The 140,650-nt window shown below is 35.6% G+C and overlaps 13 protein-coding genes and 1 pseudogene across 39 annotated transcripts in view; 6 read left to right on the top strand and 8 right to left on the bottom strand.

The window, feature by feature from the left end:
• LOC100853096 (uncharacterized) overlaps window positions 1–44 on the top strand; it is a 1,509-nt gene extending 1,465 nt beyond the window's left edge. The window contains exon 2 of the mRNA XM_003632683.4: window positions 1–44. This exon is cut by the window's left edge and continues 816 nt beyond it. The gene's annotated coding sequence lies outside the window, so the exon portion shown is untranslated.
• A 5,688-nt stretch (window positions 45–5,732) lies between these two features.
• LOC100853129 (mitochondrial fission 1 protein A) lies at window positions 5,733–9,966 on the bottom strand. 2 transcript variants are annotated; one of them, XM_010655644.3, is made up of 6 exons: window positions 9,724–9,951; window positions 8,326–8,464; window positions 7,157–7,263; window positions 7,002–7,046; window positions 6,163–6,226; window positions 5,733–6,084 (listed from the first exon to the last, which is right to left on the bottom strand). In XM_010655644.3, the coding sequence occupies exons 1-6, from the start codon at window positions 9,817–9,819 to the stop codon at window positions 5,984–5,986; spliced, it is 552 nt and encodes a 183-aa protein (XP_010653946.1). In that variant the 5' UTR covers window positions 9,820–9,951; the 3' UTR covers window positions 5,733–5,983. The 2 variants fall into 2 exon arrangements, with proteins under 2 accessions (XP_010653946.1, XP_003632732.1); XM_003632684.4 differs by lacking the exon at window positions 7,002–7,046 and having other exon boundaries at window positions 9,724–9,966.
• Window positions 9,967–15,356: 5,390 nt separating this feature from the next.
• Window positions 15,357–19,651, top strand: LOC100853169 (mitochondrial fission 1 protein A). The gene is made up of 5 exons (XM_003632685.4): window positions 15,357–15,641; window positions 16,980–17,118; window positions 18,174–18,295; window positions 19,184–19,247; window positions 19,326–19,651. Exons 1-5 carry the CDS (start codon window positions 15,549–15,551, stop codon window positions 19,409–19,411), a joined length of 504 nt encoding a protein of 167 aa, XP_003632733.1. The 5' UTR covers window positions 15,357–15,548; the 3' UTR covers window positions 19,412–19,651.
• Window positions 19,652–20,370: 719 nt separating this feature from the next.
• On the bottom strand, window positions 20,371–23,709 carry LOC100853213 (DNA-directed RNA polymerase V subunit 5A). Of its 2 annotated transcripts, XM_003632686.4 has the most exons (5): window positions 23,549–23,709; window positions 23,185–23,464; window positions 22,569–22,745; window positions 21,371–21,484; window positions 20,371–20,603 (listed from the first exon to the last, which is right to left on the bottom strand). In XM_003632686.4, the coding sequence occupies exons 2-5, from the start codon at window positions 23,455–23,457 to the stop codon at window positions 20,478–20,480; spliced, it is 690 nt and encodes a 229-aa protein (XP_003632734.1). In that variant the 5' UTR covers window positions 23,458–23,464; window positions 23,549–23,709; the 3' UTR covers window positions 20,371–20,477. The 2 variants fall into 2 exon arrangements, with proteins under 2 accessions (XP_003632734.1, XP_019077235.1); XM_019221690.2 differs by lacking the exon at window positions 21,371–21,484 and having other exon boundaries at window positions 23,549–23,698.
• A 3,055-nt stretch (window positions 23,710–26,764) lies between these two features.
• On the bottom strand, window positions 26,765–28,504 carry LOC100853254 (uncharacterized protein At5g39865). Its single transcript, XM_003632687.4, has one exon. The coding sequence runs from the start codon at window positions 28,157–28,159 to the stop codon at window positions 26,978–26,980; it is 1,182 nt and encodes a 393-aa protein (XP_003632735.1). The 5' UTR covers window positions 28,160–28,504; the 3' UTR covers window positions 26,765–26,977.
• A 1,995-nt stretch (window positions 28,505–30,499) lies between these two features.
• LOC100853327 (pentatricopeptide repeat-containing protein At2g35030, mitochondrial) lies at window positions 30,500–36,302 on the bottom strand. 4 transcript variants are annotated; one of them, XM_059739247.1, is made up of 4 exons: window positions 35,913–36,301; window positions 34,543–34,629; window positions 32,814–33,388; window positions 30,500–32,729 (listed from the first exon to the last, which is right to left on the bottom strand). In XM_059739247.1, exon 4 carries the CDS (start codon window positions 32,480–32,482, stop codon window positions 30,530–30,532), a length of 1,953 nt encoding a protein of 650 aa, XP_059595230.1. In that variant the 5' UTR covers window positions 32,483–32,729; window positions 32,814–33,388; window positions 34,543–34,629; window positions 35,913–36,301; the 3' UTR covers window positions 30,500–30,529. The 4 variants fall into 4 exon arrangements, with proteins under 4 accessions (XP_059595230.1, XP_003632736.3, XP_059595228.1 ...); XM_003632688.4 differs by lacking the exon at window positions 34,543–34,629 and having other exon boundaries at window positions 35,949–36,302; XM_059739245.1 differs by having other exon boundaries at window positions 34,543–36,301.
• Window positions 36,303–36,403: 101 nt separating this feature from the next.
• LOC100855284 (condensin-1 complex subunit CAP-D2) lies at window positions 36,404–45,092 on the top strand. The gene is made up of 17 exons (XM_019221803.2): window positions 36,404–36,822; window positions 37,433–37,752; window positions 37,839–37,999; window positions 38,093–39,290; window positions 39,404–39,595; window positions 39,872–40,531; window positions 40,626–40,802; window positions 41,123–41,190; window positions 41,276–41,498; window positions 41,584–41,683; window positions 41,785–41,900; window positions 41,974–42,031; window positions 42,111–42,262; window positions 42,345–42,546; window positions 43,494–43,658; window positions 43,752–43,851; window positions 44,836–45,092. The coding sequence occupies exons 1-17, from the start codon at window positions 36,690–36,692 to the stop codon at window positions 44,837–44,839; spliced, it is 4,029 nt and encodes a 1,342-aa protein (XP_019077348.1). The 5' UTR covers window positions 36,404–36,689; the 3' UTR covers window positions 44,840–45,092.
• Window positions 45,093–47,527: 2,435 nt separating this feature from the next.
• On the top strand, window positions 47,528–61,003 carry LOC100853352 (pyruvate kinase 1, cytosolic). Of its 2 annotated transcripts, none has more exons than XM_019221665.2 (16): window positions 47,528–47,715; window positions 48,472–48,568; window positions 48,645–48,742; window positions 50,193–50,348; window positions 52,210–52,287; window positions 52,381–52,470; window positions 52,713–52,793; window positions 53,375–53,443; window positions 54,402–54,491; window positions 56,849–56,993; window positions 57,079–57,167; window positions 58,761–58,856; window positions 58,951–59,018; window positions 59,125–59,224; window positions 59,342–59,398; window positions 60,597–61,003. In XM_019221665.2, the coding sequence occupies exons 1-16, from the start codon at window positions 47,647–47,649 to the stop codon at window positions 60,747–60,749; spliced, it is 1,536 nt and encodes a 511-aa protein (XP_019077210.1). In that variant the 5' UTR covers window positions 47,528–47,646; the 3' UTR covers window positions 60,750–61,003. The 2 variants fall into 2 exon arrangements, with proteins under 2 accessions (XP_019077210.1, XP_003632737.1); XM_003632689.4 differs by having other exon boundaries at window positions 47,530–47,715; window positions 52,381–52,512.
• Window positions 61,004–72,330: 11,327 nt separating this feature from the next.
• On the top strand, window positions 72,331–80,062 carry LOC100255428 (pentatricopeptide repeat-containing protein At4g14050, mitochondrial-like; annotated as a pseudogene).
• A 1,479-nt stretch (window positions 80,063–81,541) lies between these two features.
• LOC100258985 (uncharacterized) lies at window positions 81,542–89,164 on the bottom strand. Of its 3 annotated transcripts, XM_010655647.3 has the most exons (10): window positions 89,080–89,164; window positions 88,740–88,887; window positions 87,309–87,401; window positions 86,855–86,922; window positions 85,969–86,041; window positions 84,489–84,601; window positions 84,272–84,376; window positions 83,419–83,518; window positions 81,943–82,120; window positions 81,542–81,764 (listed from the first exon to the last, which is right to left on the bottom strand). In XM_010655647.3, the coding sequence occupies exons 3-9, from the start codon at window positions 87,390–87,392 to the stop codon at window positions 81,944–81,946; spliced, it is 720 nt and encodes a 239-aa protein (XP_010653949.1). In that variant the 5' UTR covers window positions 87,393–87,401; window positions 88,740–88,887; window positions 89,080–89,164; the 3' UTR covers window positions 81,542–81,764; window position 81,943. The 3 variants fall into 3 exon arrangements, with proteins under 3 accessions (XP_010653949.1, XP_010653950.1, XP_002267440.1); XM_010655648.3 differs by lacking the exon at window positions 89,080–89,164 and having other exon boundaries at window positions 87,309–87,409; window positions 88,740–89,070; XM_002267404.5 differs by lacking the exon at window positions 89,080–89,164 and having other exon boundaries at window positions 88,740–89,069.
• Window positions 89,165–93,143: 3,979 nt separating this feature from the next.
• Window positions 93,144–109,970, bottom strand: LOC100250251 (tubulin-folding cofactor B). Of its 2 annotated transcripts, XM_010655646.3 has the most exons (9): window positions 109,643–109,939; window positions 108,953–109,104; window positions 105,531–105,649; window positions 102,774–102,835; window positions 102,337–102,378; window positions 101,574–101,707; window positions 94,731–94,800; window positions 93,543–93,601; window positions 93,144–93,436 (listed from the first exon to the last, which is right to left on the bottom strand). In XM_010655646.3, exons 1-9 carry the CDS (start codon window positions 109,742–109,744, stop codon window positions 93,379–93,381), a joined length of 798 nt encoding a protein of 265 aa, XP_010653948.1. In that variant the 5' UTR covers window positions 109,745–109,939; the 3' UTR covers window positions 93,144–93,378. The 2 variants fall into 2 exon arrangements, with proteins under 2 accessions (XP_010653948.1, XP_002274343.1); XM_002274307.4 differs by lacking the exon at window positions 93,543–93,601 and having other exon boundaries at window positions 109,643–109,970.
• A 2,169-nt stretch (window positions 109,971–112,139) lies between these two features.
• Window positions 112,140–120,814, top strand: LOC100260731 (cystathionine beta-lyase, chloroplastic). Of its 2 annotated transcripts, none has more exons than XM_002274277.4 (13): window positions 112,140–112,323; window positions 112,756–112,915; window positions 112,996–113,108; window positions 115,265–115,335; window positions 115,454–115,545; window positions 116,242–116,329; window positions 116,408–116,519; window positions 116,611–116,707; window positions 116,795–116,876; window positions 117,576–117,693; window positions 119,705–119,812; window positions 119,886–119,988; window positions 120,425–120,814. In XM_002274277.4, the coding sequence occupies exons 1-13, from the start codon at window positions 112,243–112,245 to the stop codon at window positions 120,598–120,600; spliced, it is 1,401 nt and encodes a 466-aa protein (XP_002274313.1). In that variant the 5' UTR covers window positions 112,140–112,242; the 3' UTR covers window positions 120,601–120,814. The 2 variants fall into 2 exon arrangements, with proteins under 2 accessions (XP_002274313.1, XP_010653953.1); XM_010655651.3 differs by having other exon boundaries at window positions 112,267–112,447.
• A 722-nt stretch (window positions 120,815–121,536) lies between these two features.
• On the bottom strand, window positions 121,537–132,903 carry LOC100265940 (uncharacterized). Of its 17 annotated transcripts, none has more exons than XM_059739242.1 (9): window positions 132,531–132,728; window positions 132,238–132,441; window positions 131,502–131,658; window positions 130,617–130,722; window positions 128,988–129,170; window positions 124,056–124,544; window positions 123,723–123,809; window positions 123,565–123,654; window positions 121,976–122,420 (listed from the first exon to the last, which is right to left on the bottom strand). In XM_059739242.1, the coding sequence occupies exons 3-8, from the start codon at window positions 131,547–131,549 to the stop codon at window positions 123,608–123,610; spliced, it is 960 nt and encodes a 319-aa protein (XP_059595225.1). In that variant the 5' UTR covers window positions 131,550–131,658; window positions 132,238–132,441; window positions 132,531–132,728; the 3' UTR covers window positions 121,976–122,420; window positions 123,565–123,607. The 17 variants fall into 17 exon arrangements, with proteins under 17 accessions (XP_059595220.1, XP_010653960.1, XP_059595226.1 ...); XM_059739239.1 differs by having other exon boundaries at window positions 131,502–131,603; XM_059739240.1 differs by having other exon boundaries at window positions 131,502–131,603; window positions 132,238–132,421.
• A 2,546-nt stretch (window positions 132,904–135,449) lies between these two features.
• Window positions 135,450–137,976, bottom strand: LOC100243627 (two-component response regulator ARR9). The gene is made up of 5 exons (XM_002273954.4): window positions 137,116–137,976; window positions 136,774–136,868; window positions 136,549–136,626; window positions 136,127–136,197; window positions 135,450–136,014 (listed from the first exon to the last, which is right to left on the bottom strand). The coding sequence occupies exons 1-5, from the start codon at window positions 137,216–137,218 to the stop codon at window positions 135,705–135,707; spliced, it is 657 nt and encodes a 218-aa protein (XP_002273990.1). The 5' UTR covers window positions 137,219–137,976; the 3' UTR covers window positions 135,450–135,704.
• Between the last annotated feature and the right edge of the window lie 2,674 nt (window positions 137,977–140,650).

Genomic DNA, 140,650 nt, shown 5'->3' with positions numbered 1-140,650 from the left:
AAGTAATGATGGTGTTTTAATTTACGCGAGAATTTTGTTTTACACTTGAAAATGTCCAAATCCTTATATTTTTTATATTTAAGCCCAAAATCTAATAAAAAAGTAAAAATTAAGTTGAATTACTTTTTAAAATTTCCTGAAATGCCCTTGACCATGAAAAATGAAAAAAAAATAATGAACTTCCCACTTCTCTCTTATTTTCTCTTTTTTTTATTCATTTTACATTTCTCTCACATATTAATCGGTGAGACCATGTAAATTAATTCCTAGTTAAGGAAGTGTCACTATTTCCACCAATTATTTTTTTCTCAAAAAAATATTGAAAATCAATGGCTAAAAATGACTATTACTACATTTTTTAAGTAAATATTTTTTTAAAACCTCATAAAATATTTTTTTTCAAACTTACAAAATATATAATAAATATTTTTTAAACACCTTAAAAAATAATATTATTTTTTTTATCTAATATATAAGTTATTTTTTTATATAAATGTCTTTAAGGTTATAGAAAATTATTTGAATATTTTCTCTATTTTATGGATAATACATAGATATTGTCTTAATATATTCTTTTGTAACATGGTCATCTTTTAACTAATGGTGATAATTAATTTTTAATTGAATAATGTATTATAATTTAATAATTTGAAAAATATTAAAATACCCTTTTAAATATGGAATAGATGTGAACTTGACATGATTTAAATTATTAAAACACAATGTCATCAAGTCAAGCAAATGTATCATAATTTTCTCCTTTTTTTTTTTTTCCTCATACATGATTTCACAAAAAAGGTAGTACCTAAATATTGTGGTTAATTTTCCTTTATATGAGATGTAAATGTACTAAAAAAAATTGTTAAAACTACTTAAATGAAATATGCAATTACAAATTTTGAATGATGAAATTTAAAAATTCAAATTGTAACAATTTTTAGGTGAAGGAATGTGTTGGGGAAAAGTGTCTAATCCTTAGGTGACAAGAAAAAAAATGGTTCAGAATTAATTGAAATCTCGCATAGAAGGTAGCCTCGTACTCCCTTTGTACAGTTAGTATTTTTGTCTTATACAGTTAGTACATTTGCTTGGTATAGTGAGTATAACACCCTTGTACAGTAGTGCAAATTTCATATACAATTCCTGGGTGACAAGAAAAATAAATAAGTGATTCAAAATCAATTAAAATCTTTCACAAATGGCAACCTTGTACACTCTTGTACACTCTTGTACACTTAGTATATTTCTCTTGTACAGTTAATGTAACACCATTGTACAATGATACAATATACCTATCTTAAGTTATGTGTCCACGAAGATATGTTAACCATATTTCTAATGGTTTGGTTGAGAAAATGGTGGATGAATTAGGACTAATTTTTTTCCCCAAACATTATTACTAGGGAAAGTATCAAAATTTCCATGTGGGAGTTAAATAAAGTGCATAACATGAGTATGTAATCCGTGGGTGACAAGGAAAATGAAGAAGTGATTCATAATTGATTAAAATATTTCACAAATGGTAGCCTTGTACACTTAGTACATTTTCCTTGTACAATTAGTGTAATACCATTGTACAATGATGCAATATATCCCTCATAAGTAATGTGTTCACGTATGTGTATTAACCATATTTCTAATGATTTAGATGAGAAAATGGTGGATGAATTAGGGTTAAATTTTTTTCCTCAAACATCATTACTGGGAAAGTATCGGAATTTTTATGCGAGAGTTAAATAAAGTACATGATACGGGCATGCAATTCATGGGTGACAAGGAAGACAAATGAGTGGTTTAGAATCAATTAAAATCTTTTACAAATGATAATCTTTTACACCCCTTGTACATTTAATGCATTTTCCTTTTACAATTAGTGAATACATTCGTAATATGATACAGATTAAATATGATTTCAGTAATTTGATTAAGAAAAAGAGCGGAAAACTTAAATCCAATTTTTTATGTAAACATATTATATTTTTGTGAAAAAATATATAATTGACTAATTCATTTATTTAATTGTGAACATATTATATTTTTTATTTTATTATTAAAATAACTAATAGAAAAAATAAAAAAGAATAATCAATAAATAAAATTTAATTCTTTTTATTATTTTCATACAAAAAAATAGTATTAAATAATGTATTCAATTTTCATTTTTAAAAATAATTTTCTTTTTTTAATTAAACATATTTTAAAAAAGAGACAATATAGAAAATAAAAATTATTTTTAAAAATAAAAGAAGTAAAAACAAAAAAAATATTTTAAAACCAAACTCAAACATAATCTATACAATTTTTAACTACTGTTTTCATTTAAAATGGGTAAATATATCATTCAACCTTTCTATATAAGAAAAATTCAATCTCTATTATACTATGTATAAATATAATCAATTTCTAAATACGAAAACATTTTAATTGGATATTTAAAATAAAAACTTTTCATCCATCCTCTTTCTTTTTTTTCTTTTTTTTAATTTCAATAAATTTTCAATTAAGTCAAATTATTAAAAAAATTCCTTAATAAACAAATTTGTAATATTTCATATAACTTATTACCAAAAGTTTATATTCAAAAAATTATTAAAATAAAAAAGGAAGAAGATTAAAAAAAATTAATTTTTTTATTTTATAATAGTAAAAAAATGAACTTTAAAATTTTTTAGTATAAAAGAAAAAAATAGTAAATATATTTATTTTAAATAGTGTTTTAATCATTAAATTATTTACTTCTGAAATGTAAAAGATAATTTTTATCCATTTAAATTAATTTTTTTTTCAAAAGTATTTTCTAAAATAGTTTTTGAATCATCAATATAATTTTTCTTTAGAAAATAATGCTGAGTTTTTAATTATTTTTAAAAGAGTTTAAAAAAAATAATAATAATAAAAATTAAATAATAAATTTTTTTTATGAAAATGAGTATAAAGAGTGGTGGTATAAAAACAAAAATGATGGGTGTAAGTTAAAAGGGTATTTTTATCTATCTTATATCATTGCAAGTGTTTTAAGGACTTTTTATTAATTATCAAATGGGTGTAAAGCCCAATTCTCCCCGTTACAAATTGAGTTTTGATTAGTGGATTTTGAGTCCTCAAATGACTGTTTTTATTACTCATCAGTCATCATCACCGTTTTAAGTAGTTTTTGGAAACTACAGAATGATAAGCTGCGACTGAAAGGAGTTTAAGAAGTTAACCAATTAAATATTTCTGTTTTTTTTTTTCTCTAAAAAAAAAAAAGTTAGAATGACGTGGCAGCTCAGGTGCGTGACTGAAAGACAAATAGATTTAGAGAACTATTTTTGTCCACTGGATCATAACTCATAAGATGGCAGTTGTGTTTCTAACCCCAGCAAAGTAACTTTTTACATAAACTCCCAACCCTGGAGCAGCTTTCTCATATATCCGACGACACCATTCCCTCAACTCCTCAACACAGTTACTATCCTGTCTCAGGGCCCTCGTGATCATCAGGTGGGACTTTCCTTTCCTTTTCTGGTCAGACACCATCACTCGCTGAGTGACTCAGTCGGTTATTCACTCACTCACTCTGAGCAGCTTCGTGGATGAAGGTAGCATCGAGAGTCACAGATACTACCTGGCTCGTAGAACTCTGCTGGAGATGTTGAGGGACAGAGGCTACTCTATTCCTGCCTTAGACATTGATATTTATCTTCAGTTTTAATCTGTTTTTCATCTCTTTGTATCATCATCTGAGTGTTGAAATGAACTGTGGATTCATTTTTTAACAGGTTAAACTTTTAGGACAATCGATTACTAAATGTAGTTAATGAGTTATTCATTATTTTAATTGCATATTCTAGTTATTTTCTGCGGTCCTGATGTAGTGAAAGTAAATGCAATAAGAAGCATTGCTACTCAGATTGTTAACAAGGACAGCTTAAGTAAGTTGATTCTGGTATTGCAAAATCATATCACAAGCCAAGCTCTCAAAGCCGTGGATCTCTTTTCATTTCAAGTTGAGATGTTCCAAGTGAGTTTGGATGTTCTCTTGTGAAGTTTGCAATGCATGCCCTCCTCTTCTTTCTTATTGACTTGCAAAATGCTTGGTTTGTAGGTTTGCCCTCTGATAGTCATTCATCGGTTAGCAACATAGAAGAATTCTGAAAGATGCTATTATTGATATGTCTTGTCCTGCATTATATCCAGCGCTGTCAATCCATCACTGAGATGACATATTGGCATTATTTCAAAATTTTTATAGTTTAAGAGATTCAAACCTTTTACTCCAAGAATATCCATATAAATTCTACCATCCGAGCAAGAACATCACTCTTACTAAAAGGATCAAGTAACATGCATTATTGGACTATGTAACTGGTCAAGGCCAACGGGGCAAGAAACTTATATATCCTTTGAGTATTATAAGAGGCAGAGTTTTACTCCAGATGCATCAGTAGTTTTAGCTTTGAAGAAAAACATACAACTCAGATAGCTTTTGTGTTGTTAGAGGAGTATCAAGACCAACTGAGGCAAATTTTTTTTTATTAATATGGATAGTCTTCAACTTGACCTAGAGTCTAATATTACCAATATTTTGCATTATTAGACTAGTGAATAACTCGTGGAAATGCATCTTTGATGTGACTGGATTTGAATGGTGCAAGCCACCTGTAGCAAAATTGGTTGGTGGATGTCTAAGAAATATGTTGTATCATAAGGTTTAAAGGATTTGATATACAAAAAGAACTAAAGAACCTATTAAAATGAAATGAACTAAATCCTGCAAGTTGATGATCACTTGTTTAGTGATGTCTAACCACGTTACATTTTTCTAGTGCCAATCATATAACATACAACAATGTGGAATTGTATTCGACATGAGATGCCATGATTGTTATCTTTCTTCCTTTTTTTTTTTTTTGTTCTGTTTTGAGCTCCATATGGCTAGTCAGAAAGGAGCATAAATGAGATGAATAGGTGTAATATATTTTATGCTGCTACATTTTATTTATCAAATTCTTCTTATTCCAGCTTAATTGCACTATGTTAGTTATTATTTATTTTCTTTTCCGTTTTCTCCAGCTTCCTAGGATGTTACAGCAAGATGCAATTGCACGCTATTATGGACTTGAGAAGGGACAAGTTGTGAAAGTTATTTATAATGGCGAAATTACTGGGTCACATGTTACCTACAGGTGTGTCTGGTGATGTATTTTTGTGCAGTTTTTCCTAGAGATGTTGTATAATGTTGTACTTTTCCTGATATGTATGCAGAATGATGGATTTGGGTAAAACCAAGGTAGTGTTAGTGTTAATTTTGTTGTTCTCCCGTCATTGCATTATTATTTATATTATTTTTACCAGTGCAAACCAAATCACAAGAGGAAGAGGGAAGAATATCTGGAAGTCTAGAAGTATTGGGGGCATGTAAATACTAGGGATTATCCCACTGCTACCAGTGGGTGCAAATGGTAAAGAATAATCTTGAAGGAAAACTTGAGGTAAGCATTTCACTATATTATAGGCCCTTGGGAGGGTTAGACTGGTTGCAGGAAGGAATAACTGGAGAAGAGATGTTTGGAGAATGGTGGTCCAGAAGGGTCTTGTCTTCTGCAATGACCCTTTTGGTATTGAAAAGAATATGTAATGCCTTTCATTTATTACTCCATAGTCCAATGATTCAATTTCCCCATTCACCGTCAGCAACATCCTCTGGAGCCATTCTAGGGTGAATATTTTTTCTATGAAAAAATAAAAACTAATAAAGCATTTTGTAGGTCTTAGATTATGATTTTAACAAACCTACTTGTTCAAGGAATGAGGCATCATATTGGACATTGTAGGGTGGCACTCTAATAATCCCAAGGTTGGCTTGTTGTAATGCCAAAATACGTGGGGAGAAATGTCAGTGGCTAATCAATCCACAGGAATGACTTCTCAATCTAATTTTTAAGCAAAGAAGGAAATATACTGAGTGATGTTTGTTATTATTCACATTATGTTGTGGTGGTCACTTCTTCCTGGCCAATGCTGCAGCAATACCACCAGCAATGCCACCAGCAATGAGTCCTACAACAGCACTAGCCGTAATGCCTTTTCCAGTAACACCATCTGCATTCCAACATATGTCAGCATTGGAGCTCATTAGTTCGAAATAGGGGAGAAAAACTCTTAGTTACTGGCTATTACCTTTAGCAATCCGATCTTCAACTGTCTTCTTAAGGGTCAGAACCTGCCTAAAATCAGGCGCAATCTACAAAACCAATAACATCTGATATATGATTCGAAAAAGAGTGGGGGAAAAAAAACAGAAGGCAAGAAGACCCAACATGACTTATTAAGTTGTTCAGAAAAAATGTGGTAACTAAATAATGATTTAAGCGTCAAGGTCATATAGTCTTAAATGCACATCTGCTGTATCCAAGGTGATATGCTGCATATCATTGGGACTTTGGTTAATCCATTTCAGCAAATCTAGGACCCTTGTCAGCATAGAGATACAAACTCAACCAGCCAGAACAGAACCTAGGGAGAGCAGTGAGATAGGCTTTGTGATGGGAATTCATGTCCAAGAAAATTTAGATGATGAATGAGTTTGGTAGTCACATACAGTTCCACAGCCTTACAAGGGATGAATCCACCATTAAGTTGTTACAACAAGAAGTAACAGGGAAACAGAACAACTCATAATTTGCTTCCACCCTTAGAAAATTTGACAATAAACAAGTTTACCCCTTGCACAACATGATACAACTCGTTTATCAATAGAAAAAGCTCCAGGTATTAGGAAAACTAACAAGGCAAAAGCCTGTTTTTTAAACATTTGAGACTGACATTGACAAATAGATAAGGTAAATCAACGGATGCGCATGAAAGGAAGGAAAGAAAGGTGTTATCAACATTGGCAAGTGACGGGAAAACAGGACAAGTAATTTGCTTCCACCTTAAAATTTGATGACAAGCAATTTTACACATTAAAAAAGAATGGTTTAAAAATAGGAAAGATTCTATTTATTAAGTGGATTTACCACAAGGGAGAGCCTTATTTTAGAAGCTTTGACGACCAACTTTAACTAATGGACAAATTAATATGAATTAGTGGATGTGCAAAAAGAATCTCATGCTGGAAACAGAGACCAAATTCGCCACTTCTGTAATATCCAACTTTAACTAATGGACTTACCACAAGCTGCCTGCTTTTACCATATTCGCCACTTCTGTAATATCCAACTGCCAGAAGATAAAGTTTCTCCCTCTTTTGCAATGGGCTGCTGCTACTTGCTAGAGAAGCTGCCAATTAGAATTTCTTAAGTTTCTAACAATGAATGCAGGAGAAAAATAAAAAATAAAAAACAAAAAACACCACTGCATTCTCTAACTTGTAACATCAAAAGCTCATCAAGCCCACAGAGAGGAGCCAAGAAGAACATCAATAGCAGAAGACGACCTGGTTGCAAGATAATTCATCCAAAACAAATAGTAATGATCAACATGGGTGAGCAATCATGCTTTTCACCTATTCCTTTTCTTGGGGATGACTCTGGTATTAAAGTTATTTACACAAAGCAACCCATGACTTGGGAGTAGAATGAAACTTCAGTAAGACCATTTATCATCAGATTTTCCTTTTAATATCCCAAAAGAAAAGGTTAGCTACTTTGTCGATCCAATTATCCTTCAAGTAGTGACTGGGGAGATTTTTTTGGCAAGAAAAACACTGAGGCAATACAGTGGCTGGATTACTTCCAACTAACAAAAACTTCATAAGGCAGCAACAAGAATGAAGACAAATTATTCAGAAGTATTGTGTAAAACCAAGGAATTTCACAGAGTAGCCAAGACGAGGATATTGAGATGAATGAGTGGAAAATATAGGGTATTAAAGTTTATCCTTTTTTTCCCTTCTTTTCCAAAGTACCAAATTAAAATCACAAAGGAAAATTTCATAAATAGCCTACTAGGTGAACAGAAAACCAGATAACCAATCATGATTGTGGGACATGTATAAGGATGAATACAAAAACAGCAAAGTGATGGACTGATGGAGGATTAAGGCTCCAAAAGCTTGGGGAGAGAGATAAAAATATGGAGGCCCTGAATACAGCTAGCATTGATTATTACAAGTATAATGCTTGACTATTGAAATTATTGCAAGTATAATGCTTGACTATTACTTCAATAACTTTTTGGAATTGAATAGACTTTAACAGCTCTTGAAAGTAGGAGACTGGACCTTAGTCTTGAAACAGGAGGTTTTGACAACTCCTGGTTGTAGGGGACTGGGCATTGTAAACCAAAACAATGAATATGGAATCAGTAAAAGAAAAAAGAACTAGGTTGTAAGATGAAAACCTTCAAGCATTGCGATCCCACGCTGTATATCTTCAGCTTGTCTAGAATGAACAAGAGCCCATGATAACCGCATAATGCATTCACTCTTGTGTTCCTCAGAGCCACCATTTGCAGCATCTGCCACCTCTTTTTCACAACCCTGCCAAATGCACCAAAATTTTCAAACCTTATGCAGAAGTTTGAAACAAAAAAATCAATTCTATGTTTGGATATGGTAGTAGGAAAAGTAATAGGTTGCTCTAACACATTGTGCATCTATTTGGTTAATGATGATGGTAGTAGTAGTAGTAGTAGTAGTAGTAATAATAATAATAATATTTGGGATACTTATCAAATGGACTAGTAGTAAAAGGTAACCTATGCTAGGGACTCAAGAGTGCAACCTTCCCAAACTCATCTTGCTGAATCCCCACTTCTCACAAATTAAACAATTGAATTTAACAAGTATACTAAAAACAAACAAACAAACAAACAAATAAATAAATAAAAATAAAAAGCAACCATCAAAGATTTTAAGAACAAAAAGTACTCTGAAAAAGTTCATTAAATAAAACCTATTCTTGATTGAAAAGAACGTCTAAGTAACCTTTAACCCTACCTTTTTGAGTTCGGATATAGAACAATAATACCTATATTGATGCACTCTTGTGAGGCTAAAGGTCCACTGACACCTAGTTAGCTGGCAAAATTCTAAGCTCCAGTTGGATCATAGAAGGTGTGAGGAAAAGGATGATTGAAAGTAAAAAAGAGAAGAAAAATTAAAGTAAAATAAAAATTAAGTTTGAGCTCCATAATTCTTTTCTTTATTATTTCTCCAATTTATTTCCCTTTTATATAGAGAAATTAAGAATTTGAAAATGTATAAAATCTCAAATAATTCTCATTATATTTTTCTTTTCATGTCTCATGGCTAACCAAGAAAGAAAATAAAAATAAACAAGTTCAACCTCACTATATTTTTAAATTTTATTTAGATTGTAAATTGAGAATTAAGAGTTCGTATTCATTGCCCTCTGCACCTTCCATTACTTCTAAGAAGAGAATTGAGACTCCACTTCTATCGTCCTTAGTATTCCACAATACAAGCCGAGTATAAAGGTTAGTTTCCACCAAACAAGAATCGAAAACCTTAACTATAATTAAACACAACATCAAATCTATATCGAGTCTCTATCTTTCAAAGAACCTTTCACAAAAATAATTAAACAAGTTCGCAAAGACAAATTACAAAATTCAGTTGAAAGCAGTAGTCAACTCTAGTTCTATTCCTATGCTTTCAATGAGATCCGATCGGGAGTATCAAAAGCTTCTTAACCCAAGAGATTAAAAAATACACATTAGAGCAATTTCATTGGAGAAAAAGACATCATAGATCTCTGAAAAAATGGAAATACTCACAGCGATTACATCACGGTCGCACCACGGGATCTGATCCTCGCCGCCGTCTAAGAATGCTCCGACGGACTCGAAGAACTTTCCGGTTTTGGCTTCCATAGACGTTTGTTAACTTGGAATGCAACTTTTGGGGGGTTATTTATAGGTTTTCAGAACTGTGACTTTGTGGACCCGTGCCAATGGACATGGGTTGTAGAGCTCGTGTGACCGCGTACAAGGGGTGTGGGAAGTGAAGGAAAATGTCACTTCATGGGCGTATGGAAACATCATACACATTTTGAGATAAATAAACCCAAATTGGATATTGAAATTTCCAATTAAGTACCATTACATATTAGAGTAAATAATGAAAATCTCAATTTCATTATAAATGTTATTAAAAATATAAGATACCAAAAACTATTTATAATAAAGTGGAGAATTGGACTTTACACCCATTTGGTTTTAATAATTAATAAAAAATCATTGAAACACCCGTAATTCATTGTAAGGATATGAGATAGGAATAGATAAAAATACCCTTTAACTTACACTCATCGTTTTTGTCTTTATACCACCACTCTTTATATGTCACTTCCATAAATTTTTTATTATTTAATTTTTTTTATTTTTTAAACTCTTTTAAAAATAATTGAAAAATCAACATTATTTTCTAAAAAAAATATTATATTAATGATTCAAAAACTATTTTGAAAAATACTTTTGAAAAAAAAATTAATTTAAATGAATAAAAATTATCTTTTACATTTTAGGATGAAGAGTTTTTATTTTAAATATCCAATTAAAATGTTTTCGTATTTAGAAATAGATTATATTAATACATAGTATAATAGAGATTGAATTTTTCTTATATAAAATGGTTCAATGGTTTATTTATCCATTTTAAATGAAAACGGTAGTTAAAAATTGTATAGATTATGTTTGAGTTTGGTTTTAAAATATTTTTTTAAATTTTTACTTCTTTTATTTTTAAAAATAATTTTTATTTTCTATATTGTCTCTTTTTTAAAATATGTTTAATTAAAAAAAGAAAATTATTTTTAAAAATGAAAATTGAATACCCTATTTAATATTATTTTTTTGTATGAAAATAATAAAAAAGAATAAAATTTTATTTATTGATTATTCTTTTTTATTTTTTCTATTAGTTATTTTAATAATAAAATAAAAAATATAATATGTTCACAATTAAATAAATGAATTAGTCAATTGTATATTTTTTTCACAAAAATATAATATGTTCACAAAAAAAAATTGCATTTAAGTTTTCCACTCTTTTTCTTAATCAAATTACTGAAATCATATTTAATTTGTATCAATGTACAAATGTATTCACTAATTATACAAAGGAAATGCACTAAATGTATAAAGAGTGTAAAAGATTACCATTTATAAAATATTTTAATCGATTCTGAACCACTCATTTATCTTTCTTGTCACCCATGAATTGCATACCCATATCATGCACTTTATTTAACTCTCACATAGAAATTCCGATACTTTCCCAGTAATGATATTTGAGGAAAAAAATTTAACCTTAATTCATCCACCATTTTCTCAACTAAATCATTAGAAATATAGTTAACACACGTACATGGACACATTACTTATGAGGGATATATTGCGTCATTGTATAATGGTGTAACACTAATTCTACAAGGGAAATGTACTAAGTGTACAAGGGTGTACAATGCTACCATTTGTGAAAGATTTTAATCAATTTTGAATCACTTCTTCATTTTCTTTGTCACCCATGGATTACATACCCATGTCATGTACTTTATTTAACTCCCACATAGAAATTCTGATACTTTCCCTAGTAATAATGTCTGAGGGGAAAAATTAGTCATAATTCATCCACCATTTTCTCAGCCAAACCATTAGAAATATGGTTAACATACCTACATGAACACATAACTTAAGAGGGATATATTGCATCATTGTACAATGGTGTTACACTAACTGTACAAAAGAAATGTACTAAGCGTACAAGGGTGTACAATGTTACCATCTGTGAAAGATTTTAATCGATTTTGAATTACTTCTTTATTTTTCTTGTCACCCATAAATTGTATGTGAAATTTGCACTATTGTACAAAGGTATTATACTCACTATACCAGACAAATGTACTAATTGTATAAGACAAAAATACTAACTGTACAAGAGGTGTACAAGGCTACCTTCTATGCAAGATTTCAATCAATTCTGAACTTTTTTTTTTTTTTCTTATCACCTAAGAATTAGACACTTTTACCCCACACATTCCTTCACTTAAAAATTGTTACAATTTGAAGGTAATTACATATTTCATTTGAGTAGTTTTAACAATTTTTTTTTTTTAGTACATTTACATCTCATATAAAGGAAAATTAATCACAATATTTAGGTACTACCTTTTTTGTGAAATCGTGTACGAGGAAAAAAGAAGAAGAGAAAATTATGATACATTTGCGTGACTTGATGATATCATGTTTTAATAATTTAAATCATGTCAAGTCCACATCTATTCCATATTTAAAAGGGTATTTTAATATTTTTCAAATTATTAAATTATAATACATTATTCAATTAAAAATTAATTATCACCATTAGTTAAAAGATGACCATATTACAAAAGAATATATTAAGACAATATTTATGTATTATCCATAAAATAGAGAAAATAGTCAAATAATTTTTTATAACCTTAAAGATATTTATATAAAAAAATAACTTATATATTAGAGAAAAAAGAATAATATTATTTTTTAAGGTGTTTAAAAAATATTTATTATATATTTTGTAAGTTTGAAGAAAAAAATTTTATGAGGTGTTTAAAAAATATTTACTTAAAAAATGTAGTAATAATCATTTTTAACCATTGATTTTCAATATTTTTTTGAGAGAAAAATAATTGGTGGAAATAGTGACACTTCCTTAACTAGGAATTAATTTACATGGTCCCACCAATTAATATGTGAGAGAAAGGTAAAATGAATAAAGAGAAAGAAAGAGAAAGAGAAAACGAGAGAAAAGCGGGAAGACCATTGTTTTTTTTTCATTTTTCACAGTCAAGGACATTTCAAGAAATTTGAAAAGTAATGTCCTTCGACTTAATTTTCATTCTTTCATTAGGTCTTGAGTTTAAATATAAAAGATATAAGGATCTTGGGCCAATTTTCAAGCCCAATTAGATTTAAAACACAATTCCCCCTTTTATGGTTTTACCGAGTCCAGGTCCACGAGATTAACTCATCTCATTCAATCAATCTTTAATTCATAGATTTTTCGAGTATTTGAATCAACAATAGACCTTTCAACACAAACACAGAGGATCACAAATTCAAATCAATAGTGGAATTCTCTCCATTTAATGTAAGACCCTAAATAGCTCAATTCAAACCCTATAGATTCTCTCAAATTACGATGAGTGTGATCTTAATGAAAATGGTAAAAAATGTTAAATCCAAGGAAATTAACCCACTTTATAGGCTCCCAATTTGTCTACTGCCCGTGGACGAAATTAGCGAGTTAACTCAGCGAAGCCGTGGGTGCATCTCTGTCACTTTCTGGGAAATGGGGCTGAACGCTTGGGAACCCGATAAAGCCTTGCCCGGTTGCCCCTCCCTCGATTCATGGTGCAGACCTGCTTGCTGGGTGATTGAAAGTTGACCATGTCCCATGGTGTCTCCATGGGAGCCATTCTCGTTTCTCACTTCATCTATCAACAACTTCTGGACCGTTCAACATCTAAGGATTATTCTGTAATATGGTGGCCATTAAGGCGTAAATTTCTTGGGTAATTTAAATGTATTATCCTTTTAAATAATTATACAAAATGGACTTGCTTCAAAAAAAAAATTGTTTGTAATAAGAATTTAATTTCACCACATCATTAAAAAAGGACACAACTTGTGGAAAAAATAAGTTATTTTTCCAAAAAAAACAAAAAAAAGGATAATGACTGGAAGTGGTCTCAATCAAGGCAATAAGTATTCACCCATTTAATTTTATCAATGTTATCTGGTAAAACTTTGCCATTCTTTTTATAGAGGAAAGATGAATTTATAAATAAGATTCTTGTACTGTGAGCTTGTTAGGGCAATGGGCCAAGCCTATAGCAAGAAAACAAACATCACCTTGGAGTACTTAATCAGCAGCATTGAGTGACCACGAAGAAAAGCAATGCATTTTACATCTAGATAGATATATGTCTGATGGTCAGAAAAATAGATGAAAATAAAATATACTACAAAACCATACAAATATGCAAACTTGTGTGATCTGACAAGCCCTTCCAAGTCTCTGGCACACTGGAGGTGCCTGAAGAAGCAGGGAACAACAAAAGAGGAGTCAACCGAGTTGGCAGGTAACTATGGGGTTGGGGGTGGGTTCAGTGTACAGGTGAACTTAGAAAATGAAAATTGTTTGAAGTTGACATTTGCTCTTACAAACTGGAAAGTGGAATTGAAAATGAAGCCTCCAATCCATTGCAAATCAAAACAACTCAACCTAAGGATCAATTTGAAAATCCGGAAGCAATGACTCTTTAATTTTGTTGTAAGCTATATCTAGCATGCATAGACTCTCATTAAGCCTTTCGCCTCAATTCAGGTGACAAACATGAATACCCTGAGAACACCTTTTATGGCACAGCCATATGGGCAAGCGGAATCAGGTTGTCCAACTTGCCCAACTCAATTTATTTATTTATTTTAAATATATTTTTTATAGGCCCAACTGATTGTCTACATAGAGCTGCAATCACATGTTCCCCCACCCAATACCTACCAAGCAAGGAGTGAATCCATAAGAAACAAATTTTATGCACGCCTAATATTCATCTAGGGTCGGCATAAAAAATACTTAGCTTCTACCACGGAAATGAACCTCTCAACAATACAAAAACCTAAGCTTCTGTCCATATTTTATACAACGAAAGGCCAGACAAATTTAGACCCCAGAAAAAGTACAAATTCGCAGCGTCCAAAATAATGTCTGCCTGCCCCGATTTGTAATATGCATCCAAAAGGTCCATGCCAAAAAATAAATAAATTAAAAAATCCATATAGTAACAAGGTTAAAACCCTCGTGCACCATAGAGATATTCTTCAGGGAAATAATAATAGCACGCCTTCTTGACTCAGTCCTAATTTCTGTGTCTCAATTATTTAGGATAATGTTTGTGTGATCCGCACCCACCCATATCAATTATGCAAATGCTTCCATATAAATAGAGCTGTAGTCCATTATCACTTTCCATTATGGGGCCCAATGATTGATCCAATGGTAAATGGAAAAATAATGGAGTATAAAGGTTGTGATTTTCATGGCATTAAATTCTTAACATGACAACCTGAGCATATGTGTTTTACACTGGTCTAAACATTTGCAAGGGAATCCTTGACATCCCCATCAAAGACTTCTTTACATAGTGAGTTCATGACTAATTTCTTCACTACTTGGTAATTCCTCATGCATCATTGTCATATTGTTTTCATAGTGCTGGTGCATTCTCAACTTGAACATCGAAGACAACAATGTATAGCTGTTCTGCATGCACCCACACACATAGAGCCAAAACTTTTCCTAGGTTATTGTCGTTTGCCTATGTACAAGTAAATTTCGGAAACATAAATATATTTGTGACTACCACGATGTTATTTTGTAGAACACCTATGTTCTGTTGGAAGAAGATCCATACACATACGCGGTCACACGAGCTCTACAACCCACGTCCATTGGCACGTGTCCACGCGGTCAGAGTTCTGAAAACCTATAAATAACCCCCAAAAGTTGCTTTCCATTTTGTAGCCTTTTTCCTTCTTCGCCAAGTTAACAAACATCTATGGAAGCCAAAATGGGAAAGTTCTTCGAGTCCGTCGGAGCATTCTTCGGCGGCGGCGATCAGATCCCGTGGTGCGACCGTGATGTAATCGCTGTGAGTATTTCCAAATTTTCAGAGATCTATGATGTCTTTTTCTCCAATGAAATTGCCCTAATGTGTATTTTTTAATCTCTTGGGTTAAGAAGCTGTTGAATTCTATAATGATTTGATACTCCCGATCGGATCTCATTGAAAGCATAGGAATAGAACTAGAGTTGACTACTGCTTTCAACTGAATTTCGTAATTTGTCTTTGCGAACTTGTTTAATTATTTTTGTGAAAGGTTCTTTGAAAGATAGAGACTCGATATAGATTAGATGTTGTGTTTAATTATAGTTAAGGTTTTCGATTCTTGTTTGGTGGAAACTAACCTTTATACTCGGCTTGTATCGTGGAATACTAAGGACTATAGAAGTGGAGTCTCAATTCTCTTCTTAGAAGTAATGGAAGGTGCAGAGGGCAATGAATACGAACTCTTAATTCTCAATTTACAATCTAAATAAAATTTAAAAATATATTGAGGTTGAACTTGTTTATTTTTATTTTCTTTCTTCATTTTTTTCCCTCGACTTTTCCTGGCACCTTTCTCTAATGCTCCATTTTGATATCAAAACGTACTTAGGAATCTCACAGATTCTTTGTCTGGTTAGCCATGAGACATGAAAAGAAAAATATAATTAGAATTATTTGAGATTTTATACCTTTTCAAATTCTTAATTTCTCTATATAAAAGGGAAATAAATTGGAGAAATAACACAGAAAAGATTTATGGAGCTCAAACTTAATTTTTATTTTACTTTAATTTTTCTTCTCTTTTTTACTTTTAATCATCCTTTTCCTCACACCTTCTATGATCCAACTGGAGCTTAGAATTTTGCCAGCTAACTAGTTGTCAGTGGACCTTTTGCCCCACAAGAGTGCATCAATATAAGTATTATTGTTCTATATCCGAACTCAAAAAGGTAGGGTTAAAGGTTATTTAGATGTTCTTTTCTATCAAGAATAGGTTTTATTTAATGAACTTTTTCAGAGTAGTTTTGTTCTTAAAATCTTTGATGGTTGCTTTTTATTGTTATTTATTTATTTGTTTGTTTTTAGTATACTTGTTAAATTCAATTGTTTAATTTATGAGAAGCGGGGATTCAGCAAGATGAGTTTGGGGAGGTTGCACTCTGAGTCTCTAGCGTAGGTTACCTTTTACTACTAGTCCATTTGATAAGTATCCCAAATATTATTATTATTATTACTACTACTTCCATCATCATTAACCAAATAGATGCACAATGTGTTAAAGCAACCTATTGCTTTTCCTACTACCATATCCAAACATAGAATTGATTTTTTTGTTTCAAACTTCTGTATAAGGTTTGAAAATTTTGGTGTATCTGGCAGGGTTGTGAAAAAGAGGTGGCGGATGCTGCCAATGGTGGTTCTGAGGAACACAAGAGTGAATGCATTATGCGGTTATCATGGGCTCTTGTTCATTCTAGACAAGCTGAAGATATACAGCGTGGGATCGCAATGCTTGAAGGTTTTAATCTTACAACCTAGTTCTTTTTTCTTTTACTGATTCCATATTCATTGTTTTGGTTTACAATACCCAGTCCCCTACAACCAGGAGTTGTCAAAACCTCCTGTTTCAAGACTAAGGTCCAGTCTCCTACTTTCAAGAGCTGTTAAACTCTATTCAATTCCAAAAAGTTATTGAAGTAATAGTCAAGCATTATACTTGCAATAATTTCAATAGTCAAGCATTATACTTGTAATAATCAATGCTAGCTATATCCAGGGCCTCCATATTTTATCTCTCTCCCCAAGCTTTTGGAGCCTTAATCCTCCATCAGTCCACCACTTTGCTGTTTTTGTATTCATCCTTATAAATGTCCCACAATCATGATTGGTTATCTGGTTTTCCGTTCACCTGGTAGGCTATTTGTGAAATTTTCCTTTGTGATTTTAATTTGGTACTTTGGAAAAGAAGGAAAAAAAAGGATAAACTTTAATACCCTATATTTTCCACTCATTCATTTCAATATCCTCATCTTGGCTACTCTGTGAAATTCCTTGGTTTTACACAATACTTCTGAATAATTTGTCCTCATTCATGTTGCTGCCTTATGAAGTTTTTGTTCGTTGGAAGTAATCCAGCCACTGTATTGCCTCGGTATTTTTCTTGCCAAAAAAATCTCCCCAGTCGCTACTTGAAGGATAATTGGATTGACAAAGTAGCTAACCTTTTCTTTTGGGATATTAAAAGGAAAATCTGATGATAAATGGTCTTACTGAAGTTTCATTCTACTTCCCAAGTCATGGGTTGCTTCGTGTAAATAACTTTAATACCAGAGTCATCCCCAAGAAAAGGAATAGGTGAAAAGCATGATTGCTCACCCATGTTGATCATTACTATTTGTTTTGGATGAATTATCTTGCAACCAGGTTGTCTTCTGCTATTGGTGTTCTTCTTGGCTCCTCTCTGTGGGCTTGATGAGCTTTTGATGTTACAAGTTAGAGAATGCAGTGGTGTTTATTATTTTTTATTTTTCTCCTGCATTCATTGTTAGAAACTTAAGAAATTCTAATTGGCAGCTTCTCTAACAAGTAGCAGCAGCCCATTGCAAAAGAAGGAGAAACTTTATCTTCTGGCAGTTGGATATTACAGAAGTGGCGAATATGGTAAAAGCAGGCAGCTTGTGGAACAGTGCTTGGAGGTTTGGTCTCTGTTTCCAGCATGAGATTCTTTTTGCACATCCACTAATTCATATTAATTTGTCCATTAGTTAAAGTTGGTCGTCAGGTGTTCTAAAATAAGGCTCTCCCTTGTGGTAGTCCACTTAATAAATGGAATCTTTCCTATTTTTAAACCCTTTTTTTAAATGTGTAAAATTGCTTGTTATCAAAATTTAAGGTGGAAGCAAATTATGTGTCCTGTTTTCCTATCACCCAATGTTGATAACACCTTTCTTTCCTTCCTTTTATGCGCATCTGTTGATTTACTTTATCTATTTGTCAATGTCGGTCTGAAATGTTTAAAAAACAGGCTTTTGCCTGTGTTAGTTTTCCTAATACCTGGAGCTTTTTCTATTGATAAACGAGTTGTATCATGTTGTGTAAGGGGTAAACTTGTTTATTGTCAAATTTTCAAAGGGTGGAAGCAAATTATGAGTTCTTCTGTTTCCCCGTTACTTGTTTTATTTGTAACAACTTAATGGTGGATTCATCCCTTGTAAGGCTGTGGAACTGTTACGCGACTACCGAACTCATTCATCATCTAAATTTCCTTGGACGTGAATTCCCATCACAAAGCCTATCTCACTGCTCTCCCTAGGTTCTGTTCTGGCTGGTTGAGTTTGTATCTCTATGCTGACAAGGGTCCTAGATTTGCTGAAATGGATTAACCAAAGTCCCAATGATATGCAGCATATCACCTTGGATACAGCAGATTTGCTTTTAAGACTATATGACCTTCACACTTAAATCATTATTTAGTTACCACATTTTTTCTGAACAACTTATAAGTCATGTTGGGTCTTCTTGCCTTATGTTTTTTTTTCCCCACTCTTCTCTGAATCACATATCAGATGTTATTGGTTTTGTAGATTGCGCCTGATTTTAGGCAGGCTCTGACCCTTAAGAAGACAGTTGAAGATCGGATTGCTAAAGGTAATAGCCAGTAACTAAGAGTTTTTCTCCCCTATTTTGAACTAATGAGCTCCAATGCTGACATATGTTGGAATGCAGATGGTGTTATTGGAATAGGCATTACGGCTACTGCTGTAGGACTCATTGCTGGTGGCATTGCTGCAGCATTGGCCAGGAAGAAGTGACCACCACAACATAATGTGAATGATAACGAACTACCACAATGGCATCCTGCTGTTTTCAATTTTCCCTACAAGGATCCTCCAAATAAGCATAGACAGTAGAAACAAAACATCACTCAGTATATTTCCGTATTTGCTGAATTAGATTGATAGAGATGAGCGTTCCCTTCATTATTTGGGTTGAAAGTTAATAACTATTGTCATACAATGGAGTTACAGATATAGTACAGCAGCATTTGCCAACTTATTCGTTTGCAGATAGATTGCTCTCATCATCTGGAAGGCCTGTCATGGGGATTCCATTTCTTGTATGTAAGCGGTAACAAATGTACTCTGCTTAAAAATTAGATTGAGAGGTCACTCCTGTGGATTGATTGGCCACCGACATTTCTCCCCACGTATTTTGGCAATACTACAAGCCAACCTTGGGATTATTAGAGTGCCACCCTACAATGATGCCTCATACCTTGAACAAGTAGGTTTGTTTAAAATCATAAGCAAAGACCTACAAAATGCTTTATTAGCTTTTATTTTTTCATAGAAAAAATATTCACCCTAGAATGGCTCCAGAGGATGTTGCTGACGGTGAATGGGGAAATTGAATCATTGGACTATCGAGTAATAAATGAAAGGCATTACATATTCTTTTCAATACCAAAAGGGTCATTGCAGAAGACAAGACCCTTCTGGACCACCATTCTCCAAACATCTCTTCTCCAGTTATTCCTACCTGTCTAACCCTCCCAAGGGCCTATAATATAGTGAAATGCTTACCTCAAGTTTTCCTTCAAGATTATTCTTTACCATTTGCAACCCCACTGGTAGCAGTGGGATAATCCCTAGTATTTACATGACCCCAATACTTCTAAAGTTCCAGATATTCTTCCCTCTTCCTCTTGTGATTTGGTTTGCACTGGTAAAAATAATATAAATAATAAAGCAATGACGGGAGAACAACAAAATTAACACTAACACTACCTTGGTTTTACCCAAATCCATCATTCTGCATACATATCAGGAAAAGTACAACATTATACAACATCTCTAGGAAAAACTGCACAAAAATACATCACCAGACACACCTGTAGGTAACATGTGACCCAGTAATTTCGCCATTATAAATAACTTTCACAACTTGTCCCTTCTCAAGTCCATAATAGCGTGCAATTGCATCTTGCTGTAACATCCTAGGAAGCTGGAGAAAACGGAAAAGAAAATAAATAATAACTAACATAGTGCAATTAAGCTGGAATAAGAAGAATTTGATAAATAAAATGTAGCAGCATAAAATATATTACACCTATTCATCTCTTTTATGCTCCTTTCTGACTAGCCATATGGAGCTCAAAACAGAACAAAAAAAAAAAGGAAGAAAGATAACAATCATGGCATCTCATGTCGAATACAATTCCACTTTATTGTATGTTATATGATTGGTACTAGAAAAATGTAACATGGTTAGACATCACTAAACAAGTGATCATCAACTTGCAGAATTTAGTTCATTTTATTTTAATTGGTACTTTAGTTCTTTTTGTATATCAAATCCTTTAAACCTTATGATACAACATATTTCTTAGACATCCACCAACCAATTTTGCTACAGGTGGCTTGCACCATTTGAATCCAGTCACGTCAAAGATGAATTTCCACGAGTTATTCACTAGTCTAAGAATGCAAAATATTGGTAATATTAGACTCTAGGTCAAGTTAAAGACTATCCATATTAATGGTGTTATACATTAATAAAAAAAATTGCCTCACAGTTGGTTCAAATAGTGTTGGACAATCAGAGATCTGTATTTATATCCATACACATCCCATGTATAAAAAGCAAAGGTTCTATGGAATATAAGAGACCACAATTCTACCATCACCAAAATGAAGAATGAAGAAAGCAATGGACAGTCGTTTTTCCAGATACTTGCTTCCTCTTAACTTTTGTTAAGTTTGAAGACAAACCTGTTTCTCATTCAAGCTGTACTTCTTTAACAGCTTATTTTTCTCTTGATCAGTCAGAACTCGATGCTTTGGCTTTAATACGTGTTTTGTAATGTTAACAAGCAAGTCCGTAATCTGAAGACAGATCACAGCACAATAAAGTGTTAGAAGCATGACATGACAATCCTTTTAGTTGTATTCAATTATGAAAACAGGCTGAAATTCTTTCATATTAGATTAAACATATGCATATTTGTGGGTATCTCAAATCCAATATTAGAGGCAAAAATATAACATGAATATTGGATTGAGAATAAAATAATTTCTAAAACAAGAAAAGCATTTACCAAATCCTCATTATCAGAGAAAGAAGTAGAGATGCAGTTGGATATGACATTTTACTTATGCAACTCTACTTGCATAATATAAAATCAACAGATATGGATAAAACTGCATAATATAAAATCAACAGATATGGATAGTCAACCTCGTCTGAGAGCGTTGTATCTCTAAAGAAAAAAAAAAGTCCCTCCCCCTTGAATTGCAGTAAACATCCAAGATTCAAGATTATTTCATGAACTGTCTAATGACAAGAATGACAATTTATCGCTATATATCTTCCACAAAGCTGAATGGTTTCAGTAAAGCAGATTCATTGTCTTCTCAATTTCTTAGGATGATAACATCACTATAAAATTTATCTTTAAGCACAACCAAGAGTGACTTCCACCTTGATACTCCTCTAACAACACAAAAGCTATCTGAGTTGTATGTTTTTCTTCAAAGCTAAAACAACTGATGCATCTGGAATAAAACTCTGCCTCTTATAATACTCAAAGGATATATAAGTTTCTTGCCCTGTTGGCCTTGACCAGTTACATAGTCCAATAATGCATGTTACTTGATCCTTTTAGTAAGAGTGATGTTCTTGCTCGGATGGTAGAATTTATATGGATATTCATGCAGTAAAAGGTTTGAATCTCTTAAACTATAAAAACTTTGAAATAATGCCAACATGTCATCTCAGTGATGGATTGGCAGCACTGGATATAATGCAGGACAAGACATATCAATAATAGCATCTTTCAGAATTCTTCTATGTTGCTAACCGATGAATCACTATCAGAGGGCAAACCTACAAACCAAGCATTTTGCAAGTCAATAAGAAAGAAGAGGAGGGCATGCATTTCAAACTTCACAAGAGAACATCCAAACTCACTTGGAACTTCTCAACTTGAAATGAAAAGAGATCCACGGCTTTGAGAGCTTGGCTTGTGATATGATTTTGCAATACCAGAATCAACTTACTTAAGCTGTCCTTGTTAACAATCTGAGTAGCAATGCTTCTTATTGCATTTACTTTCACTACATCAGGACCGCAGAAAATAACTAGAATCTGCAATTAAAATGATGAATAACTTATCAACTACATTTAGCAATCGATTGTCCTAAAAGTTTAACCTGTTAAAAAATGAATCCACAGTTCATTTCAACACTCAGATGATGATACAAAGAGATGAAAAACAGATTAAAACTGAAGATAAATATCATGTTAAACAACACTTATTCCGACAACTTAAACCGTTGATTAATGAGCCACTAATGCACATCAAAGGTACTAACAATTAACAAATTACACCTATTACCAAGATTATTCAGGATTAAAGAAATCGGCTCAACTACTAACGAAGTAGTAGCAACGAAAATTATTGCTAAAAAAATAAGCTCTGTGCTTCGTTTGGTTACCAGGAAAACTAATAACAAGAAACAAAGGATTGAAGTTTATTATTATTATTATTATTATTATCAGAAAAGAGGACATGCACTTGCGATACCTTCTTGGAGGGATCGGATCGGAGAGCAGCGGAAATGCGAAGACGATCAGGATCGGGTTTTTGACTGTAGAAGGATCGGAAATCTTGAAGAGAGATATCAATGTCTAAGGCAGGAATAGAGTAGCCTCTGTCCCTCAACATCTCCAGAAGAGTTCTACGAGCCAGGTAGTATCTGTGACTCTCGATCCTACCTTCATCCACGAAGCTGCTCAGACATCTCTTCACCTCAAAATCTCCATTGAGATCCCCATCGAACCACCCACCTCCATCCATTGAAACCCTAAATAAAATGAGTGAGTGAATAACTGACTGAGTCACTCAGCGAGTGATGGTGTCTGACCATAAAAGGAAAGGAAAGTCCCACCTGATGATCGCGAGGGCCCTGAGACAGGATAGTAACTGTGTTGAGGAGTTGAGAGAATGGTGTCGTCGGATATATGAGAAAGCTGCTCCAGGGTTGGGAGTTTATGTAAAAAATTACTTTGATGGGGTTAGAAAAACAACTGCCATCTTATGAGTTATGATCCAGTAGACAAAAATAGTTCTCCAAATCTATTGTCTTTCAGTCACGCACCTGAGCTGCCACGTCATTTTAACTTTTTTTTTTTTTCTAGCAAAAATAAATAAATATATTTAATTGGTTTACTTCTTAAACTCCTTTCAGTCGCAGCTTATCATTCTGTAGTTTCCAAAAACTACTTAAAACGGTGATGATGAGTAATAAAAACAGTCATTTGAGGACTCAAAATCCACTAATCAAAACTCAATTTGTAAAGGATGGTTTTACTGAGTCCGGGTCCACGAGATTAACTCATCTCATGCAATCAATCTTTAATTCATAGATTCTTCGAGTATTTGAATCACGGCAGACCTTTCAACACAAACACAGAGGATCACAAATTCAAATCAATAGTGGAATTCTCTCAATTTAATGTAAGACCCTAAATTGCTCAATTCAAACCCTATAGATTCTCTCAAATTACGATGAACGTGATCTCAATGAAAATGGTAGAAAATTGTTAAATCCATGGAGATTAACCCAGTTTGTAGGCTCCCAATTTCACTACTGCCCGTGGACGAAATTAGCGAGTTAACTCAGCGAAGCCGTGGGTGCATCTGTCACTTTCTGGGAAATGGGGCTGAACGCTTTGGAACCCGATGGAGCCTTGCCCGGTTGCCCTCCCTCGATTCATGGTGCTGACCTGCTTGCTGGGTGATTGAAAGTTGACCATGTCCCATGGTGTCTCCATGGGAGCCATTCTCGTTTCTCACTTCATCTATCAACAACTTCTGGACCGTTCAACATCTAAGGATTATTCTGTAATATGGTGGCCATTAAGGCGTAAATTTCTTGGGTAATTTAAATGTATTATCCTTTTAAATAGTTTTACAAAATGGACTTGCTTAAAAAAAAAAAAATGTTTGTCATAAGAATTTAATTTCACCACATCATTAAAAAAGGACACAATGGAAAAAATAAGATTTTTTTTTAAAAAAAAAAAGGATAATGACTGGAAGTGGTCTCAATCAAGGCAATAAGTATTCACCCATTTAATTTTATCAATGTTATCTAGTAAAACTTTGCCATTCTAGAGGAAAGATGAATTTATAAAGAAGATTCTTGTACTGGGAGCTTGTTAGGGCAATGGCCCAAGCCTATAGCAAGAAAACAAACATCACCTTGGAGTACTTAATCAGCATTGAGTGGCCACGAAGAAAAGCAATGCATTTTACATATAGATAGATGTACGTCAGATGGTCAGAAAAATAGATGAAAATAAAATATACTATAAAACCATACAAATATGCAAACTTGTGTGATCTGACAAGCCCTTCCAAGTCTCTGGCACACTGGAGGTGCCTGAAGAAGCAGGGAACAACAAAAGAGGAGTCAACCAAGTTGGCAGGTAACTGTGGGGTTGGGGTTGGGGGTGGGTTCAGTGTACAGGTGAACTTAGAAAATGAAAATTATTTGAAGTTGACATTTGCTCTTACAAACTGGAAAGTGGAATTGAAAAATGAAGCCTCTATTGCAAATCAAAACAACTCAACCTAAGGATCAATTTGAAAATCCGGAAGCAACGACTATTTAATTTTGTTGTAAGCTATATCTAGCATGCATAGACTCTCATTAAGCCTTTCGCTTCAATTCAGGTGACAAACATGAACGAGAACACCTTTTATGGCACAGCCATATGAGCAAGCTGAATCAAGTTGTCCAACTTGCCCAACTCAATTTATTTATTTATTTTAAATATATTTTTTATAGGCCCAACTGATTGTCTACGTATAGCTGCAATCACATGTTCCCCTACCCAATACCTACCAAGCAAGGAGTGAATCCATAAGAAACAAATTTTATGCACACCTAATATTCATATCCAGGGTCAGCATAAAAAATACTTAGCTTCTACCTTCATCTAACTTCTACCACGGAAATGAACCTCTCAACAATACAAAAACCTAAGCTTCTGTCCATATTTTATACAACGAAAGGCCAGACAAATTTAGACCCCAGAAAAAGTACAAATTTGCAGCGTCCAAAATAATGTCTGCCTGCCCCGATTTGTAATATGCATCCAAAAGGTCCATGCCAAAAAATAAATAAATTAAAAAATCCATATAGTAACAAGGTTAAAACCCTCGTGCACCATAGAGATATTCTTCAGGGAAATAATAATAGCACGCCTTCTTGACTCAGTCCTAATTTCTGTGTCTCAATCATTTAGGATAATGTTTGTGTGATCCGCACCCACCCATATCAATTATGCAAATGCTTCCATATAAATAGAGCTGTAGTCCATTATCACTTTCCATTATGGGGCCCAATGATTGATCCAATGGTAAATGGAAAAATAATGGAGTATAAAGGTTGTGATTTTCATGGCATTAAATTCTTAACATGACAACCTGAGCATATGTGTTTTACACTGGTCTAAACATTTGCAAGGGAATCCTTAACATCCCCATCAAAGTATTCTTTACATAGTGAGTTCATGACTAATTTCTTCACTACTTGGTAATTCCTCATGCATCATTGTCATATTGTTTTCATAGTGCTGGTGCATTCTCAACTTGAACATCAAAGACAACAATGTATAGCTGTTCTGCATGCACCCACACACATAGAGCCAAAACTTTTCCTAGGTTATTGTCGTTTGCCTATGTACAAGTAAATTTCGGAAACATAAATATATTTGTGACTACCAAACAGAACAGTAGAACAGAGTTTCAAATTAAATTCAGAGAGAAGCAATTTGGAAGTAACATGGACAGGTAAATTACCATATGGGTGTAACATGGACAGGTAAATTACCATATGAGTGTAACATGGACCTATTGAATCCAAAATCGGATTCCCCTACACAAGAAGGGAAAAGAAAAAGAGTTCATTAAAAGCAATCAACACAATGAACCAAGTAAACAGAGTTCATCTTTAATGTTTCCCAAAGCAACATGTAACTTCAATATGTTTAACAGAGAGACAGCTTGCATTCCCAAGAAGATGCAGAAACAATTGAACAGATCTAAAATAAGTATCTGTTTCACAAACTCTTCTGCAAAAGAGTGAAGGATCATATAATTTTTTAATTTTTACTTTTTTATTTCTTAATGCTGTTCAAAGGGACAATGAACAAGAATACCCAACTGCTAAAAACAAAATAGAAATATCAAAAGAAACAAAGTTTCATACAAAACCCTAAACAAACAGAGATTCATAGCAGTGATGATAGCATATCTCAGAAATTCATGGCAAATACCAAAATATGCATGTCACTGGTGGCCTTGGCATTCATGAGCAGCAGCCGGGGCACCGAATCAACCCATTCTCATTGCATTCTGGGCACCTTCTCTGCTGTCCATCTTCTTCCTCAAAAATCTTTCTACTGCCATTACAATTTGGGCATGGTACAAATCTAGCATCCCCACAACTCTCACAAACAAACCCAGTCTCTCTAACTGGAAATCCTTCCAAATACTTCCCCAATTCTCCAACCTCATTAAGTTGCTTAATCTCTTCTGCTCCCCCGATGTACTTCCCTCGAATAAACACCTGTGGCAAACTCACCACTTTGCCTCCAAATACATTCTGCAATTCTTTTCTATAGTTGGAGTCCATTGAAATGTCTCTCTCATCAACCATAACCCTGAAGCCCCGTAGGATCATTCGAACGGCACAACAATCTTCATACGTCTTTCGAATTCCTCTCAGACTGGTGAAATACAACACAACTCTGTCTTCTGCGCCTGGTAAATGGAACCGAATATTTGACAGTGAAGAATTCAAAGGACTAGACCCCAAAGACCTGATGGGTTTGAGATGATTATACCCCAATTGCCTTGAAGACAGTGCCCGCCTATAACTCGAAACCACATTTGAGTCCATTTTCGCTAGCAACGATTCCTCAGATAAATGCTTCCACAACGGCTTCGAGGTCTTATCCTCCACTAAATCTTGAAACTCCACTACTTCAAATGAATCACACAGCTTCTTCACGGACCCATTACAATCTGAGTACCGATGAGAAACGGGCTTTTTCGGGGAGACGATTACATGACTGTAGATTGATGAATCGGAATCCAAATCGAAGTCGTCAAGGCCGTCCATGAGTTCCCACGTGTTGATAACAGAGTCTGGAGACGAAAACTCTATTGAGTCTCCTAGGGTTTTGCTGTGGGCCGGTGGCGGGGACCGGACGGAACAATCCTGGCCGTTTAACTTAGGGTTTGGGTCCGTGAGGACAAGAGAACCATAGGTGGTGGAAGTGAGAGAGACAAGGTGATGAGTATCACCTTTCTTGAGAGGCGGGTGATGCACTAGAGGAGTTGGAAGAGAAAGGGTTCTTGAAATTGGCGCTGAAGACTGCAAGGAAGAAGAAGAAGACGAAGAAGAACCTTGTGAAGAAGAAGAAAACGAAGCTTCTTCTGAGGGTCTGGGCAAAAGGGTATTGGGTCTTGAAGCAGAGCAACCCATGAATGAAGGGATGAACAAGGAAAGAAAGCAATGATGCTTCTCCCCCTTTTTCTTTCTTTCTCTCTACTAAGAGAATCTCTTCTACTTTTTCTCTCTCTATCCTGCTTTTTTTCCTTCCCTACCACCACTCTTTCTCTCCTAGGCTTTTTGAGGATTTTCTGAGCGTAGAGAGAGAATGTGATGTATCGTGTTGGTGGGAAGATGCTTTCAGAAGTGTTGGGAGAGATGACGAAATCAATGCACTGTGGAAAGCGAGGCGGTTGTTTGAATTGATTACCAGTTCTTCAAATACTCCCTATATTTTTTTTTTCTCCTTTGAATTTTGTTTTTTTCAATTAAGGCCTTTTCTTATCCACTCGCAAGACTGGATACATCATAATATCTCAGGCTAAAATATCGGAAAAAAAATATTTCAAAATATTCTTGATCATGACATACCAAGTGAATTAAAGACGAAAAAAGTTGCTCTTTTTGTATCAGAAGTCAGAACCGAACATTTTTTAATGACTATCTGAAATTGGAGACAATAATTCATGCATGAAAAAATTATCTATAAATAAGACTATAAATACTGCAATTATGCTCATTTACTTCCAAACCGCTTAAACCGGTAATTTTGATGTGGTGGTGCCACTCTTCATTTCAATTACTGCTTTCATAATTAGTTGCCAGGATTTGGTTTGACAGAGCAGATGCACCCAAGTCAAGGCTTTTTGCCATTTTCTGATTTTCCCTCTAATGTTCATTTTGCTGGTTGGAGATGCTACAAAAGACCCCTATTTAATTTGGACTTGGTTGGAACAGTTTTCTTGTGTGTTAATCAAAGTGTTGGACGTCCCACTTAAAATTCTTATAAAACAAAAAAATAATAATAATAAAATAAAATGAAATGATGACTGGATTTGGATGATCTGAACCACCCTCCTACTAGGCTACTAGTTTTCCTAACAATTCCAAAAATAAAAACATCAGGACAGACCAGATGGGAAAGAGAATGGTGCAAGGTGAGTCCCATGGCCATGTGTTTGCTGTAAAGTAGGTTGAAAACATTCACATGAAATAATCTATCCAAACTATTATTGGTTAAGGTTGGTTCTAGAAAAATGTAAAAAATAAAAAATAAAAAATAGATTTAAAATTAATAAATTATTTTTATATATTCTTTTAAATTTATTTTATTTATTTATTTTATTATATAAAGATTAAATAATTTTAAAATATGTAAAATTTTAACTAATTTTAATTATATTTATTTTTTAAAAAAATTTATATTAAAATCAAATATGATAAAATCATTTTCTTTACTTATCATTTCCAGAATCAAACGTAACTTTAGGCATATATCCGTTCAATGTGTCTTGTATAATGGTATAACAACAATAACTAGTGAAATAATGTCCCTCTTTTTAGGATATTTCGTAATTAAGAATAGGAAGAATCTCATGGATGAGAAGGTAAATGATTGATTCGGTACTCAAAATTGTGTTGGTATATAGTATCCTTACAGAAAACACCTATTATTTCCTCGATTACCACCACGGCAATTTATCTTCCAAGAAATCGGGGTACTAATTTTTGACTGGATATCAAATTGGAATGATCAAATTCCATATAACTATTGATTATAATTTGTCTCAATGATTAAAGTATGAGCGAAGGTAAAGCCAATGGGCCGATCTGAGATTTGGGTATATTTGTAGAGTGGGAGTTGATCTGGAATCATCAACACGACCATGATTCAAAGAAACAAAGCACAATGCGTCTTACCAGAAAAATATAAAAAGCAGGCATCATCTGTACCCTAACCAGCAGATTGAAATGGACGTATGATAAATGAAGGACCACACGGGCACCATCTTGGCCCTGCTTCACCCAGACCGACCTCAATGTCTTGCTAAGAAGTGGGGCTGTTCCAGTAAGGTCATTGTTGTTCCCGCCCAATTATTGTTCCCTTTTCACAAGGGAAAAGGATATCTCTACAACGCCCACGTGGACCTGCTTCGGTTCACAATCACTCCTTTTGATGACCAATAACTCGAAACTATTGGCCTTTTCACAAGAGACAGTTAAAAAAAAGTTGTGTCCAAGGAATGAAAACAAATATTGCAGAGGATGAGTTCAACTTCCTAACTTACAACATGTAAGACACTGTATAGCATAGAGAGAGCTGGTGCTAAATTGCTTATCTTCTTTGGATAATTAGATGCATCGAGTATATAGATTGAACCTCTATCAGGGATCATCATTAATTTAGCGCCGCATTTTGGATTACTATAAAATACCGCCAACATCACATCACTCTGTTGCATAATCTTCAATGCTGAGTGCCATTCTAGAATATACCATCAACTTCTCAAGTTTGGAACTTCATTATGTTAATGAGAAATCCTCATCCGATATAAAATCATTATTCGGTTCGTACCCAGCCTTCTTCATCTTTGAATGAAGATCGCGGAGTAAAGAATAAATAAGCTTAGATTGTGAATGAGACTTATCGCCAACTACAAATACATGAACCCTGTTGCCAACTTCAATCCAGCTGCAGCCAGGCTGCTTCTTCAAACCCTTGTCCTTCATCTTCAACCTCACTCTCGCAGCTTCTCTCCATTTCCCAGTTGATGCATATATGTTTGAGAGCAGCAAATAAGTGCCTGCATTCTCTGGCTCCACCTCTAAAAGCTTCTTTGCAGCCTGTTTCCCTATCTTCACATTTGCATGAACATTACATCCGGCAAGAAGAGCGCCCCAGACACGTGCTGATGGCTTGGTCTCAAGCCGCTCAATGAAACCAAAAGCCTCCTTGAGCCTCCCTGCCCGACCACATAGATCAACCAAACATGCATAGTGATCTTCTCTTACTAGTATGGACCTATCTTTCACAAGCTCATCAAAGTACTTTAGCCCCTCCTCCACCAAGCCAGCATGACTGCACGCAGAGAGCAACCCCACATAGGTGACATCATCAGGTTTGAACCCAGATTTTCGCATTTCTTTGAAAAAGTTGATAGCTTCTTTACCATATCCATGATGGGCATAAGCTGCAATTATACCATTCCAAGAAACCAAATCCCTCTGGCTAGTCATCCCATCATCAAACATCTTCCTAGCAGTCCCCAACTCTCCACATTTTGAATACATGTTTATGAGCGCCGATACCACAAATGTGCTATCTTGATAGACAGTTTTACTTATTATCTGATGAACCTGTTGTCCCTCACCAAGACCAGCTAAGTTACTACAAGCACCCAAAACACTCACAAAAGTTCCTTGATTAGGCTTTGCCCCATTCGTTGACAGCATCCTTGAAAATATTTTTAAGGCTTCTTCACTCTCTCCTTCTTGGACACAGCCAGTGATCATAGTAGTCCAAGAGATGACATTTTTTTTAGGCATTTCATTGAACAACTTCCTTGCTCTCCTTAGATCCCCATTCTGAATAAGACCTGTGATCATTGTATTCCATGAAGGAAGATCCCTCTCGGGCATCCTCTCAAACAAATCAAGAGCTTCATCCAATCTCAAGTTCTGGGCATAACCTGTAATCATCGCATTCCATGAAACCACATTGCGCTCTGGCATTCTGTCAAAAAGCAGCCTAGCTTCATCGATCCTCCCATTTTTTGACAACCCAGCAATCATGGCAGTCCAAGAAATCACGTCCCTTTCAGGCATCCGATCAAAGAGCCTCCGTGCCTCCTCAATTCTCCCACACTGAGCCAGCATAGACATAACCGTGTTCCAAGAAACCACATTCCTCTCCGGCATTTTCTCAAAAAGGTACATAGCCGAATCAATTCGACCATTTTGGGCATACCCATCAATCATAGTGTTCCAAGAAACCACATTCTTGTTAGGCATCTCATTAAACAACTTCTCCGCATCGGAAATCTTATTCGACCTTATATACCCACCAACCATAGCTGTCCAGGTAACCACATTCTTCTTCGCATCCACTCTATCAAACAGCCTCCTCGCTTCTTCAATCATTCCACATTTGATATAACCTGATATCACAGTTGTCCAAGTAATCACATCCGGCTCACGCATTTCATCGAACAGTCTTCGTGCTTCCATAATTCGTCCATCTTTGCTGAGGTTGGTGATCATCCAATTACACCGTGCCACATTTCCATCAACCGTGAAATCTTTTCTAGGTATCGAGATTTTGGCAGTTCTGTAATCATTGATGGAGTGGTAAAGATAAAATCCGGGTATCCGCAGAAGCTTGAGATTGATTAGGGCGGGAATAGTGATTTGAACACAAATCAAAAAGGGCATTCTGGTAAAATTGCCAACGTCTGCCACTCGAGAAAGTGCCAACATTTCAGCCTTTGCTTGAAAATCAACTAATCAAAGCTAGGGAAAGATTATAAGGACAGGCAACGGTCAAGTATTGCAGAAGGGCCGAAAACGGTGCCGTTTCTTTCCAGGTGCCTTAAAACGATATCGTTTAACAAACTAGGGAGTAGTATCTATGATAGTCGAACTCAGAAAGTTCTAGGGCCTTGGCTTTTTTCCGACTTCAAACTCACTCATGTAATTCATGTGATTTCTTTGTCATAATTGCCATCTGTTGCAAGGGGACAAGTAATAATCAATCATAAAATGATTTCATTTGTTTGTATTTTCATATAGATCTCATTTAATAGCTTACCATGGAAGATTGATATGCTCCGACTTTGGTACCTGTCATGATCTTATAATATTGATAATAAATAAAAATAAGGGTCACACTGATTCACTTGGTCATGCCAATGCATAGCCTTATATTTGATCGTTTTATCAAACTCCAGAGGAAAAAAACGGCATTCTATTGCACTAAACTAGGCTAATTGTACATTCCATTTGTAATGGGCAAAGCCTTCTAAAAACTTCCAACTTCAATTAGGCTTTAGAGGACGGAGTGACTGGAAATTGCTGGTGCAGTAAGCAGGATGAAAACCGAAACAAGATCAAGTAGATTTCGTAGCCACCAAATTTGAGTACATCAATAACATTATAATACATCTTTGCTATACAATTCTGTCAACAGCGTTACTCCCATTGCTCAATCAACTGAAAGAAAACCAAGCTTTAAAGACAACCAGGCCGTTTTCTTATGACATTGATATAATATGAACCAGCAGTTCAAGAGCCCATTTGCTGATCCAAACTAGAATTAGAGATGGCTCTGGATTTCCAGGTCCCATGTAGAGCTTACTCCATGTTGTGTTTCGCACGCTGATCATGCTGCAGGGTGATAAAACTAGAGTTGTTATTCCATACCAGTAATGTAGAAGATAGAAAATTGCAAGAGTCTGGGGTGCTTTTTCCCAGGGAGACCATGCCTATTCTCATGCATACCACATATTGCTGATAAATTGAAGTAAAACAAAGAAATTGAAACTTTACAATTACTCTGGCTTTCAAACAAAATCAACACACATTTTCTTGAGTTTCTTAGTTAACTTAGGATTAGGCATTAACCTATAGTTTGTGCAAAAGTTGAGTAGGAAGACTACCCTGCAGTACGCAACTCAAAATTTTTAACAAAGAAAACTAAAATAGGATACAGCATATCAATTATGATAACTCCTTTACTCCTGTTTTTTATCAGACACATGGTCAGCCTTGAAATAATTAGAAATTAAGGAATTACTGATAAAAACATTGGGAGCATTCAAAAATCCCAAAAATGAATGGAAGTGACAAAACCAAGTGAATGTAAATCAAAAGGAGGATATTTTTTCACATTCAAGAATTGTATGGAAAATTATGGATCTCAGGGGGTGGGTTGCTAGGAGGAAGCTGGGGAGAGACGGTGATTCATCATCTAAAATTCAAAAGAGTCACCTCACCTCAACCAACCTAAAGAAAGACTTCAAACAAGCAGTGGCCTACTTCAGAGGTTTCCTTTATATCCTACTACAATGGGTTAAAGTGCCCACAGCTACAAAAATTATATCTCCATAGATGCTCCTTTAGGTGCCAACTTTGAATTGGACATCATGTAAGTATCATTCAAATATAGCTAAACTTTTACCATGTCTATTTAGAATGATTCTTCATTTTTGCATGCATGCTTAAGAAAGGCTTGTTTAGGGTCCCAAATAAACTTCAGAACAAGTTGATTGCCCTGAATTTGGCCTGACTAGGCCACATGTTGACCTTATGATAGAGTGCACTAGACACTTTTTCTTTTGGAGAAGAAACAAGTTTTGATATAGAACATCAGAACCAGGAGAATGAAAGACAATATGGAATCCCCTATATTGCAAGTGACCTATATCAATAGGGTCATAGCACCTGTAGGCAACTTTTAATGCTTAAAATGGCACATCAAATCCACAAATACCAGGAATGCTTGGTTATTCATATAGCAAGCAGGTGTGCATAAAAGTTACCTAATGCAAGGCTCTGTGCCACCGGTGATTTTCCCAGAAACCTTGGGATAACCCTCTTCAACTTCTAGTAGGTTACGTAAAATTTAGCTCAAGAAAATAGAAAAAACAAAATCAGTAATATATGAGAATTATGGGATCAAAACATTCATGTTGGTGAGATTCTAGAAATTTATCAGCCTAATAAAAACAATGCACAACTTTGGTGTGGTCCCAGGCATAATGTCCACTAAACCCAATGAAGTTATATAGCAACTACATCTGCATCTGCAGCCGTGACCTTGATCTTGAAGTACGGTATACTTCATGAGTGCAAGCCAAGTAATGGCAGGGTGTTCCACTAGCCACTCAAGGCTTTCAAAGGTTCTTTCACTTTTCTTATCCAAACCAAGCAAACATGGGGGTGCTATTCAAATTCCCTGCTTCTTCCTTCAAATAAACCTTCTATGACAGCCCTTTTTTTAGTGAGTAAAATGAGTGCTACAGCAGTGTGCCAAAATTTATGAAACCCCACAGGAAGGGACATATACAAAAATCACCAACACAAGCCAATAACAAGTTTTTTGAAGGATCACTGCCTGCCAAGCAGAAAGTGACAGATAGAATACACTTCCCAATCCACTAGGCGGGAAAAGATGATCTACACTCTTCATCACTTCCTTACACATACAAACTGTCAGGACTTGGTATTCACGTAACCCCTTAATGTGAAACAGGTTAAATCTGCATAAAGAAAGAAACTTTCTGCGGAACTGCAATATGCTAAATCTCTTTCCAAGGAAATCCTCACCCCACCCTGTAGAAAACAGTGTAATAGGACTTGATAGCAAATTTCCCATCCACCTGAAAACATACACTACTACCTTCCCTAACAAGACCCCTGAAACAAGGAAAGAATCCAAAGCTCCAACTGCAAATCCTGAACTGGCTCCAAGATTCGGTGTTTGCTCAAATTTGATCATTTAATGTGCGCTCAACGGTAGATTGAATTTTTCTAAATCAAATTATTAGTCTTAATAAATAGTTAGGTGACCCACAAAAATGGTATCTGTCCCTCTGTCTCATGGCTATGATTCAAGTGACCGTTGCAGTTACAATTCCTGATTTATTAAGCACTCATATAGCAAATCAGGGATATATGAGATCCAACCCATATTAGAAAATTAAAAAAATAAAATAAAATAAAAGGAAGAACAAAAAAATACACAGCATCTGGATTGGAGCAAAATAAAAAATGATCAAACATTAACCATTCAATTCTTAAATAAACACCAATCCAACAAACAACAAAACGATCCCAATTGAGTATTCTAATAATCAACATAAAGCAGTCAAGCAATCAAGCAATCAAGAAATCAGGCAATTCAACATACCTAAAGAAATCAACTACCAAGTTTCATAAGACAAACCAGAGGGCTCGCTGCACTGATTGTGAAATTGACTCAGCCAACATGGAAAGGACCAATATCACCAGTCCGGAGAGAGCTAGCAATGTCATCGGCTACAGTCAAGCACGATGAGACCCACCCACTCAGTACCACCCACACGATCTTTGCCATCCACAGAGTCATCCCCCACGGCATTGCCATGCTGTCTCTAAATCTTTCTGACCAAATCAACAAAACCCAAAAATTGTTTTGTGATTCATTCCAATATCAAATCTATACGAATTTCATATATTTTTTCGGCTTCTTTCTGTGCCTTTTCTTTCTTTATTTAGCTTCTTTGATAATCACCAAGGAGGGTTTTTGAAGGGTGCCTCTCTTGGGAGTTTGGTTTCCACTCCTTCCCAGAACATCACCTCTGATCTTGCCATGTCATCAGTCATCACTGGATTCATCTCAAGTGGGACCCTTTTGACGTGCCAAGATCAGAACGGGTAAGGCGGAAGTTCCATGAAAAACGGTAGTGAAGTAGTGGGCCGATGATGGGCTCAGCCCGTTTACACTGGATAAAAGCTCCCTACGGCCTACGCAGTCCAGCTGGAGATAAGGGTATTATCGTCATTTAAAAAAATGGAGATTAGCAACCGCCCCTACTTTTTATATCTATATGTTCCCGCTTCACGATTTTAAATATCCTGGAAAGGTGAAATCCAGAAATCGAGAAGCCAAAACGAGTATCTCTTCTGAGTGCTCTCTCCAACTCCCATGGCTCCTTCCTTCATTTTTCCACCAAATCTTCAAGCCCTAGAAAACGAAAGCCATGACGGACGTCTCTGTGCTCAAAATCCGATCGACATCTCCTCTCTTCGTTCCTCTGAACTTGAAGAATTCGTCAGAGGTAAGTTTTCTTCCACAGAACCCTACAATTAAAACCAGGTTGGTTGTTGATAAAGTACAGAAAAATTAAGGACATTTAGAGTTTTCAATGGTTTTGGAAATTGAGAAATCAAGAAAATCCTTGGACAATGTGGACATTGTCTGGTTGGACTTTTTTCCTTCATTTTGCGGTGATTGAAACATGCAAAGCACGAGATTCTGCTGTTTTTTTTTTCCTAAATTTTAATGCCATCCAAATAAGTGGGGTAAATTTTTGGTTCTCAATTTATATTCAGTTTTCTTTTGAACGGTAATTTTTCCAGTCAGCAATTGATCAAAACCCTAACAGAATCTCAACTACGAGAATTAGAAGAAAAGCAAAGAAATCAAACATTTGAATATTTCATTTTCATTTATTTATTTGGAACCTGAGAGAACAAACTTTCCCCTTAAGTGCTCCGAATTTCAACTATTTCACTTAGGGAGAGTTTTCACTTTCTTTCTAAGTCAGATTCAAATTTCTATTTATTTTGTTTAGTCATTTTTCTTAGCAAAGAAAATGAGGTTAGTTTTTCTGTGCACATTAACCATATTTTTATGATTTCAATCTGTATTTCTTCTTATGCAAACAGGTGTTTCATTTGATCTCTCTGATAAAGAGCTTTTCTGTGTTGAAGAGCAAGACGTGTTTGACCGTGTGTATTCGTTAATCAAAGGTTTCTCAACTCTCACCCCATCTTGTAAATTAAATCTTGTAGAGAGTCTTAGGTCCAATCTCAGTGTTCTTCTTCCAAATGTGGATTCGCTATCGCGAGTTTCTCAAGATCATGCTGATGATGTACCAATACTTGACCGGGTGGCCTCACATCGGAATGCTTTTAAAATTTATACTTTTTTCCTCCTCAACATCATCCTCATTGAGGAGTCTAATATTGGTGTCAACAAGTCCAAGGTAATCTTCCTTTTTATGTGCGTAAGTGTGTCTTATTGGGACACCCCTGCTACTTTAGTTAACTGCTTTGTTATTCATGGATTTAGGCAACACTGAGTAGTAGGAAGAAACAACCTATACACTCATGGAATTGGGAACCACAGAGGGGTCGGATACTCAACTTAATAGCTAATTCACTAGAGATCAACCTTCCGTTGCTCTTTGGGTCATCGGACCCCGATGAAAATTACTTATCTTTCATTGTAAAGTAAGTTGGGTAATTAGGTTGATTTATTTTAATATGATTTTGCATGTTTATCCTTGTAAGTTTAATTCAAATCTCCTGTTTTGGATTTTGTAGGAATGTATTCTCTATGTTTGAGAACGCTATACTGTTGAAAGATTCAGAGACAAAAGATGCTCTCTGTCGTATAATTGGGACATGTGCTACCAAGTATCACTACATGGCGCAATCATGTGCATCAATTTTACACCTGATGCACAAGCATGATTTTGTTATCACCCCTATGGCTGATGCAGTTGCCAGTGCTGAGAAGAAATATGCTGATGGAAGTTTGGCCAGTTCTCTTATCCGAGAGATTGGAAGGACCAACCCAAAAGACTACGTGAAAGACACTGTTGGGGCTGAAAATATAGGACGCTTTCTTGTGGAGCTCGCTGACAGGCTCCCAAAGTTGATTTCAACCAACATTGGTCTCTTGGTCCCTCACTTTGGTGGAGAATCTTATAAGATAAGGAATGCTCTTGTTGGTGTGTTGGGGAAGTTGGTTATGAAAGCCTTTAAGAATGTTGAGGGTGAAGTAAGTTCAAAATCTATTCAGCTTCGAACCAAGCAAGCCATGCTGGAAATATTGCTGGAGCGATGTCGAGATGTTTCAGCTTATACCAGGAGTCGGGTTCTTCAGGTTTGGGGTGAACTATGCGAAGAACATTCTGTTTCAATTGGCATGTGGAATGAGGTTGCTGCAGTTGCTGCAGGGAGGTTGGAGGATAAGAGTGCAATTGTAAGAAAATCTGCTCTGAATTTACTTATCATGATGCTGCAGCATAACCCTTTTGGGCCACAACTTCGAATAGCTTCTTTTGAAGCAACCTTAGAGCAGTACAAGAAGAAGTTGAATGAACTTCAACCAAATCTGGCTTCAGAGAGTGTTTTAGATGGGCTACCCTCTGATGGTGATACCTGCAACGGAGATGGTGAAGTTGACAGTGGAAATGAGGAAGAGGTGGGCCAGGTGGCCAAGGGGCAGCAAGACAGTTTAACTGATAGCTGTTTGCCCCATACAGCAGAAGGAATTGTTGAGAATGATAGTCCTGTGCCAGATGTTGGGAATTTGGAGCAAACCAGGGCCCTGGTTGCATCACTTGAGGCTGGCTTGAGATTTTCTAAGTGTGTTTCTGCAACAATGCCCACCCTTGTTCAACTGATGGCTTCATCTTCTGCTACTGATGTAGAGAACACAATTCTCTTATTGATGCGGTGCAAACAGTTCCAAGTTGATGGCTCAGAAGCCTGCCTCCGGAAGATGTTTCCACTGGTAATATTTTTATTTTGTTCATGCTTTGGAAATAGGGATACAACTTAAAGTTACAGCTTTGTTTGATAGACATTTTAGATTTAATAGTGTCCTAATGTGCTGGTTGTCTACAGGTATTTTCTCAGGACAAATCCACTTATGAAGCTGTAGAGAATGCATTTGTTACAATATATATAAGGAAAAGTTCCATGGAGACTGCCAAAAATCTTTTGAATCTTGCCATAGATTCAAATATTGGAGATCTTGCAGCCCTGGAGTTCATAGTTGGTGCTTTGGTGTCCAAGGGTGATATATCTACCAGCATGGTATGTTCCTATATATCTTGTGTAAATAATTTGAAAGTTTTCAATGAGGTGAGCATGGGTTGAATTTTATTCCATAGGTAGTAACTTAAAAAGTTGAGAAAATCAAGCTGACTCTCTTGACTGTGTGTATTAGAGAATCATCACATAGGTTTTAAAACATTACCCAGCTCCTATGAATATCATGATGTTTATGAAGCTACAATTTGAATTTGTCATCAATTTGTTCTTTCCTCATTTGGAAGGCAAATGCTTCAGAGTTTTAATTTTTTTGTGCAGATTTCAGCACTATGGGATTTCTTTTGCTTTAATGTTAGCGGAACCACTGCAGAGCAAAGCCGGGGTGCTTTATCTGTCCTTTGCATGGCAGCAAAATTATCCCATGGGATTCTTGTTTCACACTTACAGGACATCATAGACATAGGGTTTGGTCGTTGGGCAAAAGTGGAACCTTTGCTTGCCAGAACCGCATGCGTTGCCCTTCAGAGGTTGTCTGAAGCGGACAAGAAAAAACTACTGTCTAGTAATGGAACCCGGATATTTGGTATTCTGGAAAGCTTAATCACCAGTTTTTGGTTGCCAGAAAACATATGGTATGCTGCTGCCGATAAAGCTATTGGTGCTATTTATGTAATTCATCCAACTCCTGAAACCTTAGCTTCTGACCTGGTGCAAAAGTCTCTTAGTTCTGTATTTGATTGTGGTGGAGGAGATGAGTTGCAAAATGACATTGAAAATGGTGGCAGCAGTGTCCTTTCAACTGTTCAAGTCACAAAACTTAGTAGATATTTATTTATAGTAAGCCATGTTGCCATGAACCAATTGACGTATATTGAGTCATGTGTCCGAAGAATCCAGAAACAGAAGGCAAAGAAAGATAAGATAGATGCTGAGAGCCAGTATGTTCCTAATGGCATGGCATCTGCTGATGTGGTTAAGGTAAAATGGGAGTTCAGATGTTATTTAATTGATTAATTTTTCTTCACCAGAACCTCTTTTTACTGATTCCACTTCCTTTGATGGTGCTTTGCAGGAGAATGGTATCAATGCTGAGTTAGGTCTTGCTGCATCTGAAGATGCTATACTTGATTCACTTTCCGAAAGGGCAGAGAAAGAAATTATTTCTGGTGGTTCTGCTGAGAAGAATTTGATTGGCCACTGTGCACCGTTCCTGTCGAAGCTTTGTAGAAATTTTAGTTTAATGCAAAAGGTGTTGTTTTTGCTGCTCACTTCTCACAGCTTGTCTATGCCCTCACGTTCCTTGAATATTTGTTTAAATGGCACATGGAATTTGAAAAAACCTTAAAATTTGAATAATCTTGTCCTTAATGATGGAGGCATTGAAGCTTTCAGCCTGTCACTGGCTTGAATTTTGGAAATTTAGATTAGATCTTTTATTAAAATTTGACAAAATTCCTTTAAATATTAGAATAAAAACATCCTATTAGATGCTTTGTGAACATGCAATGATTTGTTTTCTTTTTGATGGTCTTAATGCTTACAAACTGAGAACCTTTCTATTCTTTCCAGTATCCAGAACTACAGGCATCTGGAATGCTTGCACTATGTCGATTTATGATTATTGATGGCAATTTTTGGTGAGATGTCCCTCCTCTCCCCCACACCCCTCTCTCTCTCTCTTTCCCTAACATCTTATAAGGTTCAAATTTAATGACTTTGCAGTGAAGCAAATCTCCAGCTTCTCTTCACTGTTGTGGAGAATGCACCATCAGAAACTGTTCGTTCCAATTGTACTATAGTGCTTGGTGATTTAGCAGTTCGTTTCCCTAATCTGTTAGAGCCATGGACCGAAAACATGTATGCTCGGTTACAGGATTCGTCAGTGTCTGTCAGAAAAAATGCTGTTTTGGTTCTTTCTCATCTCATATTAAATGATATGATGAAGGTTTGAATGTCCTGGCCAACAACTTTATGCTTCTTTTATTTTTTTACTAGTGTTGTGTTGTCATATGGTGACATTGGTTGACCAGGTTAAAGGTTATATTAATGAAATGGCCATGAGATTAGAAGATGAAGATGAAAGAATTTCAAATCTGGCCAAACTTTTCTTTCATGAATTGTCTAAGAAAGGTAATTTCCGATGCACAACTAGTATCCTTGTCTGGATGACTACTCTACTTTTCTTGTGTTAAATAAATATTGGAATTGCTTAATCTTAATCTTGACTACAGGAAGCAATCCAATATATAATCTACTTCCGGATATCCTTGGCAAATTATGTAACCGGAATTTGAAGAGAGAGTCATTCTGCAATATCATGCAGTTCTTAATAGGTTCTATTAAGAAGGTATAGATTGTTTAAGTTAAAGCAAGCATTTATTCTTGACAACAAGTCATGTTTTATTTTGAATTTTCTCTAGGACAAACAAATGGAATCTCTGGTTGAAAAGCTTTGCAATCGGTTTAGTGGAGTCACAGGTATTCTTTATACTATCACTGTAATTCATCTACTCTAGTGAAGTTTTTGGATACATTGAAGACTCCTCTTCTGCTGCAGATGTTAGACAATGGGAATATGTATCATATTGCCTGTCTCAGCTGGCATTCACTGAAAAGGGCATGAAAAAGCTCATGGAGTCATTCAAAACATATGAGCATGCCCTATCTGAGGATTCTGTGATGGACCATTTCAAAAACATAATTAGCAAGGTATTAATTTGTTGTTCTTGTGTTACCACATTTGCAGTTGAATCTTTAACAATAAGTGTTTTTACACACTGAATATAATCAGAGTAAGAAGTTTGCAAAACCGGAACTGAAGTCTTGCATCGAGGAGTTTGAGGAGAAGCTTAATAAATTCCATGTGGAACGGAAGGAACAAGAGGTTACTGCAAGAAATGCCCAAGTACATCAACAGAAAGTTGGTAGCTTGGAAAGTCTTATGGTAGATGGGAGCACTGCAGAAGAATGTCAAGAGGCTGATGTTGTTGAAGGTAGGTGCATTAGTCCTTTGCTTGATTCAATATGCTTTATGATTCTGCAGTCACTTGAGTTGTTCCTTAAGCCTTCTTGAACATTTCTAGCAAGCTATTTGCCAATAGCTTTTTGTTAGGACTTTATTTGTGGCCTGGATTTCCTGTTGTACACTGTTTTATCAGAAATGAACACCTAGAAACACGAAAGCTGCACAGTGCTGGTCCTGACTCGTGTCCTGGGCTCATGCATGTAGAGATATAACAAGGCCAAATAATTCATATCATTGTTGAGCTGGTTTAAACATTTGTGGATTTGTTGTTTTTTTATTATGTCAACTTAATGGTTTCTTATTGATGTTGAGCCCTTTATAAGTTGCTCATGTGGTCCACTTCTTCTTCTTTTTTATTTTATTTTAATAATTATGGGAGTTTGTTATTATTTGTGTTTGGACCAAGATTCCTGTATTAATTTTATCAAGGCACATGGTTGAAATATTAGGTAGCTATAATATATATGAGGCATATTGGGGAATTCAAACAAAATTGAATTATTCAACCTTTTTCATATGTTTCTTGTGGTACTGTCCATTGGTGTGACGGGTCATTACTGGAAACTTCTACCAGCACCATGAAAGGCAGTAGTATGTCAGAACTGTGAATTGTTTCTACTTTCAAGTATGTAATAGCTTCCATTCTTTAATACCCCACTTATGCTGGTGGATCTGTATCTGCAAGTGCTACTGAAAGTTAGTAATCACATAATTTAATTGGACATCCGTGCACACCATAAGTAAAATGTTCTACTAGTTGGTAAGCTGAAGTGTTAAACATCAATGATGGTAGTAGTTATGTGCCATCTTGTTTGCTAATCTTTTCTTGAATGAATGGTACGGCATTATTTGGCCACTGCATAGATTTCAAATTTCTGACTTAATAAACATCTAGAGATGCCTGATATTTGACAGATGGAGAAGTCATTGATCCATCCTTGAAAGGCATGACCCAGTCTCTGAATGATGTATCAAAATCAAGAACTTCAAAGGTAGAAGAATATTCTGATGTGTCCAGTGAAGTGATTGAATCAGAACAAGGTGAAAGCGAAATTCAATCAGCAAAAGTTCATCTAAGAGGTAGTTTAGGGCTTCAAGCTCTAAAGTGTTCTGTCTTGTGACTTCAGCATAATTTTGAAAACAGAGACTTGAATAATGTGCTGCCATTTTTAGGTTCCTCCAAGTCAAGAGGAAAAAAAACCAACATGAAAGATCAAAAGAGGGACACTTCCACGTCCATGTCCACAAGAAGAAATCTTAGGTCATTTCAAAGGTATGAAAATTTATATTCATTTCATGTTATTGTTACCTGCATTGAATCTATCACGGAATAATCTGGCAATACTACTCCAATAGTGGGTTTTCAGTAGAAAATGGGGGTTGTTATTATCCGTGGCCCTAACATTGGGTTTGCATGTAGCTGAGTTAGCAGATTCCCATTAGTTCCATTTATTATTGCCATGAGTAGCCATTATGTGGAGAGGTTTGCATGTCTCATACCATCTTAACAGCAGTTACGTGCTCTAGAGCATGATAACTCAGAAAATTGTACCTGTATGATAGCACTGGGTAGAGTACTGAATTGGCTTCTTATATATTACTGTTTTGCTCAATTACTGTCACGAGATTATTCTGTATCATCTGATAGAAAGCCTTGTATTTCACACTCTGAAAATTCTCACAGTAAATGACAATAAGAAGATCACATTGTCCAGTCAGAAGAACATCCTAGTATTTATGACATTGATTGCTGAGGCCTATTACCATTAAATATAAGATATGTGCTTGTTTCCTTGCACTTGCACACATTATAGGGGGTTTGAATATTTATATTCAAGATTTTCTCTCATGCATGCTACTGAAATTCAGATTTTTTTCCCAAATTGGATATGTTTTTCCAAATTAGGAGGAGATGACTTTGATTGAGACAAAGCCTTATGCGCTGTATTGTTTTTTTGGCGTTCTGATTGTATACTTCATGTGTACTGTTTTCGCCATTTCTAAGGCGCTTCTAATACAAGCTCTACTTACCTATCAAAAAAAAAAGGCCTTGTGCGTTGTATTCACATCACAAAAGACTATTTGATGTTGGGTGGTCTGGTTATTTGACAGGAAAGTTAGTCTCAGAACTTGAATGACTTGAATGCATTCCCTTGTAATTGTTATCATGGCTTTAAAAACTCTAAACCAAACGTTGTGCAACTTGTAGTTATGATCATCAGGCTTTAAACATTAACAGATTTCTATGATTGTGCAGGTAGAAGGAAGAGGGAGAATTATTATAATCACTTCTTTGTTTTGCTTTTTGTATTTGTTGAAAGTAAAGCAGGAAGTTTCCTTTGTAGTTGAGCATCTCCAGATCTGTAATATTTTGGTTGTAGTATGAGAAATTGAATGACAAACCTCTGGAAATGTTTAGAATTTGCAGGTCAAGAGATTGACCAACAGTGCTGGAATTATAAATGTCGATTGATTCCAGTGTAATACGAAAACCTTGGAGTTTTTCTTTTTGGAGCTGCTTAATTCCAACAAAAAGGAATTATGTTGAAATAATCATTTCATATATTTCAAACTATGTATGATTTTTTTTTTTTAAACTTTCAACAGGTGTTGTAAATATACAGAGAAAAAAACTGAAATAGGAGGTTGGAATTATTTTTCAGTTTGTTAATACAATAAAAAAAAAAGAGTACAGCTTCCCTAGTTTTTTTATGCTGGGATCTGCATATGCTTTTGTTGCAGTTGGTTGCCCCTGTGCAGGGGTATTTCAGGAAGACCCAGCAGGCGCAGGGACATAAAGCAGATGATGTATGATACAGCCCTTTTGCTTTGGTTAAGGCTAAACAGACGTATCACTTACAAAGAATCATGTTTATATATTATGTTCTAGCTGAAACCATGACTACCAGGCACCCAATTTTACCTGCTGTAACTGAATTCTGCTGTTGCTGCTGCTTATCTGTCTGCACCACTTCTGAGTTCTCTTGAATACAGTTACAACCTTGTTTAGGAGATCAGTTGATGCCTTGATGGGATTTTCTTCAGAATAATCTTTCGCCCATCAGATACAAAGTTCCTCAGATGTCATTCAGTTGCTTGCTTAGGTGAAGCCGTCGCACTTGTCCTTATATCAGATGCCCTCACAGCAAGGTTTTTCCTTTCTCTTCTCTGTTAGCAGCAAAGCCTCCAGCGGTTTTTTATTTTTTTCATCAGCCTCAGCAACCTGCATTGGAAATTAAAGCAAGGTATGTGTAAGAGTCAAATATTGGTGGAATCAATAATTATCAAACTACAGCCTTGAGTGAAGATATGATTTGCACATGGCCTAACTAGATGTTTTACTGTCTTTCAAGACATGATAGATGTTAGGGTGTTCTCAGTGGGAATTTTGCAGAATTTCAGTTTCTATTTTTTACAATTTTCTTCAATGTGGCTTCGTAATTTTTGGAAAAAGATTTTGTTAATCACCATAGACGAATGGTTGATCAAATTTTTGAAAAATCACGCTTAAAAATCTAGGTAGTCACTTGGAAGTCATTTTTAAATTTCGAAGTAGGATGTCTGGGACTTTATTGGATGGGACACAATGATGAGACCATAGCTTTTTAGTTTCCAACCCAGTATGGCCAACATTATGTCACACGGCGGTCACAATTGTTATGGGTGGCGACATTATGAATTTTATAGTAAGTCTTTAAGGTGAGATAAGCTTACAGGCAACATAAAGTAAAAATAAAATAAAAAAATTGTGGTGCACTGTACTTAAGAAAAAATATTCATTTATTGAGTATGGTCATCTTTATCTTAAACATTGTTATCAGGTTTTTAAAGATGTCGCAGGAAAGGCCAGAGATTTGTGCTGGCAGGTGGGAGAGACCCAGCGCTACTGAACAAGGCATCTGATTTCTTGAAGCCGAACTGTAGACAAGATAGGCATAGTTTGAGTGGCAGGAGATTTTTCAGACGGAGGGAGAGTACCAAATCATTTACGCACATGACAAGAGCAAGCAGAGCACGTGACAAGGAACAACTTTGGTGTCTTGGCCAAGGTGTGTGCTCGCTTCTGTTGACGACTTTGACCGTGGGCTCACAAAATAGATGGTGCTGCTTATCAATCCGGGGATGTCTCTGTCTGGAAGGTGGTTGGCCTTGGCCATCATGTGCCTATCCACCCTTGCTTGCTTGGTACTCACTAGTCACTACCTCTCTTTCCCAATATTCCATGTAAATCCTATTGCTTTTAATGTATATTCTAGGTGTTTAGGCATTTGATAAAAATATCAATTTTTTAATAAATCTCATAATGTTTGGAAATAAACTAAAAAAAGGTTTTGATAGTGTTTTTTGTGATATATTCTATAATAAAAAGGTGATATTAAAATATATATATATATATATATATCATTTTTCAAAAATTATTTTAATTAATTTTTTATATTTTAAAAAATTTATCAAACACCCAAATTATATATATATATATATATTTTAAGATTAAATTCTTTCCAAAATAATGGGTTGTAGAGATCAAGCTCCATAAGATCTGGTTTGTGGGACATGGTCTACAGGTCTGGGCCCCGTCTCATAGGTCCGTGAGCCGAGCTCACATCAAGTAATAAGGGTCAAGAGTGAATAAAAAGATCCATAAACTCCTAGTATGGGTCAATGGTTGGTGGTACTTGATAAGGGCGCTTTGTGCAAATTTGACTATTAAGAGAAGTTGCTCCCATAAATCTGATTCATATACTCATACTTGAATTTTTTTTAATGATTAAGCAAAATTTTGACTCTAATGAATTATTAACCGATTAATATTTTGCCATTCAATGATTAAAATAAAATATTTGGGTGGTAATCATGATTTTCTGATAAAGGGTTTCTAGGAATAGGTGTTGTTTGGTAATTTTAAAGCACATCCCACCTACCCAGTTGGCGGCTTCATAACTGGTACAGTAAACCAGAAGAAAAGTAGGCACAACCATCCACAAATTGCTTTCTTTCTTCTTCCTTCTTCCTTCTTCCTTTCTACTTACCCGCCAAAAACCCCCCTCTCTCTCTCCAGCTCTCCACAATGCAAGGAGGACATTTGGCGTTTGAAGAGCCTGTTCGCCTCTCCTCCGTTCTTACTCCTTCTACGTTCGTAAGTCTTCTTTCCTTATTTATTTCACTTCTAAGAAAAACTGGTTCTTTTTTTCTTACAAATTTAGCAAGTAAGACAACTAACTATTTGTCTTAGACTCAGAAACTTCTTGCTTTCTGGAGTTATAAGTAATTTTTACACTCTGGACTCCTTTCCTTGTGCTCATTTTCTTAGCAATTAATTACTCTGGAATTTCGGTTGCATGATTACCTGAAATCTAAATCGCAAATGAGAAGTGCTAAAACCAACTCACGACCATTCATCATTTGGGGCTGTCGTCCAAAATCATTGGAAAGGCTGTGTAGCCATGCAAAATTTGGGTGGTTTTGAAAGGGTTTTTTATTTTATTTTATTTAGTTTGGTTGTCTTATGATTATTAGCGTAGATGTTCAGTAATGTCAACGCTAATGAGGTTCAGATATGGTGCTTAACAGTACCTTATCTATTGATGGTAAAGGAAATTCACTGTCTAATTTGAATTTTTAAGTTGTTGGGCACAAATCTCTTGCCATCATCAGTTATTGGCTGATCCTTAATGAGTTGCCCTTGATTTTTTTATCCATGAAGGGTGTGCTATATTTGCACTCCATTCTTATCTTCCCCTTGCTCCAATTGTTACTGTAATAATGTAAAATGAAGTAAAATAAAACAGATACTTGGATGGAAGGGTGTGAAGTCAATAGCAGTGCCCATTCATAAATGGGATTTTTCATGTTACTGGACTTCTGTGTTAATGCTGTTTGAAGTGCCTTGCAGAGCTCTATACCATTACTGACCAAAATTGTTGGAACACTTGGACCAAGGTCGCGTTCAGTTGAAACAATTGAGGCATGTCTACAGGCAGGAATGTCAGGTATTCTGCATATATGATTTTTTGTATGCATTTCCGATCATAGGTTAATATTCCCATTTGTTTTTTATTCTGCCAGTTGCACGGTTTGATTTCTCGTGGCTAGATGGGGACTACCACCAGGAGACTCTTGAAAATTTGAGGATAGCTGTGAAAAATGTCAAGAAGCTATGTGCTGTAAGTAATAGATTAAAGAATTTTCTCACTCTACAAATAGGTACTGCAATTGAGTTAACTTAGGAAGATAAATCCTTTTATTTCCCTTCTATTTTCTGTAGTGTCTTTTTTTTGGAAATTTTTATTTGAGTCTTTTTTTTAGAATCTAGAATATCTTCTTTGTTAGAAACTTTAGTTACAAGAAGTTTCCTAAAATGAAAGTGTATTTTTTAAATTTTATTATTCAGAATATTTGAAATTTTTAGGAAAAAAATAAGTCTTTTAGGGGTTTTTCATGATGTTATTGGGTTTTTGGAGGTTTTCAAAACCTGTAAATATGTAAAACGAGATTAATGATTGGTGATCAAATAATATTAACTTCTTGCATACCTTGGGATTTTTAATGGTGAACTCCATTGCTTTTCTTATGGCGTAGGATAACTCTTAGATGGTTGTCTATAATCAAATCAGGTGGGTTAGGCTTCAATATTTCAGGATTTTGGAAAATGGAATATGAACAAAATTATAAGGGAGAAAAAATGAAAATAAAATATTAAAAATGAAAATAAAGAAGAAAAATAGGGAACCTAAGAATCTTACTAAGGCCTTCTGGGAGTATCATCTAGAAGAAAGCACTAAAGTCTCACCATTGAAATTTGTAAGGTGTGCAAAAACTTAATATTTATTTTTCACTAATCATTAATTTTGTGTTTTATCAATTAACCTCATTTATACTCTAAAAAATAAATAAAATTATGAAAATTTTCTCCCACATAGCCCCATGATATGTTCTTTATATTTTCAATTGTCTCAAGGATGATTAATTTGTGGCAGAGTGGAGTTTCCAGTCTAACATATTTAATTCATCTTGGAATGCTTAGTTTGCTTTTGCTTCTTGAGGGGCATGAGCATTTCAGTTTGGACTAAATTTATAAATTTTCAACACTAAATTACTTCCATGTGAAATTTATTCCAGTGATAAGACGACTTCTTTTAGATTCTTATGTTATTCTTTACATAATTTGCATGAATAAAATATATTCCTTTGGCTGTTGGGTAAGCCAGTTATCACTTCACATCATCAAAACCAGATTCTCCCTTTGATTCCTGTCACATATCTGATTGATTTAGAATAGACCCCCCTTTTTTTTGGTTTGTTTGGTTTTGCTTCTTAGAAGTGAGTAACTCATTGGGAATATTAGTGGATCCATTGTTGTTTCTAACCAGTTTGTCCTAGATAATGGTTGTCAACACCTTCACCTGTCAAACTTTGGGGAAACTTATTGTTCTTAGGTGCATGAGCTGAAGTCTCCATTTTGAAATTTTGTATCTGTTCTAGCAATATTTATTAGTTACTTGATGTGAGAATAACAATTAATCTCCTTTATTGATCTAGTTCTTCAATGTTGATTTATATTATTACTTTGATTATTTTTTTGGTTATGATCAAATTTCAATCTATCATTTTCAGGTTATGCTAGACACAATGGGTGCAGAACTTCAAGTTTGCAATGCGACTGGAAACCCAATAAAGCTAAAAGCTGACGATCATGTGACAATAACTCCAGATGCTAGCAAAATCCCATCAGCAGAGGTCTTACCTGTTAACTATGATGGACTTGCTGAGGTATTTTTTCATTTGTGAATAACATTTTCGGAAGAGTTAATCAAACAGAAATAAGAATATACTTGAGGCAGATCCTGTTATGATTTTGATGATAATTTTTCTCTACATGTAGCTCAAGATCTTTTTTCTTGTGTTTCATATTACATTGTATAAGTTGCAAGTTTCCATTTCAATATTTATAAAGGTAGAAGCTAACCTTCAGGTGGAGGTTAGCAATGTCCTCAGATTCTGTCATATGGGATATACCAGACTCAGGAGTACTCTTCTCAATGTTAAACTCACCTACCCATTGTTCTATCACCAAATCCAGCATTGGAATACATGATATACATCATAATCATTGGTTTTCTTATAATTTTGTCTAGGTGTCTTTAACTTTTAACTTCAAGGGGACATATATTGTAATTCAAAAACTAAGCCCTATTTGGCAAGCTTTCTGACAGCCTAAAATCTTTTCTTGACTGTTAAAGCCCTTTAAGAATCACATTAGCAGGAGATTTTTGGAGCTTAAAAGCTCTTTCCAATAACATTAGTTATATTTTCCAGAACTAGGTAGTTGAAAGCTGAGATTATGCAGGAGAAATCAGTTTTAATTTTAAGAGCACAATCTTTTCCTCAAAACTATGAGCAAATGTTGTATCCAAGGGTGCAAAATTTATGGCAGCATGACAAGACTCTGAAAGATTATACGCAAGAGTTCTATCAGTTGACATTGAGAAGCGATTTGGTTGAAACTGAAACCCAGCAAGTCAGTTATTATATACTTATATCCATGGTCTCAGATTGGCTATCCAAGATCAAGTGAGCTTCCAACATCCATATAAGGTTAGTAGTGATGCTTATCAACTTGCTTTCAAAGCCTACTCTTATCAAGGTTTTCCAAGAAATCTGGACCTGAGGGTAGTAGTGCAACAACTAGTGAAACAAATAGTATTACTCAAGGAGGACGGACAACAGTCCCTGCAAGAACAAATGCCACAGGTGGAAGAACAGCTCAAACACAACAATGCTCAAGGGAAAAAATTGATAAAGTGCTACGGAGGTGCTGACTCTGTCATCGATCTAATGAATGCCCAAAGAGAAAGCTTGATCTTCAATTTAATTTTGTAGAAGATCAATATAAGAAGCAAGAAGATAGGCCCTTGCAAAATATTGCACAAGTTTGGAGAAAATGTTTATGAGGTGGCACTTTCACAAGGTTTAAGCATTTCTTCCATATTCAGTGTATCAAATCTTTATACTTTTTATGGAGGTTTACCAAGAGAAACATATGAGAAGAAAAAGCAAAGGACTGGACTATAAAGAAGTTGAGGCTGTTGAAAGGGTAACCAAAGTACGAGAAGTTAAAACAAGAGTAGGTTCATACTTTAGGTTTCTTGTCCAGCGGGTACGGAAACCAGATTGCCAAAGTTATTGTTTAATTTATATGAAGAAAGGGTTGATACAATCAATTGAGAGAATTTTCTGATCATTAATTTATACTTCAGGGTCAAAGCATGAATATACCTCAGCTATGCTGGTGCTGTCAACATGCCTCCTTTTTGGTTGTGATGAACATCCTCATAGAATCATTAGCAAGCAAAAGATCAACTCCATTCAAATTGCTATGCTTATTTTTCTCATTCTTTGGCTGGTTATATATCTTTATAGTTTGTTTAGTAGGCAGTCTTGGGTTACCAAAAATATACTCTTCCCAGAAAAACATTATTTGGTAACCATAGCATCTTTTCTGCTTTGCATATCTTGCATCTGGCATTTCACCCAATAGAAGCATTAGTGCCTTGCAAAAGTTGGTAATTCCCCTCATCTCTCTGATTTCTTTTCCCTGTTTAATCAATGGTTTTTCTAAACTGAATTACAGTCAGTAAAGAAAGGTGATAGTATTTTTCTTGGGCAATACCTCTCAACGGGAATTGAATCCACCTCTGTATGGCTCGAGGTAATTATAATTTGTGCTCTTTTCCTTTGCTTATCTCAATCCCTGGATTCAGTGGCTTAATCTCATGTGCTAGTTGTTTCAATTACCATTCAGGTTTTGGAGACCAGGGGTCCAGATGTAATTTGTCTTGTAAAGAATAGTGCCACTCTTGCAGGCTCTATTTTCCCCATGCATATGTCCCAAGTTCGTGTCAAGTTACCCACTTTAACAGAAATGGATAAACAGGTATATGTGGTTCGTTTTTAACAGGGTAACTTTACAGATTGAAGGTTATGCTTTCCCTCAAACAACAAGAATCTCCGTTTTATGCTGACAAGTAGTTACTATATTAAGATAAATGCTGCATGAAGATTCCTATTGGCTGTTAACTATGAGATGCTGGGCATTGATTCACCTTTTTATTTCTTGATCTGAAATTGTAATAGGTCATTTCAAATTGGGGATCGCGTAACAAAGTTGAATTTATTGCACTTTCTTACACCCGACATGTAGAAGATGTGCGAGAGGTCAGTTCTTGTCTCATGCTTGGACTGGGAATTATTGTTGAAAAATCCAGGTTTAATTCACAAAAATTCATGACAGATTTGTTCTTTACTAGTGTGTAATTTTGATTTCCTCACTAAATTAAGATTATGAATGATCTATTATAGGTGACCAATTGGTAGTAGCATTAATGTTTCTTCAGACTGATGTTTTACCAGATCTAGCCCAGTTTCTAGCTTTATTTTCCTTAAGCTGCTCTTATTATTCTAATACTTATGAAAAATTGATCCAAATTCCAATAGCCACCTAGAAGCACCAGTGAATATCATGTTGCTATAGACCTAACATAGATTTCAGATTGTAGCAACTTAATTCCCTATTCTTAGATGTTTCCTAGAAATATAATTTGCTATCCAACTTCCTAAAGTATGTTGAAACAGATCTTAGATATAATTTCTTCTGAGGATATATTTGAACATTTATAGCCATTGATATTTTACATATGAACTTACCTTGTCTTGGATTATGTATTCTTATCAAATGCTATTTTGATGATAAGATGCAACTCTATGGCTATTCTCACATATTCTTTCTTTTTTTGCAGCTCAGAGCATTCCTTAAAACACAAAATCTTAATGAAACTCAAATATTTGCCAAGGTTGAAACTCTGGAGGTGAGTGAACACATTGATGAATTGTAGTTACCTGAGGGAAATCCCACCTAATAACAATGCTGTATCTTTGTTACTATCATGATAATTATTGTTTGTTATTACTTGTCACCAAGCACCACTATAACCATCTCCACTTCCTTCTTCCAGCTTCACCCATCGATATTGTCTCCACGCCTCATTACACCCAATATCCAGCAATCTACGACAACCACTTCACATAACAACCATAACTAGCATTAACATTGTCAAATTACACTGCCCACACTGAACCATTATCTCCAGTAACCATCTTCAGAATTAGATGATGGTATTTTCTTTAAAGAAAAATCAACAATGAAGGAGATTATTGTAAAAACTTTCTGATTCTTAAGAATATTGGGAGTGCAAACTTTTAGTGATAGAATTTGGTTGATTTAAAAAAGAGAAAGAAAAATTATGAAGCCACAAGTGTTTTATAGAGAAGGCATGGCTGGTTTAATTTAATTTGATTTTGAAGCAAAAGTTGTTCCAAATATGAAATTTGGATGAAACAAATGTTAAGAGGATAACAGCAAAGTGTTTTCAATGGATGAGAGGTATAGTTGAAAATTAAGACTTGTTTTTAGAGAAGAAAATTCTGGCAAGAAAATGAGAATTATTTTCCTTACTAGTGAGATGAAGCAGAAATAGGGCAAAATAGTTTAAAAATGTCTCAAATGGTCATATGCATATTTATTAAAATGAGGGTAACATTAAGGCAGTGACATGCAATTCATGCAATTCTTTTCTGTCAATTTTCCAAGTGGCATGTCATTAGACAAAATATGAGTGAAGTAAAGAAATGTAATGGAGGCAATTGATGTGTTCTTTAAGTTTGGGGCTGTTCAAAATGGATCTTATTATTATAGTTTTCTTCAAGTTCTCCGATTTTTTAATAAATGAACTGATTATCTACTTAATTGGTCTATGCTTTTTCCAGGGTTTGAAACATTTTGATGAGATTCTTCAGGAAGCAGATGGTGTTATCCTCTCTCGTGGGAACTTAGGAGTTGACCTACCCCCAGAAAAGGTCAACATTGTTGCCTATTTGGTGCAATTATTACTATTAACTTAGCCCTTTATTATTGGTTTCCTAAAACTTCATTTATTTATTTGTGATTTCTTGTTCTTTAATTGGTAACAAGGGCTCTCCTCAACATGAATTGCTTCCTCATTTTAGTGTGATACAAGCATGAGGGACAAAATTTCCACCTAGATAAACCTACAATTGCATAAAGCATGGCTACTGCAGAACAAGCTGCAACAAAATCACCCACTACACAATCTTTTAGACGAAAAGAACATAATCTCCATCATACACCCACCAATTCTTGATATAAATAATTATCCACAAGGATACTTCACTATCTAGTTTCCTATTAGCTACTTAGTGCTTACATGTATTTCCTCTATCCACAATCTCAGCAATCTGCCCAAAGCAATGCATGGACACCACCATTGTCAAACAACTTGTACAAAAAGTCAATGAACAACCATACAAGAGTGGAGTTTTAGACTTAAAATGCTACAAAAACCAGAGAACATACAGGTTTTGACATCAGAGCAACAGTTGCAAAGGCCAGTGTTCCAAGGGCCTGTGCTTCCAGGCTTCCCAGTGTAGTATGGGTTGGTGGAGCTCATGATCGGAGCAAGATAAGAGGAGGAGAATAAGAGTGGAAAACTTCAATTAATGAATTAAGTAGGGTATAAAATTAGAAGGATAATCAACCTCTACCAAAAGTTTTGAGGAGAAAGCAATACAAGGATCACATTAAATCAAAATGTGGATCATCCTTTTGTTCCTGAGTTAAAAATAGAAGAGAATGAGATGTTCCTTGATGAATCTTTCACCTCATCTTCCTCTGTACATCCATAAATCTTCTCTTTTTTTACATAAAGACCTTTGTGACACCTCAACATCTTTCCATTAGTGTAATGAGTGAATAAATTATTGCGACCTAGTCTTTGAATCTTTCAGAATGGTTAACATCATGAAATGATCCACTCTCTATTCTGGAATTGAATGTGTCCTGCTTTGTCATTAAGTTCTCTCTTGTTATAAATACTTGCTCTTTTATTATTACAGGAAGAAATGAGTTTTGTCTTTCTTTCTATTTTCAAGTTGTGATTTATGGATGTGTGCCTTGCTTCATGGGTTTGTTCTCAAATTGTTAAGCAGAATCAAATTTTTTGACAAAGTAAATAGTTAATGAAGTCGGCATGCATACACATTAGTTTTACAGCCTTACATTACTAGGGTTATTAGACCTGGAAAAGTTTGATTATAACCTTCCAACTTATCAAAGTGAAGGGCTTTAGTTGGCCAATGTGCTTAGGTTGGTTTCCAGTCCTTTGTCAGCTTCAGAGGTTACCAATGTTTTCACAAGTTTCTCTAAGTGGATAAAGCACCAATATGGACTCCACTTAAATTTTTATAGGACAAGGGATTGCCTGTTTGCCCCTTTTATGCTTTTAGATGTCATAGCCAAGATGTACAGTAAGGTCTATTACATGGACTTCTTGAATTACCTTGGATTACCTGTGTCAATATGGGTGTCATGGGTACAGTTATAGGATACATGCCCAATGTTTTTGCTGCTGTGTTTGTGTACTGCAGCTTGCAAGCAAAATGTGTGCATAAGCTGGACCCATTTTTGACACTTTAGCTACCATACTCAAAGGATCAGGAGATAAGATAAATTGCTTCTACTGATATGCACTCTTTGAACTGAAATAGAGCATATGAAGGGTACTCCTCCACCCTGTATAAGTTCTCTACAGGACAAGTACTGTTTTTTTATCAGTTTGTATGTCTCTGTGAAATCACCGATAAAATAACTGGATATCTCTATCCAATGCCTAAAACATCCAGTTTATTTGTATTGTATTGATGACTTCTAGAGTAACCTTTAAATCCATCAACTCTGTGTTGATGCTTAAAAATCTACATTATTTTGTTATGCCATTCCTTATACTCTAACATGTATGCACGTATGGATATATAACTCTGGATATGGTTGAAGCCTGTAACAGTAGGTGCTGCATGCATTTGTGGATGCATATGTAGCTTGAGGGAGAATTTTCCATATGAATTCCCCATCATTATGGATAGCAAGGTTTCTTTGGGCTTGCTCTACTAAAAAAAATTTGGCATAGGCCCTTCATATTTACTTTTCAGTGACTTTTATAGTGCAAGTGAAAGACTATACCATGCATATATATAATTAAGTCATGGTTGAGATTTTACTGGCAACATTTCCTATCCAAAAGTAATTTTAATGACATGGAAGTACAGGTTGAGAAATTTTTGCAACTAATAAAAAAAGAATTCTACAGAAGTATTAGCACTGCTTTGATATTGTGCACTTTCTGGTGTCTCTTCTGCAGGTTTTCTTGTTTCAGAAGTCTGCAGTGCATAGGTGCAACATGGCCGGAAAACCAGCCATAATTACAAGAGTGGTTGATAGTATGACTGAGAATCTAAGGCCAACTCGTGCCGAAGCAACTGATGTTGCCAATGCTGTTCTTGATGGTTGGTGACTTTTGCATTTGAACATTACTTGTAGTTAGTTTGGACCACTTATATTAAATCTCTTTCTTGTTGTATTTTCTATTAGGGGCGGATGGTATACTATTAGGCCCAGAGACACTTTGTGGCCTATACCCAATTGAAGCGATACAAATTGTGGGGAAAATTTGTGCTGAAGTAAGTATTCACAACTATCAATCTGATAATTAGTTCCATAAGTAAATAAACTATAGAATACTCTTAAATCTAAACCTAAACTGGTGAAGATGATGTAATAATAATAATAATAAGGAACAAAGATCATCATCAAGGATTTTATAAAAATATACAACAGGGATTGACTGGTATGCAGAAAGAATCAATTAAAGCATGGGAATGGCATTGCACTTCTATAACTAAAACAAGATCAGCATTTGCCCATGCATATTAAGCAGTATACTTTCTTTCCTAGAAATGACTTGCTGTCCTGAAAGTGGTTTTTTTTTTTTTTTTTCTATTATTTAAAATTTTAAACTATAGAAAATAAACTACTGGCACTGCTTCCCCACTTTTCCAGGTGGTGGTCCCCTAATCAACATTGTCTGTGACTTAGAAGAGAAATAGAGGCTAAAGTGAAGAGAGGGAAAAAACATGTCTTATGGAAAAGGAAAAAGAGAAACTCAAGGCAGAATCAGAAAAGTAATTTCTTAGTTTCTTCCTCTTATTAACTTGCTTTTTAAAATACTTCAGCTAAAATACAAAAATATATTTTGTCATTCGGGGCATTTTCTGGTAAAAAGATCCTAATGGAAGTTGATGTGGTTCAAGCAGATTCGATCCTGTATAAGTTGGACTGATTATTTTACTGTCATCTTTCTGCTAATTACCAATTTGAAATTCACATGTATCAAAGCATATATCTGATCTAGAATGTGGATATTTTGCATTTTCTTGCTAAAAGTCAGAACTAAAATAAGTAAGTTTGATGCCATGGAATATATTTTAAGATTGATTTTTTCATAAAATTTGTTGTTTTCTGAACAATAAAATGATAATGTCTCACTGATTGAGAAACATGGAAAGAAAATAATACTTCCAAAAGGGACTTTCAAGGAAATTTCATATTTCTATGAAGAAAATAGTATTTATCATCTGAATCAAGCAGAAATTATCTGTTTGCCAGAATTCAATCAATGATTCAATCACACAAGAATGCTTTGCTACAGAATTTGAGCGCTGAAGTTTTGAGTGCATCACTTCATTTGTTTCTGTATTACCTATAGCTATACATTTTCACTTCTGGAGAAATCCATAAGGTGCTCCCTAGGTGCACGATGATATGATGACCACTGTTTTTGGCAGTAGAATCAGTGTTTCTATGTATCTATTTTTGTATGGAAAGGTCATGATACTTCTTCAAAGAGTTCTAGAAATACATCTCCATCCATCTCTTAGTTTAAAAGAACATCTCTTGCCCTTTTGTTCAACTATCACAAGTCACAAGAAAAAGAGTTCAAGATCCCAAATCCTAACTCTCCTAATGAACTTTCTCATTGGTAAATCATTGTTAAAACAAATGCAATAATCTTCTTGCCAGTAGCATAAACTACCTGGGTAATGAAAACCTTCCTTGGTCAATGCATGATATTCAATCCCAGTTAGTTGCATCAATGATCACAGCAACATCTGTTATCTAAAAGATGTTCTTCATTTGTACTAAATACTAATTTCTTAGCATGCCATACTTTTTATATCAGTGCATTATTCTCAATAAAGGGCTCCATTTTGTAGGCTGAAAGTGTTTATAATCAGTCCCTTCATTTCAAGAGAATTGCCAAACATGTTGGAGAGCCCATGTCTCATGCAGAATCTGTGGCTTCATCAGCGGTACTTGAGACAACCATCACTTATCATCAAAGCTTTTTATCCTCTTTGAATCTTACCAAACAACAGGACTATAATGGTTTGTTTCTTTTCAAAGGTACGAACTGCTGTCAACGTCAATGCTGCAATGATTGTTGCATTCACATCCACTGGAGGAGCACCTAGGTGATATTTTACATGCTTACATTTAAAATCATGTTCTAAACAATAGGAGATAAAAGATTAAAAAAAAAAACGGAAATCTCTGGCTGAAGTTGGTTTGTGATGATAGGTTGATCGCAAAATATAGGCCACCAGTGCCAGTGCTTGCTGTTGTCATTCCTCGTCTCAAAACAAATTCATTGAAATGGACCCTCACTGGAACACTGCAGGTACCCCAAGCTCTCCTGCCCAAGTTTTAGGACTACATGTTTGTTACAGATGTTTTCAAACTCATCACTGTAAGATTCAGAACTTAATTTCTTATCAGTATGCTCACTATGTTGCAGGCTAGGCAATTGCTTAGTGTAAGAGGAGTTCATCCCATTTTGAGCAGTCCTAATGTGGTGAGCATTTTATCGCCTTTTTTTCTGCTTATTTTGTGCTATGAGACTGTAGGGTTATTAGATCTAGATTTCAAGAAACTAAGCTAATTTCTAAGTGACTCAGCCTGCAAATTGTTTATGTGATGTTCCCTCGTGGACCATACGGTCACTAAAGGGGACATGGATGATTGTTTTCAACTCATGCTTTATTAGTAACTAGAAAAGAAAGCTCAATATCCAATTATTCGCATTCAATTGCATGAACTGCGTCTGACATTCAGATCCACATAGGGCCATGCCCTCATGTCTTTTCTTACTGCCTCAACCGAAATTATTTTCTACCCACATTGGGCTATTTTCTACTTGTTTTGCTCAAAATTTTGTTGGCTGAAGATATATTTGAATTTTGATATCATGCGTAATCAATTTTTTTTTTTCTGGAAATAGGGAATGGCGGTTTTGGTCAGTTGCATGACACTATATTAGTGATGTACACATCAATGTCTTAAAAGTGATAATCGCCCTCATGTAGGATTGCATTACAAGATCTTCACTGACTGATAAAGAAATTAATCTTCATTTTTTCCTCAACTCCAAATATTCAAGAAATAATTGTGCTTTATGGTTTAGATCAGACAGACTAATTGACACCTTGTGCATATGTTATGAACGGGTCAAATATGTTTTTTTTTTTTTTTTTGATAACCGAGAAACCTTCAATGGCTAAGCCCTTAGGACTTGTCATGGGGATCCAGACCTTGGGGTGTTAACCATCCCCTAAAAACAAGCACGGGGAAAATTCAAGATATCATTAGTGGTAGAATTCGAATCCAAGACTATGTATCACTTACTGAAACCACACTTTCCAATGTTCGCCCTAACCAACTGAGTTTCCTAGGTGGGTATGAATGGGCCAAATACGTCGGAATTCTCTGATGTTCCTCTTTTGGAAAGGATCTGCAAATTACTTTACCATTGTAGTTTGATAGAAATTCTCTTCAGGAACTAATTGTCCCAAAGTAAGAGATGGAAGAAAGACGGTTCAAGATGTCAAGACAACTTAAATCCCAACCATTTTCAGTTTAATAGGGACAATGAATGCCTCCTTAACTGAAATAATTCACATATTTTCTCGCTCCTACTTGCGCACCTACCTGCATAATATAGAAGTAAATGTATTTTCAACTTGTTTTATGTTCCTTCATTTTTGTATCTGCAGGCTACTTCAGGCGGCTCCAGTGAAGACTGGGGATTGAAATTCGCCCTTAACCACTGTAAATCCATGGGATGGCTTAAACATAATGACAGGGTGGTTGTCTTCCAAAAAATTGGTGACTCATCAGTTGCCAAGATTGTTGAGCTTCAAGATTAGCCCCCAATCCCTCAACACTCTTTACCAATCTCAATCCAATTTGCTTGCTTTCCGGGGTTTTGTAATTTACCAGGCATCTTATCTGAACAAACAACTGGGCTTTGCTCCGGTGTCAGAAAGGGGGAATGCAATGGCAATCAGCATTCTCTAGTCCAAAGTTAGAATTCATTTACAACAGAACAAGAGTTTATTGTTTATTCAATATACCTTTTCGTTTGGGAATAAACATGAATCGGCATGATTTGCTGTCTAAATCTAGGGGGAAAATAATCTAAAGCAGATAAATTAACATACCACCAATTGCACACTCTTAACTTGAGAATTTCATTTCTTCTGTCACAATATCAAACAACTGTTTAAACAGATCATTTCCAAACCCTTGGGAGTATCGAAAATTATAACAGACATAAATGAAGTAAGGCTATTTCAGAATCCTTAAAGGATTATGGAATTTGCAGTGCAGACCATGATACTCCCCTCTTTACGATCTGACTATATTTCATCTTCCTCAAAGAGATCACGTTCAGGATAGTCACCAACCTGGAAATAATTAGATGGTCAAAACCAAATAGTGGGTCCTGAACACCTCACAGGAGATTAACAAACTTCATCATTACTCATAAATGACTTTACCTTTATATCTAGTATCCCATAATTTATATAGTTTCGACCAATCTACCTACCATGAACCATTATGTGCTCATATTTTTTGTATAATGATTAAAATGTGTGCTGTTATTTGTATGAAAGATTTGGTGACATGTCCAGAACTCATCCTTTTTCCAGAGACATTGGGTCCAGAACCTTGTGACCATGTCTGACAGAGACACCAGAACATATCATATAATTTAGAAATGAACATGGGTCAGGTCTACATGCATTGTTCACTTTTAGTACAAAATTACTCTAATCAACTTAGAAAATTTTGCAAGCTATATGGCAAGTTCATTTGAATAATTCAAGAAAAAACCTCAAAAATGAAAGTCGCACACATCCAAACAAACACAGATTTATGATCTTAATGGCAAATTGTTAGAGGTTGAAAAATATGACATCTTCTTCAAGAATACCAAATAAAACAAATTTTCGCAGCCATAATTTTGACCACAACATACAATATCTGACAGGAACACATGATGTACTTTTATCCCAGCATGAACACCAGAATAGGGGTAGGGAGAGACTGTTTAGGTAATATAAAGGTTTAGCATTATAACATGTCAAGACATCTTGATGGTACCTGGCTTATATTGTTATGCATTTATGTTGCAATTTATGGGCCCCTCTCACATGTTACAGAGATACATATCCCATAGACTGAATTATCTTTCATATATATTTGATAGGTGAAATAAAAGAGTATATATAAAAAGAAAGCGCCAAAATAACATCCAAAGTTTATAGGAAGTATACATAAGTCGCCTAAAAAAGCACAACTAAAAAAAAAAAGACTACAAAAAACAATACTCATCCTCATTTAGAGCCCAACCAATCAATAGAATTGATTCAAGACAAAAGATCCTCGTCTATAAATACTCTTAGTTCATAACCACAATTTTCAAACAAAAGAGTGTTTCAACCTTTGGTTCAAAAGCGTCTCATTATAAAAAACAATTCTATTTTGTTCATTTCAAACCATCCAATAAATAAATAAGGGGGTAGCCTTCTAAGCCCTTCTGCGTTTTTTGCCCAGGAGAGAACCATGCCAACTAAGAAGAGTTTAACCGAAGGGGAAAGAACCCAAAACAAACCAAAGAGAGTAAAAAACAATTCTTATAGAAACCTTGTCTTAACAGAGTGAACAAGGATGTAGTCAATGGATTTTTCTTTGTTTTGGCAAAAGAAACATATGTTTGCTAAAGGTTACCCTCTCCTTTGAACTTAATCTAAAGTTAAGGTTTTTCCCCACATTGCCTCCTAAGCAAAGACTCTCAGCTTAGGTGGCACAAAGGAACTCTAAATGAAGCTCATCGGAAAAATGACTAAATCACTCGACTCTAAATCATAGTGCAAGATTTTTAACAAAAGACTTTCCACTCTTTGACTTTGTTCAAAGCACCATTTCTTCCAAATCCCTATATACCCTCTTCTCTTAAAGTCTCAAAAGTAGCCACCCCCACACGTTCGACCTCCCAATAATTAAAAGCCTTAGAGAAGTAAGGATCCTAACCACCCTCTTAAATTGAAGAATTTCAAATATTTGTCACCCACACCTCCTTTGAAACGGTTTGGACAAATAAAGAAAGGAAGACAACATACAACAATTCATCCCTCCACCACTTGTCCTTTCAAATATCTATCTTTAAAAACATAGAAATTAATGTGTTTTTTAAGAATATCTTTTAATTATTTTCTACTGTTTTTTTTTAAGAGTTACTTTTAAAAGTAATAGAGAAATAATAAAAATAATTAAAAATAGAATATTACATATAAATTTTTATTTATTTTTAAATATAAAAAATAAATTAAAAATATTCAAGTTGCCAAATTTAAAAACATATTTTAAAAAATTGTTAACCAAATCTTTTATCTTCTTTAAGCTTCGCGAGAGATACTGAAGAAAAAGATAAGTCCTTCTTATCAGAGTCAGAATTTCCACCCCTAGGATCCAAAAGGTTCTTTAGTAAAATCTCCTCTAACCCTGATGACCCTGAAATTCGATCAAAATTTGAATATCAGATTCAAGAGAAAAATTTTCAAAAACTTTCCAGCATAGCTTGCGAAGGGATCAAAAACTGGAACTTTATCTTGGCGGTGTTGCAGAAAATGGGTTTTGGGTGGAAGTGGGCCTGCATTTCAATAATGAGGTTTTCAGTCTTGGTTAATGAATCACCTTCTATTTCTTTCGAAGTTCAAGGGGATTAAGGCAAATATATACAGACATTGTACCCATCCAGCATGGAAGTCACAATTGGTGAAGTTTGTGCAAAAACAGCCTCTGCATATTTAACGAACCTGGAATTAAAAACTTGTAAACAGTGCAAGACCAATTAACTAATTAATCCAGAGTAACAAAATCAAGTATCAGTTTGTTCAGGTTACCTTGGTCACTCCCAGGCCTGAACACATGGTCGAACTTAAATTGCTTCTTTGAAGAATCAGAGCAAATGATTTGAAGCTCATTTTCTCGAGATGACACAAAATCAACTATAGAAGTAGATCCATTAGCCATTTCAGCTTGATTTAAGGGTCTACATCTGCAGAAGACCCTGATGCTGCCTTTGAGTTAAATAACTTCATTGTGCAGCCGCTTCTGTTCCAAGCACTCTTCAAGGTACTTCTTCCTCAGAAGCTAACTCTCTTCCAAATGTTTCTTCTACAAATTTTCATACTCAATACCTAAAATCAAATAAAGCAAATCACAAACCAATCAAAGCCCCCCTAGAAGAAGTATATAGAATATCAGTAGTAGCTAGTGAAGAAGACATGCCGAAAAGCATCGTAAACTTCAGGCCCAGGAAAGGAATCTGCATTAATGCTCTTCACTTCATTACATAAAATTGTGTGCCCCTTCACAGTCTGTCACATGAAGATTTAAAGTCGATGACAAATAAATGAAGATGAACTTTCTTATGACACAAAACGTCCAGGCTCTGATTGGTTGCTAAGAAAAGGCAGGAAAAGAGAAGTAAAATTCTGAATCTTCAATTTTGCATTACTCTGCTTACTTAAAATGTGTTGTTCAGATTTTTTGACAAACCTAAATTATGTAAAATATAAGATTCAAAATTTTCTCTTAGGTCGCCCTAATCTGAGCTTTCTCAGCATCTAAAGATTATGGTTAAGCTATAATTACCAAAACCGTCTCGGTGCTCAACTCATCAATTTTCTCAGAAACTGGAAGTCTCTGGTTATGATCCAAAGAAATTTCTTGGATTTCCATGGAAACATCATTCTCATCCATCTTGTCCCAATTCAGTTCAACTTTTTCCTGGAGCAACATCCAAAACCCTTGATCAACACGCACATCACAGAACCCCAAAAACAACAGACTAGAATTTCAAATTCCAATCACTTTCAGAATTAAGACCCAAGAAAACAAAAGCCACCACTCAACTGCACCTAACACAACCACCTGACTGACTAAAATGGACGTTTTCTCAATTTCTTGAACCCAACAAAATAAGTTGCTCGGATTTCTCCTCCACGTTCTCGGCATCCAAATGGTGCTCAAAACAACCAAATGAAAGAACAAACTAAAGGATTTTTGGAAGAAAGAAATTGAAGAATTATTTCATACCATTCTCATTGATGTGGTTAGCATATATACAGATTGCATGAGCACGAAAATAGGAAACTGATTACAAAGAAATAGGAAACAAAACAAATTGAGTAACTATACAAATAAATGGTATAACTACAGATATTCAAACATGGAAATCCCTTGATTTTCTCCCTTAACTTTCTCAACTTGATTGTATATCCTTATCATGGCCCCGCAAGATGGACGACCGTGGAGCAAGTCCAATCTTGGCCTTGAGTGAATCAAACTGAGGACGAGCAAGAGGTTTGGTAAGAGCATCGGCGAGTTGATCAGAGGCAGAGATATGTGACACTCGTAGCAAACCATTTTGAACTTGTTCTCAGATAAAGTGATAGTCGAGGGCAACATGTTTCATGCGCGAGTGAAAGACCAGATTGGAACAGAGATATGTTGCACCAACATTATCACAATAAATAACTGGTTGTTGGGGAAGAGTGACACCGAGTTCGGTGAGGAGAGAGCAAATCCAACGAATTTCCGCAGCAGTAGAGACCACCGATCGGTATTCAGCCTCGGTGGAAGAGCGAGCCACAGTTCGCTGTTTCTTAGAGCTCCAAGAAATAGGATTGTGACCCAAATAGATTATGTATGCACTGGTGGAGGTGAAATCATCTTTGTTACCTGCCCAATCAGAGTTAGAAAAGGCATGAAGTGCTAGTGGGGTGGTCCGACAAAGTGTGATGCCGTGGTCTAAGGTGCCACAGAGATACCGCAGCAGACGCTTGACTGCATTCCAATGGTCACTTGTCGGTTGATGCATAAACTGAGAGAGTTTGTTCACTGTATAGGCAATGTCCGGCCGAGTAAGGGAGAGATACTGGAGGCTACCAACCACTATTCGATACTCGGTCGGGTCAAATAGTGGGGTTCCTGATTGTAAAGTGAGAATCGGACTAGTTGCTAGTGGTGTAGGAGCAGGCTTGGCTTCAGTCATGTGAGTTCTGTTAAGTAGATCGGCAATGTATTTGTGTTGACCGAGGAAAAGACCATTGGTGTGGGAGGTAACTTCCACTCCAAGGAAGTATGTCAGGGGGCCAAGATCCTTGAGAGAGAAGCGTTGAGAAAGTTGTTGAATGAAAGTCTGCGCTGCTTCAACATTATTCCCAGTGATAATGATATCGTCGACATAGACTAAAAGATAAAGAATGGTGCCACGGTTATTGAAAATGAACAAGGAGGTATCGGCAATGGAATTGATGAAGCCAAATTGGAGAAGAAATTGGTGCAACTCATGATACCAGGCACGTGGGGCTTGTTTGAGGCCATAGATAGCCTTGCGTAGCTTGCTGACATGATGAGGATGATCGTGATCAATGAAGCCCGGTGGTTGAGACATAAACACATCCTTAGTGAGAGTGCCCTGAAGAAAGGCATTGTTGACATCAAGTTGTCTTAGTGACCAACCCTGGCTGACCGCAAGGCTAAGAACAAGGCGGACAGTGGTAGGTTTGATGACTGGACTGAAGGTTTCAGAGTAGTCAATGCCCGGGCATTGGTGGAAGCCTTTAGCAACCAATCGAGCTTTGTACCTGTCTATGGAGCCAGTAGGTAAATATTTAGTGCGAAAGATCCACTTACAACCAACCAAATTTTGAGTAGGATGAGATGGCACTAGGTCCCATGTCCCATTACGTAGTAAAACATCAAACTCTACAGACATAGCTTGTCGCCACTTAGGGTCCTTAAGGGCTTGGGTAACAGTGGTGGGTTCAAGGGTAGGTAGGAGTAAGCAAACTTGATGGGGGAGCAGAGCCGACATTCACGGATGGTGTGGCCACGACTGGTAAAGTCATAGAGCACCATTCAAAGATGGTGGACGAAGTGGCACGAGGAAGAGAAATATGAGAAGTGACAAAGGGAAAGATTGACTCAACAAAGCGGACATGACGGGAAGTGTATAGACGAGCGGTGGATGTGTCAAGACATAGATAGACACTTTGAGTGGGAGAGTACCCGACAAAGACGCAAGGGGAAGAACGAGACTCGAGTTTGTGGGATGTGTATGGGCGAAGCCAAGGATAGTAGAGACATCCAAAGCTTCGAAGTTTGGAGTAGTTAGGGAATGTGCCAAAGAGTTTGAAATATGGTGAGAGGTGGTTTAGAGTTGGTGTAGGAAGACGATTAATGAGGTAGACGGCAGTAGAAAAGGCAAAAGGCCAATATGATAGAGGCATGGATGCATGGGTAAGTAGAGAAAGACCCGTTTCGACAATGTGACGATGATGACGTTCAGAGTACCCATTGTGTTCAGGAGTGTGAGGTGGAGAAGTAAGATGTGAGACCCCGTTGATTGTTAAGAATGAGGAGAGAGCTTGATATTCCCCCCTATTGTCAAAGTAGAGAGTTATAATTGGACGGTTAAAGAATTTTTCAACTAGGGCCTTAAAGCGCACAAAGACATCATGCGTGTCGGATTTGCGTTTGAGGGGATAAAGCCAGATATATTTTGTAAAATGATCGACAAAGATGACATAGTATTTAAAGTTATCAGTAGAGAAGACTGGTGATGTCCATATATCAGTAAATATAACTTCAAGAGGGGAAGAGGTAGAGAGAGTAGAAGTAGAAAATGGTAATTTATGACTTTTATTGCATTGACACGAATTACAATTAAAATTGAAATTGGACGGACGAGAGACATCTAAATGAAACGAAGACATAATATTTTTGAAGATTGACAAAGAAGGATGACCTAGCCTATGATGCCACTCGGACAAAGTGGTCTTGACACTAGAAAACGCAATTAAAGGACGTGACTGGGTAGTGGAGAGTGGCCATTCATACACACCATCCTTAGTTCGACCCTGCAAAAGGATTGCCCCCGTTTGAAGATCCTTCACATGAAAAGAAAAAGGTAAGAACTCAATGGAAGTACTGTTAGACTTGCAAAATTGAGAAATATAAATAAGATTACGTTTCATGGTGGGCACACATAAAACATTAGATAGAGTAAAGGAGTGAGAGGGAGTGGTAAGAGAAATGGAACCAATGTGAGATATGGGGAGACCAGAGCCATTGCCGATCATAATTTCATCTGTTCCATCAAAAGGACTGTGGAGAGCAAGATTGTGTACGTCAGTGGTGACATGATGTGAGGCTCCACTATCAAGTAGCCATGTGGTGTTGGGGGGAACGATGGTTGCAACATTTGCTTGAGCTTGCCAGGGAGCTGGTAGTCGAAATTGTGATGAATTGCCGGGATGAAGAGGTGGTTGCACCTGCGGAAACTGTTGTCGGAAAAGAGGACAGCGGGAGACTACATGACCTTGAGTACTGCACCATTGGCAGCGACCAAGGAATGGACGAGTAGGAGGACGGTTGTCGCGGGTGTTAGTGGGAGAATTTCTGATGATACCTTGAGTGGGTGTGGATGTGGACCCAGGAAGCCGAGGAGTGCGATTGGTGACAGACCATGGAGTGGAGCGAACATTGGTGGCATGAGCAAATGCCGGTAGGGGTGAGGGGCTTATCTTATTGCGGAGAGACAATTCTTTGTTGATGAGTTTTTCATGGAGTTCATCAAAAGAGATGTGGAATCACGACTGTTGACAGCATCAATGATGGACTGATAATTTTCATCAAGGCCTTCAAGTACTTTTTCAATCAGATCTTCTTGGTCAAGAGGCTTACCAAGAGCAGCAAGTTCATCGGCCCGGGTTTTAATGGATTGCATGTAGTTTGTAATGGATTGAGAACCTTTGGTGATGTTTTTAAGATGGTCTTTGAGTTGCTTGATATGGCCACGAGATGGGCGAGCATAGGTGTTGGCCAATATTTGCCAGGCTTCATAAGAGGTTTTTGATTAGGTGATGAGAGGAACTAGAGTAGGTGAGAGAGTGCCGACAAGGACGCCAAATAATAGTTTGTCTTGACATAGCCATGTTTGGTATGCAGGGTTAGTAGAGACAACATTATTGGTGGTGATGGTGGTTGGAGGAGCAAGGTGGGATCCATCAATGAATTTTTGTAGATCATAGCCGATGAAAATGGCTTCCATTTGGGTTTTCCAAGAAAGATAGTTGGTGGGTGTGAGTTTAATGGAGTTATGGATAGTAATCATGGTTAGTGGTTTTGTGGGTTCCTGGGCATTAGGGATGATGATTTGAGTATTCTCAGTAGCCATTGGAATGAGGAGGATGAAAGGCTTGCTGAAGATTGAAGAACGTGGCTGGAAAAAATAAAATTAAAGAGCAAACCTTTGCTCTAATACCATAAAGGATTTTTGGAAGAGAGAAATTGAAGAATTATTTCATACCATTCTCATTGATGTGGTTAGCACATATACAGATTGCATGAGCACGAAAATAGGAAACTGATTACAAAGAAATAGGAAACAAAACAAATTGAGTAACTATACAAATAAATGGTATAACTACAGATATTCAAACGTGGAAATCCCTTGATTTTCTCCCTTGACTTTCTCAACTTGATTGTATATCCTTATCACAAACTACTCAAGAATTCAAGACTGCAGACATCCAAAAATCTTCTCGAACTCAAAAATCCAAGAAGACCAAAACAATTATCATTTCTAGGGTTTATGCTTCTTAAATCAAAGAAAGAAAAACAAAAACATAAAAGCAGAAACCTTATTCAGAAATTGAACAAACAGAAGTGATCTGAGAGCAATGCGATTGGAAAAGCGACGACGTTTTGCAGATCGAACAGTTAGAAGAAGAGAGAAAGGGTGGAATTGATGAAAAGGAAAAGCAGAGAAGACAGTGGATTCCTCAACGGTCACATAGGGTTTTTATAAGTTTGAATTTAATGAATGTGGGCTGTTGGCCCGGGAGAGATTGCGCCAACGGCTATAAACTATGGCGCCTTTTTTTGGAAATTTTTTCATTGGACACGTAATTTCCAATTGTTTCTAAATTGGGATGCCACGTCACCTGGTTGGGATACCAGGTGACCTCATTGGTTGCCACGTCGCTATATGGGGTGCCACGTCACCTAATGTCCGGAAAAATGTGGTAAATGAACTGATATACATTTAATATAAGATTCAATTTCTCAAGAACCAAACAGTGGAGGGAAAAGGGAAGAATCTGAGAGAAGTGGTGAGAGATACCTGAGAGACTCTTGCTTGCATCTGAGACTAGTTCTGAGATAGCCTCTGGTACTCCGAGGGCTTAGACTCTCCCCAGATACGACCTTTGTTCCACCTGCAACTGTGTACTGAAGCTCTTGTATAATCGAGCCATGCATTCATCCACCTGAATTTCACCCAACAAAAACAAAAAAATACAGTCCCAGAAGTTAGGGAGAGAGAGATGTGAATGCAAATCTCTGTTTGGTTGCTGAGAAAATTAAGGCAAGAAAACCCCAGAGAAGGCAGTACACTGGACGAGAGTTGCTCAAACCCCATTAATGAGAAATGCTTAAAATTATAGAAACATCCAACCCAGTACAACCATTGAACATCAAAAAGGAAAGATTCAAAAACCACGAACTTTTTTTTTTTTTTCTTGTTCTGCAAGTTTTCTCAGCAACCAAACAGAAGAGAAGGAAAAAGGTCCCTAGGAAAAGGCATGAAGTAGCCACCTTCTTAACAGGTTCTCTGAGAAGAATGGGGTTGAGACGGGCATCAATTTTCTTCTGCTTTGGCGGGGTTCTTGCAACCATTTCCTTTTTCCCAAGAGAAAACAATTCAGAAATGGTGGGTCTCAAATATCTCTATCTGTCCCTCCTCCTCCCCCCTCTCTCTCCCTCTAAAACTCTCAACACAACATACATCACTTTGTCTCTCTAAAATACGCATTTTCTCTCTCTAAATTATTTGGATTTTCTTTTTCTGTCTCTTTCTCTAGAACCAAACTGGAAGTGGATGTCAAAGTCAAAACATTAGATTCTATCCCACCATACATGATACACCTCATCCAAACGGTTAGTTTTCAAAGTTTTTCTAAGGGAAGTGAGGCCCAAGTGATGAGAGCCCAAATCTTATTGTTAACATTAATAAATGAATTGTGAATTATCTAATGATTTTCTAATTCAAGAATTTCTTTTTAAAATGGGAAATTGAATTATATGAGAGAATAGATTTTTATATGTCTTTTTATGATGGATTCATTGACGCATTAGATTGATAAAAATATTATCTTATTAATTATGGGTCATATTAAATTTCTTTATCAAAATTGTTTAAATATATGATAAATTTTATAATATGTTTTAATAGTGATTTTATAAAACATTTTTAGTATAAAGTGAGACTTTTATAACAGGTCTTTGGGATGTGATATCGAATACTATGAAAGATTTGTCATACCGAACATCAATTGATTTTTAAAAAAGGTTATCAAAATATAATAAAAAAATAGATATTACATCCAGAAAAAGTTAAAAATTAATAGATTTCCACACCTTTTGTAACAATCAAACAACAACTTACATGTATCTTCATAAAATAAATTAATCTTAACAATTACATTTGAATCTAATAATAACAAGCCGAGAATGCACAATACACCAATTTGAGGGGAAGTGGTAGCAAGAGCAACAAAGAATCTATCCAAATCCATCAAATCTTGTTTAGTAAATGTTTCATGTATATTTGGAACGGCAAGCCCACATTGCTTTATAATTTGGGTGCAGTTGAGCAACTCTAGCCCCTCCCAATCTATGCTTTACTTCAAATAATCACACAATATTCGCCGGAGTTTACAAGAAAATCTATTAATCTTCAAAAATTAATTTTGTATACTATTTCTGCTTTCAAGTTTGTTGAGCTTCTCCAAGACTAAAAATAGTCTTTAAAGGTCAATTATGTTTTTCAAAAACATACAGATAAAATCTTCAATCATAAGCTCATGTTTCTAATGTGACTTAAAGGAAATTTATGTTTGATTTTCTTAAAATTCAGAAAGCAATTTTTTTATTTAATTAACACTTTTAATAATGTTTAAATTATTTTTATAGATAAATGTATTTTTGAAATAAAATATGTTTTTATACACTCATATAAAAATAATTAGAAATTATGAATTCTTAAAATAATTTAAGTTTCATTTATTCACATGTCAAAGTTAGTATCTAAAATGGTCAAAATAGTATTTATACCCTTAAAAGGTTATATCTAAATGATTACAAGTAGTATATTTGATCGGAAAAATATATAAAATGTTAATTATTTTTAAATAACTGTTTGAAATTTGTATTTTATAAATTTGAATTCTTAATTTGTGGTTTTTTTTTTTTTTTGTATGAGTGTAAACTTTTTCATAAGTTAATATAGATTATTAAAAAAAATATATTATTATTTATTAAACCTGAGAAACCTAAAATCTTCATAGCTTGGATTGAAATTGAAATGGCTTTCAGCCCACTTACCGTCCAATGGTTCAATATTTGGGCTGGCTCAACCCCAACCCATTATCCAGCCCATTATCATATTTCCAAGCGTTTCCACCATTTCTTCTCCGAAGGCTGCGGCTCGCGATGATCTCCACTTGAAGGTACTGCTCCATTCTCTACTTCTAATTCAATCAAAGGGCTCCTGGGTTGATACAATAGTTTGGATGCTGAGAAAATGAAAGAAAATTTTGAGTTGTCAATTTTTTTACCATCTAGGGCTGAAGAGTGCTGAATATAAACTCTATGGCTTGGTTGATCTGAACACTTTGCTTTTTTTTTTTTCTTTTTTACTTTTTGGATTTTGGGATTTTTGGCATCGAAGAAAGTGAGAGAGATGGCAGAGGAATCAAAATGCGTTTTTTTTTTTTTTTTTTTTTTGTGTGGGTTTTCTTCGTTTTCTCGTTAACCAAACAGAGTGCTCGGGCTTTATAACTTGGGAATGCTATTGCTGGCAGTTTTTAATTCTAGGGGTTCTCTTTGAACAGCCGTGGAACTAGTGCAATTTTTGGGTTTTGTAGTTCAGACTGAAGTTTTTGCTGGATTGACTGCTCTTGCTATTTAGGATGTTTTCTTGTATAAAAATATATTTAGTTTAGATGCAGAGAAACATGATAAAAGGAATTAAAATGTTGAAACGTAAAATTTTCAGTACCAAGGATTCGGGAATACAGAAAAATGCCATTTACTTAGAATTCACATGATTGTTTAGCTTAGTTGACCTTCTTGCGAGGCAAAAGATGAGAGATAACATTGGAATCAAAATATTGAATTGAATTTGTTGGCAGAAGGGCTGAAGGCCTTGCCTTTTTCAAGTAGCAGGAACAAAAAGATCAGAGTGAGCATTGCAAGGATAGATGAGATGAAAGGCGAAGACAAGACTGCTGTTTACATGCCTACTCCAAAAAGGAAATTTGAGGCAAAGGTCTCGGGTTGATTGGCCTAAGTTAAGGAAGGGGATCGGAATACCAAGTTTTTCCATCTCCAAACCTATAACCACGGAAGCAAGAATTGGTTACCTTGCCATTGAGGCTTTGGGGCTCATTTATGGGCAGCAATTCAGAATAAATTGCAGTCTGTATAAGTCGGAGAATCCTAGATTACGGGCCAAGCTGATTGGAGTTAGTTATTCCTAGACTGGTCATAATGAGGAAAATGAGAGATTGATTTCCATGCCAGAAGAGAAAGAAAGAAAAAGGTTTCTTCAATGCTCAATTCTAAAGCATGAGGACCTGATTGATAGATTTTCTTCAGTTACCCCTATCCTCCAAAAAGTGATAGGGGGTCCTTGCTTTCTTTGAAGAAGGGCTCACTTTTGATAAACGAGTTAAAGAGAGCCAAAGACTTCTTGTCATTGTCTACTTAAAGTCCTCAGGTGCTACATTATCTAGAAAGCAAGAGTGATTTGACTACCATCCAAATTTTTTTTCCTAATCTCATTCTCTGGACTAAATTGATAAAGGAGTGAGCCTCTCTTTGAAGGGTCCTTTGGACTAAATATGCAAACCACCGCTCTCTCATACCACTAATACAAAAAGAACTGGCTTTACTACCAAGTGCCTACAGCGGGTGGCCTTTGGCCAACAAAGCTTGAAAGAGCTTAGGATAGATATTTTTTAAATCGCAGCAGTTGTAGTAGGATAGAGCACTTATAGCAATGCGCACAAACCAATTTATGATGTCTCTATCGCTAATGTTTGTCAAGCAGGCCACATGGATTGGCCAAGATGTTCTTTGGCTAACGGTACCTCGATCCTGAAGCCTTTGGAGTATCCCTTTCATAGGAGCTTCTATTTGTTTGGAGAATTTGCTGCTATTAGATCCCACCTAGTGTCCCTCTCCTCCCCTAGCCACCTTACTACCCACAGGAGTATACAATGGCAACTTCTGGACACTCATGCCGAATTTTTGTGAGACTACCTGCTCAATGTTCAATGGCACATTGTTCAGACTTGAGCTATGCAACAATGATATCCCCCTTGATCCTTGTCAGATGGGCTTGATGATTCCCCATACACTCACTTGGGGACTTATTACTCTAGCTTTTCCAAGAGTCTCCGCTAGTTGAACCATGTCTAGTAGACTCCCTATTCTGCTCATCCCCTTCGCCAATTGTGTGATTGGGATACTATTACATAGGTTCATATTCAAAGTTCTACCTGCGCTAACAAGCTACCCTAACTGTTGTAATAAGTATTCCATATTACCTATTGGGATTTCAAAGATTGAAAAATTCCTTTATTTGTAATCTCTTTTCTTGGGCTAAATCTTCTATAGTTGTAGGCCCCTTACCTTTGTTTAACTTTGTGGACTGGTTGGGTTCTTGTTGAGGGCCGGTGAGTGCTTGTCCCTTTTGTTTCCTGTTTTTAGGCGACGCTTGTATACTCCCTCTATGCTCTGGGTCGCCTTTCAAGCACCCTTTATCTAATTTATCCTTGTGCATTTATCTATCAAAAAAAATTACCTATTGGGATTTCAAACTTTTCACTTCATTTCTAGATTTTATGCTAGTTTCAGTTTGTGTTCATCATTCCTATCGATAGCCCTCCCCTGAGGAAGGAATGAGACTGGTTGAACAATATTTCGTATTGCCTATGCCAGACATCTTCTCTTTCCCATTGGCTCTTCGAGAGGAAGCTCAACTTACTATGTTGGGGTTGCGATACACTTTCCCTTAGGATGGACTGGTTGAGCCCTATGACCACCTTTGCTCTCTTCCTTTAATTCATATTTTACTTGATTAATCTCTTTCAAACTGTACTTTGTACTTTTCCATGCAATTGTTGCTTTCTAGCTCCATTCCTTTTATATCTGATTTGCTTGAATCACTACAGCTTAGTTAATTTCATTTCCTATTGATTCCCTAACTTATTGCTCTATTTTCTTGGTAATCAAACAGAGCACTAGAGTTTGTCTTTGAATGCTTCTAACTTATCAATACTATCACTAATGATGTTGAATTCTAGGATTTCATTTTGGACTACAGCTCAAGTTAGAATTTTTGTTTGTAGAATTATATATGAAAATGAATTGGCTTGAATTAACGTTCACCAATTTTACCATGAAACCATAAATGGTCCCATCATGTTTCCAATGAATCCCAAATGTAAATGGAAGCCCCTGGAAAAAGGGAAGGGCCAAAAAAAACAGAAAAAAAGTAAAGAACTCTCATCTTAAAAGAAAGGAAGAATTTTAAAGTGCAAAATAAGTGAAATTGCTATTAAGTTGATAAGTCTACTCTTCTCTCTTTCCTGATTGGTTAACTACAATGTTGTCGCTCAATATGATTAGATCTTGGAAAAACTAAAGTGAGGTGAAGTGAAGTGCTTCTTTGATCAGCAATGACTCTACTGAATTCTTTTCAGATCTAGGTTTTTATTATGTTTCTGTTTGTGAAAAGTTTCAAGAAATAGATGTGAAAATAATTTTATTGGGCAAAATGGGATGTGCTCAATTAGGGAAAACTTGTAAAGATAAAAGCTTTGACTTGATATATATATTTTTTTTTTGGTGTTTGGCTGCTGAGAAAATTTGGAGACAAATAACAAGGGATGTAGTTGTATTATTGGAACAATTTAGTGCACCGAGCTCATGGAAATTATGTCCATGAAGATTAGAACTTTGGCATAATTTGTTTTGTTTGATATTCTCACCAACCAATCTAATGCTCTTTTTCCTGTTTGGTTGCGAAGAGAAACAATCTCATTTGTTTGTAGCAGTAGACAAATGTTAGAAATAAATTCTATTTTAGTTATACATGTCAATTTGGCCTAGGGAATCAAAGATAATGCCACAAAATCATGTTTAGTTTGCTGCACCTTCATTTTGATTCAAAGTTACATAATACTAGGCTAATAGCAATTGGTTTGCACATGGTTCTTAACTACTTTTTCATACGATGCACAGGATTTTTGTAGCTGCTGAGCCAAATCTGTGAGGTAGACAGAATCTCGAGTCCCTCATCTCTTGGGATATACAAAGTTTCTCTCACCTCCACATCAAATTGAGTCAGCAAGGGTGATGAATGTGCTACTCTCACCTTGTCTACCAACTGCAGGCCTGTGCCAGACATCAAACTCCACCTATAGGCAAGAAATTCCATTGCTATTTCATCAAAACTGGCATAGATCAATGCAGGTCCCTTTCCAACAATCTCATAAACATGTATGGCAAATGTGGCCTCATTCAAGATGCCCTTAACTTGTTCAACCAGCTGCCCCATAGAGACCCAATTTCATGGGCCTCAATTCTTACAGCCAACAACCAAGCTAACCTCCCCCACTTGACACTTTCCATGTTTCCTGCCATGTTCAAACAAGACGGTTTGCAACCTGATCATTATGTATTTGCTTGCCTTGTTAAGGCCTGTGCGATCTTGGGTGCAATTAAGCAAGGCAAGCAAGTTCATGCAAGCTTTATTGTGTCGCCAGTTTCTGATGACGATGTTGTAAAATCATCCCTTGTTGATATGTATGCAAAATGCGGCTTGCCTGATATTGGTCGTGTGCTTTTTGATTCAATTTCTTCAAAGAATTCAATTTCTTGGACTGCTATGATTTCAGGATATGCTCAAAGTGGCCGAAAATTGGATGCTATTCAGCTATTCCAGAAAATGCCAGTGAAGAATTTACTTTCTTGGACAGCGTTGATATCTGGGCTGGTTCAAAGTGGGAACTGGGTTGATTCGTTTTATTTATTTATGGAAATGCGAAGCAAAGGGATTGATATAGCAGACCCATTTATTCTTTCAAGCATCATTGGAGCTTCTGCTAATTTAGCAGTACTGGGACTTGGGAAGCAGATTCATTGCCTAGTTATACTTCTTGGTTATGAATCTAGCTTGTTTGTTAGTAATGCACTTGTGGATATGTATGCTAAATGTAGTGATGTTTTAGCTGCCATAAAGATTTTTGGTCGAATGGTTCAAAGAGATATAGTTTCTTGGACTTCAATAATAGTTGGGACCGCTCAACATGGGCTAGCTGAGGAAGCATTGTCCTTATATAATCGGATGCTTTCAACTGGACTAAAGCCTAATGAAGTGACATTTGTTGGATTAATTTATGCCTGTAGCCATGTAGGATTAGTTAGCAAAGGTCGATACTTTTTCAAGTCCATGATTAAAGATTATGGAATCAATCCTTCCCTTCAGCATTACACATGCTTATTGGATCTTCTTAGTCGCTCAGGGCATCTTGAAGAGGCTGAGAATCTCATTAAGGCAATGCCATTCAAGCCTGATGAAGCTACCTGGGCTGCTTTGCTAAGTGCTTGTAATCACCACAGGAATACCCTTATAGGAATTAGGGTTGCTGATCATCTACTAAGCTTAAAACCTGAAGATCCTTCAACCTACATATTGCTATCTAATATTTATGCCAGTGCTGCTATGTGGGAAAGCGTATCAAAGGTGAGAAGGTTGATGGCAGCTATGGAAGTTAAAAAAGAACCTGGTTATAGTTGCATTGTCTTGGGAAAGGAGAGTCAAGTGTTCTTGGCTGGGGAGACCTCTCATCCTGCGAAGGATGAAATTTTTGGTTTGCTCAAAGAATTGGATGCAGAGATGAAGAGGAGGTTATATTCCTGATACAAGTTCTGTTTTACATGACTTGGAGCAGCAAGAGAAGGAAAGGCATCTTTTTTGGCATAGTGAGAGGTTAGCTGTGGCTTATGGGCTGCTCAAGGGTATTCCTGGGATGGTTCTACATATAGTGAAAAATCTTCGGGTTTGTGGAGATTGTCATACTGTTTTAAAGTTCATTAGCATTATTGTGAAAAGGGAAATTGTTGTCCGAGATGCCAACAGATACCATCATTTTAAGGATGGGAAATGTTCATGTAACAACTTTTGGTGATTACATGTGATTCTGGTTACATATATATCAACCTTATACTGACAGTAGATTCAAATTGACAAAGCTTCATAACTAGTCTTTACCTTTATTATGGCTTTTAGATAATTATGTCACATTTCGGATTTAGCATTTGAATATTTCACACTTGATGTATCCATCCATTCATTCAACTTTTTGAGGAACAAGAGAGAAACCAGAAAATAATGATAGGGAAAGTGCAAGGACAAGATGGAATTTGTGTTAAGACATCCATCCCTCTCCTCACACCATACAAGATGGGCAAGTTCCATCTCTCTTATAGGTATAGTTCTCCACTTCCTTTCTTCATTTTCTTGAATTTTCCTTCATATTATCTGTTTCTTGTTGCATGTTAGAATTTTTGGGTTTTTAGCTTTGGTTATGAAATAACGAAAAAGCGGAAAAGACAAGAAAGGAGAGGCAAGGATTTTAGAGTAGTTTCTGGAAAAGAATATGGAATCTGTAGTTGGCTAAGTTGAATAGAAATTTTTGTATACCAGGTTATGAGAAGTGAAAATTTTTAGATTCTTTTGTTAATGAGTTTACTATTTCCATTGGCTTGAAGTGCTTGCTAATACAACTAACTTTGCTTCCACTGCATTTTCAGGGTTGTGCTGGTGCCATTCACTAGACAGGGATCTTGGAACAATGTTTACCATCTTATATCACTCTCAGAGAAACTCTAAAGGGAGTCGTCTCATAACTGAAGCAACTGGAGCTTCCTATACTGCTCGAGGGTAATTTCAGTACAGCATTAGTGCTTTCTCAACTTCTTTTTGTTTCCCAATCTAAAATGAAGAATATATGTCAAGTATATATACTTTCATTTGTATCGATAGTTATAATATTTACCTGCGTTTTTCTCTACATGAACAAAAGAGCGAGTTGAAGCCTGAAAGCCCATTATGGATGCTGTTCAGGCTAAGGGCATTATCTTTATTGTTTAGATTTGGCATGTGAGAAGAGCTGCAAATGGAGGTATGTTCTTTACACACTACACTAATTTTGAAGGTGATGTGTGGTCTATTTTCTGTTTGGTTCTAGCTCATCCAATTCTATCCATCCTATTATTACAGATTTCCAGCAAAATGAGTCAGCTCCTATGTCTTCTATACACAAGGCATTGGCCCTAGAAATCTGAAGTAATGGCCTTGGTGTTGCCCAGTTCTCGCCTCCAAGGCAGCTAACAACACAAAATCCCTCTAGTTGTCAATGGTTTTAAACTTGCTGCTGGGATCGTTTGTAAGTAAATTTTCTTTCATGGATCTTCATACTTTTCCATAAACCAAGTACCACTTAATTTGCCAGTCACTTTCTTCAATTCACTGACATTGTTTACCCAATATGCAGAGGCAGGAGACTCCATGTTGAATCCTTTAAAACAGCTGGTTCAGCCAAGAATAATAAAAGCTGGAGAAGCATTTGAATGTCTCCATAACCTTGTGCCCATGAGGAAGGGCTTTCAGTGGCAGACATTCATGGCTGCTGGGGGTTATGTTAAAGAAATCGGAAAAATGCAGCGGCTGAGGACCATGAAGATCTTCTGCCATTTGGATGTTAGAGATTTGCGCTCAGTGCTCCTCTCAACAAGCACAACAGAGACACATTCTATATATGCAAACCTGTCATCTGTTAGTAGATTTCCAGAGGTGGAATTGGAAAATGAATTGTTTTGTTCATTGTTATAAGAACCCTAAATCCATTGTTAGAACCCCTTTTTTCCCTTCCTATGGTTTTCATGGTATTGCATGAGTGTTAAAAAGAAATAGTGTGAAAAACAAACCTTATCCAACTTAAATGATTAAATAGCTATACTAAATTTATGCTTGGCTCTGGTTTCATCGTGAGGTTGATTGGAAATTTGGCATTCATATGTTAATATGTAACTTGTGAACAAAATTTGTTGTTTTAATGTTGTGGCAGATTGAGGAGGTGAATGAAGAAGGGAAGCAAGAAATGACCCTGCCCACTGTTTTGATGCTGTGGATAAAAGAGGTCCAAGCTGAGCCCTAACTCCATTTCCATACTGAAAAATAAAGAGAGGGATTTTTATTTATTTTTAATTGCCTGTCATACGAAGAGGAAAATGAAATACATTCAAAATTGTAAAATTTATATATTTAAAATTTTTTAAAAAATAAATGATAATATTAAAAAATATGATACAGTTTTGTTATTTTTTATTTAACCAAATAATGATAATATTACTTCAATGTAAACCTAACCCAACTAAATTTGATTTCATATCAACTCCTCCAACTTTGTTTTCAACCCAATTTTACCTTGTCGACAAATGTTACTAGAAATGAGTTGAATAGAAGAATGGATTAAATTTAATGGTGTCTACTTCATGATTATCAATAATATAACAAGGGTTTCATTATAGAAATGAATCGATATATATTGAATAATGTAATTAATCAAGTCATATCATATTTGTATTTCTATCTTATGATTTTGTATCAACTTTAATTTCATTACTTTGCACTGTCATCTCATTCTTTTGTACTACGGTTCATCATTTGAACCTTTATATTTACGATCTAATTATAATTTGGTACTTAATTTTTTTTTATAACAAGATACTGTTAACATATACTCTAAAAAATTTTAAATGGGAAAGATAAGTCAATCATCTTAAATTTTAACATACTAAAATTAGAATTTGAACATGGGACAAGTTTTGAAAAAAAAACACCCTAATAACATAACTTATTTAATATTTATGCATAATTTAAAGTTGATATTGCTTAAAAAAAATTAAAGACGAAATTAAAACACCAATAAATTCATCAATACTTTCTTGGAATCAGACAACCTTAACGATTCACTAGTTCAGAATTCAATCTGTTATAATCTTTTGGGTTAAGTCTACACCTTTTCTCTTTTTTGCCTTCTCATCCACCAAATTTGAAAATTATGCAAAAATTGGCTACAACTAACAAACCTTTCAAAAGAGTGACATCTATTGAGGAATAACAACAAAATTGATCCCCACCATATTTGATGAGCCCAAACCATGTGATTGAATAAATCCTCCTCGAGGTCACAGGCTCTTTCTCTCTCCCCTTCTTGGAACTCTGATTCGTGTTTTTTAATAGAGAAATCTCTTATCAATAATAGAACAACCATCCATTTTGCATCATATCTAATTACAAGGGATTGTTTTTTTCGGGCTGAGAACTAATATGATTTGATCATTAGCAAACTGAATACAATCTTTTTTCTGTGGATGAAGATCCCACTAGAACAGCTTCTACTTTTAGTCAGCCGTGGACTAGATTAGAATCATTCTCAATGAGTACATTAAAAGTGATCTCATTTTGTTTTAATTGGGCTAAAAAAGGATATTCATTGCTTTCACATTAGTGATTAATGACAGAGAAGATTAAAAGCAAATCCATCAGTAACCAATCTCTTCAAGGAGATTTCCCTTGCACAGGGCAGCAGAAGACCCATGGCCGTGATTAAAGGAATTTTCGTCTTCCATAAGCAGAAAAACAATGTTGAGTTTATCCCCCTTCCCTGCAGACAAAGTAGGAAGACATGTTAAATAGGTTGGTTTCTCTATTTTCTCTTCGACCAAACAAGTTTTGTTAAAAAGAAATGAAAACAGCACCTTTGGGATATCATCATATTTTCTCATGGTAAAACTTACAAAAATTCAAGATTAAACAAATGGGTTTCCTCCTCTAAGGCATACCTTAAGTGACGCGAATTAGAAGCACAACCATAATGAAGATACATGTCATGACAAAGATCAGAATCCATGTGAAGCATGTGGTCTTAAAACCATTCGAGTTTATCTCCATAGCCCGTGTATTGACACGGCCAGTGCTTGCCAAGCTATGCTCAACTGCTTTCTCTGTAGAATCAAGTATCTGCACTCAAAACATTGATTAAGCTTTAAGACTAACTGGTCATTAGACAATACAAAAAGATAACCAAGTTTTCTTTTTCTTTCATGGATGACTAACCCCCTGAGAAAAGAATATTATTGATGGTAATTTTTTAGGATCATTACTCCAAGTGCAAATCAAATGAATTGGTATGGTATGTTAGCAAAGAAAGCATATTCTACTCGTGCTGAACATGCTGGTGGCGACAGCTGATGAAAAGGAAAGACAATGAATGAGATGGTGGTAAGTACCGGTCGTTGTATAGGTAGCATTTGTGGCAGTGCTATGTGGAGTTGGTTTCATGACAAGGTGGTGTAGAGGCAATGGCTATGAAATTTTAGTTAGTGTTTTAAGTAAAATAGATTACCATGTTCATCAATTGTTCATCTTATAATAATGCAAACCTTGAACATAATGCATTGTTATCTTCCTAGTGAGAAAAGGTGATTGCTCTGGCCATTGGTAGACATGAATCAGGCTTTCATAGGTAATTATTTGGAAGTTTGGCTTGAAAATATGGGCTCTATGTCAAGTTTGTGGGGCGGAAATTTGGAGAAAATGATTATTGAGGATGGATGATAAAATGGAAATGACTATTATGACATCAATGGGCTACCCCTCGGCATTGGGCATTCTAATCTGTTAGTTTTCCATTGTATGTGCCATGGAACACAGAAAGATCATTTGACAAGTTTAGTTTCATGTCTTGACGACTACAATTTGTGTTTCTGACACCACCCGGCTCCCTGGATATGCTTCTTGACAAAATATTCAAATCTCACGAAAGTTAGTTTAAATAAAATATATCTTTTTCAAGAAAGCAAGGATTTTAGAATATAATCAAATCAACCCAAGAGGTAGTAAACAGTAAACTGATAGAAGGTTTTAGGAGAGGAATAAAGCTCATATAAACTACAATTTAAATTTTTTAAAATAAAACAGTAAAAAAAAAAAAATGCAATTAACTAATTACAAAATATTTTTGAAAAATCAAACAAAATGAAAATGAAACCAGAATCATTGGATCTGTTATTTTCTTTGATTATTCAGCTTTATTGCAAGCGGGATTGTTAAAGAACAAAGAATGGACTACCAAACTGTCCAGTTCCACCTAAAATGCAAAAAATGAAAAATGAAAAAACATTCCAGGTTTACTCAAAAAGCTTTGTTTTCATTTTGACCAAATAACATACATTTGACACTATGCTTCATATGCATCAACATATTCGACACCAATGTCTGAAGTAATGCAAGATTGCAAATAAAAAGTTACTACTTACTTTTTCAGAGTTCTTTATGGACTGGCTCATCAAGAGACTACCCTGCTTGAGTTGCTTTGCCAATCCGACCATTTCATCTGTCAGGTCTTCTTGAAGCTTCCTGTCAGAGAAGAAAAGTACCAATTTGCAAGCACACAACTTGGAAGAACAAATAAAACTAATATTCAAATTTCCCAAAGCTTTAGCTCTGAAGTCCGTCCCCAAATCTCAAGTCAAGCAATTGCAGAAAAGGTTTGAATACGGTTATCAAATAAGGATTCACATACCAATAACTTAGTACCCTGGGCCCATTTCTGAGCAGAATCAAGGGTAACCCAGAAAACTGTTCAAAACCGATAGTCCAAGTTGTTAAACAGCCCAAACTGCACAACTCGCTTTATGATTTTATTTTTTTTTCACAAAAAAGAGAAATAAAGGAAGCAGATAAACACCAACTTTATTCTTTCTTTGAGTAACAGGCACATTATCACTCTCCTAAATAACCACATTTCAGTAACTTAGTTGATTTCCTTGTTATTTCACTATTCTTGATTCACTAAAAATAATTGTGATTGATTTACATTCAAATGTCAGTCTAATTCACTTCTCAAAGTTTGGCTTTATGTTTCTTCAACATAACTTTCAAGGAATTTACAATCGGGAGTTATTCTCAATAGAGGGGAGGGAGTCCATCTTTCAGAGGTATTTCTAAAATCAACATAGGTGATTTATATACACTATAGTATGCAAACATAGACAATTCAGATCCTAGGGGATTTTAAAGTCAGCATTCTTGCACTCTTGCCATCGGTTTAGTTCCATGCAGCAGTTACATAAGTATTAAGAACAATTGCTCTTCAATGTTAAAAGGTACCTGTGCTTTTCAACATGTGCCTGTGCTGCAGCATCCAATTTGACTGGCCCTGATGCATCTGCCTTTACAGTATCATGAGTTCTATCTTCAACATTTGAAGCAGGCCTGTTTGGTGAACCAAATGATTCAAAAAAATAAAACACGATAAGGGAAACAACAGAGAAAAAGAATAGTTGGTTATTGTCCTGCTTAGCCAAACAATCATAATTTCACTTACACAAATCTCCTTCGCAATCCTGGGGAATGGGGGATGGAATCCTCTTCGTCTTTGGAATGGCTTTCCTGGCCATAAGTACCAGAAAGAGGCTCTTGGGATACTTGCACATCAGACTGCAAATTTGCCAAGAGAATTGGTTAGAAATGACAACCACCATATGAAGTTTGTATGCTTCATTTAGGAAGAACATCATAAAACTTCATTTTTAAACAACAAAAAGCTCCTCCTCACTAAGATTCATGCATTTAAAATGTTGGAAAATTCACATTTTTTTAAGCATGGGATTCAGTAGGCTCTTAACAACCCGATACATTCTCCAGTGTCCCTTCCCCAAATGGTGAATTAACCGAAGTGTTGCAATAGATGATGTAAAAAACTACTGAATTATAACAGTCTGGAAATGATCAATGGTAAAGAAGACCACTGAGAAGAGAAGAAAAAAATATGACCACAGTAAAGGCTGCCTGAAGCAAAGAAAAGCAGCAATGAAGGCCACTGAAAATCAACGGTAATGAAGACCATAAGGAAAAATTAGAAGAAAACATAGAGACCTTAAACAGACTTTCATAACATATGGAAAAGAATGGTTTTTTATTCATGCATTTCTCACCAAATGACATAGTATGTGTAGTTTACAATCCTACAAATTAGGGATCTAAATTACACAAAATCAGGCAATAGACTAATTCTACGTTAGAGTGCATTGTATCCATTATGGGCCCAAATCTTATAAGCTTAAGCTTTTAGGAAAATTGATAATTTAATACGGTATCAAAGCCTCATTTGGCAGGAAGTCATTTGTTCAAGTCTTGTCGTATATTTATTTCCCTAATTTATTGTGGAAGTCCAAATAGGTTAATTGTGGTTGTTTGCCTACAGATTTGTATCTCTCTATGTGAGGCTTTTTTTTTTTTTTTTTTGATAGGTATCTCCATGTGTGGCTATGGAGCCACACATGAGGGAAGGTGTTAAAAATCATGATATACATTGTGAACCTAAATCCAACAAAAAGCTTTTGAGAAAATAGTTGTCTAACATTGTATTAAAGCCTGGTTTGAACATTGTATTAGAGTGAGAGGTCATGTATTTAAACATCATCGCATGTTTATTTCCCCACTTTATTAAGCTCAAAGGAGGTCGTTTGTGGTTTGTTTATCTTGTGGGCCTATGTGTGCCTATCTCTCCACGTACGAATATGGGGCTGCACATGAGGGAAGGTGTTGGAATGCATACATTATGGGTCCAAATTCTTGTAGGATTTGAGAAAAAAATATATATCATGCACTCTAACATCCTAAAAATCCCCTACCCTTAGGAAAATAAAACAAGAAAGTATACAACAATACAATCTCACAAATTAGGAAATTAATTCCCTTGTATTTTCAATCAGATTGTCAACAAACTATAATTCAAAACAAACAAACATAACTTATTTAGCATGTAAAGTGCCAAATTTTAAAAAGAAAATCAAAATACAAACCGATGGAGCAATTATTTTGGACGCAATGGCTTCAATCTCCTCCGCATACTCATTCACCTTCTGTTTTGAAACCCTACATAAACATTCCAAAAAGAAGAAATAAATTATGGTTCAATTGAGAAACTTGTCTCACAGTACCAAAACATATTAGCAGGATTAATATAACATGAACAGGCATAATCATAGCCCCCAAAACCTAGCTCAAGTGGTAAGGGCTAGGTTGAGGAAGAGGAGGTTCCGAGTTTGATGCATGTACCCAAAAGAAAAAAAAAAGAAAAAAAAAGACAGAAGGTGTAATTATCATCGAAAGGAAATAGAATGACCTACATTATTCTTAAACGGAAGACACATTAGCAGCAAGTGTAGAAATGAGCCATAATAAAATTTTAAATCACAAGTTAAAGCTAGTTTGTGAGCTCCTTGAAAGGTCATTAAAAAGTGCCTTGGAAAAGCAGTTAATGCATATAGAGCAACATATATCAAATGATTATTGTTGATCCATATCATCAAATACTCAATATGTCCTAAAGTTACACAATAGAGTTTATTATACAACTAGACTAAACCAAAAATAACAAAACATCATTGTCCTCTATGCTTGTGCAAAGATGGAAGATGCAACCAAATCTACCTCTGCACAAATATCCATAATTCTCCACCCCAATAAACACCTTAGAAGAATGGTCACACTGACAACAAGCACCTTGGTAAGTCCTTTCCAAAGAACATGCACGTATAAATGTATGTGTATGTGTCCATGCCAAGCACAGATAAACACAAACTAGAAGCAGGAGTATGTTGGCATTCGTTGACTTCTCAAAATAACAAAAAGTAGAAGGAAAAGGGCAAAAAAGAAAGGAAAAGGAAAAAGGGTAAGCAGAAAAACCTTGGTAAGCCTTCTAGAGTTCTCTCTTCAGTTAGTTGTTCTAATTGTTCTCGTAAAGTAGCAACATACTGCAAAGTTCCATTAATTATCAATTAGAAATGGTAAATGAATATATCTAAACATCAAAAAAGAAACCAAACACCTCCTGAACCAGTCCTACTTAAATGCAATCAAACATGACATGCAACCAAACAAACATTGCTAATAAACCAAGGATAATGAATTTATCAATTAAACTATTCAGTTCAAACTTTAAATTAATTTGATGGATGGAAAAAGTAAATTAACCTCCAAACACAAAGGTGTAGAACACTTTTCAAGAGAGAAAGAGAATAAAGCAACTAAAATATTCAGATCACATTCCACATGCTAAAAGAAAAAAAAAAATGCACATAAATCATTACCAAATGAATAGTTTGATTTGAGAGATCTCTGGACATGCGAAGAAACATACATGTATAAGCTTTGCCCGATTTTGTTGTTGGGGTGCAGCTGCAAGCAACCTCCTCAAGTTTACTTCTGTTCTACTGATACCCATTACAAGATCCTGTACCACTAAACAGACAAATCTCACACAATCCAACCAATACAACAAAACCAAAATAATCACCTACTGCATTACATCATACATGCACCATTCTAGTTCTTCAGGGCAAGGCCAAGGTTTGGAACCAATCAACAGCAGAACCCATTGCTCATTTTGACCCAAGTATATAAAGGTTTTTATTGACTATACTTTAACAAACAAGCTCTGATAACATCTAAGAGGAACAGTTTGAAGAATTGTTGAACAGAACCAAGGATTCTTCCATTAGTTGTTTACAAGGGACCCAAAGAATGGAATTAGAGCAGGATCTAATTGTTCAAATCCACAAATATAACTTAAACAATTGAGTTCACAATGCTTGGGGAGCAATTACAGATCATGCAAAGTCTGTAAATCAAAATAACACTACATGTTCTAACATAGTAATTCACTAACGCAAAGGTCACAACGACATCCATTTTACCAAAAGAGCCAAGAGAACATTAAACAAATAATTGAACATTATCCAAAGCCAATCCAAATGCTCAATCTGAGTATATTGAAGTTATGATTGGATTGCGATGTTGTATAATTAACACAATACTAGATTGCATAATGTACTCCACATCACAGAAATTCATAGCAAAAAGAAGAATTTTGGAAAAAAAAAACAAAGTCAATTATAAACCTTGTGTTTTCTACCCAACTAATCAACTAACCCATTCTAACTTGTTCCACAATCTGCTACTCACTCATGACTCTTCTAGTGTATGCCCTGATTGGAGAACACTTGAATGGAAGAACTTTCAAAATTTTAATTTTCATTTATTTATAATTTTATTAATTATAATTATCACTTATAGAAACTCGTTATTATAATTGAGTTTCATGAGAAGACACCTTTTTGCATTTCCTAAGAAGATTGTTAACTACCAGAAGAATAGAAAGCTTGGCATACTTTCCTTATATGTCGTAATTCTTAGATTGTTAGGAAAAAAAAATTTGATCCTGCGCTCACCAAACCGCATTTTCAGTGAAAATCAGGGGGGAAAAAATTAAAAGCAAGCCCATGTGAAACGAAAATCTGAAATTTTGATAAAAAAAAAAAGAAGAGCAAAATCGAAAGGAATTGAGCGCTCATTGTCCTTTCAGAAGAGAAGTTAAAACTTCCAACAAGAAAAAAATTTCTCTGAAGCAAAATTAATTTCCGAGAAACCAATCGATCGCTGTTGTTCCAAACCAATAAACAACATGTTGACACAAATCTCCAAGGATACAGAAAAAAAGTTGATTAAAAAACAGTTTATTTTTAATTTACAGAAAAGAGGAAAAGAAGAAAAAAAAAATCGAGAATTTTACCTGTTGAAGATCTCCGCGGACGTTGCCCTGTTGGGTCTCTCCGGTGACTTCTGTTCGGCCTCCCTTGAAACCCAAGGCTTCTATAGGTGCGCTTGCGTATGCTTTTCTTAGATGCCTTCAGCTATACAAATTCGAGAGATAGACGAATCTGTTTACAAATGTTTTCAAAAAACGGTTCAACTTTCTCATCAAAGCGTTTTATAATTTCACAGTAATCTCGTTTTGCGAGAATTAGGTTTCTTGTTTTTTTTTCCAATGAATATTTTGAATAGCCTAAAGCTTCAAGACTGTAATACCCTCTAAAAATGGGGTTCCAAGTTATATCCTTTATAGGAACTACCTAATAACGAACTTGCAAAATGAAGCTGTTTATCATAAAGAGATTCATTGTTCTTGATCATACTTCACCTTAATTGTTATTTCAACCCGTAAAAGTTATGAAACCTTTAAAAACTATTTGACAAAGTTTTTAAAAATAGTTTTCTATTTTTAAAAATAAAAAACAGTTTTTAAAAACTCATAACACTATTTGATTATTTTTCTCTGTTTCCAATTTTTAAAAACAAAGTAAAATAGAAAATAAGTAAAAGTTATTTTCATCAATTTTTAAAAACAATAGAAAGACACATATACTCTATTATTTATTTTCTATATAGAATTACTATTTTTCATTTTTTTCGTTAGGCAAATTATCTCCAAATTAAACAAGACTTAATGCATTGGATTTGTCCACAAGTCTATTAAATTTTTAAAATAATTTAAAATTTAAATAATAAACTCATTCATATCATAAATTTATAAATATAATAAAATATAATTTTTTAACATATAATAAAATAGTATATTTTCTAGTAAAAATATAATTTATGATTTTATTATAATATTACTATTATGTTTTAGTAAAAACTATATATTTTTTTTAAGTTATTTGTAATTACAAAATTATTTTCCTTTTCAATAAGACTTCAATTATATTTAAGTAATTAATATTATATAAATTGAATTTAAAATATTTTTACAAAATCAAAACATTTTAAATAAAAAAAAACAATTTATCCAAACAAGTCTTTTTGTTTTTATTTTTAAAATCATTTTATAAACAATAATTACCAAATATCCTTAATTTTATAAAACATTAAAAAACTTTAAATCTAAACCTAAACTGGTGAAGATGATGTAATAATAATAATAATAAGGAACAGTGATCATCAGCAAGGATTTTATAAAAATATACAACAGGGATTGACTGGTATGCAGAAAGAATCAATTAAAGCATGGTTGAATGGCATTACTAAAACAAGATCAGCATTTGCCCATGCATATTAAGCAGTATACTTTCTTTCCTAGAAATGACTTGCTGTCCTGAAAGTGGTTTTTTTTTTTTTTTTTTCTATTATTTAAAATTTTAAACTATAGAAAATAAACTACTGGCACTGCTTCCCCACTTTTCCAGGTGGTGGTGTCCCCTAACCAACATTGTCCGACTTAGAAGAGAAATAGAGGCTAAAGTGAAGAGAGGGAAAAAAATGTCTAATGGAAAAGGAAAAAGAGAAACTTGAGGCAGAATCAGAAAAGTAATTTATTAGTTTCTTCCTCTACTTCCAAAAGGGACTTTCAAGGAAATTTTGTATTATCATCTGAATCAAGCAGAAATTCTCTGTTTGCCAGAATTCAGTTAATGATTCAATCACACAAGAATGCTTTGCTACAGAATTTGAGTGCTGAAGTTTTGAGTACATCACTTCATCTGTTTCTGTATTACCTATAGCTATACATTTTCACTCCTGGAGAAATCCACTAGGTGCTCCCTAGGTGCACGATGATATGATGACCACTGTTTTTGGCAGCAGAATCAGTGTTTCTATGTATCTATTTTTGTATGGAAAGGTCATGATACTTCTTCAAAGAGTTCTAGAAATACATCTCCATCCATCTCTTAGTTTAAAAGAACATCTCTTGCCCTTTTGTTCAACTATCATAAGTCGCAAGAAAAAGAGTTGAAGATCCCAAATCCTAACTCTCCTAATGAACTTTCTCATTGGTAAATCATTGTTAAAACAAATGCAATAATCTTCTTGCCAGTAGCATAAACTACCTGGGTAATGAAAACCTTCATTGGTCAATGCATGATATTCAATCCCAGTTAGTTGCATCAATGATCACAGCAACATCTGTAATCTAAAAGATGTTCTTCATTTGTACTAAATACTAATTTCTTAGCATGCCATACTTTTTATATCAGCGCATTATTCTCAATAAAGGGCTCCATTTTGTAGGCTGAAAGTGTTTATAATCAGTCCCTTCATTTCAAGAGAATTGTCAAACATGTTGGAGAGCCCATGTCTCATGCAGAATCCGTGGCTTCATCAGCGGTACTTGAGACAACCATCACTTATCATCAAAGCTTTTTATCCTCTTTGAATCTTACCAAACAACAGGACTATGATGGTTTGTTTCTTTTCAAAGGTACGAACTGCTGTCAACGTCAATGCTGCAATGATTGTTGCATTCACATCCACTGGAGGAGCACCTAGGTGATATTTTACATTTAAAATCATGTCTAAACAATAGGAGATAAAAGATTAAAAAAAAAACGGAAATCTCTGGCTGAACTTGGTTTGTGATGATAGGTTGATCACAAAATATAGGCCACCAGTGCCAGTGCTTGCTGTTGTCATTCCTCGTCTCAAAACAAATTCATTGAAATGGACCCTCACTGGAACACTGCAGGTACCCCAAGCTCTCCTGCCCAAGTTTTAGGACTACATGTTTGTTACAGATGTTTTCAAACTTGTCACTTTAAAATTCAGAACTTAATTTCTTATCAGTATGTTCACTATGTTGCAGGCTAGGCAATTGCTTAGTGTAAGAGGAGTTCATCCCATTTTGAGCAGTCCTAATGTGGTGAGCATTTTGTCGCCTTTTTTTCTGCATATTTTGTGCTATGAGACTGTAGGGTTATTGGATCTAGATTTCAAGAAACTAAGCTAATTTCTAAGTGACTCAGCCTGCAAATTGTTTATCTGATGTTCCCTCGTGGACCATACGGTCACTAAAGGGGACATGGATGATTGTTTTCAACTCATGCTTTATTAGTAACTAGAAAAGAAAGCTCAATATCCAATTATTTGCATTCAATTGCATGAACTAAGTCTGACATTCAGATCCACATAGGGCCATGTCCTCGTGTGTTTTCTTACTGACTCAACCGAAATTCTTTTCTACTCACATTGGGCTATTTTCTCCTTGTTTTGCTCAAAATTTTGTTGGCTGGAGATATATTTGAATTTTGATATCATGTGTAATCAATTTTTTTCTGGAAATAGGGAATGGCGGTTTTGGTCAGTTGCATGACACTATATTACTGATGTACACATAAATGTCTTAAAAGAGATAATCGCCCTCATGTAGGATTGCATTACAAGATCTTCACTGACTGATAAAGAAATTAATCTTCATTTTTTCTCAACTCCAAATATTCAAGAAATAATTGTGCTTTATGGTTTAGATCAGACAGACTAATTGACACCTTGTGCATATGTTATGAATGGGTCAAATATGTTTTTTTTTTTTATAACAGAGAAACCTTCCATGGCTAAGCCCTTAGGACTTGTCATGGGGATCCAAACCTTGGGGTGTTAACCATCCCCCAAAAACAAGCACCGGGAAAATTCAAGATAGCATTAGTGGTAGAATTCAAACCCAAGACTATGTATCACTTACTGAAACCACACTTTCCAATGTTCGCCCTAACCGAGTTTCCTTGGTGGGTATGAATGGGCCAAATGTGTCGGAATTCTCTGATGTTCCTCTTTTGGAAAAGGATATGCAAATTACTTTACCATTGTAGTTTGATAGAAATTCTCTTCAGGAACTAATTGTCCCAAAGTAAGAGATGAAACAAAGACAGTGTTCAAGATGTCAAGACAACTTAAATCCCAACCATTTTCAGTTTAATAGCGAAAATGAATGTCTCCTAAAATGAAATAATTCACATTTTCTCGCTTCTACTTAAGCACCTATCTGCATAGATATAGAAGTAAATGTATTTTCAACTTGTTTCATGTTCCTTCATTTTTGTATCTGCAGGCTACTTCAGGCGGCTCCAGTGAAGAGACTGGGGATTGAAATTCGCCCTTAACTACTGTAATGACAGGGTGGTTGTCTTCCAAAAAATTGGTGACTCATCAGTTGCCAAGATTGTTGAGCTTCAAGATTAGCCCCCAATCCCTCAACAAATCTTCTTTACCAATCTCAATCCAATTTGCTTGCTTTCTGGGGTTTTGTAATTTACCAGGCATCTTATCTGAACAAACAATTGGGCTTTGCTTCGGTGTCAGTAAGGGGGAATGCAATCAGCATTCTCTAGTCCAAAGTTAGAATTCATTTACAACAGAACCAGAGTTTATTGTTCATTCAACATAACTTTTTCATTTGGGAATAAACATGAATCAGCATGATTTGCTGTCTAAATCTAGGGGAAAAATAATCTAAAGCAGATATCAAACAACGGTTTAAACACATCATTTCCAAACCCTTGGGAGTATCAAAAATTATAACAGACATAAATGAAGTAAGGCTATTTCAGAATCCTTGAAGGATTATGGAATTTGCAGTGCAGACCGTCATACTCCCCTCTTTACGACCTGCTATATTTCATCTTCCTCAAAGAGATCACGTTCAGGATAGTCACCAACCTGGAAATAATTAGATGGTCAAAATCAAATAGTGGGTCCTGAACACCTCACATTTTATAAGTAGATCACTGGCACTCAAAAGCCAATCAAACTTTTAGAGGACAACCAAGGCATCACACATAGCAGGCACGAGTCCCAGGACATATGTTCAGGATAGTCACCAACCTGGAAATAATTAGATGGTCAAAATCAAATAGTGGGTCCTGAACACCTCACATTTTATAAGTAGATCACTGGCACTCAAAAGCAAATCAAACTTTTAGAGGACAACCAAGGCATCACACATAGCAGGCACGAGTCCCAGGACATATGAGTTCCTTAAATATAGCAAGTAGAAAACATTGTTGACACAAGGAGTAAAGAATATACAAAAGAAGAGGAAGGATCAACGCACACCCCCCCCCCCCCCCCCCCCTCTTAAGGATCACAGCATTTGATTAATATTCTTTAATGATCTTATTTTTTCCATTTTTAAATAAAGGGCTGGTTTGATTGAAAACTGCTTAGAGATGAGATTTTATGAAAGAGTAATGGAGAGGAGCAAGAGAGCAAGGGACAGAATTCTTGTTTGTGAACTTTCACTGGCATCTTTATACTATATTGGCTTGTTCAGGACAAACCCTAATAAGCAAAGAACAACACAAACATAGAAAGAAACCCATACTTTTGAATTACAAAGTATTCTCAATGCATCCACCAAACATGTAAATTGTGTAATGGCCCAATTTTCCAAAATTAGCTTGCCATTTTGAACTATTAACTCCTTTCTATAGGAAGAGAACAAATTCCTTATCTTAGGTATTTATGTTAAAAGTTACATCTCAGACTTGTGTAGATCTAAAACAGATCTTTTATTCTTTTCCAAAAATGTTCAGCATGCGTGTATTCTTTCCTACTTGACAATAAACTTGGACTATTCTTTCACATGGAATTAGGTGGTCATGCATAGAACCATCCTGTGTGATAGATTATAAAGTTCCAGACATTGACTAAACATTGCCAGATAGATTAGTCGTGGATGTAGACCTAAGGAGCCTAGGTGGGAGGCCAACCAGAACAAGAGGAAGTCAGACACCATTTTTTTTATTCATGAGTTGCCAAATGTTCCACACCATTACACCTTTCAAGTTCATGATTTATTTTCCCACAGGATAAACAGATGTATATCTATCCCAAGTAACCATTGTAATTCACCAATGTATAATGGTGCTCTACCTCTAATTCAAAAGACATCACCATCAGCATGTAATAGTTTCAATAAAAAAATATCATCTTATCGTTATTCTATACAAACCTTTACTTTGTCTGGCCTAACCATTGCACCATGGAGAGGAGGGCAATCAAAGTACCGTGTCCCTTTCACCCTACAAGATCACCAAGTGAAATTATAACCAAGGAATATGCACAGCCCAAAGAAAGCATTCAATGACATAAGTAGCACAATGACAATATGAATTGAGTGACAATAGACTAACACAGCAACAATCACTAATTCCTCTACTGGACTTGAAAAAGTCCCTTGGCTTTTGTACTGACAATTCATGGATGTCAACAATCTTTGATCCATTATTTTATTCCAATTTTTTTTATTAACATTATATCAGTTAGGATTGATATCAGTTTTAATGTTTTTCAATATTAACAAAATATATCAACTACTTCAAGGTACCACTAAATATGCTGCATACTTTATGAAAGTGGAAGCAAGCTATAGGCAGACTCGAAAACGATTGAGCGAGAGAGCGAGGACGACGAGGGAGGTTTTCGAGAAGAAAAGCGAAGTAGGAAAAAAAGGAAAGAGGGGAGATTTGGGGTGGAGTCAAAGTTTTTCGAGATCGGGGTGGAGGAGAAACAGGGCAGAACCCAAATAGTTATTGAAGAGAGCAAGGGAGGGGTTTCATCTTGGGTCCGTTTGGGGCCATTGAGTATAGAAGTTCTCTTGGATAGCCTGAACCAATGTATTAAGGCAGAGGATAAGGGAAAATGGGAAAGGGGTTGGAGGGAAAATGGGAGAATCTATTCTCTGGTGCGGGATGAGAACAAAGCAGGCCTTTTTATTAGATTAGGGGTGGTTGATAAGGAAAAGAGGAGGTTTAATATTTTCATTCCGAAAGGCAGAGGCGAGAGAGGGGGGTGGAATCTCATGGCGGAGATGCTACAGAAGGTGGTAGGAAGTAATGGCGGAAAAGAGAAAAAGCAGGAGGACAGAGCCATGGTGAAAACAAGTATGAATAAATCGTTCGCAGAAATGGTGAAGGGGTCGGAGGGCAGGGGGGGTGAAGTGGTAAGAGTGGAAGTGAAAGAAGAGGAAATCAGGGGCAATCTGCGCAAGCTGGAGCATTGTCTCGTAGGTAGCTGGAGCCCTAGCTTAGCAAATGGTATGGATATGGAGAGGTTTGGTTGGTTAATGGCGAGGACCTGGGGGTTGCAGGGTAAACTAGGGTTGGCAAGGATGGAAATGGGTAGATTTCTTTTGGAATTTCAGTATGTGGGTGAAGCCGATCGAGTCCTTGCCTCTGGAAGCAGGCGGGTGGGAGGCGTCCAACTAGGGCTGGAACGATGGCGACCTAGGTGTGGCTGCGAAGACGAAGGTGGGAGTAGGAAGGAAGTGTGGGTAAAGATTTTAGGGCTTCCAGTTTCATTATGGGTTCCGTCCATTTTGCGGAAAGTGGGGGACAAATGTGGAGGGTTTGTAGCCATGGATCCCCTGACGGAGAAGATGGTGGATCTGGAATGGGCTCGCATCCTAGTTAAGAGGAAGAATGGAGGCTTGCCAAGCAGGTTAGACATAGTGGTGGAGGAGGTTTGTTACTCACTATATCTCTGGTGGGAAGTGAGGCCGGAGATGAGGAAGGCGACTTCTGGAAGCAGTTCGAAAGGAAGTTACAGAGAGGGGGTCAGGGGTGACGCTGCGGCACGCGCTACCCCGCGCGTAGGAGAGGTGGAAAGCGCAAGGCCCGAGGCGCTGCTGCTGGCTACTGACGGGACTGATGGGCAGGTCAGAGGGGAAGATGGGGATGGGACTGGTATGCGGGCCAGAGCAGGGTATGGGGCCCGGTTTTCTGCGGATCCGGATCAGGTGGATGGGCTTCTCCACCCAGGCCCATCTGCAGGTAGGACGCCACCTCCTAAGGCCCAAAGGGGGGATAAGATGGGCTCGAGTCCATTAAAAGGGTTAAAGCTAAAAGGGGTGGTGTCTGAGGAGGCTGGGCTTGGGATTGGGCCGTCCTACTCAAAGCAAGATTGGTGGATTGGGGTTGGTGAGAGCCCAGATTTGTCTGGGAGTAATGGGCTGGCGGGGAAATATTTAGGCCCATCACAGCCTGAGAGCAGAAAAGGGGAGCTAGAGAGGGGCTCCATCTGGACGCGGGCTGATTTCAGTGAAGGAAGAAATAGAGAAGTTGAATTCCTCAAAATAAGGGAGAAGGAAGACTCATGGAAACAGCAAATGGTTTCGTCTCACTCAGTGACTGATCGGGAGTTAATTGAAGAGGAATCGAGGTATGGGTCTGTTCTCATACAAAGGGGGGGTAGGGCCTCGGGGTTCCTATCTTCTTCTTCTCTCTCTTTTGATCGGACTCCGGAGGGGGAGTATTACGATCATTCTGGGGTGGCATGTGAGGAGATCCAAAACGAAATCCCGCTGAACACGATCAAACCTGTCGAGAATGGTGGTGGGAGATGGGATTTGGTCGAAGACATCACTGTTAATAATAACGACAAGGAGTGGGAGAGAGGGTCAATGTTGACAATGACTCAAGAAGCTAGAGAGGAAAGGGAGAATGGATGGGAGGAGTGCAATCTGGCCAAATTTAGCCAGTTTTTAGGCTTCTCAACAGAAGAGTTGGAGAAGGAAATTTTGAATTTCCTGGCAAAAATCAGAAAAAGAAGAGAAAAGATATACAGTAGAGGTGTGTTAGAGAAGACAAAGTTTGAAAGGGAACTGAAAAGGCTGGAATGCTCAATAAACTATGAGGGAGGAAGCAAGCAGAGAAGTTCTTTTCAGGTGAGAGGGTGCCAACTTATAGAAGTTAATGAAGCTTAAGATCTTATGTTGGAATGTGAGGGGAGCAAATGATAGCTCTAGAAGGAAAATAATTAAAGCTGTTGTGAGAAGCCAGAAAGTAGACTTACTCTGTATCCAGGAAACGAAAATTAATCTGATGTCCGAGTGGGTGGTTAAAAGCATAGGAGTGGGAAGGTTCTTAGACTAGAGGGCTTTGGATGCTTCGGGAACGGCAGGAGGCATTCTGGTCTGTTGGGATAAGAGGTTGCTGGAGCTGTTGGAATGGGAGGAGGGGCAATTCACTATTTCTTGCCGGTTTAGGAAGGTGGAAGATGGGGCTGTCTGGGTATTCACGGGGGTGTATGGCCCGTTCACCAAAAATGAAAGGGACTGTATGTGGGATGAGATTGGGGCGATCAGAGGATTATGGGAAGAACCCTGGTGTGTAGGGGGGGATTTTAACGTTATTCGTTCTCAAAATGAGAGGAATAGGCAAGGGAGAATTTCTGCAGCAATGAGGAAATTTGCTCAGGTTATAGATGAGCTAGGCCTGATTGATCTCCCGTTGCACAGAGGTGATTATACGTGGAGTGGGGGGCCAAATAATCGGTATTGGGCCAGGTTGGATAGATTTTTGGTTACCTCTAGTTGGCTTGATCAATTCAGCAGTGTGATTCAGAAAAGACTGTCCAGGCCAGCTTCGGACCACTTCCCAGTGGTGCTGGAGGGTGGTACTGTGAGAAGAGGTCCTTCCCCGTTCAGATTCGAAAACATGTGGCTTAAAGTAGAAGGGTTTCAAGAGCTAATACATAGCTGGTGGCAGGGAATAGAGGTGAGAGGCAGTGCTAGATTTAGGCTGGCTACAAAAATGAAAGCAGTGAAACAGAAGCTTAAAGTGTGGAATAGGGAAGTATTTGGGAGATTGGAAGACAATAAAGTTGCTGCCCTGCAGCTAGTGGACCACTGGGACAGGGTGGAAAGTGAGAGAAGACTATCAGAGGAGGAAACATTATCAAAAAAGGAAGCAAAGGATAGTTATGCTAAGTGGGTTTCTTTGGAGGAAACTCATTGGAGGCAGCATTCCAGAGAATTATGGTTAAGGGAAGGGGACAACAATACAGGCTTCTTCCATCGTATGGTGGCTGCCCATCGTAGATTCAATCATATGGACAAAATAAGATAGATTGGGTGTGGCTGACTGAGGAGAAGGATGTGAGAGAAGGGGTTGTTAATGCTTTCCAACATTTACTTTCGGAAAATTCAGATTGGAAGGCGGATATAGAAAGGCTGCAGTTAGAGCAACTAAATCAGCAAGAGGCAGAGAACTTGGAGCACCCTTTTTTTGAGGAGGAAATTCATAGTGCCCTGATGGAGATGAATGGGGACAAAGCCCCAGGACCGGATGGTTTCACTATGGCATTTTGGCAAAGATGCTGGGCTATAGTTAAAGAGGAGGTTTTGGAGATGTTTAAAGAGTTCTATGAGCAAAGTGCCTTCATCAAGAGCATGAACAATACGTTTCTGGTTTTGATACCTAAGAAGGGGGGGGGCAGAGGATCTTGGGGAATTCAGGCCAATCAGTCTCTTGGGGGGGCTGTACAAACTATTGGCCAAGGTTTTAGCCAATAGACTCAAAAAAGTGATAGGAAGAGTAGTATCCACTGATCAGAATGCTTTTGTTATGGGGAGGCAGATCCTTGATGCCTCCTTAATTGCAAATGAAGTAATTGATGCATGGAAAAAAAGGGATGAGAGAGGTCTCATTTGTAAGCTGGACATAGAGAAAGCCTACGACAACCTAAATTGGCAGTTTTTGATGAAAGTTATGAGAAAGATGGGGTTCGGATCAAAGTGGTTGGGATGGATGTGGAGTTGTATCTCCACAGCCAAATTTTCGGTGTTGGTGAATGGAGTGTCGGCCGGTTTTTTTCCAAGTTTTAAGGGGTTGAGGCAAGGAGATCCCCTCTCTCCCTACCTCTTTGTGATGGAAATGGAGGTGTTGAGCAATCTGATCAGGAGGGCTGTTGAAGGGGGTTTTTTGTCAGGGTGTAGGATCCGAGGAGGAGGAAGGCAGCCAGTGTATGTTTCCCACCTGCTTTTTGCGGATGATACTATAGTTTTTTGTGAAGCTAGGAAGGAGTATCTAACTTATCTAAGTTGGATTCTGTTCTGGTTTGAAGCCGCGTCAGGGTTAAGGATCAATTTGGAGAAAAGTTAAATAATCCCAGTTGGCGAGGTGGAAGAGATGGAGGAGATGGCAGCGGAATTGGGCTGCAAGGTGGGCTCTATGCCTTCTGTGTATTTGGGGCTGCCATTGGGGGCTCCTAACAAGAGTACAGTCGTGTGGGATGGGGTGGAGGAGAAGATGAGAAGAAGACTATCGCATTGGAAACGGCAATATATTTCCAAAGGTGGGAGACTTATTCTCATAAAGAGCACGATGGCTAGTATACCTTTGTATCAAATGTCTCTATTCCGTATGCCCAAGTCGGTTGCGCGAAGATTAGAAAAATTGCAAAGGGATTTTCTTTGGGGAGGAGGAAACTTAGAAAGGAAAGTGCACCTTGTTAATTGGGAGGTTGTGTGTACGGAGAAGGAAAAGGGGGGGCTTGGCTTAAGGAAGTTAATCCCGTTAAATAAAGTCTTGTTGGGGAAATGGATTTGGAGGTTTGCTTGTGAAAAGGAAAATTTGTGGAAACAAGTGCTTTTGGCGAAATATGGGCAAGAGGGATTTGGTTGGATGACCAAAAAGGCTAATGGGACATTTGGAGTAGGGGTTTGGAAGGAAATTATGAAGGAAAAAGATTGGTGTTGGGAGAATATGGCTTTTATTATGGGGAATGGTACCAGAATCAGTTTTTGGAATGATCTTTGGTGCGGATGTTCAGTGCTGTCCCAAAGGTTTCCTCACCTCTATGGGATGGCTGCTCATAGGAATGGTACTGTAGAAGATATGTGGGACCAGAATGTGGGCCAAGGAGATTGGGATGTAAGATTTGTGAGGGGCTTTAATGATTGGGAGTTGGATTTGGTAGGTAATTTGCTTCATGCATTGAGGGGGTTCAATCCTACTTTAGAAGAGGATGCTGTTTTTTGGAAAGGGGGGAGAAACGAAAAGTTTAAAGTTAAAGAAGCCTATAACTTGGTGGTAAATTTTGTGGCTAACAATTTTCCGAAGAACAACATTTGGGTGGATAAAGTTCAAACAAAAATCTTGTTTTTTGCTTGGGAAGCTACTTGGGGCAAGGTGCTTACGCTTGATAGGCTCCGGAAAAGAGGGTGGCATCTCCCTAATCAGTGTTTCTTGTGTGGTTGTGAAGAGGAAACTGTAAATCACATACTCATACATTGTATAGTGGCAAGAGTCCTTTGGGATTTGATATGTGCTTTGGTTGGTGTTAAGTGGGTCTTTCCAGAAACTGTAAAGGAGGTCCTATTAAGCTGGAGGGGCCCTTTTGTAGGGAAAAAAAGGAAAAAGATATGGAAGTCTATACCGTTGTACATCTTTTGGACCCTTTGGAAGGAAAGAAATAGGCTTGCTTTTAGGGGGGGGAGGGAGGGGTGTTAGATATCCAGAAATTAAAAAATTCTTTTGTCTGTATTTTATGGGGATGGGCGAGAATGTATAGTGGAGAGAGGTCGTTGTCTCTTATAGGATCCCTGGAGTGGATAGCCTCCACATAAGGGCTGGTGGGTTTTTTTTGTTTTTCTCTGTGTTTGTGAGGCTCTAGCTAGATTGTATACTCCCTGTATGCGTGTGGTTTTTTGGCCTCTTATCAATATATTCTGTGCTTACCTATCAAAAAAAAATATGCTGCATACTTTTTCAATTTAAAATTATTTCCTAAAAGGCACTCTTTCACGTTTAGCATAAGGTGGGTGGGTGAAGAGAGGGGGCTTGGGGGGTTCATACCAATACAAATGTCTGATCAAGTTATCCCTAGATGAACCTAAAAAATTAATGCAAACATTAGTCATTCCAGACTTATGAGTGAACAGTGACAAACAATATCAATTTTTACTGGATTTCATTTTAACGTTTGATAGGGAATGACAAACAAATAATGGTAATTTTAGATATTTGAAGTTTCAAATGAACACCAAGCAAATAAGAATTAAGGAGTCACTTACATGCCATCATGTTTCCCTAATGGCTCATCATACTGAACTCCAACCCAGAACCCAGGTGCGAGAGATTGTGCACGACCCACAAATTTGACAACTCCTCTTTTCTCCCCTGGTTCAACTTCACATCTGTCTCCTACCTTAATTATTAAAAGAAAAGAGAAAATAATTTTATGATAGGCAAGCAAAAATATTATTAACAGCTCCCAGCTAAAGAGCACACCGAAATAGAAAGGGTGTATAACAAGGACAAATGAAAGAAATGAAGACGGGAGAAACAGAAAACAAGCCCCTCCCCCTCTAATGAGAACCCAACCAAGCAAATGATATGTAATAGATTTTAAGATTCATATAACAATATGAAAGTAAAGTTTAGCTTTGTGGCAACTTCAAATATACTTCTGTTAGATCACATCATCAATCCCAAGGCATGGTTTCTTTCATTTTAATTTTTTTTAGGTTTTTAATGGAAAGGAAGCTATGGTTTCCTCAATTTAATTTTGCTCCTATACTTTTAAGGAGATGCATCAAATGTTTTTCCCAGATTCTAGTTGGGGGGGTGGGGCGGGGTGGCAGCAGTTGCCCCCCTGGCCCTTTGTTTAGCCTATATCTCCCATTTTCTGAAGCTTCTTGACCAGCCACCAATAATAATCTCAATGAATTCTTTGAGGTTTCCTTTGGTGAACTAAACTTACAAACTTACAAAATGATATTTCAGCAAAACCATGACGATACAGACAGAAGAAACAAAAATGTAAAGTTAACAAACCTTGATATTTGCACAGAGATCTCCCATGTAGTGATCTGATATCTGTAAACAAAGGTCACGTTAGCGAAATTAAATACCCACTTAACTCCCACACATGCCAGATATCAACAGAAAAACAAAACCTGATATTTCAAGTAACATGTTTGGCAGATATAAGGTGGAGAAAAAAAAACGGTTGATCAATTAAGAAGAGTACATTTTCATTGTGGACAGTTTTTTGTTTCACATGTTAGGGGGTGAGTATTTCCCTTTCTGTTTTGTACATCTTGAGTCACTATTTTAGCGGCTCTTTGTAATACAATACTTTTCTTACTTATCAAAAAAAAAAAAAAAATTAAGAAAAGTACATTTTGCAATCTAATTGACTTTACAATATTCAGTAATTCTACCAAAAGCATCTAATTTGTAATCTAATGATAAAAAGTTGAGAGGCTTACCTTAGACTCCAGAATTGAGGGGTTTTGAAATGCTAATTTTTCCTTAAATTTTCTAAAAGTGCCTATAAACACAGCAAAAAACTTGTAAATTGTTACTTCCAGAATATATAAAATGTTTTTTATATAAGTAAATAAAACAAACATATTAAAAGCACACCATTGTACATAGGTTGTATATACAAAGAAAGCCCAGAAAGCAGAAAAAAAAAACAAAAAGGGGAACCGCAACAAAAAAAACCAAATGCCCCTTCAAGGAGAACCTAACCAGTCTATAAAATCTAACAAGGTTAAAGAACCCCCCATCAATGTACATCCTAATCCACATCACTAGATTACAAAGAAGATAGAACTTTAGGGCATGAACCAACAATTCTTTGCTTTCAAAACATCTCTAGTTCCTCTCTTTCCATAATGTCCAAAATACACACTAGGGGATAACCCTCCAAACTTTCTTTATATGCACACACGACATGTCTACATTGGATCCAATTGTACTGGGTGAAGAATCTAGCAGTCTCAGTTACTTTTTGTCTAAATAATTTTGTCAAGCCCAATATATGGGCTGCCCCTATCATGTCTTCAACTATGTCAAGCGTCAGGTTGATCAGTATTCATACTTGACCAATCCAAACACTTGCTTCTCTTATAGAAGGATTAAAATAAAATTTTAACTTCAAAATTGCATGAAGTGAGATAAATGTTAAACTTCGATCAACTTGACATTGTATTAGGCATACAAGATAGAGGTATCAAATCTAGGGGTGATTCTGGAAAAACATGGATTGCACCAAAAAAGAAAGAGGATGAGAGAGAGAGAGAGAGAGAGAGAGAGAGATGCATAACAATAAGAAGTTCATACCAGGTGTAATTTGACAGAATTTATATATTCATATTATTCAGAATTTTTCATTAATAGTATTTCATTATATAAATATCCCATGAGAATAGGTACAAAAGTACATAGACAACAAGAGAAGGTAAGTAATGCAAGTTGAACAAAATAACAACAAAAAATAGCAGTCTATCATGAATAAAAACAGAAGTTCTGATTTTTGATACATCCTCAACCAGAGAAAAACCAAATAACTACAACAAATTCCCAAGATTATATACCATTATTAGCTATAAATGATCATTGTGGTAGGTTGAACAGGGACGATTATGCTGTGTGCTATTACCTGAGCATGATAGAATGGGATTAAGGTTATATAGATCACTCAGAAGTAATTTGATAAGTTAGCTACAAATGCAAACTGGTTTTGGTTTAAGAACAATAAAACACTATCTAAGAATGCACCAGTTTCCTATTAGCTGTTGAAATTTGATCAACCTGGAGGAAAGATATGGCTTTCTGCAGAAAGCCATTTGGAGCTCTTTGTGGCCACTTTTACCTGGGCAATAAAAAATAAATTCTGATGATTGATCAGGTGATTAGCAGGGGTTGGATGATTCCTGATAGATGGTGCATGTAAACTGGAGACAGACAATTGCTCATCTTCTAGTTTGTTGCTCTTTGGCTCGTAGAGAGTATGGAATAATCCTCCACGACTCACTTTCCATTCTCATTCTGTGCAACTAGAATCCATGAAGAAACTTCCTTGCCGCAGAAGTAAGCATCGATTTATGCTTATATGAGAAAAGTATATTGCCAATTAGCAAAACTAGAGGAAATTAAGAAAACCCATGCTACCAATGATACTCTTCCCTCAATGCTACCCTTCCTCCCTAAAAAAACCATACAAATAAAATAAAAACAAACTCACTAAAGAAATTATGCCTGATAGTTTTTCCAGCAGATAACGAGGATGCGATAAATGGAATCGGTATTTATATGCTTATCAATTGCTAGCTCTCCAACCATGGAAAAGAGGAAAATTTCTAGGGGTCTTGTGGCCTTTTAAAGAAAATAGAAAGGGTAAACATGTAAATAGTAAATCCTATGCAAACAGGAAGGACAAGATCTAAGCAACTATAACCAAGCCAGACCACTACAAAAAATTTCGATTACTTGAACAAAAATCCCTGAAAGAAAAAGGGACTAAGCAATGGACAAGTCATGTCAAATCTTTACCAACAATTAATTTCATTGATAAGAATCAAGTTGCATCCAAACAAGCTTGTTTGGCTTTAGATAACAGTACAATCTTAATAGCAATCCAGAAATTGAGGAGTTGTCAAGAAGTTCAAATTGCAATCTCTAAGATGATGGTAAACAAGATTAGACAAGTCGAGATGATTGATTTATAAATAACAGGTTTGGTGAGGCACCTAAACAAGTTCCTACTAGGCCAAACCTACACAAGCCAAGCCTGACTAACCATCTCAAGAGCCTAGAGAGTTCAACTTTGATCCAAGCCAAAAGAGACAGAACTAGAAAAACCCCTCAACCCTGCCCATTACATCCCTAACATTAATTTTTTTCTTTTAAATATAGGAAAATAAATCTCTAACATTACTAATGCAATGTATTAAAATTATTATCACTCATTTTTGTTGAAAGCATAAAAACTCAAAATTTTCTGCATAATTATATATCAAATCAACCAGCAGAGACATACTCTCATGGACGAAGATGAAATTTTGGACAACAATTTAAGTCAATCTTGTCCTATTAAATCAAAATTAACTTCTACAAAGTCTAATCATCACCATTGAGTTGCAAGTTGATTCAATGAGTTTCATTGTTTTGGAGTGCTGAATAAACATAAATTGAAGATTTGCGCATAAGATTGGAAAACAAGCGTCTTGGAGATTTACCATCAAGTTTTTCATAGGCTTCTTCAGAAATGGAATATTTCTCCACCAGTGAAGTGTCTTCTAGCCAGCCACCAGAGGTTACTGATGAGGGGTCAAGATCTATAACATGTAGCCGGTATCTTTTTATAGAGAAGAGAAAAATAAGAAAATTAAATTAGATTAGATTAAAAAACCAAGAAAATTTTATGACAGCAGTAAAACAAATGAAAGAATATGAGTGCCACCAGAAAAATGAAAGTTTTCTATAAGCAACAATTGGCACCTTTTTTTTTTTGTGATAGGTAAATTTTTGCTCCCACTGGGACTTGAACCCGGAACCTCCCACAAACCCTCCCCAATCCCCTACCACTTCAGTCAGGCCTCAAGGGCTATAAGAAACAATTGACTATTTATTGCAACATACATAAGAACAGATGCAAAACTGGAAGTATGGAATTGTCATATCAAAATCAAATATTTCCATGTGAGATCATGAAAGCTCAGTTTTACATTTGAAGATTTTTATAGATGAATTACAGCAGAAGACAGAACAAACATTAACCTCAATGAAGTTGGGTTAGTTTGCACCAGGCAATAGATAGTAGGCACACACTCTTCTTCATTTTTTTTATCAGAAACAAAACATTTATCAGATTATGGATAAAAAAATACAAAAGAAGGACGAGGAATCCTCCCTAAAATGCAGCAAGCTGCTCAAAGAGTATGTTTGAAGCCTCCAAAATACTAAGTTAACCTATACAACAGTAAAGTCCACTTTTTCTTTTTCCTTTTTTGGTGTCAGGCAAACAGAAAATTAGATTAACAGTACAACCCCAGTATAGTTGAAGTATACAAAGGGAGAAGGAGCCCACAAAAAAGCATTAAAGCCAAAACAGAGAAGGCTATTACAGTCTAAACTTTACCCAGAACTTCAATGAAATCCATTTATAGGAAGCCAGTCCCCAAAAGGATCTTAGTCCACTGGTAAAGGGTTTTCAGGAAATAGTCTTTTGGCCCTTGATCTGGATGCTCCCTTCCCTTCCATGAAAGCCAAAGTAGTCACATGCTTTAAGGAGATACAGGAAAAGTTTTTTTTTAATAAAATAAAAAGGAAAATTCACTAAAGCCTAATCATGTCACTAAGAGCTATGGAGGTCAACCTTCAGGCCTCAGGTGTAACATGGAACTTTGTTGTCTTGTCGGTCCAAAATTGTTTGGGATGCTGCAGATTGTTAACTTGCAATTCCTTTCACTAATGTTGGTTTGAAGGATATCTCATCCCTTGTCTAATCCCTATTCTTAATGTTTAATGAAACTTTAGCTTCCTATAGAAAATAAGTCTGGTCTCCATGTCGAGTTTATAAACTTAGAAAAGCACATAGTAGGCCCACTACTCCCAAGAGAGGCATTATCGTAAGTTTGAGACAAAGAAAATGATGTTCTATAAATATAACCTTAATGTAACAAGGACAACTATAAAAAAGCAGTACAGGAGCATAGGCAAGTGAATTTCCAATCACAATCTACTTTTTCAAAGGGAAAAATGGCATATCCCCAATCATGAAAAAACAAATAAATATCCTTCCAGCAAACAAAGAAGTGATGAACAAATGTTGCTATCCAAATACTCCGATCATGATGTACCTACATCAAGAGTTGCCATTAAGTGGTAGCATTTTGCATGGGTTGTAGATAAACTTATTGGAAGTTTCCAGGTAAAAAAAAAAATTGTATGCTGTTAGTTGACAATATAATAATTTTGGATCACTTTAAGCTTAGAATAATAGCAAGATACTAGAATCTAAAAGCTTTAAGGCTAGGAATTCTATTGCTTTTGAGGACGGGGTGCTGTCCATCCAAAAGCTGAAAATTTCTTGTGTATTTACTATGGTCGGAAACCAAATTGTGGATAAAAGATGGTCCTTTGACCTTAATAGATTTTATAGAATGAGTGTGTATGCATTAAGGGAGAGGGTTTTTTGTGCTTTTGTAGTGGCTTGGGTTCTTTTGTAAGGGGGTGAGTTGTTCTATACTGTAGCTTTTTGAGTCACTTCTTTAGCGCCTCTTTTGAATATACATATTACTTACTGATCAAAAATATATATATATATATATATATATATATTTTGCAACTTCAAAAAGAAAAAAGAAAAGAAAAAAAAAGACCAAGGTAGGGATGAAGGGAATCATGGAAATACCAAAACTGAATGTTTTAGCTGTCTGGGGTTCAGCATCCATAAAAGAATATTGAAGGGGACCTCATCCTCAGAATTAGAGCAGAGTGGATAGCATGGACAACTGCTTGAAGAGCATTCTCTGATTGCAAAATAACTAAGAGATAAAAGGAAAATTTTATAAGATTGCCATAAGTCTAGCTGTGCATTTTTTTTTAATCAGGGTCTAGCTATGCATTATGGTGCAGAAAATTGAGCAGTTAAAAACCAACAAAGTCAAAATTATGGCAATGTTCAAATGAATAAAAGAAAACATAGAATCAGGAAAATGTGAAGAATTGTATTTGGGAGAACTTAGTGGAGACGCCAACTAAGGACAGGATGATGGGATGTTATTTTAGATGGGTTAGAGATATGAAACAAACAACAATTAATGCGCCGATAAGGAGAGGTGATTTTATACAAATGGAAGGTACCACAAGGACAAGAGAAGGCCAGAGAAAGAGAAATATTGCATCCCAAAGGCATTGCCCTAGATAAGGTAAATATTGAAAACGATTCATGTAGCCAACCCCAAATAGTGGGGATTTGAATTTGGTTGAGTTGAGCTGAGTGTTTGTGCATGACACATTTGTGACTATTAGGACATAAGAGTTGATCATTCAAATAAGACTAATTTATTTATGTTGCTTGCCTGTCAAAAAAATCATACAAATATGACTTTCTAAAAAAGGGTCTCATACAACAAACATGACATGGGTTTTAAAGAGATATACTGACATCCAGCTCTTCTGTACTGTGGAGCTAGTTGTCAGTTTGATCTTGTTCCATGCACAGAGAGTATTTATTTGAAACTCAGGGAGGAAGAATATGTAATAAAACAAAACCACTTGTAAAGCTAAACCAAAATATGTAATCAATATATGACCTTGAGAAAACAAAGAATTGATATTCAACTAATACAGTGGAAAAATAAGTGGCCACAACAAATATGATATGGGATATTTCAACAAATATGATATTGGGATATTTCTCTAGTCATGATTTAAGCTCTATCCATTTATGCATGCTCTGAATGGATCTTGCCAAATTCGAACTTCCAACAAGTTCAACAACCATATAAGTAACTGAATACTAGCCATTGGAGATATTTGCAAAATAAGGAGATAAAATGACATTTGAAATCTGTCTGATAGCAACAAAAGAATAATCCACACAGACAATAGCCTTATTTGCCAAACTTCCATCAAATAGGTGAGATAAACTAACCCGTCTTGTGGAGAATAAAATCCAAGTGGTCTCAAATTATCACTTAGAACTGAAATTTTGGCACCAGTGTCGTCATAGAGCTCAAGGCACATCGAATTAACAGAAGTGCCACATTTTCTCCAAAGTTTGTCTTTTACAGATTCCACTGTCATCTGAGAGCAATGAAGCAATACACAGTTGTCAAAATCGCCAAAATTATGCACAATCATGTGTTTTTCCAATAACCTCCAGATAATAAAAAGTTATAGATATATAGGTCATCTTAAATTATGATTATCAAAAAATAAACATAGAAAACAGTGAATCAAGCCATCCAGGCAGTGTCATCTACGAGACAAAGTCCTGGCTTTGCTTCCTCGAGTCATCATTAAAAAAAAAAAAAAAAAAAAGGCTATTGAAATTCCAGAAGCAACCTAAGAATAATCATTTGTATGATTATATATATAGAGAGACCAGAGATGATGGACTGGTTTAAACTCGTTACAAAAAAATATCATGTTGCCGATTAATTTTGTGCATGATTATGAGATTTAAAGTCTAATGAAAGGACTGAGAAAGGCTCGTAAGAAACAGCAAGTCCACCGCTCACTTCATGTTTGAAGCAGCAAAGCAAGAATTCGAGTAAACTTAGAGCACGCATAGATTTTCGAACATTTATAATAGAATCCACGGCGAATTGATTTTCATTACCTGTAGTGAGAAACGAACATCGGCAGAGAAGCTCTTGATGTTTCCATGAGTGACTCGTAGAGATACAGATTCATCCTCCTGAATCTGTAAGCGAGATGCCATGACTTTGGCTCAATGCTTCCGAAGCCGATAATGTGTGTGAATCTCACTTAGGTTTATCAAAACCCTAATCTCAAATCACCGATAAAAATGAACGTTGATTTTGAATTTCCCCTAGTTTCTAATTCCAGAACCACGCCCGTTCGCATCCAGATCTGAAGGTAAGAAAGGTTGCGAAAACGGAAGCACACAGAACGGCGTCGTTTTAGCTGGATGGAGTGAAAACTAAAAAACGACGTCGTTCTCTTATTATGTGTGCACGCATGTATTGACACCGTATAATTTGTCAATTTTAAAAATAAAAAATATAAATTAAAAGACCTAGTAGAGTTTTGAACGCCTAAGGTGATTATTCTTAAAAATCCGTAACCAAGGAAATTAAATTTGGCCCGATACGGTAAGTAGCACTAACACTAAATCATAGTCTATGCATGCATAAGAATAAGGGCGTGTTTGAGATAAACTCTAAAAAGAGTTTTTAACATTTCTAACACTCATAAAAATTATTAATGTTTTTTATAATTACTACTAAATTGACTCTAAATATTACATTTAGAACTATTCTAACATCTTGGTATAGTGTTACATTTGTATGTTTCAGCCAATAACTGATCTAATTTAAATCCTTTATTTTTATGATTGTAGGTTCAATAATGAGCCATGAGGAGCACTGGATGGCTTGTGGGCTGCTGTTAAAGTCAAGCTGTTACACAAATCTTTTTCATGGATTGTACAGGGATGGTTGATTAGCTGACCTTTAATTCACGATTTGAGGGGGTTCCTATTTGGATGGAGTAGCTTGATATTTACCTAGGAAGTATTTGCACTAGGGTAAATAAGTTTTGTGGAATTTTAGAGCATATTTGACAATGTAATTTAAAAATACTTTTTTGTTTTAAAATTTTCTTATTACTGTTTGATCATTGTTTTTTGAAAACAGTTTTTAAAACTAAAGTGGAATAGAAAACAAATAGGTGTTGCTTTCACCGGTTTTTAAAAATAAAAATAAAATATGGACTCGTTTGGTTATATTTTCTGAAACTTATTTTTAAAAATTGTTTTTAAGTTAAAAAATAAAAAAATAGTTTTTAAAAATAAGTTTTAAAAAACATGACTAAACGAACCCTTGATTATGATAATTATAATTAAACTTTTTTTAAGATAACATAAAAATCAATTTATTTTGAATTTTAACATTTGTTGTTATGTATAAAAAGACTTTCTAGTATCACAACATGTTATAATATAAATATAACAATGTTCAATTTAATCAATGTAACAAACAAAATTTTATAGTGTAGGACTAATTATAAATTAAATGTAATTTAGGGTCCGTTTGATAATAATTTTAAAAAACACTTTTAATATATTTAACACTTAAAAATTTTTATAATTCAAGTATTCGAAAGTTATAAACCTTTTATAGGATTATTACCAAACACATTATTATGTAATGTGATAACTAATATGAATTAATTTACTGATAGTGAATTTGGGTAGTTAAAATAGTATAGCTATTAATAGTATAAATAAAAAGTACTTTTGCCAGCCAACTTAGTCTGACTTTAATTTTATTAAATTTTTAATACTTTTTGAAATTTTATTTATTGTAGTTTTATGTGTCTTAATGTAAAATTGTGATACACTCAGAATAGTAGTCCTTGTTAGGGTAAAATGAGTATATCGATGTGAACATAGATGGAGATTTGCTATAATTGTTTAGAAGACATAATGCCCATGTGATATTTCTAACATATGTATATATTAAGAATGTTACTCGAGTTAAGGTTACGATTCTAACATGAGTTGGAAAGTCACGTATCATAAAAATCATGTCTAATCCTTGTAAATTTGAAAATAGGTCCAATGTGAAGGCAAAACAACCATGAGTGTAACATTTTTTGTTAGTGAAAGCCCAAGTACCACTAAAACACTTATACTGTTGTATGACCTTTGGAAAAAACACTTCCACTAAAACATTTTAAATAGAATATTTATTGAATCCACTTTAATATAACATTTGAAAGTATTTATATTTGGAATGTTTTTAGTTAAAGTGTTTTTTAAAAAATTACTTATTAAATATTTATCAAAAAAATTGTTTCATAAATTTTATCAAACACTTATATTTTTTTAAAATATCTTTTAAATTAAAAATATTTTCTAAAATCATTATCAAGAAAACTCTAAAAACATGTTTAAGAGTATTTATAGTTAAAGTGTTTTATCTATAAGTGTTTTTTAGGAGAATCGGTTATTAAACATTTATCTAACAAATAAGTGATTTTTAAAAAATTTAAAAATATTTTTTAAAATTTGCTAAACACCTAATTTAAAATAAAAAAATTATATTAAAAATATTTTATAAAATCACAATAAAAAAATAACTCTGTTACTAAACGCAAATGTATTTTCCTTGAGTGGACTTTGAAGCAGGGGGGGCTGTGGCGCTTCTAAGAGACCGAAGGGAAAGTTAAAATTCAATATTTCTAAGCTCGTCAATGGCTTCTTCTTCTTCTTCTTCTATATCTTTCACTTCGTTCCTCACTTCCCACTCTAACGCTACTGATCTCAACGTTCCGGTAAGCTTCCGTGCTTTCAATTTTTTTCCACTCGGCTTCTTTTCTGTTTGGTTGGTGACAAAATGAGGGGGAAAGGAGAAGGAAAGAAAATTCGGTACTCTGCTTGTCCGGCTTTCGGAAAATGGTCAGCGCCAAGCATTTTCCGTTTTTCGTCGTTTTGTTTTTTCTTACTGTTAAATGAGAAAAGGGGAAGTGTTTTTTATGCCAGCGAAGGTGGGTTTAGATTAGAGTGGTTTCATGTGGAAGAAACCAAACGAGGAAGTAGGGTTTTTTTTTTAATTGTTTTCTTAGAATGGAACTTCTATGAATCTACATTGAGTTGAGAGTCATTGATACCGGTATTTGAATACGTTGACGTCTCGCTTTCTTCGATTTTCTTGGAAACCAAACTAGGGGTCAGGGTTTAACTTTCCGGTTTCAATTTGTTTCCAGGGTTTCGTGTATGGGAAAGTTCCGGCAAGTTTACGGTTCAATACTGTGAAAGGGAACAGGGCGTTGTTTGGGAAGAAATTTGAATTGAATTGTTTCCAAGAGAAAGAGATGGATGTGAGCACTTCGGCGGTGGTTGATGGGATCGCAGACCGCTTAACTGGTTTGTGTTCCTATGGCACTCAAAATATGTGCTCTTCAATTTTTTTTCCCTAACTTTAGTTGTCCCACAATTGACTGCAGAAATGGAGGTTAAGGAGCCAAGTATTTCAACCATGTTGATTAATTATGAGAACAAATCCGATCCTTTTGATGCAGTCAGTCCACCTCTTTACCAAACTGCTACATTCAAGCAGGTAAGACTAGATAACCATACTCATGCTTTCTTTTTTCTCATTTTCTCTGTTGGCAATTGATATGTTTCTTTTAAGCCATTTCTGAATCTTGAAAAATGTGAAAAAGAAAAGACTATATACATATATCAGGGAACAAAATATAGATTTTCAAGGCTCTCATTTTCTATATTATAAAAATGATTTAAATATTGGGGAAAAATGGGAGAATTTTTTTTTTGATAGGTAAGTAGAGCTTGTATTAGAAGCCTCTAGAAATGGCGAAAACAGTACACACGAAGTATACAATCAAAACGCCAAAAAGACTAGGCGAAGAAGACAAAAAACCTTTCCCCTAGCTAGACATATAGCCATTCTATAAAGTCAATCGTAGACAAAGTATGATCCTCTATAAACACCTTAGCCCAATTTACAAGAGTATAAAAAAAGGAATGTTTTAAAGCTTAGTTCGACCATTCGATATCATTGAACGCTCTTTTATTTCTTTCCTTCCATAAGGTCCACATTAAGCATAAAGGGGCAGCCCTCCAAGCCTTCTCCCTCCTCTTACCCACAAAGGTACTATGCCAACCAAGCAAATTCCTTTTAATTGAAGAATGCAAAACCCACTGCACACCAAAAAGGGAGAAAATCAAACTCCAAAGCATTGTAGTTCTTTTACAAAACAAGATTAAATGATCACTAATTTCCTCTTTCTCTTTACACAAGTAGCACCTATTCGGCATATTCCATCCCCTCTTTTTGAGCTGGTCGATGGTCAAAATTCTGTTCCAAGATGTTTCCCAAGCAAAAAAGCTCACCCTCATAGGAGCTCAAGACCTCCAAATAAGACCCCAAGCAAAAGGGTCACTATAGGCCCTCGTGAAGAAGCGGTAGAGGGATCTAACAGAGAAAATGTCATCCCTACTTTCTTTCAAACTCAAAACATCCTTCACTTCTCTTCTCACTACCAAAGGATGCAATTTTCGGAACAAGCCCTCCACCTCTTCCAATTCCCAATCATTAAAATGCCTTGAGAAGTGAGAATTCCAACAACCCGACTCCCCACTCCCCTCCCAAGCATTTGACACCCACTCATCTTTGTTAACCGCCAACTGGTATAGGTTAGGGAAAGCTCATTTCTTTTTCCTTTCATTTCCCTTTTCCCTTCTCTTGTCATTTCCCTCCTAGTTGTGGGGATAAAAAAGGAGACATATCGTGCCCTTAGAAGGGCTGGCCCATATCATCTAGATTTGCTTTGCCATCAGTTGATAAATGTTTCCTGTTAGGGAGGATCCCCTCTTGTCCCAAAGAACGGAAAAAAAGAAAAGAAAAAAAGAGCCATGGTGTCTCAAAAAGAGAGGAGAAAGTTATTTACATCTTTAAGGAGTGAAAATGTGTGTTTGACCAAGATTTGGGGCTTTGAGTGTTTACAGGGAAAGCAAACTGAGTTACAAACATGCATCTCCTATACTCTAATAACATTTTTTACCCATGTACTCTAAACCTAGGAACACACTTGCGCCCACTTTATTCTAAATGTCTTTTTTGTACCAAGCCCCACTGCTGGATTAGATCCTACAGACTATGCCTGTGACATATCATGTTGATCAGTGATGCTGGCACTCCAATCTACAGAACTCAGAGTCATCTCTGTAAACTTTTAATGTTTAATTCCAATACATGCTATACCGCATGTATGGGACTGCACTTAATCTCTGATGAATTTGATATACTGAGACTTGGTGCAAGAGGGATGCTAAATCCAATGATAGTGGGCTTTTTGATATGCAGTCCTCCAAAGTGTCATCAAAATTAAGCCAATAAAAATCCATTTTGCCAACTAAAACCTCTAAGATTGGAACACATAGATCCATATTGAGCCAATCAACTTGTGCAATCTTAGGATAGCCTCTGTAATCTCTTATAATGGCTTCCAGTGTCACTTCCAAACAACACATATACATAGATTTCCAGGCCTTTATGCATGTATATGTGTGGCACTTGTTCATGTGTAACAAATTAAATGTGAAGGTTTTTGCATGTCTATATACTCTTTCCATACAAGCAATATGTCTCTAAGGCAGGACTAATGTGTGTGAATTTTTTGGTTATCTCGCAGCATGGCATCCTTGATGTTGAATTTTCATTTGCATTGTTTTTTTGTACTTTGTTTGCAGCCTTCAGCTACTGAAAATGGACCCTATGATTATACTAGAAGTGGCAATCCTACCCGGGATGTTTTGGAGAGGTGTAATTTTGCCTTTTGTGTATATCAAAATAGTTTAATCAATGTCCAAAAGGATCTTTTTCATTCTTGTTGTTTTGTTCATTTCACATTCTAAGTTTTTCTTCTCTATATATTTCAGCCTTTTGGCGAGGCTTGACAAAGCAGATCGAGCATTCTGTTTTACTAGTGGAATGGCGGCTTTGGCTGCTGTTACTCATCTTATTGCACCTGGTGCATCTTCAATCTTTCATCTTTTTCTTTTATGTACATAGATATACATCTGTGTTTGTTGTGTGTGTATATGCATATTACTATTATTAAAGGGAGAAGACAATTTCTCTCCCCTTGGTATCTCATCTCCTTTTTCAAATGATGCAAATAGTCCTCTGTTAATACTGTGGTGAATGGAAAAAAAGAAATAAATAGATAAAAAAGAAGAAGAAAATGAAAATGGTGATTACATAGTAGTAGACTCATCAAGTAACCTCATGTTACATTTTTTACCTCCTTTGCAATTAAGTTACACTGTTCTTTCAATTCCCTCTCTTATAATTTCATTTGTTACACTCTAGCGTGTGCAGCAGGCTTACATGCCTTCTGTCTTTGTATATGCATCCAAGGGGCGGTGTTATAAGACAAACCCATAGGTGCCATATTTTAACCCTATTATTAGCATCTATAGCAACTTGGATCAAGTATATTCTAAACTGCATCAATGTATTTTTTATTTATTTTTTTATTTTTTTCTGTTTATTGGGTATCCCTGGTATACAACCATATGAACTGGATTTTGTTTTTTTAAGCCTATGAAGTGCTTGCTGTTTTTCATTATTGCTTATGGAAATTTGCTCAAAACTGTTTTCTGGGTGAAAATTCCTGAAATTACCTGCTAATGTTAATAATTACTTGTATAAATGCCATTTTTAGGTGAGGAAATTGTTGCTGGAGAGGACATATATGGTGGTTCTGATAGATTGCTGTCTCAAGTAACTACAAAAAGAGGAATTGTGGTGAAGTTAGTATTAGTTTCTTCTTTCCTTCACAAAATACAACTTGAAGTGGAATTTGAGGTAATTATGTTTATGATGTGCAGACGAGTGGATACAACTAATTTAGAAGAGGTTGCATCTGCTATCGGCCCCATGACAAAGCTTGTGTGGCTAGAGAGTCCAACCAACCCTCGACTACAAATCTCTGATATTCGAGTAATTATGATGGTTTTTAGAATTATAAATAATGTAGAAAGATGTTCATCTCTAGTGTTAAACTACTTATCTTTTTTTGTTCCGTTTTCAGAAAATAACAGAGATGGCTCATACACATGGTGCTCTTTTATTGGTTGATAATAGTATTATGTCCCCTGTATTGTCACAACCATTGGAACTTGGAGCAGGTATAAACACTTACATTCTTTGGATGCTAAGTTTCATTCTCTTTTTCAAGGTTGTGGTTAATTTTGGTTTCTTCATCTCCATTGCAGACATTGTAATGCACTCGGCTACTAAATTTATAGCTGGACATAGTGATGTCATGGCTGGTGTGCTTGCTGTGAAAGGGGAAAGGTTGTACCTCTTATTCTATGTTATTCACTGCATGTATAGAAGTTTCATTCCTTTTCTTAAGTTCATTCTTTTATTTATTTATTTTTATCAGAATTCTTCTGTTCATTCTTTTTATTGAATATATGGACTTCAGAAAGGAACCAGTTCCAGCCTTTGTTGCTTTGGATGTAATAGCACGTTTTCATTTGCAAATGGACAAGATAGTTTTAAAGGACAGAAAAAAAAAACAGTTCAAATAAACTCTTCACAATCATGACCTTGATGCTTGTTCAACTTGTGGGAAAGAACCTGTTGCTCCACAGGGGAAAAAAAAAACTCATCAAGGCGTGTTTCTTTTTTGTTTGTGACAACACATTTGGTGTAGCAGCTAGTAGTAAATTTGCATTTTCACCTGCACTACTATGATTGGAGCCATTACAGTGCTCATGATTTTCTTTTTGTCTCTCTTAAGTACAAACTTGCAAGGATGTTTTCTTATCCTTGGTAGTTCTAGTTGCCTGTTGGTATAGTAAATTTTCATTAAAAATATGAGTGAAGGCTTATCTCCAGTGGCTTCTTCTCATATCTTTGTGGACATTATCCCCATATTTCTCCATGGTTTTTGTCCTGAACTTGATATTGACTTCTGCTACTAATTTGAATAATTCATATTTCATTTATCCTTAATGTAGTGTCTTTCCCTGTTTTCACATTCATCAGCTTGGCAAAAGACTTGTACTTTTTGCAAAATGCAGAAGGCTCGGGGTTAGCTCCATTTGACTGTTGGATATGTTTACGAGGTATTAAGACCATGGCCTTGCGTGTTGAGAAGCAACAGGTGCTATTTCAAACTTGCTTTTCAGTAAAAAGGGAAATTATTTCATCGAATTTAGTATTGATAGCATTTACTGTGTGTTAACATAAATAAATTAAATTTTGTGGAAAACTGATGACAAAGAAGCAGTCAAAACCTAGTAAAAATCAATGCCTTGAATTGATGCACAGTGAAATATGTTCATCAAAACCTAAAAATTCAAAATTACACCAACAGGGAAAGGCTCATTCCTCTTCTCTGCTTTAGAAGAACAGAAGGTTTTGATTGTGAAATTTCCGTTTTTGAAACCAACCACCCTCTTCCTCATCCTTGACCACTGTTCTAACTTGCAGTCTTGATAGAAATGCTCCATGACTTTCCAACTCCCAATCATGGAGCCATCCAAGAAAGAAGGAATTCTAGTGACCAGCTTCACCTATCCAATACCTAAGTGTTCTTTGAAGAAGCTATGACATATAATGGTGGAAGGAAATGCTCAGAGGAAACTCACCACACCATGTATCTTTTGAGAAATTCACCCTCCTTCAATCTCTCAGAGCACAGCGGGTTCTACTTCTGAAGATGTCTCACTCTTTACTAATTGCCTTCCATACCTCCAACCCAAACCATCCCTTGCTTCGCAAGATCACCATCCTGCTTTTTCATGCCAAACTTTTCAATAATTATTTCATTCTATAAGTTTTCATTTTCACCATCCTCCTTTTCTACGCCAAACTTCCCAATAATTATTTCATTCTTAAGTATTCATTTTCTGAAGCAAATCTCCAATGTCACTCGCCAAAGAGCGCCTTGCTAAGGATAGAGAGATCTCTAATGCTAAGACCCCTTTTTTACTTTTCCAAGTAATAAACCAAACGAATTCACAAGTGTGACTTTTTCCCTCCCCTGAGATCTCTTTGAATCTTCTTGAGCCTCAAAAGTCACCATACCTGGGATGATAAACATAGGCATAAAATAAATAGGCAGACTAGACAAGGTAGTTGTGATTAAAGTTAATCTGACGTTTTGACAGGTAACAAGCCTTAAAGGAGACAACCAAAGGCAAACCCAGATTGGTGGAAGGAAGCTCTCCCACTCTACAACCCAGCATAGAAACTAGCTCCTCGGCATTATCTGCCCTCTAATCTAGGATTAACTTGTTCTTTCCACATTTATTTTCAGCCCTTGCATTGCTTTATACCGCATCAAACTCCAGCTTGGGTATAACTATTGATTTTGTTAGGCCTCAGAAAATAAGGGTATTATCTGCAAACAGAAGATGGGACACTTTGCACTCCCTTGCCATCCCTGTCTCCCATCTGAAAGTACTGGTTGTGCTAGCATGTCTTTTCGAACCTTCACACGTGTTGCACATACAATCCTTAATTCTTGTCAATTTTCTCCTGGTTGTGGGCACATATTTTTGAGGCAAAAGAAACAAATACAACCCAAATTTAGCATCTCTTTTCCTCTTGGAGTAGAAAAATGAAGGCCTCTCTCTTTTTCTTCTCTAAAACCATAGCCACACCATCAACACACCTCCAAACCTCCCCCACCCCCCTAAGGAAAGGAGCACACAGGTGGCTAAGATATAAGATTTTGCACTGGAAACAAATTCCTAAGGGAAGATGAATTTGGACTTGTTTACAAGTTTCTATAAACATTTTGAAGAGAAGGATGAGAATAAGAGCCAACCTCAGGCTGGTGGCTGTATAGTTGCAACTAACCTCTTTTCTACAGTTTTGGTTTAAAATATTCAAGTTGGAGTTTGATGTCAATCTTTCCGAAACTCCCATATATTTAAGTTGTTGAAGCCATCACTGCCAGTTTTATATGTTTCTGCTTGTAACTGTATATTTTATATCACTAAAGTTGAAGCCCATATCATAGAGGGATTTTTTTGGTCAAAAGTTCTCTTTTGCTCTAAAGAGGAATATGATAATTTCATGATAATTTTCCATATAATGATCTACTTTCTTGAAGAGGTGGTAAAGGATTTAATTGTTTCTGCCTTTTTGTCTTCTGTCTTTTGCAGGAGAATGCACAAAAGATTGCTGAATTTCTCTCATCCCATCCACGAGTAAAGAAAGTTAACTATGCTGGTCTTCCTGATCATCCAGGACGTTCTCTACACTATTCTCAGGTATTGACAATGGAATGTTTAGATTGATAATGTAACACAGGAAACTCTTATCTCCTATCTCAATCTCTTGCAGGCAAAGGGAGCTGGGTCTGTTCTTAGCTTTTTGACGGGCTCACTGGAATTCTCAAAGTACATTGTTGAGACTACCAAGTACTTCAGCATAACTGTTAGTTTTGGTAATCATTTTTCATACTCTATTGCATAGCTGTTAAATAATTTTCTTTTATTTTACTTTTTGTTTTTGGGGGTGGAGGTCTAGGGAGAGGAAAATAGGGAACACCTAGATGAAATTTTTGGATAAGGTTCCTCCAAGCAATTTATTGTTAAAGGGAAGTGTCATATGACCTTCTTACATTGGATGGTTGAAGGAAAAACTGTCTGAGTTTGAATTGGGCAATATTCAAATGGCATCGCATATCAGGTGCTGGTTTTAGATTGTATGCCATATTTTTGAAAGGATCACCAAAAATTGAAAGGGAAAAAAATGATGAAAATGTCAGTAAACTAATGTGATGGGGTGGAGCAGTTATAGAGTTTAAAGGTCCATGCTTTGGTGCTTCTCCAATTCTACAGATGTTTAACACTTACTACTTGAATTGTGTTTTGTGACAGGGAGTGTGAAGTCCCTCATAAGTATGCCTTGCTTTATGTCCCATGCAAGCATACCAGCAGCAGTGCGGGAGGCTAGAGGCCTCACTGAAGATCTTGTTCGCATATCTGTGGGAATTGAGGACATCAACGATCTCATTGCTGATCTAGATTATGCACTGAGAACTGGGCCTCAATAGTAGCTTCATTCTTAATGCACTCATCTTAACATAATTATGTTTTATGTCGTTGTTTTTGGTGTATGGTCAATTTTTATTCTGTAACGTTTGGGAGTTCGCAATCCATTTTGATAGACAAAAGGAAATAACATATTCACGGCACCTAATAATGCCAGAGGATGAGTAAGAAACCAGTGAGAAAGGAAAATAACAAAATAGAGGAATTTAGATTTGACATCTACCAGCCCAAAAGAAAGCAGCCAAAGCCATGGGGGATCGTGGCCCTTGCCCGACCAAAAGCTATTCCTTGATGCTATTACTCTATTATAGATCTTTAAATCATTTCGAGTGTACTATATTTCTCATATTCATCTCTTGCAGGATAAAAAGTGTTTCTTTCCCTTCCATCTTGCCCTTCATTACTGATTTGGATTCTAAAATTGCAAATATTTTGTCATTTTGTTTACCCTGTGAGAAGTGGCATCTGAGTGAGACTCTTAACCAACTTCTGGTTTTCGTATTTTTGATATGAGACTCTGCTACTTATTAATGCTCTATTAACAGAATATTTGGTGCATACTCTGGGAATGCCTTCTGAAATATCAACTCTGCTGACATTCATGAGGGATTCTGGAAACGGGGGAAAAAAAGAAGGAAAAAAAAGAAGAGTATTGTTTCAGACCTCCTCATGATGGGCTTTTCCATGGCCGTGAAGTCCATTGCTTCACCATCCTCGTGTTTCAAATCAACCCACGCCATTCTCATTACCCATGACCATTAAAGGACCCTGAAATCTTATTCATTTCAATCTGCCTTTAAATTTATAAGCTTAAAATGTCAACTCATTGAAAACAATTTTTTTTTTTTTCAGATTATTGAGGAATTTAAATTTTGGAAACAGGAAGCATCTTCTCTTCAAAATATATGTTTTTTTAAAAGAAAAAAGAAATTGTCATTTCCACGGTTCTTTCAAATTCCATAGTACTTATTTTCAATTCGACATGCCTATTATAAAAACAATAATAAATCCATGACATCATTTTACCACTGGCTAAAAATTACATTATAAGCGTGAAATTCCTATTTTTATTTTCAAAAATATTACGCCATCCCCTGACCAAATATTTTCATGAATTACAGGGAAATAATCCAATTGAACCAGCTCACCGCAAACAGGTCCTAGGCGTTTTGGTGCTATTCCCAGAATGGAAGTGGCAACAGCAACAGCATAGAGGAAAAATCCGAGTCAATAGATGGATTAGGAATTCAATGCTGGAAGCAACTACCTGTAACCTATAGAGAAGCCAAGTCCTCCCCCATTAAAAGCGCAAAGCGATATAAACAAATAAAAATAAAAACAGAGAATAATTCCAGAATAATGGCCTGCAACAAACAGTGATCAAAGAATCAACCATGGCTGACTTAACAAATACCAAAATATAAGATGTCAATATAGCTAACATAAAATCACATATAAGAAATTCCAATCCCTTCACTGATAATGAAGGTGTTTCTAACAAATCACACCATTCTAAATGAAAAGCAGAATTCAAATATTCTACCATGCCTATCAACATCAGCATGCCACAGTATCATTGCACCATTATTTCTACACCGACCTTGTCATAAAAGCAAGACCATATCCACCATCCAAAACACCTTTCTGTTGGATTGTTTGAACCTTTTTTTCAGAAGCTTTCCTCATTTCATCTCACCATTACAAAGCGATGTCAGTGAACCTCTTTACACACCAATCTATACCGTCCAAGGAGTTTAAAATTTGATGACCCCCCATCTCTAAAATGCTATTTACACACTTTAATCCTAGCAATGCAGCTGACCTGCATCAGCAAATGCACAAGATAAATGGTAAATGCATATACAACTCGGCAGGATTTTTTGAAATGATGAATCCAAGGACGACTACAATCCAGAAAGCATTTTGTCAGGCAAATCCTCAAAAGAGCAGGCATTGCCTACCTTTTAGCACGTAAGTTAATAGAAAGGATTTACATTTTTCACTTTGAAGGCTGTCTGAAAATAATATCACCAGCACAAACATGGATGATTAAAAACTTAATAAGTGATTCTCAGGTACATAGAATTTGTTTAGGCCCTAACAGTGACAAAACAGCTCCATTCAGTTTGTAAATGAAGTTTGGAGGCCCCAGGCAAAACCATTTGATTCCAATTCCATTTGCACGTGCACAAATTTTGTACGTAAAATGGAGATCACCAGAATGATTTTACAGGAAAGAAAATGATGCCATTTCATTGAAATTATGGAATAGCCTCAAATAAAATAAATAAAAACAACATAAAGCACATATTGATGTTCCAAATTGTTTATTTCCTATTGAGAAGAAAAAGAAATGAAAAGAATATATAGATTCATCTAAAATGCTACAAGGGGGAAAAATGAAATGGCTTCAATTTCATGCGCTTTCCCTGAAGGCCCTGAATAATTTGTCAAAGAAAGAGGAAATAATAAAAAGTTGACAGTCTTTATATCAGAAAGTGACACCAAGCATTATTGTAATTTGTATCAAACAGAATCTAAGATCTGACTGAAATATTCATAGATCTCAATGAAAAATGCGGCTGTACTTTAGTTATGACCTATGAGATGTGCAATTTGAATTTTGATAATTTAACAGTATCAATTATAATATTCGGGGGGAAGCATTTTGGAAAATAGATAAGGTAAACTGGTTTGGAAGTGTCCAGCATAACGAAGCAACAGCAGAGGTTCCCTCATCGCATGTCAGATTCAGAAAACTAAATCCCATCCTCAGTGATACGAGTGCTCAGAATCAGCTTAGAAGGGACATAGATCATTGCTTAACAAGCTTAGCTAGGAACAGCAAGAAAGGGGTTCAATCAATCATTGCTAAATGGATTTGAGCACAAAGGTTGCATTGGACTGGTCAATAACAGAAAATTTCACTAGATTACAGAAGAATTGACTCAAGGGAAGAAACTCACAGTTGGGATTTATTTAATCAGTCACTGGGAAAGTCTTCATAGCTTAACCCTTCTGATATGGTGTCCAATCTTTTACTGTCTCCTGCAATTCTAAAACACAAGTATCAGTCCCCTTCTTTACCACATGAAAAACATAATAGAAATAAAAGAAACCTCACCTTGGTTTTCTCCCCTTCCACGAGAATCCATGAAGTTGTCTGTATCTGTTGTTAGGAAGGGTGATCTAGGATAGCTTTCTAGTATATCTGAAAATTTTGAACTGAATTATTAATCGTGCAACATATTTGTAGAGCTCAAAAGTTGATTAACGTTATAGACACATGCCTTAAATTAACTCATAACCCAATCCACAATTTAACCCCAACAAGTTCTTATTGATTCATGGGGAAATTGGCTAGGGTCTTTAATGAAATCAAAAGGTTTTAGAGCATCGATATTGAGCAATGGAAAACTACAACAAGGGCAGGAAACAAAGGAGCAAGAGGACAGACCAGAGCTCTGAGAAAATCCAGCTGTCAAATCAGAGAGGCTGAAACTTTGAGGAATCTGCCCCAAAAATCCATATGTAGAAGTGTCAGAGTCCAGAAGAGGCTCGCCCAAGGTTTGGGAGTTTGACACTACACTTGAGAAAGGTGTAACTGATGCATCTCCAATGGCTACTCGTTTTTCCAGGGCAGTGTTATCAGCACCAAACATGAATGGGGAACTGCCTGAATAACCAGCTTCTGGTTTGATCATCCCTCCATTCATTCCTTGCATTAAACCCAGGTTTGGGCTCCGAGTAGAAAGCATGTCCTGTGGGGCATCAATTCTACAGGTATTGGCAGACATATCCACAGCTGTGTGCATACTGGTTTGCAGTGATGACCCACCATTGGTAAAAGCATTAGACAAGCCGGAACTAATATGACGGTGCATGCTCGATGGCTTCATAGATGGTCCCACATGCTCTGAGGGATAGCATGCTGAGTTCTGTTGTACTGTGAAAAAGAAAAAACAGCAATAAGATTGATGGGAGTTAAAAACATATTCCAACAGTTCAGAATAGCAAAGCTCATATTTTCAGACAAAACATAGAACAGTTTTTTTGACAATTTTTTGTCCAGTAACGCATAGGAAAGAATAAAGTGTTGCAAAATGTAGTGAATAGGATGCAAACATTAGTAATTGAATGATTGCAGACAATAAATAAACAATTAAACAGAGAAGCAGCTCCAAAGGATGTGGACACAACAATAAAACCAATTTGGACCAAACATGAGACAACTGAAGCGTACGATTTCCATGATGGGGGTACATACATGATTCTCTAACGCATCAGGCCTTAAATCTCCCCTTAAGTCTCTTTTTTTCTGTAAACGACGTAATAAGAGACTAATAGCTAATCCCTTAGCAACTGAGTTATTACTGCCCCTGGTGCTGCAGCAAGAAAGCTAAGATGAAGAAAGAATCTTCTTGATGCAAAAATGAGGAGGAATAAGATAGTTGAAGAAACAAATAATAAATCAGTTGCTCTTCATGCCATGGCCCTCTGGCATAAACTATTTATATCAATTAGGGTTTGATACCATACCTAGGATTTTAGGCATAAAAGAAAAAGGAGAGAAGAAAGAATTTTATGGGTTGCCAAATGTAACCATCCAGAGAAAAAAAAATTGGTTCTGCATGCCAGAGAGTAAGAAGAAAAAGGAGAGAGGAGAAGGAATTTAATGGATTACCAAATGTAACAATCTAGAGCCAAAATTGACCCTGCCAGAACAGTGCTATACAAATTAAACATTGCTGGGAATTAGCATTTATGGTAAGAACAATACTTCATAAATATATCCATCCTAAAATCTAAGTGCCATGATCACTTTCATAAAGGATCCATGTCCGTGTTCAAAATGTGTACTGTACATGTGTAATCCAAGTAGAACAGAAATTCAAAAAAGATCCAAATCCATATTAGACACTTGTGGGTGTGACCCTACAGCGAAGTGGAATGGCAGAGAAGGATTCATGTAGAATACTTGAAATATGAGGCTTCATTATCATTGTACTGTGATATGTAAGTCAGGCAATAAGACTTTATAAGCAGCCTTCCACAAATCACAACAATAACTACCTGTATAACTGATCTAGTCCAAGCCAAACATCTTTGCAAGAACCCTATGTTGACAAGAAATAGAAAAGGAGAGTTTCTGAAGTAGAAGTGTTTATCAGTTGTCTACTCCTTTCTTCTTTCCATGATCTTCTTTCCTTGTTACTCTCTGTTTTTTACTTTGTCATGTACCTTGACATTTTATCAAAAAGCTCAAAATAAAAAATATGTATTTTTTTATAATAGGGAATCCACCCTTACAATGAGACATCTATCCTAAATGCCCACAAAGTAAACCCTAAGTGATATGGGCCCACACTTCAACCCAACACCACTTAAATATTGAGAAGGCTCAAACTCGAGCCTCCTAATTCATTGCCAGATGGCACCGTCCCTAAGCTGCTACACACTCTGGTGGGCCAAAATAAAAAATATGTTTACAGTTCCCTAACAAAGATTAGCTTAACAAATTTTCTACAAATGACTAAAATATTTCCTTTAATTGAAGGTATATAATATGAGTGTCTTTCATGGAATCTTGTCCAGCTCATATGCCTATTAGTACTTATTTATCTTCAAGATTCCAGTGTAGCTTATGGTCCAACAATCCACATCTATCAACATTCTAATCAAGATGACATCTAGGATTGAGTAAACTTAAGAGTCATTTTGTTTGGTTGAGTTTTGGGAAGTGAAGAATTCTCATCTACTGAGTTGGAACCAGGTTTGTGAGTATAAAGAAGAGAAGGGATTGAGACTTTGGGGGATCCCCAAAGGAATCGAGCCTTCTAGGTTAAATGGTTGTGGAGGTTTCATATGGAAAATAACTCTTCATGGAATAGTGTTATTAGAAGCATCTACAGCTTGCACTCATATAGATGAAACACCAACAGACTCACGTTTATACCCATGGGAAGTTATTTTAGAGGGCTCTCTTTTAATCAGGAAGAACAGATTTCAACCACTTTACTTGCTTTTCTATTGGTGATGATTTGATATTCAAGTTGCAGAATGATTTATAGTAAGAAGATGAGCCTTTTCATTTGCAAAATCCCAGACTTAACGTTCTTCCAAGGACTATCAATTCTCCTTTTTCCCTTGTTATTCACCATTCTCATTTACTCTTTTTTGGTTTTGAAACTGTCACTTTACAAACAAAATTTAACAACTAGGAAATTGTCAACCTTCTTTCCACAGGCATTCTACACATCATGTTTACTTTCAAATTTTATTTTTTATAATATAAAAAATTTACTTTCAAAATATGATTTTCTACATGTTTAAAATCAGCAATAATAAAGACTATGAAAGGAAGTTAGAATGATGTGCGTAGACGATCAAGCTTTTGTTAAGAGTTTTTGAAAACCAGTTGTTAGAATATTTTTTGGTTTTTCAAAACTAGTATAGGGAAAAAAAAAAAAAACATGAATATATTTTATTGGGGCCAAATCTACACATTGTTGAAAACTTTAGCATAGTGGTATATTCTTTTACTTTCAGCTACAGTACTAAGGCTCGAGCCCAGCATTTTGCACCTTTCATTTCAAGTTTTTAGGGGCCAGCAATTTTTCCAGAAAATTGCAAAAAAATCATGGAATCAGCAATACAATCTGCAATTTTTTGCCCATTTTCTATCAATTCCGTAACAATTTCTTGAAGTAAGAGTAACTGTGTGACTGTTTAATACTTTGCATAACAACGACATTCTGACAACAATGGCAAGGCAAAATACATGCAAAAGATAATGTTAAAGATTTTAATAATCTTTCTGATAGACATGGATATGGTGAAAATATAATGCCTGACCTGGGAAATACTCTATCACTATTTCTGCATGCATTTTACTCCTTTGATAAATCCGTAGTTGCCTTATTTTAAAGAATTTAAAAAATGCGATCTAAGCAAATTCAGTCCAATAACTTATCTCATGATCGCCAACAAGATTGCATAACTCACTCTGCTAGCTCCTTCCTACCTAACACAAATCAAATCTAATTTCATCCTACTTTCACCAAATGATCCAATCATCAACACAAGTTGATTCTTTCACTAAAAGAAAAAAAGATTTCAAAGGATTTAAATTATGTGAAAAGCAACCATAAACATACAATTGATGGAGATAATCTTGATAACCAGATAGGTAAGTGATGAGGATGAATCTTGAATATCTACTCAAGAAAAGAATGAAAGAAAATAAAGAAATCCCAAATTACTCTATCAAGGGTATTTAGAAGATTCTCTAGGGACAAAATTAATTTGCAATTAGTATTTGAGTTCCATTTAGAATTTAGGAGTTCTTTGTTTTTGAATTTCTCCTTGAAAGATATTCCTATTTCTAAACTTTCTATTTAAAAAGGAAAATTACTTCTCTAAAGCCATCTATTTGAGTCTTTTTTAGAATTTAGAATTCTTTTTATTTAAATATTTAGTTCAAGAAGTTTCTAAAGAGTTAAAGTTTTTAATTCTAAAAAGAAGGCTTCTATTTTTTAGTTTCATTATTTAGAAGATTAGGAGTTTAGGAAAGAAATAAGAGTACAAATAAGGTTAGATCCTATTTTCATGAATTTATTTAGCTTTTAGGATTTTCTAAAGTCTATAAATAAGGTTAATTGGTGTGAAATGAGATTGATGATGAATGATTTTAAATTTTTGCATATCTTGCTTCATTACTTTTCTTCCAAGTGAGACTCTTAAAAGACTTTAGTGAGATTCTAAGATTTCCTATCTTTCTTTTTTATTTTTCTTTTCCAATCTCTTATTTTATTTTATTTTTCCACAGCTATAATTTTATTCTTGTTTCCACTCCTTAAATCTTAAACATGAAAGCCTTAGTCCACTTATTTGATTGAAGACGACCCTTCTAAAACTGTCCTACACCAGTAAGCATTAGTAAATCATCCCCAACCAAATCCTACTGCACTAAGATATCAGGTTGGATACAAACATATACCAACATCCAATCAAAATCTAATGTATTTCAATGAGGTATTTAACCAACCAAAAACTGTAAGCGTAAATAAAAAATTAATCCTCCATATGGAAGAACATTACCAAAATCCAACTTATATCAGGTTGGATTCAGACATATACCAAAATCCAATCAAAACCTAGGGTATTTCAACAAGGTGACTGTAAATACACCATTAATCCTCTCTATGGAACCACTATGCATATGGCTTATCTAATTATAAAGGCATATGATATTGGTTCTATAAAATCAAGCATAACCCTAAGGAAAAGCACATGTAAAAGTTAAATTTCTCACTGGTGTAATTTGAGCCCAAGACATGTCAAGCACATAGAAAAAACCTTCAACAGAACAAAAAAAAAAAAATCTTACATGCTGAGAGCTGAGATCCATTGGGAATAGGTACTGTATCAACTCTAGCAGGGCAAATGCGATGCATAAGATCCACCTGTTGTTTAAGCAACTCGTTGAAAACGTTGATTTGATGCTTCACCATTAATCTCAAATGATAAGCCTCAAAAAAGTCTTGATTCTCTTCTACAAGCTTTTGCCAAACTGTAAGAAAAGCAAAATTTAGATTCTTGGATAGAGTATATCCACATAAGTTCACAAATTAGTATCTAATTAAAGTCTCAAGTTAAATATATCAACAATTAAGAAGAATAAGATATAAAATTTCCAGCTGAAAACTAGAAATAATACGCTCCTATAAATTTGTGTTCACATAGAACTGCTGTGGACCCAATGGATTGGAAAGTTTTTCAATAGGATCTCTAGTATCATTCTTTAGCACTGTTGTAGACCATCCATCTTTGAACACATTCCAAGAAGCTTCTCAGAAGAAATATGTCTTTCCTTACCAAAAATGTAAGGAAATTGCCTATGTTTTTGAACAACAAATATCCATTACATGGAATTCCCCTGCTAAACTGACTTGTGCTATTTCAGCAATAATTACTAAAGCAGAATTTCCTTTCCCCTTAACCCAGGTACAGATGCAAACAAACTGAAGCTAACCAAATGACAGGGTGCTTGAGCTCAACTAGAAAAATCAACAAGGTCCAAGATTTGATTGAGCACACCTCTTTCATGTCAACAATGATCTCAAATTGGCCTTTTACTGAACCAAGATGAAGTAACTCAGTTTGTCATCATAGAAAGGTCACAAAAGCACCGAGCCAAGCAGCAATTTGCTCAGTCTTGGGTCAAAAGATTAGTGAGCTCAAAAACAAAGTTGAGCCTGCACAGTTATATCAAGTACACACTAAGAGTACCCATCTTAAAGTCATATTTGATTGATTAAAAGAAAATTTCGCTTGCGCATTTATCTCAAGAACACACAAAGAGAACCCATCTTAAATTCATATTTGATGGAGTAAAAGAACAATTTATTTTCAATCAGTACATTTTTTTAGATATGTTAGTAATAGGGAAAGGACCTAACTCCACTACCCACTAAATATAGAAAAGTGATGGAAGCTAAATGGTGTTAACAAAATCCAAAAATGATAAACCAAAAGAATTCAGATGACTTTTTCCCCAAAAAGGAAGACTTTAAGAGAACATCCTCGGACTTGTGGATGTGAACCTCACGCTCTTAGAAATCTTTCTATTCTAGCCCCTTCATAAGCAATGAAGATGTCAGTGAGGCAACAACTAAAGTGAACATTGCATTACTCTGATAAAAAAAATAGCAAACAGCTCAGCATGACTCAAGATGTCCATTCTACCATAATCCTATTCACTCCTATATTAGCACAATCTGTCACCCACATCCTATTCAGCTCAGTCCCAGTGAATCATGTTCTAGAACAGACATGTTTCACTGACATAAGTTCAAATCATAAACAAGGAATGAGCATTAAGGCAACTCAGGTTCCTTCAAGCATTAGCAAACAACTATCATCCAAAAGATAAATAAGTTAAACAATTCACAGCATATGTTTTAGAATAAATCGTAATGAATATCCTTGAAAAAATAACATAAAAATTGACAATTACCAAGTTCAGTAAAATCAGGCTCTATTTTTGCCTGATCCAAGAGAGTCTCCACAACTTCTTTCTGGTTCATGTACAGCTGAAGACATCGTTCTATAAGATTTTGCACCTGAAATCAGACATAAATAAGCCACAAGTATTAATTAGAATCTGCCAAGTCCCCATGAGCCAATTGGAAATTTTTTTACCAAAACACGAACCTACGTTTGGGCATGATGAGAAATAACAACAGCACAGGCTTCTGGCCTTTTAATATTTCAAATGATTTTTTATAGATTTATAACCAGCTATTTTAAATATTCCCAAAAAAAGTGTTTTTAAGATGTGACATGTGGCTCCACAACATTTGCTTAGTGCCACAGTCCTTTCATAGAGGCTTCAACTACCCTCGGTTCTCTCTCTTACAACTCGGAAATTAGAGCTGTGCATGTTGCTCTTCTCCCAATATCAAACTGATGCAATGCTGGATTGCTGAAATACAATGTTTTTTCCTTTGACTTTGCCCTAGTGGAGTATAGTATGACACCATCTGAAGTGCTTTACCATACATTTTCCACTTCTAGTGTAGTCCCTCTACTTTTCTGATATCTAAAATAAGCCTCAAAACTAACAAAAAAAAAGAAGGAAAAAACAAAAACAATGAGAGAGAGAGAGAGAGAGAATTCATAATTGGACTCCAATAATATATAAAAGACAGGATGACCATAAATTGGCAAAGGATCCCATCCCCGCCTCTAGCCCACAAAATTGACATGCCATTCCCATATACTAGAGAAAGGGCAGGGAGGTTTAGCCCACCAGAATGTCATCTCTAATTTCTCACTTTAAATACAAATAACAAAAAACTTAGTTGGCAAATTTCCAGGATTATAGGGTTCAATAGCTTACCAGTTGTATATCTTGCCGTGAGACCCTTCGGGCAGCTCCACTAGACATTTTTCAAGGTTCGAAAGCAAAGAGATGATTGATCAGAAAATGTCGGTGATTCTCCTGTAATGCCACAGCAAATAATCTAGAAGCTCAATTGGAAAGCTAATGCTTCTCTCTATATTTAAAAATAACATGTCAGAACACGATGCCATTACACAACAGAAGAGATATCCACACACTACCCATTTCAATCAAATTAGAAGGAACAGAAGAAAACTAAAAGGAGTTTCTATTACAATGAACTTCATTAGTTGTCAAAGTTGTAAAATCCTTCCTCAATAAAGCTCTTGGTTCCATTAACAAAGATAATTACATAGCAGCTTACATTGAACAGGAGATCAGAATTACTCATGGAGTCATGCACATTTGAACAATTCTTTCAAAAAATCTTTTAATGAAGGATTTCATTCAGACACAAAGTGCAGCAAAAATAAAAAAAAATTAAAAGAGCATCAAATGGGAAGGAAAAAAAATGATTGAGGCCCGTGACAGTGGATTGTTTTTCTTGATCAGGTCCATTTACTGTATAGCCTTGATGGTCTGCCATGAAATATAAATACTACATACAACTCATACAGTTTAATCCGTCAAAAAAATCTTTCCTGTGACGAGTTTAAACCCAATGTGTTACAAAAACCCAATAAAGAAATCGTTTTCCCATAAATAAATATGAACCAATGTATTACAAAACAACCTATAGTGAACGAACGTTCTTCTCCATCTGTATCAAAACTTTTTCACATTTATACTGTTTCCGACGATCACGAACAATTCTTGATCACCAGAAACTCCTGAATATAATTTATCAGCGCTCACAAGTTACTCAATTCCCCCGCGCTTCCTCAATCGTACACGCGTTCCGGACAATTTCTTGAACCCTAAAGATCATAGGCAATAGCTGATCCAAGGGGAATTGAGTGATCGAAACCACTGATCAGACGAAACTATATCCAAGAATTCTCAGTAAATATGAGGAAAGCAACTTACCGGAACACGGAGGCTTGATCACCGGAAACGCGACCTCGGATTGAGAATCTCTTTCTTCTTCTTCTTGGCAGTGAATTAGGGCTTGTACATATAATATCGGTGAATGGGTTCCACTCCGTCAGGACGCAGAGACAACGGGATGGATTCGGCCGTGTGGGTGCGCTTTTCACTCTTCTCTCTCTGGATCCTGTACGGTGGGGGTCCACGTCGTGGTGGCGGGCCTCATAATAGCATCCGTCCAATGAATCCATCAACGGTGACCCACAATCACATGGGCCCCATGGAAAATTTCCACTTTAAGAAAAAAAGAATTATAAATGTAAATAGCTTAATGGATAAGCACGCTTGTGTAAGTGGCCGCAGTCAATAGGATCCACATTTCTCACTCTTTTTCAGTTTATTTGTCTCTAGTATTAATTTCTTTCTAAAATTATTTATTTAATTTCTTTTATAATTATTTTAATTTTTCACATTCCATTTCAATTATTATATTAATGACACGTCCGTAATTATAGATTGCGTACAAAAATAATAATAATGGGGATTTAGTAGTTAATAGGTAAGAACATGTTCACTGTTTTAAACTTTTAATACTAGAGAGATACAAAGATGTACATTAATTATGTGTATGTAATTTTTTTTCATTTTTTAGTTTATTTGTAATATTGATAAAATTTTATATCCTACTCCCTGACTTTCACGAGGACCCCTTCGACTTCAATTGAAAACAATTTAACATTTTTATGTTTGGGCATCATATAAATAATGTTTGATAAATGAAAAATAGGAATAAGAAAGAAGGTGAATTATAATATTAAAAAAAATAAATTAAATTTTCAATAAAATTTATATTTATATTTTGAAAATTATCCCGTTACTTATAAAATTAGAATATTATTTTGTTTAGAGTTATACTGAAATATTAAATTTGACTCGTGAATTTGTTGAGCGTCGACTACTTCCTAAATAAGAGTTTAAGCCATTCAAGCAACCACCTTTCTTTTCCAACCAAAAAGGAGATTCATCGTGAAGTTCGATTAAGGGAACCGTCTTTCGAATTATTGGAGAAGCTCTCATTCACATCTTTGAGATGAATCGTAGCTCCAATGGGTAATGTAGATTCATAACTTTCATGACATAAAATCGGAAAAAATTGATCCATATTTATTTTCTCAATCTCCCTCTTCCTTTTCCCTTCAATGTGTTCTGTAGGAAGAAACTTTAGTTAATTATTAGAATGGAAAAGGGGAAGTACCCGAGGGGGCCCATTAAAGCACTCATACCAAGATACTTGAGAATCTTCTCACTTGTGAGCATTGATTCATCTTTTCAGATGTACTGGGGAATATAAAAATATCTCAAGTTCATGCTTATAATCTCGTGTGTATAAATGAGCTGAATTAAACCTTCAAACACTTTGTTCAGGCACGGCTCAGCCTGTTATAAGCGAGCTCGAGCTTAGCTGCACTTAGTTCACTTCAGGCTTTACCTTTAGCCGAAGACTACTTACTTAAAATTCAATCCTTCAAATTGAATGATCAAATCTTGAGGCCTGAGTAGTATTTAGACTCAATTTGACCTAACAACGAGCACCCTCATATTCAAAAACCTTCCTCCACTAGTTTTGGAAACGTCGAAAAAAGCCTAATTATGACAGGATTTTTAGTTTAATAACCAAAGAAAAGTGCAAGAGACACAGAACTTGAATTAGGAGTGAACATACTGGGCCTTTCGATTAGGCTAAGCCCGAGTTGGAAATTAGATCCAACCCACGTAGGGATTCCAGTATAAGGCCATTTAACAGAGGGCCTGAACCATGGGCTCGGAACTCGGCTCTACGGCCTGCTTGACCCTATGGGATTATAGGTAGAATTCAAAATCAATCCAAGTCCAATCTAATCTCCCTTCAATTTTTAATTACTCTCTATTTTTTTCTTACATATTTTACATTTTTATTGTATTCTTTTAATCCTATGTTTAATTTAATAAGGGTGAAAGTGATATAGATTTTTCATTAATAAAAATGTGAAAATTATAACATTTTAATATTAAGCCGGGTTACGAGTTGGACTTCAAACTATGGGCCCCTGGTCCAATTCCATCCCAATTAGGAAGGGTTGAAATTTGTCACTTTTGGGTTGGGTTAGGTTCGATGCCACCACCAAAGTGGCCCAGCACAGAACGATACCTCAGAATTAGGCCTACTTCTAGAACACCCAAAAGAGGTGGGCGAGCATGTTTCGGGCCATTGAAAACAATTTCAATACAGGGAATTTTCGAAAAAAATAGTTATATTTTCGAAAAAATATTCAAAATATTTTCCATTTTTTTCAATTATTTTTTAGAATGCTCGAAAAAGACACTTGTAAACACCTTAAATTCATTATTAAAAACAACTCATTTTGAGAATAAATTTTATTTGACAAAAAAATTTTAAAAATATATTTCCAACCAAAATTTTATCATTTTTGTGAAGTAAAAAAGCGTTTTCTTTTGCAAAAGAACCCAAACAAAGCACGCCCTTACTTTTTTGTTGTTTCTCTGGATGTGATTTACTGATGCAGGAGCTAAGATTTAGGCTCCCCATTAGTGGGAATTAACGTGAAATTTCATTAAAGAAAACAGAAATAAATCATGAATGTGGAATAGCTGGATGGAGGTTTGATTTAAATCCCATCCCACATGCCGTCTGCCCAATGTCTCATACCCAAACGGCCAAACGTCAAGAAAACCACCATCTCCAAACTCATGGAGATGGTTTAGAAATTCAGTTCAACCATATTCCCGAAGAACTAAATCTAAAGCCCGAACGAGGAGGAAACAGGGAAGGAAAAACAGATTCACAAAAATAGTTTGATGGCCATAAACAAACTCCAATTTTTTAATTTTCCTTTGGCTAAGTTCAATGAAGTCCAGTGATCACAGTTCAAATGCAAAGTTTTCCTTTTTTCTTTCTTAATCAGCACAACAAAATTGAAATGAAATGTTTTCATGTAAACTGTATACAGACCTCTTCCCCCATGAGGATGAAACAACTCTCTCTTTCTACAATCCTCTTGAGCCTGTATTGCCCAATATTAAAACTAGAAAGAAAAGGAAAGAAAAAAAAAAAGGGTTATCAGAATTTTCACTGTTCAAATTCAAAAAAGAAGAAAAAATATTTTCCATGCATCATCAGACCACAGTGAGGCCACTATATCTGGGTCTTGTTCTATCTGGTGAAAGCCCTTCTTCTATGGCCTTTCTCTTATTATTATTGGATTGTTGTTGCTGTTGTTGTTGTTGTTGCTGCTGCTGTGGTTGTTGTGATTCAGGCTCTGATTTTTCTGTTTCTTTTGATTCTTCTTCTTGTTTTTCTTGCTTCTCTTCATTTTCTTGTTGTTGATCCTTACTTTTGGCTTTCATCATATGAGGTTTAAGCCGATTCACATCTGATATCTGAACTGGTTTCAGAAAAAATTCTTCTGCTCCTTCTTCTAAGCATCTGTAATGATAGCACCCATTTAGTCAATTTCACCTGAGAATCAGTCTTCCAGATTGTGTTTCCATGGAAAGGAATTGGAAAGGAATTCCCAATTCTTGTTTTTGAGTTTTACCTGGTGATCCTTGAAGGCACATTCTCAGATGACATGATCACTACTGGTATATTTCTCAAAGATGAAGATTCCTGTAAAATCAGTAAATAAATAAATAAAAAATAAAAAAAATCCAGTCAAATTTCCCATTTCCGTTTGTTTGCATGGAATCCCTTGTATCTTTAGGCCTTATATGTTAGGACGAAAAATGGGTGGGGAAATTTCCCAGAGACTTCCATATGGAAGACAATGACCCTAGTTACCCAACTCCCCACTCATCTCAATTTGGAAAAGGTTTTTTTCATAGTAATTCCAATTTAAGAAAGTCATTCCATATCCACACGTCTCAGAGAAAGAAAATTATCTAAATGGGAAAGCTTGAGAAAAAAAGAAGGGTAAAAAAATGATAGAAAAAAGACAAGAGAATATAAAGAAAATCATACCTTGATTTTTTTGAGTAAATCATAGCCTGTCATTCCAGGCATACAGTAGTCAGTAATTATAAGATTCACCTCCACTTCCTGTAAATTCACAAAGTGAAAAAAGATTCAGAAAACTCGGAAAGAATAATAAAAAAAAATAAAAAAAAAGGGAAAATGTAAGGAAATCCTCAAGAAAGATTTGAGATTCCTGACCCTTGACAATGGAAAAAAGAAGAAGAATCATACCTGATGACTGTTTGGAGAAACGGAAGGTGTGTTTGGGTCATTTTCATGCAAACCCAGAAATTCAAGGGCCTTGCTACCAGAATCAACTGTAGTTACTGCTATCAAACAAAGGAAAAATAACCATCAATCAGAATCCTATAAAAACAGGACAATATCTGGAAAGAGAAAAAGCAACTTATTAATGAATCTTCCTAGTCTTTCGTCTGGTTTTCTTCTCTGTTTGTTAGCTAAGAAAGTACGCGGCCAATGTAATTTCTTAGCGGAGAAATGAACACGGCACGAAAAGTCATGAAACGGAATTGCTTGTTTTTCTTTACTTCCGTTTGGTAGCCAAGAAAGTACCTTGATAGGATGAGTTCTTGAGGAGCTTCTCAATCAATTTTCTATCGATAAGGCTGTCATCAACAGCTAGCACATGAAATTGGGACTCTGTTGACATGCCCATTGCACCAATCCAAGATCCGATATCAAAGCAAAGAGAGAAAAAGAAAAACCCAGAGAACGAAAGAGAGAAGATATGAAGAAAAAGAAAGATGCTCGCTTGCTGTTCCTCTCTGGTTTGGCCTGTGCCCAGTGTTGTTCTAATCTACAAGATGAGAAGAAGAGGAGCTTTGTATACAAACAAGCCCCGCCAAAATCCACATCCCACAAAGCAAGATCTGACCAAATTTCAGCCCAAATCTGCCAAATTTTCCAAGTTGATTTGAATTACAGGGCAAGCAATGAAAATGAAAGAAGAAGAAAAAAAAACAAAATCAATAAAGAAATGGGAGAAAAAATAAAAAAAAACATGGGTTTTGATAAGGAGAAGAAGGTGGGTTTTATATATGAGAATAAGAAGGGAAGAAAATAAGAGAGAAAGTTTAAGATGAAAGCAAAAGGGAAGAGGGGGAGGTGGGGGAGGTGGAAGTGGAACCCACAAAAATCCTCCCAAGAGATACAGGTGATGTCAGCAGTGGTGCCTTTTTCCCTGGTGTGAAATCATGTGCGCTTACCATATCTTGAGCAGGTGGGGAGTGGTGCAAAGAGAGGGCAATTTCTCTTGATTCCCTTTTGAGATTTGCTTCCCATGCCCATGTCCATCCCCATCCCCCATTTCATCCATCATCCATTCCATCCCACTCATTCTCTTTCCCATTTCTCAATCTCACCCAACCCTTTTCTGGTTTTATTATATTATCATATTACGTACTGCTATTATCATGGGCCATCTCTGTTATGGGTATTAGTAACGCTCTCTCCTCTCTATGCATTCTTTCTCTACTTTCTTATGTCTATATTCCACCCCTTTCTTTTATTTTTTAAAAATTTACCATCAATTTCAATCTATGGTTGGTGTCTTGTGAAGCTCACACTTGGCTCTAGGAGGAGTTCAAATTGAGATTCCATTTGTTGTGAAAATTTAATTGATATTAAAAACCCCACCTTTATGATTAATTTAATGGATATTAAGTGAGTTGAATGTCACGTTTCAATTTCCAAGTAACGTTTTAAAAAATTTGGTACAAAAAATTAATTATTTGAAAGAAATATCCAAGCATTTGATTCTCTTATTTAAATAAATAATTTTTGCATTTTACCCCATTTATAATCATCATATGAAAGTTTCTTTTAAATAAGAATAAAAAAAAATTCAAGTTACTTGTTTTCATTCAAATAAATATATAAATTTTTAATATATTGGAAAAAAGATATTGAAAATTCTGATTTTATTGCCTTTTTTCCTCTCTTTTATTTTAAGTTTTTTAAAAATTTTAAATATCCTTAAAAATAATTAGAAATTAAAAAAAATCATTTAAAACTTTTATATGATATATCAATGAATTAACTAAAAATACATATTTTTCAAATTTAAATTTTTAGATGAAATTTTATTTTTTATAATAATTTAAACTTATTTAAAAAAAATATTACCAAATCCTTATCTTGTTCTGATTTTTTAATTGATAAAAAATATTATTATATTATATCTAATAATATGAATTTGGACATTGTACCTAGTTGTTTTTTCCACCACATTTTAATTCTTAAATTGCAATAACTTTTAAAGTTTTTGAAAAGTTTGAAAGAAAATTAAAAGAAAAATAACATAGAAAAGAAAATTACTAATGAAAAGTAAAAGCAAATAATCAATAAATTTAAAGTTAATAATTTATTTTTATGTGTTATTTCAAACTTTTTTCGTTTATTTGTTTTTTCATATAATTTTTTTTAATAATTATAAATTATATTTGATTTTATTTCATATTTTTCATAATAAAAACAAATATAAAAAAATCATTTTCTTTCTTCTTTAATAATTTTTTAGAAACAAACATAAACTTAAAATTTTAAATTATTGAAACTCCAATGTTATAGATACCCATTGAAAATTTAAATTAAAATCTCATTTAACTCATTTTTTATAGGATCATGATTTCCCGATCCATTTATCATTAAAAAAGCACACATTAAAAAAAAAAAAAAAAACATATTGATGTTAATATGGATGACAACAGGACAAATTTGGAAACGTTCATCCATATCAATCCTATTTTATTTATTTAAAATAATTTTCATCATCATCTCATTAAAAAAATAATAATTATAGGATAAGTTTGATGCAAAATTTTCATATTCGTTTCATCTCATTTAACATTTTTTAAAATAGATAATTTTTTTAATTACATTAAAATAAAAATATTTTATAAATAATTAAAATATTATAATGTTTTATAACTTATTTTATTATTATTTATATATAAATATTCAACATTAAAAAATATAAACTAATTTTATATATAATCAAGATAAAGTGGGACCTTGGAATTTTTTCGGATTTAAAAAAAAAATTAAACTCATCACATAAACTTGATTATTTAAATTTCAAAATTTTCCGCGGGTATTGGAAAAAAAAAAGCCCATTTTATCCTCGTCGGCAGATGCCACTTCATTTTCACGTGAGGAAGAATCGAGGCCTTTTTATTTTCTTGATTTTTGTTTTATGTTTTTTAGGCAAATAATGATTAAGTTGTGCACCATGCCAAAACACCATCATGAGTCCTTCATATTTCAACGCTTTCATATTTCCCTTAAATAAAAACTCCTAAAATTCAATTCCCCCGAAAAATAAAAAAACTAAAAAAAAAAAAAGTGGGGGGAAAAATTTGTACGCATCATGTGAAACATTAAATGAAAGTCTCAATAGGGATGAGTAAGTCATTGACCAAATCTGGATTTGGACTTTGTACAAGATTAGTTTAAAGAATACTGTAGAGCGATGGAAAGGTGATCATCTCGAAATTGCAAAGTTGTCATCCTCCTATGTCGGTTGCCAAACCTTATTATTAAAATAAAATAAATTCAACAAAATTTGTTTGATCATCATCCACAGGCCTACGCAAATAGGGCACGTTTCCTAGGGCGAGACTGTAGGAATGACGAGGGCGTAGGCTTATGACTGTTCGTATGGGATACAAAAAAGAAATGAAGAAAATGTGAGCACTTGGACAAGGAATTTGGCAAGTGAAAAAAACCTAAAAAGCATTCCGCAGTGGGCCAATGTGGCTTCAATCAACCAATTCCTTTTCCCCTTTTCTCCTTAATTGGGTGGCCAAAAATACCGCAAAGGAGGGGGAAAGGTGGTCATGGTTCTTGGTACTGCACTTTACTTTTTTTCCAGTCAAACTTTTACCACTGTTTTCTTCTATTACTTTTAAAATTCTATGTAATTACGACTTCTAGAAGATTAATTCACATCAAATCTATTTATCAATACGTTTAATTCACGCTAAATCCAATCTAAAATTAGGTTAAGAATTTTCAATTCACACCAAAGCCTAGAAGAATTTGAATTTTTATAAGCCCTTATGAAATTTAGAGTGTTTTTGATGGAAAA

The sequence above is a fragment of the Vitis vinifera genome, chromosome 8 (genome assembly GCF_030704535.1).
Source record: "Vitis vinifera cultivar Pinot Noir 40024 chromosome 8, ASM3070453v1".
Classification (NCBI taxonomy): Eukaryota; Viridiplantae; Streptophyta; class Magnoliopsida; order Vitales; family Vitaceae; genus Vitis; species Vitis vinifera.
This window is presented reverse-complemented; position numbering and strand designations above follow the sequence as displayed.

Excerpts from the sequence above, each read along its gene's own strand:
- LOC100265940 (XM_059739237.1), bottom strand. The coding sequence starts at position 131,549 with ATGTCTAGTGGAGCTGCCCGAAGGGTCTCACGGCAAGATATACAACTG. Across the intron at positions 124,545-128,987 it reads TGGATCTCAGCTCTCAGCAT|TACAACAGAACTCAGCATGC; the intron begins GTAAGATTTTTT and ends TCTTTTTCACAG. Across the intron at positions 123,647-123,722 it reads TGGAAGGGGAGAAAACCAAG|GAGACAGTAAAAGATTGGAC; the intron begins GTGAGGTTTCTT and ends TTAGAATTGCAG.
- LOC100853254 (XM_003632687.4), bottom strand. The coding sequence starts at position 28,159 with ATGGGTTGCTCTGCTTCAAGACCCAATACCCTTTTGCCCAGACCCTCA.
- LOC100853352 (XM_003632689.4), top strand. The coding sequence starts at position 47,647 with ATGCAAGGAGGACATTTGGCGTTTGAAGAGCCTGTTCGCCTCTCCTCC. Across the intron at positions 54,492-56,848 it reads TTGACCTACCCCCAGAAAAG|GTTTTCTTGTTTCAGAAGTC; the intron begins GTCAACATTGTT and ends TCTCTTCTGCAG. Across the intron at positions 59,225-59,341 it reads CCCTCACTGGAACACTGCAG|GCTAGGCAATTGCTTAGTGT; the intron begins GTACCCCAAGCT and ends ACTATGTTGCAG.
- LOC100258985 (XM_010655647.3), bottom strand. The coding sequence starts at position 87,392 with ATGGGTATCAGTAGAACAGAAGTAAACTTGAGGAGGTTGCTTGCAGCT. Across the intron at positions 86,042-86,854 it reads ACTCTAGAAGGCTTACCAAG|GGTTTCAAAACAGAAGGTGA; the intron begins GTTTTTCTGCTT and ends ATGTTTATGTAG. Across the intron at positions 83,519-84,271 it reads GCACATGTTGAAAAGCACAG|GAAGCTTCAAGAAGACCTGA; the intron begins GTACCTTTTAAC and ends CTTCTCTGACAG.
- LOC100853169 (XM_003632685.4), top strand. The coding sequence starts at position 15,549 with ATGGAAGCCAAAATGGGAAAGTTCTTCGAGTCCGTCGGAGCATTCTTC. Across the intron at positions 18,296-19,183 it reads TTGTGGAACAGTGCTTGGAG|ATTGCGCCTGATTTTAGGCA; the intron begins GTTTGGTCTCTG and ends TTGGTTTTGTAG. Across the intron at positions 19,248-19,325 it reads TGAAGATCGGATTGCTAAAG|ATGGTGTTATTGGAATAGGC; the intron begins GTAATAGCCAGT and ends GTTGGAATGCAG.
- LOC100250251 (XM_010655646.3), bottom strand. The coding sequence starts at position 109,744 with ATGGCATCTCGCTTACAGATTCAGGAGGATGAATCTGTATCTCTACGA. Across the intron at positions 109,105-109,642 it reads ATGTTCGTTTCTCACTACAG|ATGACAGTGGAATCTGTAAA; the intron begins GTAATGAAAATC and ends CATTGCTCTCAG. Across the intron at positions 93,602-94,730 it reads TTAGGCCAGACAAAGTAAAG|GTTGGTGACTATCCTGAACA; the intron begins GTTTGTATAGAA and ends AATTATTTCCAG.
- LOC100853327 (XM_003632688.4), bottom strand. The coding sequence starts at position 32,482 with ATGTTGGCACTTTCTCGAGTGGCAGACGTTGGCAATTTTACCAGAATG.
- LOC100853129 (XM_010655644.3), bottom strand. The coding sequence starts at position 9,819 with ATGGAAGCCAAAACCGGAAAGTTCTTCGAGTCCGTCGGAGCATTCTTA. Across the intron at positions 8,465-9,723 it reads GCGACCGTGATGTAATCGCT|GGTTGTGAAAAAGAGGTGGC; the intron begins GTGAGTATTTCC and ends TGCATTTGGCAG. Across the intron at positions 7,047-7,156 it reads GTAAAAGCAGGCAGCTTGTG|TTAAAGTTGGTCGTCAAAGC; the intron begins GTAAGTCCATTA and ends TTTGTCCATTAG.
- LOC100243627 (XM_002273954.4), bottom strand. The coding sequence starts at position 137,218 with ATGGGCATGTCAACAGAGTCCCAATTTCATGTGCTAGCTGTTGATGAC. Across the intron at positions 136,869-137,115 it reads CAAGAACTCATCCTATCAAG|TAACTACAGTTGATTCTGGT; the intron begins GTACTTTCTTGG and ends GTTTGATAGCAG. Across the intron at positions 136,627-136,773 it reads TTTCTCCAAACAGTCATCAG|GAAGTGGAGGTGAATCTTAT; the intron begins GTATGATTCTTC and ends GTGAATTTACAG.
- LOC100260731 (XM_002274277.4), top strand. The coding sequence starts at position 112,243 with ATGGCTTCTTCTTCTTCTTCTTCTATATCTTTCACTTCGTTCCTCACT. Across the intron at positions 116,708-116,794 it reads ACCATTGGAACTTGGAGCAG|ACATTGTAATGCACTCGGCT; the intron begins GTATAAACACTT and ends TCTCCATTGCAG. Across the intron at positions 119,989-120,424 it reads CAGCATAACTGTTAGTTTTG|GGAGTGTGAAGTCCCTCATA; the intron begins GTAATCATTTTT and ends GTTTTGTGACAG.
- LOC100853213 (XM_003632686.4), bottom strand. The coding sequence starts at position 23,457 with ATGGATGGAGGTGGGTGGTTCGATGGGGATCTCAATGGAGATTTTGAG. Across the intron at positions 21,485-22,568 it reads TTCAAGTTGAGAAGTTCCAA|ATTACGGACTTGCTTGTTAA; the intron begins GTGAGTTTGGAT and ends ATCTGTCTTCAG. Across the intron at positions 20,604-21,370 it reads ACAGCTTGAATGAGAAACAG|CTTCCTAGGATGTTACAGCA; the intron begins GTTTGTCTTCAA and ends CGTTTTCTCCAG.
- LOC100855284 (XM_019221803.2), top strand. The coding sequence starts at position 36,690 with ATGGCTCCTTCCTTCATTTTTCCACCAAATCTTCAAGCCCTAGAAAAC. Across the intron at positions 39,291-39,403 it reads TCCGGAAGATGTTTCCACTG|GTATTTTCTCAGGACAAATC; the intron begins GTAATATTTTTA and ends GGTTGTCTACAG. Across the intron at positions 41,901-41,973 it reads TAATAGGTTCTATTAAGAAG|GACAAACAAATGGAATCTCT; the intron begins GTATAGATTGTT and ends AATTTTCTCTAG.